The sequence below is a fragment of the Equus przewalskii genome, chromosome 17 (assembly GCF_037783145.1).
Source record: "Equus przewalskii isolate Varuska chromosome 17, EquPr2, whole genome shotgun sequence".
Classification (NCBI taxonomy): domain Eukaryota; kingdom Metazoa; phylum Chordata; class Mammalia; order Perissodactyla; family Equidae; genus Equus; species Equus przewalskii.
In genome coordinates, this window is record NC_091847.1 from 45,361,398 (window position 1) to 45,465,785 (window position 104,388).

The following is a 104,388-nucleotide window of genomic DNA, read 5'->3' on the forward strand; positions in this document are numbered from 1 at the left end:
ATAGATGCATAGTTGATAGCAGCAAGAAGGGATGGAGGATACTATATCCAGATGGCATGGACTTCATAGGGCACTTCTGAAGAAAGGATACACCCACTTGAAATACTCACGTTGAAACACAGGAGGAATGCTAGAAAACAAACAAGAATAGCCCTCAGTGGAATAGGAAGAGGTATCCTTAGATGTCCAAGGTATCCTTGTTAAGGCAAGACAATTAATCAAACTTTCAGAGACCAGGTTGTTGATATAAGGGAGTTTTCCGATCAAAGAACAGGAGCAGAAGCTGGCAGAGTATAAGATGATGGTGGGGTAGGGGAATTGATCAACTTAGGGATATACAAAGGATGTAGGCATTACCAGGGAACCATAATGGCGATAATGGACAACAGAGCGCACTGACTTGTGATGGTGTCTGAAGTAATCAGGAATGTGAAACATAATGACAGTCATCGTGGTAGTCTCAAAGAATCCTGGGCATTGGTTCAATGGGCAGTCTTTCTACTCAAAGTGTGGTTCCAGGACAAGCCGCCTTGGCATCAGCTAAGAGCTTATTAGAAACACAGAATCAAAGGTTCTCCCCTAGACTTAATGAATCAGAATCTGCATTTTAATAAGATCCCCAGGTGTGCACAATAAAGTCTGAGAAGCATAACTCTGGTTATTCACCTCTAAAATATGGGGCATGTCTGTTTTCTTCTCTAGCTCCTGGCAATGGACTCACCAGAGGCTGAAGGTATTGACTCCATCATGGACTGTTTCTCTCCAAAATATCATTGTCATGATACCTTACTGATGACCACAATACTAGACTGTAAACTTGTTAAAAATAGCAACCATTTTGTGTATCATTAGTCCCTGATGCCTACTATAATTGCAAAAACATAGAAGATATTTTCTAAGTATTGTTAAAGACTAGAGTTTTTGAAGATTAGACAGGAATAGTGACTATATATGTGTGCAAAAGAAAACTCTTCTCCAATGCAATTGAGCTGATAGTTGACTGATGATTTGAAAAAAGTAGTTAAAATAGTAAGCCATAAAAAAGAAGATTCACATCACATATTTTTAACTTAAAACACATGCACACACACTCCTACATTTGTATGTATACTAATTCCTTCACAAATATTTCATTGTAAGGTCAAGGCCTTTTATTTGAGTACGAATTGGTTTATGGGAATTATGTAACGTCCTTCCTGCACAAACCACACTAAAAATGTATCATCTGAAGACACTTCATTTTGCTCTTTATAAAGTGAATTGTGAAACAATTTGAGTGCAGAACCTTCCTAGATTTTTGTTTTCTCTACCTTTTATAGTTCTTATCCATGCATAATTTAGCACTATTTTTAATAATTTGACTTTTCTCAGGTTTTCCCAAAGCATTCAACCTTGCTTTCTCAGAAACAACAGCTCCCTACGTTTTGCACTGATATTTTGATGGTTTACATAGTATTTAATTAAATTGTCTATTAACAGTAAGGCCAATTCTCTGGCAATATAGGGACTTAGAAGTTTATCATCATTGATTGTAGTAAAGGCAATTTTAGTGTTTTGCTGACTTTCCCCTATGGTTAATTCTGTGGTCACCTCCCAGTTTTCAGTGAGCCCACCCATCAGGTTGCCTGGCAGGTTTGGCAGTGTAGCTCACTAATCTAGAGTTCTTAGGACTTGGTCCTCTGGAACGAAGACAACATGCCAGGTCTTCTGCAGCAACCAGACCATTTGCCATGGTAGCTTCAAACCGAGCAAGAGTTTTGCAATTTCACACTTGCAGGCATTCAGATCTCTCAGATGGATGGCAACCAGGCTCCATATTAACTTCCTGTCAGCACTGTTTCAAAACTCAGGCTTTTCAAACACACTACTTCCAGCCTGAAGGGCAAATCCCTAACGAAATGGGTAATATTACACTTGAACAGCAGCCTGAGGCTATCAAATCAGGTAAGGACTCTCCCTATGAATGCATTTAATGCAGCCATATTAAAATCAACCTAACCTAAATAGATTTTAGTTGGATCTTGAAATGACAACACGTGATTAATATACAGAGGGCTCTCAGATTTTTTTTTTTAAATATGCTTTACTTAAGTTCATTTATAAAATATATTTGAGAATTTGTTTTGTTTTGTGAAATATAACAAACTCTAAGAGCAATATTTGCTCCTGGATGTTCATTCTAGAGTAACCAATTGAGAAACAGAAATTGTACATGTGGGCACTGGTGTATATTTCACAATACATATTTGTACTAGCTATAGTAATAAATATCTTTACTTATTAAAGAAATATTAAATATGAATAGTTAGCTATCATCTGCATCATAAAATATAACATCATAATGTCACTCACTATGCTATTTTAAAATTATTTGTCTTTCTTTCTGCTACATAAGACCTTCGCTCAAAGGCAATATTAGTCTTACTCTGCTTACCATAACTTCTGGCACAAAGTTAGAAACACAAAAAATGTTAGCTGAATTGGAATAAAAGTTGGCATTGTAACAAATTAAAGAATGCAGGTTTTTTAATGCAATTTCAAACTTACAAACAATGAGAAGATGGGGCCAATAATTAAAAAATATTTTCTTTTGTACCATTGAGGCTCTGCCAGGTTTAAAATAAGAACCCAATATACCTGAGTTCTTCAATAAGAATACAAGAGATCTATATATAAAATGACCAAAAAAGAAAAGTGTTAAATCTCCTAAGTAAGCAACACATATTTAAAAAATTACCCTATCAGATGTCAAGAAAAGTTATCAGAAATTAGTACAAAATTTTCTAAATATCTAACATAGAATCTTCTCCATTCCTCATTTTTTATGCCATTACTATCAAATGTTTGAGTTTTCCTTAAAAAAATATCTGATGGCTGCACAATTGGTGCTTAGAAATTCAGTATACAAAATTCATGCTTCCCCCACCTATTATAAATTACATATTTTACCCAAAAGAGAAAAAAGCTTAATTCCAATAGTGATAAGGACTTGTTTTATTGTTTTCCAAATTGATAGAAATAAGAAATATTTTTTGGATGAAAAAAATTCATTACAAAGACAATCTGTAATTGAATCAGCAACAAATAAAATTTAGCTTTAAATGAGTCAGGTATTCTGCATTTGAAATTCAGTTTCACAAACATTCAAGATTGGCGAATTTTGGCAAGAAAAAAGACTAGGAGAAAGAAAAAGGCAACTTTACAACAGATAGTAACATAAATTTTTTTAAAATTGCTTTGGGAAAACACACAGTATAGTTATTTAAGAAATGTCTTCTAAGGAAGACATAAGTGCTTCAAGTGAGTTTCAGACTAAAAAATATTTTAAAATTTGCCAAGAAAGTGAAGTGTCAAAAATATTCTTCTCCTTATGCATTTAATTTCATGTTTAAGGAAACACTTGACAGATAAGTAAACAAAAGGCGACAAAAGTTTACCTGTATTTTTATATAGTAAATTCTAGATCTATAAAAATTTCCTGGTTTGTACACAAAGGCCAATGTTTGACCTTCACTGATCCATTTCTATGTAGTTAAAAAAATACAGTATCAAATCTTTCTCCCTCCCCCCAAAAAACTAGAAGAAATATTTTAAATTGTGTGTGAATGTAGCTATGCGTATCCTCAAGTGTACAAAACACACAAATATCAGTTTACTTGAAAAATTATTTTCATCATACTGTAAACATTTCTTCCCCTACTTCTGGAAATTTCAAAATAGTCTTTGGTATTACTAGCTCTTGTGCTTTGAAACGGAAACTTAAGGGATTTCTGTAGCAGTGCTACATAGACATTTTAAGATATAAATAAGAAAAATGCACTTGGAATAAGTTACAATTAGCTGCTTTTGCATAATTTTCAAAAACTACAGTGTATGCCTCGTCACAGTTTTATGATAAAAAATATCTCCTTTTTCAACTCCTTAATTCTAAGGAACACTTAATCATTTTGGCTAAATATCCATTTTTGGAGTGGATCTGATGGATTGCATGACACTAAGCTTGGATGCTCTCCATTTGCTGTAAGGCACATTTGTAAGAATGGATTATATAGAAGTTGATCCTAGAATAAAAGGAAACAAAACAGACATTAAGTTTCAAGACTCACTGTTAACTGATAAATATGAAAACTACTTCATGGTCTCATTGAAGCTAAAGGGAGAAGTGCATACCAAATATACACCACTCTTATCTTTTAATCTTTCCAAGATCAACTGTGTCTCACAAAATCTTGTTGGTTTCTGGTGTAAACAACACCATTTATGCCACTACTGTTCAATTCACAGAGGGTATTACACCAATGAAGAGAGGTATACAGGGCAAGGTCTGAATCAAGTTTTCAAATAAGAAACATTCTATTGATATAGCTATAAATGACAACCTCTTTAAAAACTCATAAGTCATAAAAGTCAGTCTTATAGTGTTCTAGTATTGTACAAAACAATTTTCAGGTAAAAACTGCTATGTTTCAGCTAAGCCTTAAAACATATGCTTAAAAACAGAAAAGACCTTTCATGTATTCTCTCAAATCCAGATTCATGAAAAAGTACTAAAACAGGGGAGGAAAGAATTAATCACTTTAGGTGAAAAAAAATAATGATTTTTTTCTCTCTGCCAGGAAAAAAAGTGTGACTGTTGTAAGAAGCATTATAAGAAACTCTAAAAAGACAAATATGGGCAACTATTATTAATTATTGACAGAAGTGTTGATCTGCATAAACCATGATTTAACTGAGCAACTTTACGATTCTTTTGTTCCTAACAGTATTTAATTCATAGATATATTCTTTCTTATCACGTGGGTAGACATACATAATAAGAAAGTTAACAAAGACAGAAAAATTCTGATGGATAATGTTAAGCAATTAGATAAGCAATTAGAGCTAATCAAAATAATTACATAAAGAGGTGAATTAATTGCATTGAGGTACCTTCTGGATCTCCCATATCTGTTCTCCAGTGGCAACTGTCTTGTGACCTTTGTAGGTACATGCCTTCAGCTGGACGAGACCTTGAGCAGCATGAAGACATAATTCCTTCTGAATGTTATGCCGAATTTCATGTTGAGCAGAGTATTCAAAGTACTGTAAAAGGAAAAATGCTGTTACAGGCAAAAGCACCTTATATCCTCAGTTGCAAAATAATGGTCCAGCAAGAAAAAAATCAGCAACTAACTGAATAATGAAGTCATGTGTACTTCAACAAAATAATCCAATAAAAAAGGTATCAGAAATGTAAGCTGAGTTTTTATGATGGAAGAGTACTATAACCTTTCTCCAGCCTATCACCAACAGGTAGTTACTTAATTAAGAAGGTACTGTCTTCCTCCCCATGTCGGAAATTGGAAATTATCAGGTAGGATGGAGGCTAGGACAGGTATGCCACAGAAAAGGGCCTGGAAACTTCTGGCAAGCACTTCAGCTGCCTCTTTCTCCCCACGAGTATTCCTTCTCTCTCATTCATCTAAATGAATGGCATTTTTGTTTAAACAAGAAACATTTACATGGGGTACTCTCCATGTCTCAGTTTTCTTGCCTGTAAAATGGGTAATTTAATAGCTCCTACTCCATAGGGTTATGAAGACAAACAGGTTAATACAACTAAAACACTGAGAACCATAACTGGTAAATGGAAAGCATTCCATACATTTTAGCTATTGTTACTATTACTGATGCTTCTCTCTCTCCATACGTCCAATTAATTAGTCCCTTAGTCCTACCGAATTTTCCTCTCAGATATTACCATCCCACACATTCTTACTTCCGTATCCTCACTTCTCTTGGTCAGGCACTCAAAATCTCTACTGCAACATCTCCAGTTCCCTCCAACTTCTGCTCCTATAATCCAACCCACTCTGCTGCCAGTCTTTTATAACATTGATTTGATCCCCTACTTCCCCTCCTTAAGTGAGTCACTTAAGATAAAGCCCACATTCCTTAATTGGTACACGAAATCTTCCATTTTCAATTTTACATCAACTATTGCCTCAATTATATACGATGTTCCTTTCACACAGTTCTACCAGTGCAGAACATTTGCTTCCATAACTCTAAGACTTTGCTTTACTGTGCTCTGCCTGACACATCCTTCTGGATCCTTCTCTGCCTGGCTAACTCCTTTTCATCCTTCAAAAGCCAATTCAAATATTATCTTCCTCTTTAGTTTTCCATGCACAAAATTACACACTTTTCAGGGTTCCTACAGTCCATCAGAGATAACCTTTGTAGGGCTCTATTGAAACTGTGTGTGTAGCTAGCTAGTTTCTCCACAGAACAAAGTCAGGCAGTGTATCTAGTAATAACATCCAATACAAATCAAATATTTCACAATGTTGACATTCCAAAGATAAAATAAGTGAACAAAATTGATTTTCAATAATGAAATAATTAGTCATAGCACTAATATTTATTGAGCCCTTATTATGTACTACACAGGGACTGCTCTAAACCCTTTATGTGTATTAGAATAGGCACTCCACAAACATTAGCTGAATTACCCTTGGGTTCCCCTGGTCTTAGTCTCATGCTTAATTCATCTCCTTCCACAAATACAATATCAATCATTTTTATAACTGATATTTCTTCAAATGGAGAAATTGAAAGAAAATGGGTTTAGGTCATAAAAATAGCACTCTGGATATACTTCTTTAAAAAAGATAAACCTTGGGATCTCAAAGATGATAACAAAGGCTGTCCAGTATTTGACTTCATTCATATTATTTTTAAAAAATCATTAAAGGGAAGTTATAAGGAATGGAAAACAGTTAAAGATACTTAGGCAACCAGAGTGCATAAATAGCTAGCTGAGAACACTGGAGAGACTTACAACTTAGATCCGGGACAAATACCCTGGAACAGAAAGTGGAAAAATCAAAGCATTAAGTGTCACAAAGCCATACTAACTTAACCTGCGTTGCACCAGTGTACTAGTTAATTTAGTCACATTATCGAGACACTTATTTTTACTTGGCATTATACACATACTGTTACAATCAAGTTTGATATAATAAAAATATCTCTAGCTGTTCAAAACAGGAGAAGGGAACATGAGGAAATGATCCATTTAGATGATATCAAGAACACTGAGCACTCAAGGCACTAAAATTCACAAAGTAGTTTTAATGCAATGCTTGATTGAAAATAAAATTTAAAGGAAACCAAGATAAAATCAATGGCTGTGTTAGACTGCTAGAAGCCAGAGTCAGCTTAAAATATAAACCATAAAATATTATTCTCCTGCTCAAAACCCTCAGATGGCTTCTGTCACACTCAGAATTAAAGCCAAATTCCTTAATGAGGTCTGCAAAGCCTTATATGATCAGGTGCCTTATCTATCTCAGACCTCATTTGTTACTCCTCTCTTCCTGCTCACTCTCCTCCAGCCTCACTGGCTTTTGGCTTACTTCGTGGACCTGCCACTGGGCCTCTGGCCACAGAACACGGCTCCTCTCCCAACTCCTTCAGGCCTCTACTCTAAGATCACAAAAAGGTCTTACTGAATCTCTGAAAATAACAGTGCCCTCCCCCAACACACACACATTATCCTCCTACCCTGCTTTAATTTTCTTCATACCCAAAGTTACATATTTTTTTTTCCTTCTAAAACACAGGTTCTACAAGATAAAGACTTTGTCTTTTCCATTATAACACTGCAAGTTACACTATAGGCTCTAAACAAATATTTGTTGAAAAAATATGTGAATTATTTCTCCATTCCAAAATTTCTAAAAGACAGATATATTCCATTTATAATTTAAAGTTTATTTTAGAGACAATACTACAAAAACATCTTTATGGCAACAATAAGAGAAAAACAGACAAAACAATGCGAAAATATATCTCCAACTTTTATGATAAAATACATGTAATGTTAGAGGAAATCTGAGAGAAGTTTATAAGTATTCATATTTAGTGATAAGATTTTTACAAATGAGGAAATATTTCTTATTGCTTAACACCTTAATTTTTACTAGCATAGTCCAGTGTTATTTCCAAAGAATGCTGTTATTTATATAATTACAAAAATTTTAAAATATGCATACATGTATACACATAAACACCTATGTGCATACATAGATATATATGTATATAGATACAGGTATATATGTATGTGTGTATATCTGTGTATGTGTATCTCCATCTCATTTCAGAATGACACCTTAACCACTCGCTCACCAGCTAAGACTTCTGGGCATCGCATCATCTACTCTCAGTACAGCGATAGGTTTGGATGAATAAGGATTAGAACTAGATCAAGGTGAACCTAATGAGTAGGAAGAAACATGGGAGAGCATGAGCTAGCAAATAAACTGATGCTTCCTTCTTAAAACTGACATCATCAGGGGCCGGCCCGGTGGTGTAGTAGTTAAGTTCATGCACTCTGCTGTGGCGGCCCGGGGTTCGCAGGTTCGGGTCCTGGGCACAGATCTAGTACTGCTTGTCAAGCCACACTATGGCAGCATCCCACATAAAATAAGGAAGACTGGCACAGATGTTAGCTCAGTGACAATCTTCCTCAAGCAAACAGAGGAAGATTGGCAACAGATGTTAGCTCAGGGCCAATCCTCCTCACACACAAAAAAACTGACATCATCAAAGTCCTATCCTGTTAAAATAGGACATCAAGGGTATTTAATATTGTGAAAATCTTCCACACACATCTTGGACTCTACACCAAAATACTACCAAATTCCAGAACACAGGCACGCCAGCTCCTCTCCTTAGTACACCTTTCTTCACACTCTTCTCATTTTATTCTCATTCTTCCTAGCCACCTCACTAAATCCTACCTACCTTTCAAAAAATATTTCAAAATGTCATCTTTCACAGGAAAATGCATGGGAACCCAGTCTAATTCAGATGACCTCCTCCATACCCACAGAGCACTGTAATGCTTTATCAAAGATATCCTGACTGTAACCACCGGTTCTGAAATATAGATTTCCTGAAGGAGTTAGAATCTAAATTGCTTGAACCTAGCAGAACACCTGGCATGCAGGGGTCACTCAGTGAATTTGTTCAATGAATAAATGAGAGAAAAAGTTTAATCCTTCCAGGAGTTAACTTGTAAAAGGTAAAAAAAGGAAGCAAAAAACTAGAAACAATATTTTAATATGTTCTCTACTCATAGTAGGACAAATAGTGACATTCCACATTTGAATTTAATAGGTAAAACAGTCAAAGACTGGTAACAAGCAGAGAGGCCATCAATCAAGGAGAACCAAGAACATACCTTTTTTTAGAACATACTGAAACAATATCATGGTCTACAAAAATAATTTATACTGCTGCTCTTTCGGTATTAACTGAATCTAGTTAAATACAGCCTTTATGTAAAATTTTGCAAAATCACCATGCCAATAGTCACACAACATCAGAGATCTGCACAGATCCTGTTTTTTATTTCAAATGACACTATTCTGTTATTTTTCTCATTTGCCTTTCTACTGAATGGGTAAGCAAGATCAAATTGTTTTCAGAGCCAGGATGAAAATCAAAATAAAGTACTCTGCAACTTCAATATTAATTGCCAAACTTAATCTAACAACATTTCACACACCAGTTGACCTGAATAGAAAACTACTTTAGGACTTCTGGAAAACATGCAACAACTTCCTTGTGTTTGGAAGAGCTAATGAGGAGAGGGCTCTTTAGCGTGGTGCTCACCTGGTTTCCCCCAAGGCCATGACACGTGTACAGAATTAATGGTTTGCCTCCTTGGTTATTTTCTCCAACATCCAGACATAGAGACTGACCAAAGCTTTTAATCTAAAGGAAAAATTTCAAGTTATAAAACAAAATTTAAAAATCTATGTGGTATATGTATTTTTTTCAATTGAGTTCAGGAAGTAGTGTTAATAATAATATAAATTCTCGAAAGCAATAAACCAGAAAGTATTTCAGCAATTTTCCCTGAACCACATAAATGTTGGTGGCAAGGAGTATACTAAGTAAAAAGGAACAGGAAAATACTCACATATCCAGATATAACAGGATTAAGGTCTGGCACATACACTTCTGGGTAAATATTGTTCAGATACCATGTAAAATTTTTACATTGAAGGCGGTGCTTTATTGCAAATCTTTTTGAAAGATCACCAAATGATTTCTGGAGAAAGATGAGAAGTGAAAGGAATGCTTAATCAACATAGCACTGATAAAGTACTTCAAATGCTACTATTTCTATTTACACTTAGGTCTTAAAAAAATAATTCTGGGCCAAAAGGCAAGATGCAATTTAACTGCATTCACTGCTCATTCAGACAGCAAGTACGTCTGCCCGCTTGTTTCTGGCTTCAAAGAGAATCAGGTACCACTGTGGGGCTGACATAGTGCTATTTTATTCTTCCTTTTTGCCACAAACCTCACACATGGGACAAAGATCTCTAGCAAACTGCTGTGGGCAAAGAAATGGTAGTGGCACCATCCAAAATTGATCCCAATTTTACACCCAAAAGTGATCCATAAAGTGAGATGTGAGAAAGCAGGTAGAGAGAAACAGTGCCAGCACATAATGTGATTTATGTCTTTTCTCTAGTCAAGATCACAAAAAACAACGGTTGGGAATAATTATTTTTAGTTTTAAGGGTATTTCTTACTCCTAATAGTATCCCCTAACAATAACAATGTATTAGCAGAAAAAGGCAAGTTTTTAATTAATTGCAATTTATTTTTCTTCATTTTAAGGGATGAAGAAAAAAAGTTTTAAGAGCACTATTAAACTGAAAAGGAATTTGGTCTATAGGCAAAATTTTAAAGAAAAATTATATTTGGCATCTGAATATATGAACAGGTAAATACTCAAGCTTATCAATTCACCTAAGAAAAATACTTTCTCTGCCAACTTCAATGTCTTGAACCCAGGTTTTCTGGCAAAAAGTATGAAACTCTAAAAGACTTCTGGTTAGCTTATGCATCTTACTACCTAGATCAATTTGCCCTGTGGTAAAAACAAAGGTTTGCCGGCTCCGTGGCCCCGTCGTGTGCCAAGAGGGCAAAAGTTGTACTTAGTACCCACTTGTCTGCTTAGCCACGTACCCTTGTGTGGCACACAATCTGCCCAATTTGTCTTGGCAGCCTTGGGTAAAAAATACAGATCTAACCCAGCTGTGGGCTGACTTTGCACACTACTGACAGGTTACAGGGAGACACTGGAGACTGAAGAAAAGGTGGAAAGAGGTTAACAGATCTTTCTTTATGACAGGCTAAATGTTGATGCCTTTTAATCCCAACATATATACCCTACCCCACAAATCAGCACTGTTTCTTCCAAAGAGTTGGGTGCCATTCACTGAAACATGTTCTTAAACTGCCTAGTTCATTTACCACATCCAGTATTAAAACGGCTGCAGCTCAGTTCTAACGTATTAGGCAGCACGATTCCACAGAGCTTTTATCTACGACAGGTCAACAGCAACAACAGTATCGTACATTTATTAGCACTTATTTCCTTATTTCACAACTACTCTGGGAGAGAAGCGAGTATTTTATCTCTCAAGACAGAGAAAGAGAAAGAAGAAACTTGGTGGGCACGCACTCCACGTCGGGCCAACCTCACAACCACTCTAAGAAATGCCATCCCCATTTTACAGTCTCGAGAGGTTTTGCCAAGGTAACCCCTCCAGTGAGTAGTGGAACTAGAACTTGAAATGAAAAAGACTTGATACTCCTGGTTCATTCTCCTGCCACATTCTGCCATGGTTGCTATTTCCAATTCAAAAAGCCACCCCAGTAACTTGATTTAGGTGTTAATCACATCACCTAAAACCAGTTAAAATCTGATCCACTTAATTTTGAGTACAACACTGAACCATGGCAGTTACAAAAACTAAATATCCTCCATATTAAAAAGGAAACATCAAGTAGAATGCTTAAATTTTTTAAAAGTAGTTTACTTGATTATTCCTTAAAAAAGAGAAAACTGGCACCAATAAGTTATATATTTTAAGAATTAAAACACCCAGCTTCAAAAATAACTTTTTAAATGTTTCTGCTTGAGTCAACTCAAACAAGTAAAAGAACATGCGAACTTGTGTAGATTTTTACTGTAATTTAATTACCTAGCTCTAACTTACTTGTTTAACAATTTTTGCTGCATCTGTGTTTCTCCTATAAAATATTTCCTTGTATTCATCCATCCATACTTCTGCAAGGCGAACTTGGTTGCGAGCAATCACCTGAGTGCCTTTTGGAAAGGAATGAGGGCTTTTGCTGCGAAAAACATGTCCAACAACAGAGCAAGGCATAATCTCCAACTGCCCACCACATTGCCATACCTGATAATTAATGATATTTGTTTAAATTTACAGTATTTTAGAAAAATCAAAGTGTTGCTTTTAAGTTCACCTTTAAAATATTAACAAAAACAAAATATAGAAGAGAGATTTATTATAACCTCACAAATAGTCTCTGTCCTCTGCCACTTCAAGTTCTTCAACATGAACAATTTTATTAAATGGTGCAAACACTAAAGACAACAAAAGCATATTTTCAAAGAGTATTTTAACAAAACAGTATTTCAAATCTTTCATAAAAATGGATCCCAAAATTTCTTTTTTTGCAAACAATTATGCAAGTTCTCCAATATACATAGAAGACCAAAGGTTCTTCTGTATCTCACTTCCATCTTCTTACACAACTTATATATTCACTTAACTTGAATGACAGATTCTCTCTTCTGTGGCATAAACTAGCAGTCTTGCAGTAAGTGGACCCAGACTCTATTTACTCCTTGCATATTCAATTTTGTAATCAAGAAAACAATTCCAGATGACCATTATTACCAAAGTATAAACTATTAAACTTGAGAAGTACTTAGTCATTATAAAAAACTCATACATACCTATTTAGAGATAGAGGGTCAAAAAGTTTATTTGTATTAACTTTAAATAAAATGGCAAATCATTATATCAATACTTAGTCACTTAAATATCAAATTGGTTCTGCCATAAATAATCACTAAGCAAAAAATCTAAAATGAAGTCATGCTTAATAGAATGTGCTAGTATTAGGGCAAGTGATCACATTCTTTTTTCTTTTTTAAACAAATGAGAAAACTCAGTAATATGTTCAATTTAACCAACTGTGCCTGAGATCCAACATGTGCTAGGGGTTGGGAATACTAAAATGAATAAAATAAGACCCCTGCCCTTAAGCAGTTTGAACTTGGCTAAGATCATCACTGCCATTATGTGATGGAGCCAAAGTTAAAACTTAAATCTTCTAACTCCTAGTTGAGTTCTTTTTCCACTACATTCCAACCTAAGGGATGAAAAATGAATGACAAAGTCATGCAGAAAATGAACTAATGAAATCAAATAAGTACATGTGGAGACCATCCAAAGCCTTTGTTTTGTTTCTCATATTAACTTTTAATATGTATAGGGGGAAAAAAAGCTCATTTAATCCAAAGAGTTCAGTTCAGTGTCCTTTAAAATTATACATAAATGTTTTTCCATTCTGACTCCCTTGATAACCAACTCATTTCCTGAAGCACTAGATTTAATTATGTTTACCTTGGCTGGAATTCAGTAGCTGTAAGTGCATTAATTGGTGTTATTGCCTGGACACAGGCGTTTCACTGATTCTTCTTGTTATATTCACAGCAATGAATAAATACTTTAAGCTACATTTTAAAAGGAAATATCCTTATTCTAAAATTTCTAGCAATTAAATTTTAGAAAGCACAAAAAGTAAAGACTGTACACTTCCATGATAATCTGTATCAGCCAATTAAAACAAAATATATATTTTACTATTTAATATGTGTGCTATATTTATAAACTTACTCTGAAAGACATTTCTATATTTTCACCTCCCCAGATTTCCATTTCTTCATCGTAAGTTCCAATATATTCAAAATATTCTTTTGATATGGAAAAAAGGCCTCCTGCAAAAGTGGGTGTTCTGAAAAAAAAAATCCATTGTCAAACTTTGTTATAAAAGTCAAATAAGAAAAAAACATTTGAAGAGTATCTGAATTAAATTCAGAAACAAATCAAAGAGAAGTCGCAATTGCAAAGCTTTTATATAGATTCACAAAAACTAAAAATGCTATCTTCAAAGTCAAGTTTTTGTAGGGAAGATATGCTTTAAGTATCCTTTCCCAGCAGGGCAAAATTAAGTGTGTGACCAAGCTTAAAGACTCTCAAGTAATGATTATGAGGAAGACATAAGAGCTCACTTAATTCTGCTTCCTATTTGGTAACATCATGTGTTAAGTACGTACATAAATGACTTTTCAGTTCCCTACATATGGAATGTGTGTGTTCTTTATTTTGTTAGTGTGAATTAACTTGGAGGCAATTACTGTAAAAAGCAAAGACTGCATACATATTCAAATAACTGAACTGTATACAAGACTTTGAGAGCAATCATCTTACTTAATTGGGTAGGTTTCATCTTTCCTTCTTTGCCTCTCATGATCCGGAAGTGATTCCCAGCCAAATGAAAGGCTCCAGTCAAAATTTCCACGGTTATGGTTACTTCCATAAGGAGAAGGTTTGTTGAATTCAAACGTGTTCATATCTATGGATGCAATATCTGGACTCACAACGGCAGTGTAGTTCTCCGCTATTCTGGCCAACAAAGGTTCTAACCAACCATAGAAACACTCGCCTGAAGGAACACAATTTTAATTAATTCAGTGAAAACATTGAGTGTTCTTTCTTTTTGTTTTTCCAAAAACGGTTTACAGAGAAATGAAAATAACAAAGTCATTTGTGTTTTGAAGATTTATACAGGGGAGATTTCTTAAAGGATTCTTGGGGTGAGATGAGGGTAGAATGAAAAAAGTAAAGCAAGATTCAACATAGTTGGGAAAATTTCCCTACATATGACTGATCTTCTTTTAACTCTGGAATGGAAACAAAATGATATGGATGTATTTAAGTATCAGATGATGTGTTTCTCTTTAAAATGGGCTACGAATCAAAGATAACTTTTTGCTAATTGATATCACCTAGCCTCAAAAGTGTTCTGATTTAAATTTGTCTCCCTGAATAAGATACAGTAATTGAAATCTTCATTTTTCTGAGTAGGTCTTGGGAGGAAATAAGTTAAGGAGTCAGAATATTCTGGTTGTAGCAGTTGGAGAAAGACCATTCAAATCTGTCCCAGCCTTAATGGAAAATGGGGCCAAGGAGTGCCATGAAGTCTGGGCCCTGGTCACAGGCCAGGCTGTCTCACATAACACACAGAGAGTTCAGGAGATGCCAGTGTGTGCAGTCCTGCTCAGGGCCCCCATCCAGTGGAGTCTGACAGTCATGGTGCAGGAGGACCATCAGACACATTCACTTGGAGGGGAAGAATGCCCAGCCTGACTTTATTCTAACTTTTGACTAGGAGAGGGAATATTGCAGAATGGACCATTTCCTTTTAAAAATCACCTTTTTGGGATTACCTTTAGATCTATCTTCATTTATTTAAGTGCCTGGTATTAAGAGAATACTGGGTGTGTTAGCTCTAAAGAGACTCAAGCAAATCCAAAAGCGTCTCCGTAACAATCAGTGTAGACTCAAAACCACTAGTTGGGTCAAATTTAACCTAAGGGCTGGCCAGTTCAAAGCTAAACACTCATACAGAAAGTAAAATCCACTAAATTTAGAGCTTGAGGGAGTGAGTGACATTTTAGTAATACCTAACGTGCACATTAAACATCGACTCTAAAAATACTTTCTAAATACTTTATCTAGAATCACTGACACACACAAAAAAACATTAAAATACAAAGGGGAAAAAAAAACTCAAGCAGCAACAAAAACTGCCAATGTTTATGGGACAGACACTAGAAGAAGTGGGGAAGGGGCACCCCTAACTTGGCAAAGGAGTATGCAAATCTCTGAAAAAAAACAAAAAACAAAACTGAAATATAAAAATTAAAAGTGTCAGTACTAGGACAAAGTTTAATGATAGGGTTGACTACACTTAAACAAATCTTTCACTAATTTTAGGAATCAAGAATAACAAGGAAAAGTCTTTCGGTTTTTTTGACACAATGAGCATCTGAAAAAAATCCCAGGCAAGGATAACTCGCTGGGGAGGCCAGTCACTGGAGGACATTCAAGTTGAGGAACCTTAAACAGAAGGGAGGTAAGAACTCCGTGTAAGTGAAAGGAAGTTCCTAAGCAGAGCTGTCATCTGTGTGGGCTGTCATAGCTAGAATGATCCGTTGAAAATGATGTTATAGAAAATGCAATCAGGCATTTAAAGAAAAGTCTTCCTTACCTTTTAAATTAGAAGGAGGGGGAGGGAAAATGTTACAACTGTGTTTATACATATATACTTACAGTGAGCATCTAAAAATGTGAGCGTTTCAGCTGTTGCTACTGCTGCTCCTAGCAACCGAGCAGTGATCAGACCTTTTCTCTCTCTTTGTCTGACTATTTTTACTATAGAAAATTGTTTTATATATTCTTCTAGTTTACCATGTAAGTACTCTGTAAGAAAAAAGGAAATCAGGATTAACTCTTCCTAAGTTTATTTTCATATATAACATACGAAAGCTAACAAATAAACCAAAGGGCAATGATCCTTCCACATTCATAATCTTAATAGTTGCACATATTCTACCGCTGAGATGAACATTTTGTCTTTAACTCTTTATTGGAAAAAATCTACATATACAAATCTTAACTTCTGAACTATTATAATGCATAACATCATAACATACACTTATCTTGTACATGTCATTTCAATAAATGCAATCTATTTGGGGGAAGTGAGAGATTTCAAAAGGGGCAGACCCCAAGAGTTAAGAAAGATCATTTAGAGGTTGGAGAAAATAGACTAAGGAAGTGAAAGAGACTGAATTTGACCAAAAAGATATTTGGTACTTTTTTAAATTGGTATTTAAATCTGGAAATTTATAGAAAAATGCCAAGTATCAAAAAGATTCTCTGGTATTTAGGCAGTGATCAAAATAATTGAAGACCAAAATCTCAAGAAAAAGGCAAGTAGGAAACTCCGGGCTACAAAAGTTTGGGAATATTTCTATAAAGGGTCAGCAGAAAATTTTCAAAAGCTCTGGAGTCTCCTGACGCAGAATTTTTTCCAGTAAAAACATGAAAGAAGAAATGAGTATGTAAATCAGAAATGAAGTTTAAAACTAGACAAAACTTTAGTAATGGCTGTATATTCAATAGTCCCATTTGGATGAGATACATAATAAGATAAGCAAGAGTTAAGAAAGTAGGTAAAAGAAAAACACATTAATCAAGTCAGTCAAGTGGTGTTCATGCTTTCAAATAACTTCTTAAGCCAGTTTTTTCACCATTAAATTCTTGATTCCTTGTTGAGTATATAACGCAATTCTTCAAGCAGGCTTCTTGGGCCCACAGCACAGGCTCAAAAAGATTTGGGAATATTGAGAACATCAATAAATTCCTGGGTAGATGTTCGCTTCTGGGGGATTTCAGAAGCAAATGCATGACTCTCACTTTATCTGTGATATATATTTTTTCAACTCTCCAGTGGTGCAGATAAGAGAGTCACTTATTTAAAGCTTAAACATTCATAAAGGAGGTGAGAGACCAGGAACTTTTGTGGAAACATAAATGTATTCAAACATTGTTGTCTCAGAGTAATAGATTAAGTTTCTAAACATCTTCTAAGTATTTCAGATTCTGAAATACAACAGGATTGTAATTTGTCTTAAAAATATAATCATATGTATTTGTTTTAATCACAGGCTTGTAAAAGAGAAACTTATAAAATAGACACATTTCAAAGGTCGTATTGGAGACTGATTTTTTAAACGGATCACTACAGATTCCTTCAATAAACCCTCCCACTATTTCAATGTGTTAAGAAATTTCTGATTTCTCCCCAACCTCCAAACTTCCTATAGATTCTTACTTGCCCCCTAAATAGTCCCCATGCACACCCCTTTTTGTGAGGTTAAGAGCACAAAGCTGTAAAATCAGACCTCCTTGGTTCAATTTATAGCACTGAAACTTTTAGAAGTGTGACTTTGGGAAGTTATTTTACCTTTTTGTATCTCAGTTTCTTTATCTATGAGATGAGGATACTATCCTCCCTCACAGGGGGTCGAGAGGATAGAATGAGAGATTACTGTACAAATACAGCATTTAAGACAGGGACTAGCACATGGCCTATGCGCTGAAAATGTTGATCATCTTCTGTTTGTCATCGATGGGATTTAACTATCTCTTTGTTACTTGATTATCCACATATTTGTGCTGTTTTTCCCTAAGCAAACTGAAAGCACGAACTCTGGTTTCTACTTCACAAGCTCCTTTCCAGCAACAAGGGACACATTTTCCACAGTGGGTACTCATTAGATAGCTCTCTGACTGATTCAATAAGACAAATCACACTAGTACGCAAAGATAGTCCTCGCCAAGAAAACTGTTTTAAATCTGTTGTTGATTGCTATAAAGAATTATAAAAATATTCAGACCCTTTGACCCAGCAGCCCTACTTCTCCTAACTTATCCAAAGACATAATTCAAAAGAAGGAAAGTAACATAAGCACAAGGATATTCACTGCAGTATAATGTACAGTAACACTATGGGATGAACAAAGGCAAAAGGTCAAATAAAATGCATCTAGTTCACCACTGTCACTAAAAATAAAGTTTTGAGGTAAAAGAAAGGGGTTAATAACAATGTTATGTGGAAATGTCAGATTTCAAAACTGGATTTCTGACATGGATATAGTTAGATAAACACTATATGCTTATTTACACAGTGATTAGGAAAGAAAAGGAAAAGATTAAAATAGTTAAAACAAAGATTATGAATGGATATCACTTTTCATTCTAATTTCTTTAATTCTATTAATTTTGTTCATGCAATTGAATAACAGAAGTTACCTTCAATTGAAGGCTTATTACAAGTAGCCGTATTGTGCCCCTATTGCCCCACAACTTGTAAAATCAAACAAAATAAAAATCATCTGAGAGGAGAGTTCAAGAAACCAAAGGAGAAAGGTTTCAAAGTTTTTGTTTTTTAAGATAAAATATATGAGAAGTGTGCAGAACTTAATCAGATGTCACTTAAAACTCCATAGACTACAGTCCAACTAGACAGAAAGAATAAGAAAAAATTCAGAACAGATCAAGCAGTAAATAAATTAGCTGATCACAACTGAGTGATAAAGTAACATGGGTAAGAAGACTGGAGATTCAAATCAGAGATCTGTATATAGTGCGTAACTGGAACATAGGAAACTTGAATTATAAAATTTCCCCACTTGGTGAACAAGTTTCACATCCAGGTCAAAAATCTCTAGTGATAAGCAAACTTATTCCACCTAGATGTTCACTTACCTTGAGAACAAAAGCTCAAATCACTCAGGATATTTGATTTTGAAACCATAGGAATGCTTAGAATTGTATGCAGAAATAATTAAATAAATCAGGTTAATAATTTTATGCTTTATTCACTCACTACCATTTCTGAAGTCTGGATACATCTTATAATTGATGACATGTCACTTAATGGGCAGCATTGGGTTCTTTTCTTCTTTTCTCATGGCACATAAAGCAATGGTTTATCTTACAATAGATGGTGCTTTGGATTTGATGAAAGAGTATTACCCCCATTTTACAGATGAGGAAACAGCTAGTTAGTGCTGGAGCTGGAATCTGACCTCAAGGAATCTGGCTCCAAAGTTGAGCTCATTCAGGAATAAATTTTATAATCATTGAAATAATCTGTATCGGTTTGGTATACAAAATACTTGTAATGTTTGAAAATTTAGCAAATTAGAGTATCTGTCAGATTAGCCTTGTGATTCCAATTTAAAATGCGTAATATAGTAACTGACTATTGTAATTTTAAGTGGAAATGCATTAAAGAATTTGGCTAACTTTGTAGAAAATATGGGAACATTTAAAAGAGCCAAACTAAAACAGGATATAGTGACTCTAGTGATTTTTAACTACTCATTTATATTATTAATATATTGTTTATATTAACTCAGATAATGTTCAAAAGAATCCTAGGAATTATGCACTATTTATATATTTCCTCAATTCTAAGCTGTCCAAGTAGATACTTCCTATAATCAGTGGTATGTTAGTTTTAATGGGCTGTGACGTTTTCTTATTCTAGTGGTATATAAACTAATGACACACCATACAATACATTTGATGAGATACGGCATCTTCCCCATTTTACAGATAAGAAACTGAGGTATAGGGGGTTAAATAACTTCTGCAAGTTAAATAGCTGGTTAGGACCAAAACTGGGATTCAAACCAAGGCAGCCTGACTCAAGGCTCAAGCCTGCACTCTTAACTACTATGTCTTACGATAAAAGTCTCACACTGAGGACTACAAAGCTATGAATGATGGTGTCTCATATATTTCTGAACTCCAAAATATTCAAATATGGACATCCTTGGATTCTACTTTCATCCATCATACATACCATCTAAGCTATCATATTTAAGCTCTGAGATGGTATACACAGAGTCTAATATAACCAAATAGACTTGGAACAACATCACATGGATTTATTTGGGAAACAATCTAATTTGCATGAGCTTTCTTACCATCTACACTAGCATCATCCACCAAAATGATTTCCTTCAGCAGTATGGCAGGTGAAGAATACAGCACACTGTGGACAGTTCTAAGCAGCGTGGACCACGCTTCATTATGAAAAACTATTATGACACTGGTAGTAGGCAGGGGAGGACAGCGCTTAAATTTTTGTTCAATACATCTAGAAGAAGTCAAAGAAGTAGAAGAACAATTATGACTTTTACTACATTATTTCACAGCTATAACATTACTAAAATTACAATTATTTAACGTTTATCATCATAGAAATGATAGCGGATAGTTTCTTTCTATGTAAGATGATCTTAATGCTATGTAAATATAAACAGATCAAAACAAATTTTTTTTACAACCAGACCACTCACCCAGAGATCAAGTCCGCTGATATAGACTACATGTCAAGGATTAAAACATGCTATTGTAAGATTTCTCCACAATATAATTTGAAACACAAATAACATTTTATATAAGAAAAATAACCAACAAATTAGATAACCTGTAAAAATGGCTTATACTTCTAATTGCGCAAATAAAAACTAAGTTTTTCTCCTTCCTTGTAGAAATCACCCATTTTTCTTATTATTTGCAATTTTTAAATAGTGCAATTTTAGTAAATATTCATCTTTGTAGAGATTACCTTAAATCAGATACTTTCCTAAGTATGTAATATTTCCCAAGCTTATTTAATCTCTACTCGAACCAAAACGGGAAAAACAGCTCACTATAAAACCTATTTTCTTACGATGTTCATCATTCAGCAAAAACTTATTAAGTACCTACCATATACTTAATGCTATGTTATGTTAAAGATTTTGCTCCAATCTACTGTTTAATTAAATAAGACCTTGCATTTTAAAATTTCCTTTTTAAAAACTCACGTTTATAAATTTAAAATAAAATTGCTAAATCCATGTTAAAAGTCCTGTGCTCCTACTGGCATATGAAACATTGATAGGGACAAGGAGAGAGACCCTAAGTGGTTTCTAACTAATCAGTGGTACTACCCATTAGCTAAAAACATTAGTTATAAATTGATCTTGAATTCATTTTCATAACGTCTTCCTCAAAGAAAATAATCTACATGTGAAGCTGTTGGGCTGTGGGAGGATCTGTACAGTCTCCAGCCTTTGAGAATCGAGATCACCACAGTCCCTCACCTGCTGCATTGAAGTGAGGAGCAAATGAAATAATATGCAGGAGAGGGCTTCAAAACACTATAAAACCAAACAGAGTGAACCTCGGACATAAAAGATATGTGGTCTATTAACTGTATTTTTGTTCACTTAAAAACCATAAACGGTTGTACCATTTTAGACAACAGACTATGAAATCCTCCCACAAAGGCAACAGGCACTATAATAAATACAGTGTGTGATCAATTCAACAGCGCTGTTCAAACCCACAGATAAGGAAGTAAATTATTCACTCATTGGGATAAGAGCCCAGCACACTTTCATTGTTCTGCCAGCACCAATGGGGATACCACAGCTCCTGGTTTGGTATTAGAAGCCTCAGAAAACCATCCTAAAAGAAGATATCCTACAAACTCTCTCATTAATTACTTTTACAACCATACTTCAATGTGAATGTGTTTCAGATCATTTTCTGAGAGGAGGGCTGTAGGGTGGAATATTTGTAGTGATAAAAAGGGAATTAGATTGGGGATAAAGCATTAAGACAGGATGTCAACACCACTGAATAGAAAAAGGAGAGGAAGGCTCTGAGTGAAGGTGATTTTGCTCTCTAGTGCCTTCACGATTTCCAAGTGTACTATACATTCACAGTCAGAAGCAAACAACTACATTTGTCCTCACTGGTAGATGAAAGCAAATGATTTATTCTAAATTGAATTTTGGATAAACTACCAATTAAAAATAAACTCCAAACACACAGTACCTATTCATATATACTCTTGACTCACAATCGCACAGAAACAAATGACTAGATATAAGCTTGTATTTTTAAGACATAAAGGTTTATAAACCAACATAAACTATAGGTAAAAATTATAAAAAACTCCATACTATATAGTATTTTCTTTTTTAAGAAAAAAGAAACCTTATGATTTGTTGTCCTATAAGCATTTTTTGGAGAAGTTTTGGGATTTAAAAAAATATTTTCCCTACATTTATTTGCTATGTGACTAATTAACATTGATGAAGAATCACAAAAAGGTTTTGAAGAATTAAAATATAAAACATCACAAAAATTCACACTAATAGAGTGCTATCCTTTTAATCTTGCAAGACTTTCCCTCAGTTTAAGCTAGGATTTATTTGCATAACTGATAATTACTAATATCAAGTAAGATTGTCACGTTATATTATTGATGCAAGTGATAAAATTTCACAATAAGATTTCATAAACCCCATTTATTTTGAAGTATCAGCATGTTAAATTTATGGTTTAAAATTTGTTTTACACGTCGTTTAAAGTAGTGAAATTAAAATAACTTGCCAAAGTGACTGCATATTCCCAGTCAAACCATTTGAAAATTTTGGCACATAGAAATGTGCTTAAATTATCAGCCACATGACTATCTGGCTTTGGGAGAAACTGGATCTATATTTCTAATGAGCATGGAAAAGATGAACAATTCTTCAGAAAATATGTTCCTTGCTGATACGGGTTAAATTTAAAGTAAGAAAGTATTAAATCGCCACCAACTCTTCAGAGTTCTAGGTATCTATTACTATCCAAAAAAAGGTTCTTTATGTGCTTAGTTGTCTTTCACTTATGTAATGAATAACATTATTGAATATTATTGCAGTTTCTCAATGCTATATTGGGAAAAAAAGGCTTGAGTTGACTTTGATTGTCATGTCAAAGAATAAAAATCATGCTTCTTGAATTGTGATGTGGATTGCTTTTCAGTCAAGATCTCTCCCCAAAATCAGTAAAATGTAATATTGCATTTTAACCTATTAACATAAAAAAGGAACTATACTCTGCCCTGTTATAATAGCTAGAATATTTTATAGACATTCACATATTCATTCAAAAATGATGAGCAACTTAACCTCGAATCCCACAGATTAGTAGAGAGCAAAGTAATCTATACAACTTCAATATTGAGGGACTCATAGTTGGAGCAGGTATTTATGATTATAAATCTAGAAAAATATGAGTGAAGCAATAGACCTGTCTACTACAGTACTTTTCTTTAGGTTCATTTCCAAGTGTAATCCTATTAGAATTAGAAAGCAAAATGCGTAGGCATTGTTTGCTTACAGTTTGTCTATCTTGCACTTTCTTTTTTTGTTTTGTTTTGTTGTTGTTTTTTGAGGAAGATTAGCCCTGAGCTAACATCTGACGCCAATCTTCTTCTTCCTTTTTTTTTTACTGAGGAAGACTGGCCCTGAGCTAACATTCATGCCCATCTTCCTCTACTTTATATGTGGGATGCCTCCCACAGCATGGCTTGACAAGTGGTGCATATGTCCACACCTGGGCTCCGAACTGGCAAACCCCAGGCTGCCAAAGCATAATGTGCTAACTTAACCACTGTGCCACCAGGCCAGGACCCCTATCTTACACTTTCAACAAATCTACAGATTGTTTGAAAGCACTAGAACTCATTTTAACCACTTAAAATGATTGAGGACAAAGAGACAGCACAGCAGAATTTGGTGGGAAATCTCAATCAAAATACTGTATACTTGAGATAAACATGCAAACAAAGTGACAATAAAAAGCAATGTTGACCTCTCAGAAGCTAAAGGGAGACAATTCTATAAATACGAGAATTTATTCAACAAATTTTTTTATTCAACAAAAATACTGTTCCTAAAAGCTCCAAAACTTGGCACATTTTAAAACACTTCTATTCTATAGCAATACAGAGAGGAACAGAACTCCTTCACCTCCCACATTTCCCATTAAAACTGCCCTATATTTCTACCTTAATAGATGAAAAACTAAAGTGTTTAAGAACAAAGGATTTCCTTGTGGTTCTATAGGTCAGATCTAGACTTCAGTTTTCTAATTTCTATGATAATAAATTTTCATGTGTGTAATGCCTCACCAAACATAGATATGGATAACTAGCCTCAATAATCATAAGCAAAAAATAATTAAAACAGACTAAATAAATGGCATTTGCTGATTTTTTGCCTCAGAGTGGCTAAAGAACAAGCAACTACCCTAGCGAATGCCCCACCCCTGAGAAGTCTGATGATAAACAGTAAACAGTGAATGTCCTTCAACATACTCAGGAGGTCGAGTGTCTGGTCCAAGATCTCGGTGTAAAGAAATCCTGTCACTTGCAAAAGCATTAAAACAGTGTTTTGCTTCGCCACGCTCTTTTTCCTTCTGCTCTTCAATACTTAAATTGGTTGTCTTGAATGCTTTACCAGAAGCACCAGGTGCTTTAGAATCCTGAGGTGGGCGGTCAAGAACGGGTTTCAACTCTGCGGCTGTATAATATCCTTGCAAACAGGGTCTCTCACCAGCATCAATGTTTTGCCTGACAGGTGCTCTTATTTGCATTTTTGGCATCGCATCTTTAATATTGTTTACAGCTTCTAGCATTAAATCAAACATCTTGTTTTTGTTTTTCATGCTTCTTTCCAACTTTGATTCCTCTTTGGAATATTGCACACTTACTTCTCTTTGCATTAAAATCAAAAATATTATAAAGAAAAAAATTACTGCACCAAGCTTCCAGAACTTTTTATGGTAATGTCTTTTAAGATGTAATTTTACTAGTCGCTTTAGGTGAGCCATTCTGACACTAAAAGCTTGTCACTTGGCAAATAACAGTTATAGTTTCCTCTGTTACTTATATTTTTTATCATAGATTTGCTGGCAAGAAGTTTTCCTTAAATTGTAATACCTATAAACAGAAATGATAGATGACATTAGTAGCTATTCATTCCTATAGGCGTGGTTCAATTCATTCATTCAGCCAACAACTGAACATAAGCTCTAAACAATGTACTCTCATGGTTAACAAGAATACAGATATCTTGCCCTCAAGAAAATTGCACTTTTGGAAGAACACAGTTGCCATAACTAACTACAATCTACTGGGGCTATAAAATATTAGAGACTTCTCTCCAGTAAAAAATACATTCTTTGTTAACTCTAGCTAATATCTACTACATGATATGCACACCTTATTTTTATAAATATATTTTGAGTTAAAAAAAGATAACTTCATAACCAAGGAGCCCAAGGACTTCATTAAACTAATTATAAAGAAAGGGGGAATCTATAAGAAAGCAAAGGTATACTGACAGGTACTGTCAGGCATAGTACCTTTTATTTTATGAAGTTTGCTCTCAACCTATGAACTTTCACTCCAACTAAACCAGTTAAGATTATAAAGCAGCTTCACCAACAAGTAAACTGGCATTCCCCAAATCTGCTTACCTGATAGTACTTGTAAATCATGACAGAACCAATAAAGACTAGGAAATTAAGAGCCTCTAATGCGTTGTTATATAACAGGTATTTTCAATAGCTCACAGCAATACAAAAATCTAATAGCAAAAAGAAAATGGTAATAAGCTTAACTCGAAGTGTCTCTAAAGAGGTAACAGAGATCACTGAGCTATAGAAGCAGCATTTGGCTTGATAAAGTACTGCTGGCAGTTCATCCTAAGAACAGAGCAACATGTTTACTATGCCCTAATATGGGCCACTAGGAACAACAAAAAAAAGAGGACACTGATGACAGCCTGAATCATGGAGAAGGTCAATTTTCTTCATGATGCTTAAACAAATGTAATGTGAAAGGGTTTCAGTACACAATTACATACTCAGGCACCACTACAGTGGTAAAATCAGTCAAGTAATTTGCAAGGGCAAAGGGGTAAGGAAAATGCCTGTCCTCCCTAAATCCTAAACATATTTTAAGGAAAGTGTTATTTATAGAAGTGAAACTAATTTGACACTTTATTCAGCTTCTCTTCCAAAGTTATCACTAAATTTAAAAGAGGAAAACCAAGTTCTAAGATGGATTCTCTGGCCCTTAGCAGGAAATTTTAAGCTGAATAAACAAAACAGACAGAACTTGAACACTTACTTCTATATACTGTTTCTAATTGGACTGCTCTATATTTTTTGTGGTTCGGAATAGATACTTTGGCTCCAAAAGATACCTCAGTTATGATGTATTTTGCCCATAAAAATGAGATTCCAATTATTTCTGAGCTTTGGTTGCCTGAAGAGCCTCATATAAGGACTAAAATGACCTTTTAAGCTTTTTACATTGTTTGAAGACATAATACAGAGAGTTTCAGAATCATAAAATTGTGGTTGTGCAACTTCTTATGCATCAAATGTTGTGCTAGGCTATGGCTACAAGTTTAAAGATACCTCTTACCTTCAAGAAGCAGAGACTAGTATGAAATACGGCACATCAACAGGCAACCACAAAGCAGTGTGGTATGTGCTATGATGGGAGACTATGAAAGTCACATGGAAGGGAAGGAGAAATGTTAGGGAAAATTTTCCAGAGATGACACCATCATTGAGTAGAATCTTTAAAAACAAGCAATTTTTAAGCAGGTAGACAAGAGAGGAGAGAGAGGGAATGGCAGACGCAAAGGCATAAAAGCAAGAAAAGACATGGCCAATCCTTGAGTACAGCAGAAGTAGAAGATACAGGTAGGAAATGGCAGAAGTCTGATTGTCCAAGGCCTTATCTGGAGTGAAAGAAACACATATTTTCCCTTTGTTTCTCCAAAACTTCTCCTCCCAACGCCCTCAGCTCTATAAAGACCCCCTGCTTTCTTCTTTTGGGAAGGCAGATTTGAGAGAACCTATCCTCCTGCCTTCTTATTTTGGCCAATCCAAATAAGCCTTTCTCCATTTCCAAGGACTGGTGTCTCAGTGATTAGCTTATTGTGCATCAGGCACACAAACTTGAGATTAAGAGGTTCAGTACCAATAATTTTTGTTAAATGTCCATTAGATCCCTGATACTTTAACACTTACTAAATTCTCTTCTAGTCTTCCAACGATCTTGTAAAGTTTATGTTATTCCCATTTTGCTGATAAACACTAAGAGTCAAATAGATTAAGCAGTTTGGCCAAGGTCATTCAGCTTAAGGGGAAGAGCAGCATTTCCTCAACTGTGTTCAAACTCAGGTCTGATGTAAAATCCTGAACTTTTAAAGGAAGTTATCTGATATAAGGTTATTAAGAGTCAAGAATTGATATCCTAAATGTAAGGAGATAAGGAAAAAACTACAAATAGACTTATATCACCTCAAGTGAGGTTTTCTGAACAAATGAGTTAAAAACAAAACAAAATCAAAACTGTTTTCAGAGCGTAATTTCGGAAATAAAGATTGAGAAAGAGATTGAAGATCCTGACAATAGAAGATTGACACCTTTTAGGAGCAGAGTCTACTAAAGTAGGATGGGAATGCTTTGCTCTTTTCAGATTACTTCTGAACGGAATAATAGTCTTATTTTATTGATTGTTGATCACTTGAAGAGTCCAACATAGATCCCCCAGGGATTTTATATGACTTTTCTGTTCTTTGCTCTAATGTGCAATATCAGGCTTCCATTAACGATAAATTACACTCATCATTAAGCATCTCCATCAGAGGTTCTCCACTCTGGATACACATTAGTGGAAAACTCTTTAAAAATGCAGTGCCTTAGGCCCCAGCTCTAGAGTTTAATTGTTCTAGGGGCAGGGCCTAGGCCTTGCTTTTGTTGTTATTTTAAACTCTCTAAATAATTCTAAAGGGCAGCAAAGGTTAAGAATCTCTGGTCTAGGTCACAAGACTTTGGGAAAATCAAAATTAGCACCCGATAAGGAAAGGACTGCATCTATCCAAAGGCAACCACAATTATTAATTTCTAGTACTCCAAAGACAGGTTTTTCAAAAGAGATTCTTGATAAAAATTGAGAAAATGTTACTTTGACATAGAGAAAGAAGATAAAATCCAAAGCAAGAATGACCCAAAGTTTCCTAAAATGGTTCAGGGATTCATGCTGATATAAATGAGGCACTGAGGTTTTACTTCAAATTATGATGCTGTAAAATCATTTTTAAAATATTTTATTCCCATCACAAAAATGAAAAACTGAGACTCTGAACAATAAAACAATCCAAAAGACACACAATAAATGAATGAATAAAATAAAACCAGGACTCAATTTCTATTCCTGGGAATAATGCCATGTTCCTAGACCATGCCACTTGCCAAATTTGAAGACCTATGTGGAAACAGCCCATGAAACAAAATAAATCTCTCCCAGAATCAACCTCCAATTGGATTCATAAATTTGAGAATTGGAAAAAAAAAATCAACATAACAACAAACTCAGGATATGATAAATTATATTTGCACATTAGAAATGATTAGCAGACAAAGAGTTCATTCTTCTTGAAATCGTTCTAAAACCTTTAAACACACCTGTCCAAAATGTTTATTTGCTAATTATAAAAGATCACATTCACAGAAGAAGAGAGGGGAATACTATGAAACAGTTTTGTTTTTGTTTTTTGGTGAGGAAGATTGGCCCTGAGCTAAATCTGTTGCCAATCTTCCTCTTTTCTTTTTCCTCCCCAAAGCCCCCTGTACATAGTTATATATCCTAGTTGTAGGTTCTTCTAGTTCTTCTATGTGGGACGCCACCTCAGCATGGCTTGATGAGTGATGCCAGGTCGACGCCCAGGATCTGAACCAGCAAACCCTCGGGCCACCAAAGTGGAACACACAGCAAGCATGCGTACTTAACCACTTGGCCATGGGGCTGGCCTCTGAAACAGTTTTTTAAAACTACAAAAAAGGGGCCGGCCCCACAGCCGAGTGGTTAAGTTCATACGCTCTGCTTTGGCAGCCCAGGGTTTTGCCGGTTTGAATCCTGGGCACAGACATGGCACTGTTCATCAAGCCATGCTGAGGCAGAATCCCACATGCTATAACTAGAAGGACCCAAAACTAAAAATATACAACTATGTACCAGGGGGCTTTGGGGAGAAAAAGGAAAAATAAAATCTTTAAAAAAAAAAACACTAGAAAAATAATTAACTGAAATTTAGAGGGCTTCTAAATTCTAAATGCCTATAATTTCTAAAGTTAGAAAAAAATTAAAATTCAGAGATCTTCTCATCCTAAGAAATATTAATCTATATCCTAGCATATATGAAGACATCACAAAAGGCATTAACAATAAATAAAAATATCCACAGTGATACTTTGAAAGGCTAAAACAATATGCACAATTCTAACAGTCTGTGAGACTGGGTTAAAAATCAATGGATTATTCTCAAGTGTTAAAATATACTTCCATCTGAACAGAAAGAACTGAAATCTCACAAAAATAATCTAACTACAAAACTGTGGCTTCCAGTTATCTAGACTACGGCTTCTAAAAGTTTAATGTGACAATGAATCACCTGGGGATGTTGTTTAAATGCAAATTAAGATGGAAAAATATCAAGATAAGATGCATCTTTATACTGATGGTTGCCCCTCCAGGTGAAAAAGCACATAGTCCAAGAATGTTAATGTGGAAATTAATAAACAGAAACCTCATTAAAATGGAGGCAGGAGGCCAAAAGGGGTTCTCATGCCCTACCTAGATAGCAGAGCCCAACAGGAAGAAGCTCCGTCAATGAGAGATTGTCACAACTCAGCCAATGGAAAGCCACCATACTTCGAACTCCCAATTCCTCCAGTGAATGCTTTGTTTACAGTAGCCCTCCCAGACTTCTTCCCCTCTATAAAAGAGCTTCTCCTCCCCTTGCTGCTTCCGTCTTGCACATGGCTTGCCACTGTTGCAGACTCCGAATTATAATTCTTTGCTGATCCCGAATAAAACTATTTTTGCTGAATAAATAACTGGTTATTTGTTTAAGGTCAACATTTTTGTGGCCTGTACGAGGATCCAGAGAAGACCCCCAATGACTCCAAGGCTGGTGAGCAAACAGATGTGGTACCCACAACAGAGCCCATTGGGCTCGCTGCATTTCTTGCCGACCCAGGAGTTTGAGGGTAGGTCTTCTCTCCTGGATCCGAGCTTCCACCCTCTTTGCATTTGAGGCTCTCTAGGCTTTATTTGAGATGTATTTTAAAGATTTTATTTTTTTCCTTTTTCTCCCCAAAGTCCCCCGGCACATAGTTGTATATTCTTCTTTGTGGGTCCTTCTACTTGTGGCATTTGGGACGCTGCCTCAGCGTGGCTTGATGAGCAGTGCCATGTCCGCGCCCAGGATGTGAACCAATGAAACACTGGGTCGCCTGCAGCGGAGCGCGCGAACTTAACCACTCGGCCACAGGGCCAGCCCCTGAGATCTATTTTAAAGCTTTGTCCTTCTCTACTTAAGGACTCCTTTGTGAGTACTCTTGGCACTTCAGCCTGATTCTTCTGAAATCAGGCTGTGTCTACCAGAACCGTATTAAGACTTCGGTCCAGTTCCTTAGGAACTTGGAACTGAGCTGGCACTTCAGCCTGATTCCCTTAGGAGCAGGCTGTCCCAGTGGAACTGCACTGATCAACCTTCAATTTGATTCCCTTTGGAACTGTGTTAATTCAATCTTTGGTTCATCTTACGGAAACTGGACTGCTTCTACTGGAACTGCCTTGTATTTGGCTTCCAAACTGTTTGAGAATTATTCCTTTGCTTTAGAGAAAAACCTCTACAAAACAGGATCCCAATTATCTAAATATTTCAAGGGTGCCTCTCCTACAGGAACCCTGGCCAATTTTATGTTTAAAAGCTTCAGGATTTCCTCAGGCATATTTCTAACTAAACAGACCAATTTAACCAAAAGTAATTTAGAACACCCATGGCCATTGTGGGGAACTTATGGACTCCCTATACTTTTCTTAAAACCAAATTGGACAACCATAACTGTGAAATTTCCAAAACTGAATGGAAGGCTTAGTTCAATTGGTATTTTGAGGCTTCCAAATGTTACCAGGAGTCTAAAACTGCCTTTTTGCAAAATAAGGTTTTAAGATGAATTGAAGTGAACAAACGATTAGAGAAAGATAAAATGGCTTGTGAAGCCTCAACTTCCTCTCCTCCAGGACCATCTTCCTCCCTCCTCTCTATACCACCTGCACCTCACCTACACCCTCAGACGCCCCATACTAACTCTCTTGCCGAACATCCCCTTTTCCCTGAACCTTTCCCCACTCCCCTCTTCCTCTGAACCCATCAGAACCTGTCCCTGAGGATCCAAAGGCTAAATCCTTAATTTCCTGTACTTCCTGGACTAAAGCTGAACTGTGACCCACAGTCAAAGATTTTCCCAAAGTAACAGAAGATGCTCAGAGATTTGCTGAGTAATGTAATATAGCCATTCAAACGTATCAAACCTGGGTTTCTCTGACTTATTTCAGCTTGTCAGTGAAGGCCAGGCCCAGCATTGAATGAAAACTGCTAATTGGGAAAATAATGAAAGGTACCTAGGATTATAACTGGGAGACCTACTCGCTGACCTGTTGTATGACTGGGCTCAGGCAATTGCTAGGCAACTTCATAGGGCAATTCCTAGCGTTTTCCCAAAGCCTGTTAATTGGAACAAAATCCAGGCTTGCACACAAAAATCTGATTAACCAGTTCATGACTATTACAATTGACTTCAGATTATTTTTAAAGACAATTCTGGTCTTCCTCCAAATGTTGATTCCACCTGGGTAGTTTTTGTTTTGTTTTGTTTTTTACCTGCGTAGTTTTTAACTCGAAATTTATTAATGGGCTGAACTGGGACCTTTCCTTTAAAGTAAAAAGGACCAGGATGGAACAGGAAACTATGTCCATCTAGATTTAGTTAATCTGGCAAACCAACTCTCTCACACTCTATATGAGTCATCTCATGTAGAAAGACTGCTAAAATTATTAATCGTCAATTCTAGTAAACGAAAGCCCCTAAACAGAACCAAAAACCTCCTAGTTTCTGCAATTATTGCAAAGAGCCAGGACACTAGAAAAGAGATTGATACGAATTTAAGCATTTCAAGTACCTTCAGTCCTCTAATCAGCCTTTCCAAAGCCCTCCCAATTCTCAATGACGGGGCTCTAAGGAGCTACAAGGGCTCTTCCCAAACCTCCCTCTTAATTGGCTCAGAGAAATATTTCTCCAGATTGCAGAGTAATCTCTTCTTTCTTAATTGACAACGAAGCCACACTCTGGGTGCTTAACTCCACTACTATAAAGTAGACCGTGCCTCGGAGTACTAAAACAGTTCAAACAGTGGGGATTTCTAATAAATCTCAAGAGGTTGCTGTCTCTGAACCCATTCCTTTCAGTTTAGGCCCTTTGAGAAATAAACACCCTTCTTCTCCTTAGTTCCTCCACTCTTATCCATCTATTAGGCTGAGACTTAGAAAAGTATCATGCTGGAATTTCTTTCTCCCAAAAGGGGGAAATAATTCTAGAATTTCACAGTAGCCATCAAAACAGCCGACCAGCTGAATTAAATGACCCTTTGACATCTTTTATTTGCTCCATCTCTGATGGTTCTAGAGCTGATTCCAGAAATATGGATCATTTATCCCTATTGAATCAGCTTACCAAACCTCCTTATGGACAAAACCAACTGATATTGGTAAAATTCACAGCTCACTTCCTATCAAGATTCAAATAGCTCCCTCAAAAATTTCTCCCCCAAATTAATCAATACCCTATAAGTAAAGAAGCCCTTCAAGGTATAAAGCCTATAATAGAAGATTACAAGGTTCAAGGTCGCATTATCCCTAGTACTAGTCTCTGTAATACTCCTATTTGATCTGTAAGAAAACCCAAGGGCCAAAGGTGGAGGTTTATCCAGGACATCCGAGCAATAAACAACACTGTTATCCCTCCACACCCTGTTGTTCCTAACCCTCATACACTACTAACGTCCATTCCCACTGGGAGCAAATTCTTTAGGGTAACTGATTTATGTAGTGCATTCTTTAGCATTCCAGTTGGTGAAGCCAGTCAATACCTTTTTGCTTTCACCTGGGAAGGAAAACAATTCGCTGGGACAGTAATGCCTCAGGATTTTACTGAGAGCCCTTCTAATTTCTCAAAAATTCTGAAGGCTGATCTGGATGATATCAAGTTCCCTAGGGTTCGACCTGGCTGCACTAGGTGGAAGATTTGCTTTTTTTTTTTTGCTCTCTTTCCCAAGCCTCTTCACAGGAAGACAGCATCCACTTGCTAAAGCTTTTAGTCTTAAAGGGACATAAAGTCACCAAGGAAAAATTGCATTTTGCCCAAAACCAGGTTCAATATTTAGGGCATCTGATATCAAGAATAAGGGCTACACCTAGAGTCAGATAGGCTTCCTGGTGCCCTAAGTTTCCCCAAACCCAAAACTAAGCATCAACTGTGAGATTTTCTCAATACAGTTGGTTATTGCCAAACCTGATTCTAAATTTCTCTTACAGCCAAACCTCTGTTTGTTTTACTAAAGAACAACAACTCCAACCCAATTTTATGGGAAGAGGATGACATAGCCTTTAAGGCCTTAAAGGAGAGTTTGATGAACCACTTGCTCTTGGACATCTCAATTATCAGATTCCCTTTTTCCTTTTTGAATATGAAAAGGAAGGGAATGCCCTTGGGGTATTCACCCAAAAAAACATGGAGAACAGCATCTACTCATAGGGTATTATAAGGAGCAACTAGATCCTCCAGCACAGGGATACTCCCTTGCCTTAGAGCATTATTGCCACTGCCGTTTTTGTTAGGGCCACCAAGAAAATCATTGTGGGATCCCCTGTAACCATTTTTATATCTCATGCTGTAGAAGCCCTCCTGAATTCTCATCACACTCAACGTTTTTCAGTCAGCCACCTCTCCTCCTATGAAATCCTTCTGTTAACTGCTCCTCACATAACTCTTTTACATTGTAATAACCTTAACCCTGCTGTTCTCCCCTCCATTACTGATGAAGTCCCTCATGGCTGCTTAATGCTGAGGGATCACCTTTTAACTCTTTGTGATGATCTGCAGCTAACTTCTCAGGGTTCACTGACGGTTCTTATATAAAAGGTGACAATGGCAAATCCTGTGCTGGGTATGCTATTACAACTCCCTGTGATATCATTGAGGCAGCACTTTTACCTATGGCTACTTTGGCCCAACAGCCTGAATTATATGCTCTTACATGGGCTTGTACTTTAGCCAAGGGTAAAACTGCCAATATTTATACTGATAGTAGATAGGCTTTTGGAGTAGCTCATGATTTTGGAATGTTGTGGAAGCAACGTGGCTTCCTTACTTCCAGTGGAAATAAAATGAAAAATAACTCCTACATTCAAGAATTATTAGATGCTATGCTTTTACCTGCCACTTTAGCTATTATAAAGATCCTGGGGCATTCTAAACTTGACTCTCTGGAAACTCAAGGAAATCACCTTGCTAACATTTCCACAAGGAATACAGCCCTTAAATGAAGCAACAACAGCCAAATCTCGGTCATGGTCCAAAGGGATATTTTCCCAAATGATAACTTAGAAAAACTGGCTAAAGAAGCCCAATAATTGGCCTCAGAAAAGGAAAAACAGGATCGGAAATTCAACAATTGTTGGCTTGATAAAATAAGAAAGCTCTGGTTCAGACCAAATAACAACCCAGTCTTACCAGAGACTCTAAAATTCCCACTCCTGATCACTGCACAGGCATTAAACCATTGTCCCACTGACAAAACAAGGGCATTCACTAATCAATATTGGTGGGGAATTACTAACAAGGCCAGAAAAAGGGCCTACCTTACTTGTCCCACTTGTCCAAAATACAACCTAGCAAAGCCTGTTCATACCGCTCCCATTTAAAATTGCCTAATGGACCATTCGAGGACTGGCAAGTGGATTTCATGCAACTTTCTCCATCTCATGGATAAAAATATGTTTTAGTCATGGTTTGTATGTTTTCTCAGTGGACTAAAGCCTTCTCTTGTAGATAGGCTACTGCTTCTTCTGTGGCTAAAGTCATCTTGGAAAGGATTATCCCTGCCTGAGGAACTCGTCTCAAGCTTCACAGTGATCAAAGAACCCATTTTACTAGTCAGGTACTTCAACAAGTCTGCTGTTTGGCTGGTTTTATAACACTTTTACTGTATTAACCACCCTCAGTCATCTGGTTTAGTCAAATGAACTCATGGCATTATTAAGACTCAACTGGCAAAACTTGTAGAGACCCTTCAACTACCTTGGCCAAAAGCATTGTCATTGGTTCTTCTAAATCTCAGATTCACCCACTTTGGAGCTCTTAAACTCTCACTCTTTACAACAGTCACAGGATGCTCAACGCACTCAGCTCCTGCCTCTCTTGACCCACAACTGATAAAAGGAGACATTCTCCAACACTGCAAAGGCCTAATTGCTTCTATTAAAAATAACCATGTTTTAGTAAAGCAATCTTTTCACAGAGTGCTCTCAGGAGACAGAGAACTTGAGCATCACGCTTCACAACCTGGAGATTTCAGCTGTTGGAAAAGACACCTCCAGAAGGACTATCTTCAAGTTCACCTATCAGACACTGCTCACTCTCACGCCACCAAACTCCAGGAAAGAGATTCTTGGATTCATGTGACACACCTAAAGAAAGGACCAAACTCTGGCTAGACCTGCACATAGTCTGGTGACCTGAAAGTAGAAATTTCCCCAAATTGAAGCAGACGACATTCCATGAGACAGCTTTCCCAAGATGTCCAAACAAGGTCTGCTAGAATTTTGTCTGCCAAAACTTTCATAATGACATAATACTTCAAATGATCTCCAGTGCCTATGACCTTGATAATATATGGACTTTAGATAAAAAGTGCCTGAGAGTTCTCCCTTCCTCCCTTCCTTGTTACTCAAATGTAGCCACAATAGGTTTTCAAACTGTTCAAAAGTTCTGGTCGATGTGGGACGCGACATCCAGGACGGGTCCTTCCTGGCACTGAAGGACAAAAGGTTTCTGAAACCAGAAAAACCTGATTCTTGATCAGTAATATTTTCAGAGAAAGATCCTGATCAAAAGGATAAAATAAGAAATTAATAAACAGAAACCTCATTAAAATGGAGTTGGGAGGCCAAAAGTGGAAGCTCTCATGCCCTGTGCGGATAATAGAGCCCAACAGGGGAAAGAAAGACTTCCTCTTCTTGACTGGCAAGAGCTCAGCCAATGAGAGACTGTCACAACTCAGCCAATAAAAAGCCACTATACTTCCAACTCTCAATTCTTCGAGTGGGTTCTTTGTTTACAACAGCTGGCCCAACTTCCTCCTCCTGTCTATGAAAGAGTTTCTCCTTTCCTTGCTGCTTGGGACTTGCACATGGCTTGCCATTGTTGCACACTCTGAGTTGCAGTTCTTTGCTGATCCCAAATAAACCTATTTTGCTAGTGAAATAACTGGCTGTCTATTTGGTTAAGGTCAACATTAGTTGTTAGCTTAATTTAAAAATTCCAATGAACACACTTCTAAAGCAGTAAAAAGCAGAACTTCATAACTGCAAGTAATAGTAACATTTAATAAAATAAGAGGATAGTGGTTCTTTTCACTTCTTGTCTCTGTATTTGTGACAATAAACCTTTACAGCTCCAGGGATTTAAGGTCTGGTTCCAGTTGAATTTAATTGGCACAAAGCCTAATTGATATATGAAACTTGCTTGCTATTGAGTTAAAGCAAGCAGTAAAGAGTTAAGGCTCACTACACAAAGCAAGGAAATAAAAAATTACATCTCCAAATCCTAATGTAGGTTGTAGATTAACAAAAGTACACTATTGTGAATTAATATAGGATCGGTGTCATACATTATCATCTGGATTTCCTAACTGAACTAAAAAACAAAACAAAACAAAACTTGCCCTGATAATACACCCTTAAGTGCTTGGGCAGAAATTTGCTTAAGTGGCCCTCATCTGCTAGTAAAAATGTTAGGGAACAAAGGAATGGCAGCAAGTCATCTTTGCTTATGTTTATTGGTGGAATCAAATTTCATGGTGAATTGCTACTGTGTAGTTTGTTAGTTTTGATTATGTTTAAGTCCATGTGCACATCTTTGCCAGCACTTCTGCTGAGCAGGAGGTGACTTGTGGATTTATGACAAGCGACAAACACTGAGGCTAAGCAACATGGACTTCCTTTTTCTAAAGTTGACCTGGCTAGCCCTACTGCTGAGTTTCTAATGTGCGGAAATCAACATTGAGTACGTAGGGGTACCAGCCAGCCACTGGATGGTAGGTTGATTGTATTTGACTTCTACCATCACTGAGGGAGCAGAGATGTGTCCTTATAACAGATAAATATTCTGGATATGGATTTGCCCTTCCTACTATTACCAACATCAGTGTACTCACAGAATGCCTGAGGACAGGGTAAATACAGAATGGGTAATGGAACAAGGAAGCCCTCCACTTACCTAGCTACCATCTGAAATTCCTGCATTACCCACTCCTCATGGTTAAGGTATGAGGAAAACCTTTTAATATATAGTTAGCCCTCTGTATCCATGGGTTCTGTATCCAGAGATTCAACCAATTGCAGATTGAAAGGTCCATGATGGTTGCATTCTGTACTGAACATATACAGACTTTTTTTTCTTCCCATTATTCCCTAAACAATGTTATAACAACTATTTACATGGCATTTACATTGTATTAGGTATTATAAGTAATCTAGAGATGATTTAAAGCATACGGAAGGATGTGCATAGGTTACATGCAAATACGACGTCATTTTATATAAGGGGCTTGAGCATCCATGGATTTTGGTACCCACAGCGGTCCTGGAATAATCCCTCTCAGATACTGAGGGATGACGGCATAAGTTTCAGTTGGAAATAAACTGGTGTCAGCCTAACCTTTAATTCTTCTTTCAACAGTTGACCTCAAGTAGGGTAATTTTCCTCAGGGATCATATGTAGACAATTATCACACAGTGAGGTCTATGACACTTATCCTGAATGCCAAGCTCCACATAGGGAAGGGTGGGGTACCTGATTCTGTAGGATATGTACTTAATTCTTTACGCAAAAGGGAGAAGCCAGGAAGGATTTTAAGCACGGTGATGACCTAATCAGAACTGAAATTTGGAATGATTATTCTTGAAGCTGTGCTGAATATGAATTTTGGGGGGGTGGGGGCGCAGAAAGGAGGCTGGAGGTGATTAGAACACTATTAAGAGTAATCCAGGCAAGACATGAATAGAAGGGGTGTAGAGGCCTGAGAAGAGATTTAGGAGGTAGAGTTAGCTGAACTCAGCAAACGAATCAATGTGAAGGATGGGTAGGTTGTTAAATCGCGAAGTGTATTAAGGATGGGTTCTTAACTTGTAGAAAAACACCAGCTAATGAGTTGCTTTCTGTTCTGGATTATCTGCAGGGGTAGATCTGAGCTAAAATAATGGGCAAGAGGCCAAGAACATTCTAAAGGAGGTGATGATAGAGTATAAAGAGTTTAAGAAGGATTCTGAGGTAACAATAGAAACAAGTCTTATTCAGTTCAAAAAGATGGGTTATATCTGAAAAAATGAAGGCCATGGTCAAAAGACTAAAAAAACCCCTGTTATTTGCATTAGAAACCCTCTCTGCACTATTAACTGTTCTCCAGAAGGGCCCCCTCTGCCATCAAATATTTATAACAAGGTGTTCTTTTTGACCTTTATGCCATTTGACCCAGAATTACCAAACTGTAAGGTCTCACACTATTCCAATCTCCATCAATATATCAATCAGGTGTGAGGATAACTTCTAGAAATTTATACCACAGATATACTGGCACATCAGAGAAATGACAACTTGTGCCTTGCACATTAAAGCACTGTTTTAATATCAAAAGGCTGAAACAACCTACAACTCTACCAATAGGGAACTAGATAAATAAATTACGATAGAGTCATATGATGGAATACTAGGGTGAGTTAAAAACAAAGAAACAACTTTATACGCTGATAAAGTTATCTTCACAGTATAGTTAAATGAAAAAAAGAGAGCAAGATTTCCATTTCAAGAAGAGGGAAAATACACACATTATGCTTTTATATAAAAACAGATAGCATTGGTTGCCTTCAGAGAGGAAAACCGGGTGTCAGAGGGCAACAGTGAAAGGAAGACTTAGCATATAGCTTGTCTTAGTTTTTAAAATTTTTGATCATGTGAAGAGAGTAACTACTAAAAAAAGTAACAATCAGAAAAGAAAACGTGAAGGTAGAATAAAAATTTTCTGACAGGCATTATCTCAAATTTCTTAATTCCATTCATCAATTCTCAGGAAGCTACTGGGATGTGTTCCATCAAAATGAGGGAATAAATAAACAACAAAAGTCATAGTATCTAAGAAATACGAATTCCATCAGAAATGTCAGCAAAGAAAAATCCCAAACAACTGCTATGGAACAGGCTTAGAAAGCAATAATCCAAACTGGAACAAGAGGACAGATGGCTCCAGGAAGAGACCAACAAATCTGATAGGTTTGATTATGTGGAAAAATCTTACTGAGAAGATGTTGGAGCACAACAAAATAGAAATTGCTAAGCGGAAAAACTAAGCAATTTAAAAAAAAAAAAGTTCATTGTTAACTCCAGGATTAAAAAAAATTCTACAAGCAGGAACCATTTTCATAATACACTTGGTTGGCTAAGTCGTGAACAGTATTTACATAATCATAATAAATAAATACTAAAATGCAAACAAAAGAATGTAAGAATCACACTGGGAGGTAGAGGAAGGGGGAGCAGAGGGTACGTGTGTGAAAGAGCTAAATGTTTATCTGCCATTCTAGGAAGACAGTAGATAATGTCCAATATTGATACACTAAGAAGCAGCAGTACAAGCCTATTATCTCAAAAGGTAAACACTGGAAGAAATATCTCAAACAGGTGAATGGCACAGGACTGAGGGAGATGACAGCTGACAGGATTTTTGCTGCTGTTGCTGTTGTAAACCTTTTAATAATCATATCTAATTTTATTTGCATATGAGTAGGATGGAAGTACAGGATTTGGAATCAGACTGCTTGGATTTGAATCTTGGCCCTGACATTTCACTAGCCTTGTAAATAAAGGCAAATTACTTAATCTCTTAGTTTTCCTATCTCTAAAAGAGGGAGAAAAATAGTATGCACCTCACAGAGTTGCTTTGAAGATTAAATGATTAATTCATGTAAATTCCTTAAACTATTCTTGGCAATATTCTTAGTAAAATATTCTTAGTAAATAAGTACTAACACTATTACAACAATAAATATTAACTACTGTTACTTGATAAAAATACAGAGGTATCATTAACTAAAATCTAGTTTTTAAAATGTGCATGACATATTAAAGTCTGCTCCCTTGGTGAGGAAACTTTAAGTTTTCAAAAGTTAATACTCCCAGGTACTAAGTAGGATTTTATTTCTTTAGGCTACAGTCTTCACCTTAACCCAAGGTTGGAGGAAAATAAAGCAGACTGGTGAAAAATTCCAGTTATAGTAAGTGATGAAAAGGGGGAGCTCAAATTGGAATCAGAAGGATGAGTTTTAGCTAAATAGGCCAAAAGAGGAGGAAAGATGGTTGCAGGCAGGGAGACTGACACCAGCAAAGACTTAGAGGCAAGAGGAGCGTGGCAATAAAAAATGGCTAGCAGAGCTAAAGCAGAGTAATGATGAGAGAGGGGTGGCGCTGGGCAGGAGCTAAAGCATGCCAGGCCTTCGGGCCATATTAAGGAGTCTGCCTCATCCTAAGGCAATGAAGCACTCTAAGCAGGGGGTAACAAGACCAAACATTTTGAAAAGATCACTCTGGGTGCAGTGTGCAGAACCAACTAGAAAGAAGCCAGAAAGAATTCAGATAGACAAATAGGAAGGCCATTGGAAAAGTCCAGGAAAGAGGAGATGGTAGTGATAGGAAATGGAGAAAAGTAGATGGATTTGAGAAATATTTATTTAAGAGGTAAAACTAACAGAACTTGGAGAAGGAAGACTTCTAGCAATCTTTTGCCCCCCTCTTTTTTTTTTTGTCTAGTCTAATTATATTCTTTAAGTAAAAGCTGCCCCCTTAAACTCCTCACCAATAAGCAATGTACTTAACTGTAGAATATTGAGAAACAAAAGCTGCAAGACCTTTCAATCACGAAGTTAACTTTTCACTTTTAAGTGGTAAAACCCAGATCTTGGAACAGAATCAAAAGGCACAAAAATAACATGGAATTCAAAGGAATGAGATGGAAATAGCAATTTAAATTAAACAGACTAATTAAGTGAAACAAGTTTCCTACTCCGCATTTCTGTGGTTGCCGCCCGTACAAAGTCAAAATATGCTGCCTGCCCAATGCCTGTCCCCTTCCTGTGCCACTTTTACTCCAATATTTTTATTCCACAATAACCACAGAGGAAAGAGAAATTTTACATGCTTTGCAAAAAATCTAAAAGGTGTGTGTGGATGTAGGGGGGTGTCTGTGTGTACACAGACAGGTGCAAAAACAGACTATATTTTATCACTTAAGTAAAGCACAGGATACAAGTATGCATAGGACACCTCACCCAGCTCAGGTACATATGGAGGTGCAGGGGTTTGGGTGGGGGATGCAGTTTCGTAAAAGAGGCAAGACCTCAGCTGGGTCTTAAGAACCAGTAAGAGTTATAGAGGTAAAGACAAAAGGGAAGATACCCTCGGCAGTGAGAGTAACAAAAGAAAAGCACATAGGGAAAAAAAAAAAAACAATGAAAGCTGTTGCTGGAATATAAAATTTTGGTTTACAAAGAATCCATAGTCAACCAAGGGTCAGATCCTGTGGGACCATTTTAAGGGCCATAGGTCCTATCCTGGGGGCTATGGAAAGTGATTAAAAGATTTTAAGCAGATGAGAGACAAGTTCAAGTCTACATTTTTAAAGAAATCATCACCTCCGGGGTTCTGCTGATGATGGATTTAAGCATAACACCATCAGCTGAGATATAAAGCTGTGGTATCCCAGTCAAGAGGTGATGAGACCCTGAACTAGGGCAGCAGAGGTTGGGGAGGAATTTGTGGGGCAGGGGGAGGTGGAAAATGTTAAGGGGATTCAGTAATCTGATAGTTGCGGAGGCTAAGAAAAAGAGAGTGAAAAGAGACCTCTGGATATCTGGATACTTGGATAGTGGTACAGATCCATAACCCATTCTCCAAAATCCCTAGAGCCAAACGTTTTTCAAAATTCAGGATATTTTGGATGTTAGAAGGGTGATATGGTTTACATACCCAGTGTAACAGTGCACCCCCAGCAGGGCATAGGACAGTACCATGTAATCAAACACAGAACTATTTCTGCAGCACGGCACATCCCACCAAGTGGGATAGATGATAAATGGCTTCCTGACAGTTCACTCAGGTTTTGCAGGAAATGCATTAAGTTTTTCTGACAAATGAGTTACCAAAACCCAAAATTTTGGTTTTCAGAGATTTTTTGGTTTTGGAATTGTGGATAAGAAATGGTAAATGTACTAATACCTATAAATAGAATACAGGAAGTGAAATAGGTTCTGTTGTGTTTTGTTTTGATGGCATGAAGGTTTTGGTTCACACAGCTATAATCTCAGGTAATTATGACATCTTAAAGATGTCCAGCAGGCAATAGGATAGATGAGCAAACTAGTTTGGACACCGAAACGGAAACAATTATGGGGAAAAGGTGTACTCACGGAAATACGCTCTATTTAGTGCCAAAAATATGAGGCCAACTCAGAGAACAACTCAAGGAGAATTCATCTAATTGTCAATAGTCACTAACGACCTAGAATTCGGAATCCTACTTGTCTTTGCTTTGCCCTAAGTTAATGCACTTTGGTCTCTTACCATCAGGGGCATTGATCTGAATTCAATGTTGCTATTGGCAGTACATTAATTGCGTTAAAATTACCCAAATTATATAAAACTAATTATTTTGATACTAAATAGATGCATAATTAGGTAATTGACAATAATTCCTTCTCAATCATACTTTATAACAATAAAAGATCCGTCATACCAGATGCATTTTTACACTTTATGGACCAGAGAACTGAGTATGTTTGAAGATGACTTGGGCATTGATCATTTCCAAACTATTAAACACACACACATTCCTCTTTTTTTGGAGAAAAAATCCTTCTACCAGGAATGGGAATGCAGGTTAAAATTAAAAGTTTCCATAGAAGGTTCAACCATCCAATCAGAGCTTCCAAGCCTACACCCCTACAGGTCATTTAGGGTTCTAATCTAATCTCTCAATCTCCCAGTCTAGTCTTCTTTTGGGCAAGGGGGTATGACTCCTACAATTCATCTCTCATATCTGTTTCATATCAAAAGGAAAAAACATAAATTAACAGATGACAAACCAAATAATAAACTGGCCTATATTTAATCATTTTTTTCAGACTCTACTCAGCATTATAACTCAGCCACAAAATTTAGAATTTAGAATTTAGCCAAATAGAATTATTTTTCTCTCTCAAACTTTCACTTGATAATTGTTACCACCAAAATCCCCTCAGAAAAACCTTTCCAGTTTTTCCTGCCCCCAAACATACTACAATATGCTGAGAACTCGTTTAAAATGCAATAAAGTACAATGAGGTTCCATGCATTTCCCGATGTGTGAGAGATGTAGTCTAGCACAAGGTCCTAGAGTCTCAAGCCCTCCAATAAACGTTTAATAAGGATTACAATATAACTTTATATATTAAAAAATGTAGTTTGACTTTCTTTCTTGGGAGTGCGTGTGTGTGTGTATATGTGTATGAAAGAGTAAGCTGGTAGAAAAAGCCTTAAAAATGTAAATTCAATAGGATACTGCTATTTTCTTTGTAGGTTCCAGCCCATTTGTGGTCATAAAATCAATCCAGTGCATTGAGACCAATATTTTTTTAAATAAAATAATGGAGAACACCCAGGTTGTAAGGTTAAGTATTATTTTGTGAAACTTGTTTCATTTACACACACACACGTTAGAATGTACTGCGTTGAGGCATAGAATGCATTTCTTACTGAGGATTGCAGTCCAAATAAAGTTTAAAAACACTGATATGGAAGTATGCTTGCCAACCAAAAATCTAGACTGTTGCAAATGGAGGGATGACCCTGGGTCCCCGCCTCATAAAATATATTTTAAGCCAGTACAATAAAATATCAGAAGACTAAATTATGTTGTCCATATCGACTCCAAAAATTAACTGTGGCTCTGAAATGCCAAGAAAGGATTAAAAAATCTCAATCCACATGGCATCTTCAATACACATGCGATCCACAATGAGAGGAAAAGAATGATGACCTCGCTCAGTCTCCCTTGGATCAAGCATCAACTGGACGAGAAGAAAAAAAGGGTAAATCAGAGCTGGACAAAGAACAATTGACTGTTTTGTGATTACAAAGGCCTTGCAAACTCTATCAAAGACAAAAATATAAACATCTTATGGTAAGTGAGAATGTAGGTGGTGAAAAGTAAAGATAACATGAGCCTTGAGTCAAGCCACTGGAATAATATTGCCATGTCTAGCACTAACTTGCCGGGTGAACAGACGTTAGAATACCTCTCTCAGCTTCAGTTTATCACAAACTGAAAGGGTTGGCTCGATATCCAAAGTGAGGAGGCGAGCCTGAGAAGGCTAGGGCTAGAGGAGATGCCTGATTTGTTTGTAGGCCTCATTACCTTAGTCAAGGGAAGCATTATTTTTCCTGTTTTACAGGAAATTTTAACTGAGGCACACTGTTACTCTAAGGTAAACACGTTACATTTCTCCCTAGAGTTAGAGGAAAGGTGTCTAATAACATTTGGCCCAATAATCAATGAAGATTTAATTAATACTCTAAACTCAGGGAGCAACACCTACATTTAATTTTTAAATAGTATTTAGCACATTTTATTACTCTGTACGGAGACAAGATTAAGAGGGCAGGTGAAACTCTTGAGAAAAGCAGAAAGCACTGATTGAAAATATCATTAATAATTATGTCCTATTATGCTGTGGTTGATTTTTTAGCTTTACCTGCACTTAAAAAAAAAAAAACTACATGTGTTGCTTAAGGCATTTTATGTTAAGGGTGCAATTTAAAATGTATTTTTAAAAATTAGCAAAAGTAGAACTAAACAAATCTAGTCAGTGGAATTGCCACGTATTAGAAATTTCTATATAAAAACGCTAGTTAAAGCAATATAAAAGCAAGACAGTTGGTACAAATAAATCACTCAGTATGTTTAAACTAGTAGGTATGCTAAACTCAGAGAGTAAAAGTAAAAGTTAAATGTAAAGAAATCTAAACGTAGGGTATGACTTTAACCTTACGTATTTTAGCCACAAACTCAAAGAAAAATTTGTACGGTAACAGAAGCAAAAGATTTTCCCACAATCAGAAATTCTCAAATTAAAACGTAGCAACTTTCTGATTTTTCAACAATAGAATTTGAGTCTAAATGTCTTCATTATGTAGTATAACTTCTATAGCAAGTTTTGTTAGCTTAATAACGTTCTAAAAGTCAGAAAAATTGATGACTCCATGGGTTTGATGAGTTTGAAGAGAGAAAGAAATAAAAGTCCAAGGTAAGCACCAGTTTCATCCTCAATTCTTCGGCTTCAGAAAAGCCTAATTAGGCAAGGAAAGGAATTTGGGCCTGGCACACCCAGGTTCAGACGTGGCAGGATCCTGAAACTAAGTTTTTTTGAACCTTTGAGTCATATGCCACAGGCAAACCATAGCCGCGATACACAGGTCGTTAAGTCAACAGGTCCTTTAACCAGATGGAGTGCGGTTGGTGAGTGGCAGTTGGATTTCCTCCTGCCACGAAAAAAATAACTGTTTTCGATTAAACCAGAAAGTGGGCGCAGCTCTGGCTTAGGAAGCGCCCCCGGAAAAGTGTAGAGACCAGAGAGCGAGCGAGCGAGAGCTGTCCGCGTCCCGACCACAGAGCGCTTTCCAAACCGCTCGGAAACCATTGAAACGGCTCGGGCAGCCGCAGCTTCCAGCCTGGGACTGTCTGGGGTCCGCCTGGGAAAGTTGCCTGCCAAAGCCATGCCCTCCCCCGTCGCGGGCTGCGCCCCCTAGGCACACGGGCCGGAGGAGCCTGGCAACCTGTTAGCCCGAGTGGAAGCGCGGCCGCCTCGCGCCCGGCCCAGCCCCCTCCGACCCCCCACTCTGCCACCCTCCCAGGGACAAGCTCGGGGGCACCAGGACTTCGGCCCGGGTCTGGCCCTTCTGGAGCCTCCCTACAGAGGCTGACAGGGGCCACCGCGGGCGACAGGGCTACCCCCGGGGTACCCCCATCCCCAGGCCTCGGGCGCCCCCTTCGGCTTCTCCTGCGGGGCAACCGAAACGCTGCTCTGGAGCCCATCTAACCAGCCCCCAGACCGTCTCCCTCCCGCCACCACGTGAACCTCCGCATCCGTCCTGCCACCCCCTCCGACGCCGCCCAGGGGCTGCCGGCCCCAGCCCCGGCCCGAGCGCCGGCCGCCGGCTTACCTGGCGGGTGGGCAGGCAGGACGGCGGGAAGTGGCGGCCGGGCGGCGCTGGACGTGGCCGAGCGCCAGGTGCAGGTGGTGGCGGCGGCGGCTCCGGTTGCTGTCGCTACAGTTGCCGCTCAGTCCAGCTCCTCCTCCGCCACCGCCTCCTGGGCCTCCCGCGTTGCCAGGAGAGGCCGAAGCGAGGCTCCGCTTCCTCTCAGAGTCTCCCAGGTGAGCTCCAGCCTGCGACGTCGGCAGGGGCGAGGCCCCCGAGCCGCGCCTGCGCGCCGGCCGCCTGCCCCGCCCAAGCCCTACCTGAGCGCTCCAGGTGAGGACCGGGGACCGCGCGGGCGGGGGCGCCGTCCGGGCCGGCGCGGCCGCCGCGCCTGCTCTCTCCGCGGTCGGCGCCGCCGGGTGTTCGCGCGAGGCGTTCCTCGGCCAGTCTACATTTCACGAGTCCTTCTCTGACCTGGTGGCCGGGGTCACCGTGTAACCAGCACACAGTCTGGGTCCTTGGGGAGCCAGAAGGTCTAGATTTCCCTCCCACACTGCCCTTCCTCTACGGTTCGCCAAAATGAAGGGGAGCGCTGCCCGGGGACTGGGGGGCCCAGTGCCGCCGAGGACCACCTCATGACCGCAGCAGCTGTCGGCTCATGTAGTTTCCTCCAGCAGGGTTCAGCAGCTTCTGTCACCAGTTAGGTTCGTGAGCTCTTGGGTGAGCTTCCTTCCCATGTAGTCTTGATTTCATCACTTGAGTCACTTCAGCGCAGCTAGTGGTTTCCGTTTCTGTAAGCGCGCGTTCTGGTAGGGGCGCCCCACGTCCAAAGGAGGAGCCTCCCTCTTCCGAAGAAGAGCCTCTGGTATTTGGCAGAGCCTTGCTAATTTGGGGCGCGCCACCCCTTCCTGGGTTGCTGTCGGAAGGCAAACCAGTTCCCCAATGAGAGGGAAAGCAGACACAATAGATAGAACCCCGCTGTCCTTGTTTGGAAAGACACTGTGATTTCCCGGAGAGGGCTTGCTTCTGCTGTGGGTTTGCTTACAAGCTCAACGTCTATTCGGAAGGTGAGAACGCAGACTCTATGGAGATGGTGTTTTTCGCCGTTGCTTTTAAGAAAAATTTTTTAAATAGTATTTTTTTCTTTTATGGTATTTACAACTTTCTGTTTCATCCTTCTGTCTGCTGTTATGACAAACATCGACACACCCGAAACCAGGACTTAAAATGACCTTTATACCCTCCTATGAACTCATTCATTTATTTGGCTCTACGTTCAATGTACATAGGAATATAAATAGAGAAATAGCTGAAATTGTTTTAGTAGCGTGCTTAATTGCATAGTGGCAGATTTTTCTATAAAGTTTAGCTGTGGCCTTCCTCCTACATTTTTGACACATACTGTTATGGTTCCTATTTATTGGTATGTTAGTGTTATGTGTGACCTAAAATTAAGGTGTGGAAATACTGGTTAGTACAGTATCAACAGGTGTACCTTTGAACTCAGCTAGTTTGGCATTAGTTTGAGCATCCACAATACTATTTTATAACACACCGATGAAGTGGATTTAAAACTTTAGATGTTTGTCTGTTTTGTATATATGATTATTTTGAAAGCATCATGGAATCTTTATGTTTGTGACGTTTTAATATCAGTACCTACAAGCAATTTTTAAGCTCTCTCTCTCCGCAAAAAAGTTCAGGAGCTACTTATATATTACCGTACTAACTTGATAATATTCGTCCTTAGGTCCACGGCTGAAAAAGATAACTATCCAAATTCTCTCTCTTTTTTGTTTTTTGAGGTTCTACAACTTTCTTTGCTGTTTGCCTCTAAATGGAGTTTGGAGTGTTAGTCTTTGGGAAATTTGGGAGAAAGCCTAAATGTATAACCTAAAAGTCTGTATCTCTTGTCTTGTTCCACCCATCCCTGAGAGAGGCAGGAGCGAAAGATCCTCAGAGTTTTCGTCTCCACTAGGCAAAGAGCAACAGTTTTCACTGACAGAGCAGGACAGAGCAGATGGCTATAGGATAGCAATCTGGTGAGATTCATTGACAGCAAGACTGTAATGTCAAGTAACAACTGAAAAGAGAAGCCAGGGGAGACCTATAAAAAGAGAGAGCGAGCAAATAGGACCAAAATGCTGCATGAGTGAAAAAAGAACAGAAAAAAATTCTAAAAATCAGTAGTTACTAAAAATTGACTGTCAGTTTTACAATGGAGACAGATAAGTTAAGCAAGGAAAGTAGGGGCCGGCCTGGGTGGTGCAGCGGTTAAGTTCGCATGCTGCGCTTCGGAGGCCCTGGGTCACTGGTTCGGTTCCTAGGTGCAGACATGGCACCGCTTAGCACGACATGCTGTGGTAGGCGTCCCACACATAAAGTAGAGGAAGATGGGCACGGATGTTAGCTCAGGGCCAGTCTTCCTCAGCAAAAAGAGGAGGATTGGCGGCAGTTAGCTCAGGGCTAATCTTCCCCCCCAAAAAAACCCAAAAAAACAAGGAAAGTAGTATTTCTGGGTCTGGCATACCTACCAGCATTACATGTACTATTTCATTTCATTCTGAAAGCAAAGCTTAAAATTAATGAAAGATTTTTACTTAACAATAAAATTAAAATGTTGCAGGCCCAGGGAAAATATTATTATGCTGAAATGTTTAATGCCCTAAATCCAATAAGATGAAGGGTTTGTGAAAGTATCATCCTATTCAAAATTATGAAATAAAGAACTTGTTTTATAAGGGGAAATTTAGCATTTCATCAGAAAGTAAACCCCAGGAGACTTAGTGTAGACATGCTTCTCAGAAACAAGCTTATTTTAATTGTACATGTTTGGCATATAATGGCAGTTAACATAGAAAATTGAGCAGATTTTACACAGGAAAGAAGAGAGACAAACATCTCTCTCCTTCTCTCTCTCTCTCCATACACACACACACATACACACAGGACTAGCCAGAAAGTGCTCATTTATATGGGTTTAAAATAATACTCACCATTTAATTATTTCCATTTACGTTTAAATTAATGCCAAGACCAGTATCTGGCACTTAGTAGGGGCTCAATAAATATTTGTTAACTGTGTAAATTGACCCATTAAATACCATGAAAAAACCAGTATGCATAGTGTCTTGAGCAGCGTACAAGTCTAAAGATGGCTTAACTAAGCATTATGGAGAAATATCTGGGGCAAGTAAAAGTAATGGACTAGGAATCTGAGGGCCAAGCAATAGCTCCCAGTTATCCTGTACCTATATTTCATAAGGCTCTATGCAAAGCAATTTATACTCCTGCAAGTGACTTTATTTCTGGGCTTAAATTTTCTCTTCCACAAAATAAAATAGTGGTACAAGATGATCTCCATGTTCCTTTACACTCTGATTCATGTAAAGTCCATGATAAGAGAATGTTCATACAAAAAAAGGAACCAAAAACCTTCTGGATATAGAAATAATAATTAATGGAAAACAAAGTTAAAGACGTATACTGCTTAACTAGATTGAAATTTTAATTCATAAAAATTAATTGTAGTATATAATGTATGGAATACAATTGTTCAGATTCACTAAGTCTAACTTTAAACATTTTTAGCTTGTTAATTGCTTAATTGTTGGTTACCCAGGGCTTAGCAACTTTAGTTTGAAACATACTGCCTAATTTAGCCTTTAAAAGCAATTTTTCCTCATGTGGGAACTGGAGTCTCCAGTCAGGGTCTCAAAGGCAAATTAAGAGATTTGGCTCAGAGACTAAACAGACTGAAATAATTTCTACTAAAAGAATTGAAAGGGTATTGATTCAAGAGGAGAATAGTGCTGGTATCACAGTGAAGAGCCAGAAATATGTGGGTATTTTTAAATAACAATTCAGCATAATTCTATATTGCGTTTAAAACATTACATGAGTTAAAACAGTGAAAACATGAATAGATTCTTTTTAGTATGAACTTTCATGGATGTTGTTTTATATGAGAATTGCTTATGATTTTTTTTTTTTTTTTTTTTGCCCTGAAAAATATCATCAGAACAACCATCTGGGACTTTCAAAGAAATACAGATTTCTCTGCAGGCACTTATTGACTTAAATTGCAATAGAACTATGTCTTGTTAATCTTGTATCCTTAATGCTTGGCACATAGTAGGTGCTCGATAAATATTTGATGAAATGGATTGAATAGAGTGCAGAGTTTCAAGCTTTTAAGCATTAGCATAAGAGCAAAAAGAAATGCCATGCTGAGTCAGACTCATTCAATCTAGCTAGCTCGAAATTCTGACAGTGGCACCAAAGGATATTTTGTGGGAAAAGATGGTGACAGTCCTGCATTACGTTGACCTCAGAGATGTACTCTAGGTATCCTTGACTCACTCTTTCCTAAACTGATGTCTCTTTTTCTGTAAAATGATTTTTTTCATTGTAAAGCAATTCGTGTTCATGATAGAAAAATCAGGAACCGCAGATAAGCTGAAAGAAACCAGTTTTGAAACACCCAAAATTCCTCATTTGAAGACGAATAAGTGCTAACGACTAGACCCTTTTCTATTATATATCTTTCCAGATACTTTCTATTGAAAAAGTTGGGGGAGTGGAATGGGAGTGATGGAAGGAGACAGGGACATGTTTTTAAAATGAAAATCAGCCGCTTATTATGGAACAAGAAGATTGTTTCCAAATTTTGCTATTGCAAACCATGCTGTGATGACCACACTCCCATCTAGTGATCCCTAGCTTCATCTGCTGAAACATTTATGATTTTCTTCTGACTGTTATTAGGGCACTTTGTATCGATCATCCAGGATCCTAAACAATGATGGTATCATTAGAGGCATCACATCACAAAGACAAAATATAGATAATATGTTAACAATTTAGCATTTTCTCTTTGTAAGAATATTAATTCTAGTTACCAAACCTTTATGGGAAGGATGCTCATTATAATTAAAACCTTATCACTTTAGAAATATGGAAGTAGAATGCCCCCTTATTTTAGAAAAGTCAAATCTCTTACCTTCTCTTGATCATAACACACTCAGCTTCCTACCCCTGAAAATCTGTGTGTCTTTTGATGTGATATTCTTCCCTCTCTTTGCCTCTCCAGATTCCCTCCAGCTGAGCTGAAGGCCCTAGTCTCCCACAGAGCCTCCAAGATCAGCCCAAATCACCTTGGTATTTCTTATTTCCAGTGCAGTCGCATGAAGTAAACTTCCCTCCTCCCTTGGCCCTCAGCCCCCATCCCTACTACAATACCATGAAGGGTGAATTGAGGACAGACACTACCTGGGCATGGTATCATTTATTGCCAGATGAGTTATAATAATTTGTTAAATAACTTAAGTCATAGACGATAAGGATGCTCTTTTAGCATAATAGGTCTACGGTAATGGACCAAAAGAAATAGCATCATCGTAATTAAGTTAAAGAGAGAAACATTGATTTTTCATGTATACTAGAAGGGGAATTTTCAAGGAAATTATACTTTTTGAGTGTCTTTGATTTTTAATTTATTGGCAGAAAAGTCATTTGCTGCCCAAGAAAGAATCTCATCGCCATACCTCCTTCCATACATCTAATCACAGAAGCAGAATGCGCCTGTTCTCCACTTCCAAGGGAGTCAACAGACTCTAAGACCCAAGCGTGCTCCTCCCCTCTACAAAGCTTCAGGGACAGGAGTCCCTGACATGCAGCTGGCATTTGGGGCTGCTCAGAAAAGTCACTGCTAGGGAAGGAAGTTTGTTTATTCCTATTAAAAGAGCTGGTGGATAACAGAAAAAAGGGGAGTAGGGCCGGAGATATTGCAGACAGGGGTTAAAGGGCTTAGAAACGGCAAAGAAGGAGAATAGAAGACGAAGGAATCACGCATGTGAGATAGCCTCTGGAGGCTGGAGGAGAATCTCTGGGGACATGTCCCTCTCGAGGCCTGGAAATATGGCTTCACTCCTGGGAGTCAATAGGGAGCAGAGGAGGTAAACCAGGAACGACACCCAATTTCTTTCCTCTCCCTCTCCCCTCACTGCAAACTCTGTGCAGCTTTGGAATAACTACCTGAACTCCGTGGTAAAGATTTTAGCCTTCATCAACATCCAGTGTGTATTTGAGTCACAGTAAGATGGCATCCAGCAAGGCCTCTCATGGCCTAAACAGTGTTTTGTGTGAATTAGAAAATGTCACCAATGGGTGGAGAGAATCCAAAGGCACATGGCTTGGCAAGTGGATGACCCTTCCTTGTAGTAAATGCACATCCACTCCAGGGCATCCGACTGGCTGAATGGAACCCAGACTGCATTTCAGCCCTACTTGCCCTGTGGCAGGTTACCTCTATGCAGTGCACAACTTACACAGCCTGGTGTCCAATCAGGTGAAGGCTGTTTCCTCACCCTTTGAATCTTGAGTGTCTGTGCTAAACTTGCATTGACCAATGGAATATGACGGAAGTGATGTTATGTGACTTCCAAGGCTAGGCCTTAAGAGATTTTTTCTGTCTTCCTCCTTTACTCTCTTGGAATGTTGCCATGCCATGAAGACGCCTGGAGTGAAAGACCATGTAGAGAGAGGCCCAGCTGCCCCAGGTTCCAACTGAGCTCAGACCCCAGCTGACCACTAGCTGAATGCAACTTTGTGACCGAGCCTAGGCAAATACCAGCACTGAACCACCTGGTCAACCCACAAAATCAGGAGAAATATTAATTTGTTGTTTTAAGCCACTAAGTTTGGGGGGAGTTTTTAAATTTGTTTAACTATTTCATCTAAATTTGGTCTCTCAACAAGAACATAAGCACTTTTTATATTTGTGCACCGTTCATACTCTCCCTGATCATACAGAGAAAGCTTTTGAGTTGCAAAAGCTTGGATTTATTGGAATTTCAAAAGTCTAAGCCTGGAATAACTGTGTAAAACATATGCCATAAACCATATATTTTAAAGAATATGTACTCAGTCTAAGCAGTTTGCTACTCCTACCCCAAATTTTGATAAAATTTTTGCAGAATGGGCAAAGAGAAGAAAATCAGGGTGAACTAGGGGTGGGGGATTGGCAGAATGCCTGAGAAGAAGCCCTGTAACCTCACCATGCAAGAATGCCATATTGCACAACCTCAGGGGCCACCATTCACATAGAATAAGATGTGCAGTAATACACAGTTGGCCCTAAATCCAGACTGGTGAGGGGACTCTGAGAGCAAAAGAGAACCTGAGCTCATAGGCCCTATGCTGGACAGCAGTAAGACCCCAAGGTTAATCCTTGCCTAATGTTGGGTAAAAATGGAAGACATTTCTAAATGGGGTCGTGAGGCAGATAGGCCTTGGACAGCCCCACAGCCCTCTTGTGCCCCAGAAAGATTCGGAGAGCTCCAAGAATGTCTTCCCATGTAGGTGAGAGTGATTTAGATCTGCGTATTTTGGAAATTAAATTTTATGGGAGGACAGGCATGCTCATTCCTTTACCTATTGTCTGTGGCTGCTTTGATGCTACAAAGGCAGAATTGAGTAGTCGTGATTAAAAACTATGGTCCACAAAGCCTAAGATATTTACTGTCTGGCCCTTTATAGAAAAAAATTTGCAAATCCTTATTTTAGATGAAGCACAGACAACTGGGGAAATCTAAACCTTGTGTGAAAATGCAAAACAAAAAAAACTGTGTAGATCACGACCACAGGTGCATTGGGACCAGGATGTAGTATCAGCACATGACAGCCTGGATACCTGTGGCCTAAGGCTGATTGTCTCACACAGATACGTTCCCCAACTCCCATCCCATACCTTGCACTAGCGAGGACCTATGCAACGTCTCTGCATCCCTTGTGAAATAGGGGAAGTTCCAGACTTTACTGAGAGTTAGTTGTTACCACCTGGTGTAATAGGGATTTGCAAGAGAAATTAATCTTAGCTATAGACATAGAAAAATAGTTTTACATTGTTTGTTATATATCTAATTGTCTTCAGAAACTAGCACCCACCACAGGCCTTCCATAGTGATAAGCACAACAAAAATGGACGCAAAAGAAATCTTTGTTGAATGTTCAGCCTCAGTGGGATCTCCTTTGGTCTCTTACCTTAGAAAACTGCTTGATGGCATTACCATATCATATAGGAAGTGTATTATTCACAACTCAGGTCTTATATAATCTTTCTCTGATGATGGAGATGTAGCACATTCCTTTTCAGTTCCATCCCCTCCCTCTACTGTAAGTTTTTCCATTCCCTGAGGAAATTCCCATTCTCTCTCTTGTCCTAAACCCCGAAAATAAAAGAGAATGGTGGATAGGAAAACATGAATGAAGTGAGGGAAGAGACAGTGGGGCAGGGATCCTGAGGTCTGTGGTTTATGTCACAAAAAAAACCACTGGTAAGTGTTCTGGATGATAAGGAAGTTGCTTATAATCTGTTGCAACAACTTGGTGTTCTTGTACTGAGAAAATTTTACTTGCTACTTTGAGCAGAGAGACCATTTGCTGAAAACTAACTTTGTACCAGGAATTATTCCTACTTTATCCATTAAGTTGCCGCAAAATTCCTGTGTAATCTTTCAGGTGAGGAGACCTCTGTGAGAAGCTCCAAGATGCACAGCTTATAGAACTGGAATGTGAAAGCAAGCCTGTCACACCCAAAAACCTGCTCTATAAACTACTCCATATTATAGAAGTTACAAAATCATTTCCCCTGATTCCAAGTGTGAATGATTTGGCATCTTTAACTTGTCTTTAAGCAGTCGTTGACAATTTCTATTTTTACAGTTTCTGTTCCATTCATATAATGGTAACATAGGGAAAAGTTAAACAATGTAAGTTTTTTTCACACATAAATTTTACAATATCTTCAAATGTATTAAAACCAAACTTAATTTTACTTCATATAAAGATTCCTTTAAGGGGCCGGCCCAGTGGTGCAGTGGTTAAGTTCACACATTCTGCTTTGGCGGCCCAGGGTTCGCTAGTTCAGATCCAGGGTGTGGACCTACACACCACTTGTCACGCCATGCTTTGGCAGGCATCCCGCATGTAAAGTAGAGGAAGATGGGCACAGATGTTCGCTCAGGGCCAGTCTTCCTCGGCAAAAAAGAGGAGGATTGGCAGCAGATGTTAGCTCAGTGCTAATGTTCCTCAAAAAAAAAAATAAGAGATTAAAAAAATAAGGATTCCTTTAAATATAAGATGCTATAAAACAATGGCATACCAAAAAGCAAACACACTGTGTTCTACAATCAAAACATTGAGGATCTCAGCAATCTCTAGATAACTCAGGAAGACAAAAAGAGGTATAAAACTATCTATCTCAATACAGTGCTCTATTTAACAACAGGAACATGAATTGCGCATTTGGATACTTTAAGTATAGTGAGGATTTTTTAAAAGTGGATTGTTATAATTTCGGTATAATTGTATAATAACCGGTTATGTGATACTTAAAAACATAAAACAAGATCCTCCAAAGTAAGGCTTTGTAATATTTAATAATATAATTTTGTCCATTTAGTTACAACTAGAAAAATATAAATAAACTACCTCCAAATTGATATTTTGACATGAAAATAAGAGTCTCTCTTACTTTTAGGTACCATAAACTTTAGTGATAGTGAAATACTTGTAAAGACTTTTGGACCAATGATTCTTAACTAAATCAATCTCTTAACAGAAGCGAAAATGTAAATTGAGAAGATACAATAAAGTTCATTAATATCTAAATGAAATTGTGAGTTTTGTAATTTAATTGTATTGGAGTACGTACAAACACACTAGATAGGTGAAATTTCAGTGTTTGGATTGTATTTAAGGAATCAGTCTAGAAATATATAATAGAAAACTATTCAGTGAAAAAGTAGACCAAAATAAGAATGCTCATGCATAAATATATTTTACAATATCTCAGTGAGAAAGTTTTCAAAATAATGTTTCATTTCTAAAGATTGTCAAAAGCAAAAGACCTGGAACAGCCTGTCAATTTATTTTATGGAATTTGTTCTTTCGTAGCATCACAGACCATAATGAACTGGACTGACTAGTGTTGCCATCTTTTTTTTTTTTTAATGGCAATTAAACACTGCCATAATCTCATGGAAATCAGGAAATAAAATCCCAGACCTCACACAAGTAGATGAGTTATAAAGGACTGAAAGATTTTATTACTTTTAAGATATTTTGCTTGGGGCAAGTCCTGTAGCCTAGTGGTTAAGTTAGGGTGCTCCGCTTCAGCAGCCCGGGGTTCACAGATTCAGAACCAGGGCACCAACCTAGCACCATCATCAAGCCGTGCTGTGGTGGCATCCCACATAAAATAGAGGAAGATTGGCACAGATGTTAGCTCAGTGACGATCTTCCTCAAGCAAAACGAGGAAGATTGGCAACAGATGTTAGCTTAGGGCCAATCTTCCTCACAAAAATATACATGTATTTTTTGCTTAAATACAATAATGGCAATGATTGTATAGCATCCCTTGGTTTTTATTGTTTTTTACCAAATACTGAGCAGTTTCAAAAGAATGTTTATGAAATGCATGCAATATATAAAGAATCATAATATGATGACCAACTGTGTACCTACCACCTACTTAAAGAGAAAGAATATTACTCTGTTATCTTCTGTGCGACCCTCTCAGGTTCTGTGCCTTCCCAACTTTGAATTTTGTGCTAATTATCCCCCTTCTTCAGAATTTTGCCACATACATTTATATGTCTAAATAAAATATTGCCTAATTTTGTATGTTTTTGACCTTTATATATTATGGAAACGTATTGAACGTGTAATATTCTACTACTTGATTTTTTTTTGCTCTCTATGTACACAAGATTTATACATGTTTTCGCATGTAGCTAGTTAATTAATTTTCACGCTGTATTGGGTTTATCCATCCTACTTTTCATGAATATTTGAAAAATCTCCAGGTGCGTCTGTGAGAGAGAAAGAGATTACCAACAGTGCTGCTAAGAACATTCTTATACTTGCCTTCTGGTGCATGTGAAAGAACTTCCCTTGGATAAATACTTAGAAGTGAAATTGCTGGGTTAGCATTAGCCCATTTGTTTTCCAAAGTGGTTATATAACACATCCTTATGGTTTTGATGGCATCCTCCTTTACTGAGCTATAATATATATGTTATATACGTATATGCACACAATTATATAATTACTCTTTTTAATATAAGCATTAATTCTTTTCTGAAAATTTTATATACTAGAAATCTAAATAACAGTATTAGTGCTGTTTTTTCAAAGAACTAAGAATTGTGAAAGATGTGGTTGATTGGGAATTTTTGTTATTTGTTGCCAGGAAACAAAATATTAAGGAAAAAATGGGAAGAATGTTTTAGTTATGTCTTAGATGGAAAAACAAATGTATTTATCTTTCACTTGCCTTCTATTACACTATTGATGTCTTCATTTCTAGGACTGAAATAGGCATTCACGCCATTCTCAATCTTGGTCTTTGGTCTTCTAAAGAAGTCCAAGGGCTGTATTGCTGACATTCAAAATAATGTGTTATGCAAGAAACCAATTTCAGGGATGGAGGGAAAGCCACACTTCTTTAGCTATAACTCCTAAAAATCATTGGAATGGGAACACTGGAATGGATTTCAATATCTTTTTGTCTCCTCCAAAACTTGTTTTGTACTTTTTTTTCTCTTACAACAATTCTCCACTTTAAGTTGAGGAGGGTTCGTTAACTACCCAACTGAGTATATTTCAAATACTCAAAGAGTTTAGATTTTACTTAACTAAAATCCTCTGGGTACAATACCACCAGAAGCACATGCTTCTCATTTATATCTAATCAGGTTTCTTTAATCAGTGTAGGCCTATAAAAACGTGTTGTTCTTTAGAAGGAACATTTTGTAAAATGCCAAAAGAAGATTTCTTTTTTATTTGCTTTGTGTAAACATCCTACTTTTCAAGTCTTCTTAATGTTATAAGAACTCTAAATTACTTAAATTAGAATCAAGCAAATGGTAATATTATTTTGAAAATTCCTTGAGTGGTACCCTCCCAGCTCTTGTGCTCAGTTGATTAATGTGTGTGCCCCTGATTGTCTCCTGCACTAGAACCAGAAGGCTGCAAAACCCTATCTAGCAATTAAGGTACGGTGGCTTAGATATTTCCTGATGTATTCATTTCAGTGGGGCAGTGCATTCACTAACATGCTTTATAAATACTAAATGAATAACCAGAGTTGTTTATAAGAAATCATGGCTATTAACCTAATGAGGAATTGTTGGACATTAAATACTATGATAAGAAACATATCGCAGGTCTCTACTAAAAATTAACTGGAGAATTGCAGAAATTTTCTGAGGTTTCCACACAAAATATGTATGGGCCCTACATTATTTGGTCATTGTTATTGCTTTGTTGATGGAGAGCTACTCCATGCAGAGATGCTTTCTAATCTACAATCCAATATTGCAAAGCAGACATATCAGCCATTAAAAAATCAAATATCTTAAGCTCAAATAATATTAAGAGTGGATATCGGGGCTGGCCCAGTGGCATAGTGGTTAAATTTGCGTGCTCTACTTCAGCAGCCTGGGGTTTGCGGTTCCAATCCTGGGTGTGGACCTACACACCACACACCAAACCATGCTGTGGTGGCATCCCACAACAAAAAAATAGAGGAAGATTGTTACAGATGTTAGCTCAGGGACAATCTTCCTCACCAAAAAAAAGAAGTGGATATTAATGAGTGCTTATTATGTGCACTAAGCATCTTACATACCTTATTTCATTTCATTTGCACAAAAGCCCTAGGAGAAAGGTAATAATATTACCAAGTTACAGATGAGGAAACTGAGGCTTAGAAGATTATGTAAGTTACTCAGGGCTACAAAGCTATCAAGCAGCAGAGTGAGGATTCAGCCCATGCAGGCTGACACAGAAACTTGTGTCCTTAATCACACTGTGCAATTCTAATAATTCTAATATATTTTCCATTAGTACCTTCCTTCTTACGTCTAAGAACTTTGATGGTCCAAATACTAGGTATATACACTTATGTCTGAATGAAATGCCTACGTGTACACTGTGCTGTGGGGAGTAAAACAAGGACTCATTCACTATCCCTCTCCTTGAAGGAGCTTACAGTGTGGATGGGGGGATAAAACATGATCACAAACACATATAATCAAAAGCAAAATTTGGCAAATGCCATATACACTGTGGCAAGGCACAAAGGAAAGAAATCCTATTGGCTAGAGGGACGAGAAGAGTCTTTGTAAAGCAGATGAGATGAATCTTTTGAGGAGGGGTGAAGTAGAAAGTCAGTGTTTTTCACAAAGCACGCCCTGCAGCCAAAAATTTAAGGCATGTTGTAGGCACAACCCATTCTATTTCAACCTGGTTGGGCTAGGACAGGGTATGTATATAGAAGACCTTGAGGTGAGGGTAAAGAATTTGTGCTAAATTATTAGACAAAAGGAAGCCGCTGAAGGTTTTGAAGCAGGAAATGATAGCATTCACTCAACAAATATTTGTGGGCTGTCAGTGTGTGCTAGTCACTGTGCTGGATCCTGGGGTGAACAAGACCGGTTCATTCCCTGCCCTCGGAGCTCTTGCAGGCTGATGGAGGAGAAAGAGACTCATATTCACTGTCACTGAGAAAATGATGGCTGTGCGCAAAATGGGGGCAAAAACTCTAGGGTAGAAAAGAACTCTGATGCTTTGGTTTACATTTTCTGTATTACCTTTTTTTTTTTAAATAAACATTTTGTTTTAGAATAATTTTAAGTTCCATTAAAATTATTTTAAAATAGTATTATATAATGATCTTTTCCCATTTTTTTTTAAAAAAAAGCACATAATGAATCTGAATTTCGTTGAGTATGTTTACAGATAATACAAAACATTTTCTTGATAATAGTTTCTAGTAAAGGTGATTTACAGAATTTATCTTGATCACTGTTAGAATTACTATTTGATCATTTAAGGCGGATCATTCCATATCAGAATTCTGTGGGATAAATTTCAGAAAGACTAAGGCTGCCTTTTACAGATTGGTTAGTTGTGCAATACCACTGCCACTGTGACGAAATAGATATACATGTTGAAAGGATATTTTTGGAGCTTCTGTATTTGACTCTGATTCCCTCTGAATATGGCAAATCACAAGGTTCTATTTGAGTTGGAAAATTTTGTAATGACCAAATAAATACTACAAATATAGGAAAGCCAGTTTAAAAAGAGGTCAACAGGAGAGGTATATAAGCTGACTGTCCAGCTATGATCAAACACCTTCATGAAAAAAATTTTTGTGGTAAGACCTGTTTGTATGAAAAGTTTTTATAGGCTTAGAAACATAAAATTCAGAGATTTTTCAAACCGGAAAAGTAAAGAAGATTACTGAATTTGTCCTGAGATAGTAATGTCTCAGTAGAAAAGAACAGTAAGGTAAGCACTCCAAAACAATCAAATTAGCATGGGGACAGACTGATATGTGGTGGTGGTGGTGAGAGAGGATTATTTAGGAATAAGAAATCAGATTGCAGCCTAACTTTCAAAAAGTTTAAATAGAATATACTGGTCCTTAGTTTCCTTTAGACATCTCAACGCATGATGATGACAAATGTGGAGACAGCTGGTAAAGCTGTATGTATTCATTGTCAACATCACATAACTAATATTTACTACAAAAAATTCCCCCAAATGATTTTTCATCATCCAATAGCTGTGCATCTATCATTCTTTGTGTTTTGAAATGTATGTATTTTTCTTTCTCCTTTCAAAATTATAAAATTTTGTGTTCTACTATATATACATTTTAAGAATACAGATGGTCCCTGACTTAGATGATTTCACTACGATTTTTCAACTTTACTAAGGTGTGAAAATGATACTCATTCATTAGAAATCATACTTCGAATTTTGTATTTTGATCTTCCCTGGATTAGCGATGTGTAGGATACTCTTTTGTGATCCTGGGCAGCTGCAGAAGAGCTGCAGCTCTCAGTCAGCCTTGCTCTCATGAGGGTAAATAACCAGTCCACTTGCAACCATTCTGTACCCATACAATCATTCTGCTTTCACTTTCAGTACAGTATTCAATAAATTACATGAAATATTCAACACTTTACTATAAAGGAGCTTTGTGTTAGATGATTTTACCCAACTGTCAGCTAATGTCAGTGTTCTGAACACGTTTAAGGTAGACTAGGCTAAGTTGTGATGTTTGGCAGGTTAGGTGCATTAAATGCATTTTTGATTTACGTTATTTTCAACTTATGATGGGTTTATCGGGACATAACCCCATCATTACGACGAGGAAAATCTGTATTCTAAATATTGAAAATCAAACTGTTTTCCTACAAAATACCACTGACGGCTGTTCTCTGCTTATCATTTCTTAGCAATATGAAAATTGTTTGCTCAAATGCATTGTATTCTTATAAGAGAAAGAGCTTCTCAGAAAACCTTCCCTTTCTCATTCCTTCTATCCCAATGATATTTCACTCCACTGTTTACTTGTCCTGAAATTTCACAGCAGCAGAAATTCTACTATCCGTCATCCTTTTATCTGGTATCTATTAAGAATGTATTTGGCTGCAATTTACAAAAAAAAATCTGACCAATAGTGACTTAGATAGAGGTTTATTTTCTCATGGAACAGGTCAAGAAGTAGATGGTTGATGCCTTTGGCTTATTACTCAGCAATATAATCAATAATTTCTTTCTATTTTTCTATTCCATTGTCTTTAGCATATTGGTTTTCCTTCCTCCTGGTTGTCATATCAGGGTCACAAAATGGCTGCCAGCAAAACATGCACGCTCAAGCCAGGACAGGATGGAAGGAAGGGCTGCCAGCTACTCTGTCTCTTTTTGTCAGAAAAGCAAAAGCTTTCCCAGAAGCCCCCTTAGCGACTTCTGCTTACAACTTAAGGCCACCACAAGTTTCAAAGGAGGCTGAGAAAGCAGGAAACAAGAGTCTCATGATGGACTTAGACTGTGTGAGACATTGCCCAGGGATGGGTACATTGATACTTCAAACAAAATCATAAATTCTGTCAGAAAGAAAATGGGGAAATGGATATTTGACAGGGAGCAAAAAGGATCTGTCTAAATGTCTTAGTTCATTCAGAATGTAAAATTCTTAGAGACTGGGATTATGTTTATTCCTTTTCTTATATATAGGACTTAGGTCATAACAAAAATTGTTGACACTACAAATCCTATATTAGATATGCATATAGATATATAAATAGATACATAGCTATAGAGAGATTATACCCTATATACTTAGACAATATCCCCAAATTTCATTCAGTTGTGCTAATATGAGAGATACTATATGAAACTAGAGGGTAATATATATATAGTCTTAGTTCGGGCTGCTACAAGAAAATATCAAAGACTTGGTGCCTTCAACAACAAACATTTATGTCTTACAGTTCTGGAGGCAGGAAGTCCAAGATCAAGATGCCACCAGATTCAGTTCCAGGTGAGTACATTTCCTGGCTTGCAGATAGCCTGCCACCTTCTCACTGTGTCCTCAGGTGATAGAGAGAGAGTTCTCTAGTCTCTCTTCCTCTTCGTATAAGGACACTAATCCCAACATGGAGACCCCATTTCATGATCTCGTCCAAACCTCATCTACATTGCCTCCCAAAGGCCGTACTTCCAAATACCATCACATTGGGGGTTCGGGCTCAACATATGAATTTTGGAGGGAACACAAGCATTCTATCTATAACAAATATATATGTAATATGCAATATCATGTATATATATAATATTATACATATTTTCTAGATATAGCTACATAGATTTTTGGTTCCAAGTCTTCAAGTATTTATTATATATTCCTATGACCAACAAAACTGTAGACATTGAAAAATATCAAGAGAACATGGTTTCAGCTTTTAAGCCATTTAAGCTGAGAAGAAAAAGCTGTAAATGCAGATCCAAGCTGAACTAAAATGTTATGTAATCTATATAATAATATCAGCCTTTTATCTGGTGTCTATTATGTATTAGCAATATAACATTTTACTTTATTTAATCTTCCCAATAACCCTGTTAGGCAGTTATTGACCTCATTTTAAGGATTATGGATTTGAGAACTCCGAGAGCTTAAGTAACTTGTTCAAGGTCACCCAAAGCATAAGCAATGGAGCTCAAGTTTGGAATACATCTCTGTTTCCCCAAAGCCATGCTTGCGTGTAGTGCACATACCGCCACATGCTGCTTACTTCATTTTGTGAATGAAAGCTTCCCTCATTTTATAACGTTGCTTTGTTTTACCTTTTTCATTCCTAGCTCTCTCACTGGTGACTTAGCTAAATGGATGGATGGAAACAAGATCAGACTATTGAGAGATAATAAAATGATGAGAGATCAGATTATTGGGAGAGACAATCTTAAGAGTGAGAGGTAAATGAAAGAGTGGAAGAAGAGCAAAGAGAAAAACTTAGGGTTATGAAAGGAGCAAACAGGAAAGGAGAGAGAAGAAGGGAATGAATCCCCACGGGGTATTTCTCTGGGCTGCGGGTCGAGGGAATGGCAGCATCCGTCTCCATGGCCCTGCTTTCTCTGATCTCTAGCCAAGCATGTGGCTTGGCATTGTACATCTAACAGTTAGCAGGGTTCTGGGAGAGGCTCACGGAGTGACTGAATTACATTTTCCCTAGCTATTCTTGTATTCTAATCCTCCCCTGAAGGTCTTTTATGGTTAATCTCAAACTAGAAAAATATTTAACTCTCCCTTTAGTTACATTCCAGTAGCCTGTTCTCAAACAAGCATAAGTTAATACTCTAAATTTCAGTAACCACAAACTGAGATTAATTACCCTAACGTCACTGTGTTCCTCCTCTTCAAGTGAGTTTAAAGCAGGAATCTGCAAAAGACCTTGCCCATTTTGAGCCTACTTTACCTCCTTAGCCAGCCCTGGTGGTCTAGTGGTTAAGATTCCCCACTCTCACGTGACCCAGGTTGGTTCCAGGTCAGGGAACCACACACCTATCTGTCGGTTGTCATACTGTGGTGGCTGCATGTTGCTGCAAGCTATGCCTCTGGTATTTCAAATTCCAGCAGGATAACCCATGGTGGACAGGTTTCAGCGGAGCTTCCAGACTCCAGACAGACTAGGAAGAAGGAGCTGGCCACTCACTTCCAAAAACACTGGCCATTAAAACCTTATGAATAACAGTGGAGCATTGTCAATATAGCACTAGAAGGTGAGAGGATAGCACAAAAAGACCGGGAAGCGTTCTGCTCTGCTGTACACAAGGTCGCTAGGAGTTAGAATCCACTCCAGGGGCACTCCTTTTTTTTTTAACTTCACTATTAATATAGTGTAGGATCTCAGATATGGAAAGGAGGGTAAGATCTTAACCATTTGGCCAATATTTCAATCCTCCTCGCCTTGCCCCCTCTCACTTTTTTTTTTTTAATATGCTCTGAAGTGGTCTTATAGCTATATTTGAATACTTCCACTCCAGGGAATTCACCACGTCTGCAGGCAGTCTTTTCCATCTTTGGACAACTCTGACTTTTAGAGAGAGCGTTCTTATTTTACCAGTCAGCATAACTGAGATATACCACAGTAACAAAAGACCCTAAAATGTTGGTGACTTTTTCCGTTCTACCTAAAGCAATCTACAGATTCAACGCCATCCCAATCAGAAATGACATTCTTTACAGAATTAGAACAAAGAATCCTAAAATTCATATGGGGCAACAAAAGACCCCGAATTTCTAAAGCAATCCTGAGAAAAAAGAACAAAACGGGAGGCATCACAATCCCTGACTTCAAAACATACTACAAAGCTACAGTAATCAAAATAGCGTGGTACTGGTACAAAAACAGGTGCACAGATCAATGGAACAGAATTGAAAGCCCAGAAATAAAACCACACATCTATGGACAGCTTATCTTTGACAAAGGAGCTGAGGGCATACAATGGAGAAAAGAAAGTCTTTTCAACAAATGGTGCTGGGAAAACTGGAAAGCCACATGTAAAAGAATGAAAATTGACCATTCTTTTTCACCATTCACTAAAATAAACTCAAAATGGATTAAAGACCTAAAGATGAGACCTGAAACCATAAGGCTTCTGGAAGAATACGTAGGCAGTACACTCTTTGACATCAGTATTAAAAGGATCTTTTCAGACACCATGCCTTCTCAGAGAAGGGAAACAATAGAAAGAATAAACAAATGGGACTTCATCAGATTAAAGAGCTTCTTCAAGGCAAATGAAAACAGGATTGAAACAAAAACACAACCCACTAACTGGGAAAAAATATTTGCAAGTCATATATCTGACAAAGGCTTAATATCCATAATATATAAAGAACTCTCGCAACTCAACAACAAAACATCAAACAACGCAATCAAAAAATGGGCTGGAGATGTGAACAGACATTTCTCCAAAGAAGATATACTGATGGCCAATAGGCACATGAAAAGATGCTCATCATCGCTGATCATCAGGGAAATGCAAATCAAAACTACACTAAGATATCACCTTATACCCGTTAGAATGACAAAAATATCTAAAACTAATAGCAACAAATGTTGGAGAGGTTGCGGAGAAAAAGGAACCCTCATACACTGCTGGTGGGAATGCAAACTGGTGCAGCCACTATGGAAAACAGTATGGAGATTCCTCAAAAAATTAAAAATAGAACTACCATACGATCCAGCCACCCCACTACTGGGTATTTATCCAAAGAGCTTGAAGTCAGCAATCCCAAAAGTCCTATGCACCCCAATGTTTATTGCAGCACTGTTTACAATAGCCAAGACGTGGAAGCAACCTAAGTGTCCAGCAACAGACGAATGGATAAAGAAGATGTGGTACATATATACAATGGAATACTACTCAGCTGTAAAACAGAACAAAATCATTCCATTTGCAATAACATGGATGGACCTTGAGAGAATTATGTTAAGTGAAATAAGCCAGCGAGAGAAAGATAATCTGTGTATGACTCCACTCATATGAGGAATTTAAAATTATGGACTAAGAACAGTTTAGTGGATACCAGGGGAAAGGTGGGGTGGGGGGTGGGCACAAAGGGTGAAGCGGTGCACCTACAACATGACTGACAAACATTAATGTACAATTGAAATTTCACAAGATTGTAACCTATCAGTAACTCAATAAAAAAAAATCTATCACAATAAAAAAAATGTTGGTGACTTTTTAACAAAAGACATTTATTTCGTGCTTACATTATATGCCTATCACAGGACACCTTGGCTCTGCCCCCCATGGAGTTCCCTCTGGGACCCTGGCTGATGGAGAAGCCCTTCTCTGGGAAATTGCAGGTCTCATGGCAGAGGAAAAAAGATTATGGCAAATTGCATGCTGGCCCTTAAATTTTCCACATTTCACTGGCAGATATAAGTCACATGGAATCCTCCTCCAAGGGACAAGGGAGGGAGAGAGACATTCCAAAGAAAAGCAGCAAATGTTTTGAATAATATCACAACCTACCATGTACTTATTGAATCAAAATCCTTTTCCAACCAACATCCAACCTGTGGTCCTTGCTCATTTGCCTTTTCTTTCTACCATTTCTACAAATTGGAAAACTGCAATCATGTTTTCTTTGAGCTATCTCCTTTCTAGTCTAATTGGCTCCAATTCCTCTATTGACCTTTTCCCCCTTATGTAATGGTTTTACCTAACATCCTCATCAAAGCCTATTCAGCTGTCTTAGCTCCCCTAGTGAGAAAATGTTGGCTTATTCTCCAAAGGAGGGTATCCCTTGACACGCTTCCCTTCAGGATGATGGGTTTTGGCTGGTGCTGAGGAATCTAGACAAAACAAAATCTTTCCTAAACAATACCTTATTTACTAGCTCTCCGTATTTTACAGCAGTTCAGACCCTTAAGCTTTTGACAAGCTTCCAACCCCTTTGGCTCTCACACACCAGGCTGTAGAAATGTTTGTGCACTTCTAGACAGTAGATGTCACATTCCTAACTATACTTTAGTTAACATCGAAATTTGAAGAAGGCTGTGAATGGAAAAAAACAGTTGTATTAGCAAAATTGTCCAAACCTCCCATTGTTGCATAGAACTGGTTCAGAATGTGGACAGGGGAAACAACTGGTCTTAGAACAAACCCTGACTCCATTAAATACTACCTGTGTGACCTTGTGCAAGTTACTTAACCCTGAGCACTTACTTCCTCATCTAATGAAATAGAGAAAATAATTATCTTCTTGTGGATTTTGAGAGGACTACATGACACAACAGTGGGGTTCAATGAATGTCTTCCCTTGTTACCACATTAGGGTCCTAGTACTCAGGCCTATTTCTACTGCCACTCAGGTCTTCTAGCATCCCCTAGGCTCGTCATACCTATGCACATCTCCCTCCTCTCCCCAGGATGTCCTCCTGGCTGCCTGAAACCTCTCATTCCCAAGTCCGCATTATCCAAACTTAACCAGAATCTCTCAAAGTGTTGTTTAAGAACAAGCTGCATTGAGGGGCCGGCCTGGAGGTGCAGCAGTTAAGTTCTCACGTTCCGCTTCTCGGCTGCCCGGGGTTCGCAGACCCGGATCCCGGGTGCCGACCTGGCACTGCTTGGCACGCCATGCTGTGGTAGGCATTCCACATATGAAGTAGAGGAAGATGGGCACGATGTTAGCTCAGGGCCAGCCTTTCTCAGCAAAAAACAGGAGGACTGGCAGTAGTTAGCTCAGGGCTAATCTTCCTCAAAAAAAAAAAAAAAAACAAGCTGCATTGAAATCACCTGCAGGCTCCCTTGGCCCTATTTCAGACTTACTGACAGAATTAGAATATGGAACTGGTGAGTCTGCACTTTAACAAGCTCCTCAGGTAGGGTTGCCAGATAAAATACAGGACTGCCATTAAATTTAGATTTCAGGTAAACAACAAATAATATTTTTTTAGTGTAAGTATGTCCTGTGCAATAGTTGTGACATACTTATACTAAAAAATTATTTGTTATTTATCTGAAATTTAAGTTTAACTGGGTGTCCTATATTTTTAATTGCTAAATCTGGCAAATCTATCCCAGGGATTCTGATGCTTACTAAATTTGAGGACCACTGCCTAAGAAATTTGGCAAAAATGTCAAATTCAACTTCGTGAGCTCCCCCCTCACGGGAAAAGAAATAGGAAAAATCCGAGCTCACAGAAATAAGCTTCATATCCTGTGAGTCCCCCGAACAAATATGCAGAAGAGCAGGGGTGCCGTTTTCTCTGCTTCAGAATAGGTTAGCTTTTGATCCAGCAGCTGCAGTAACAGAATTAGACAATCTGGCAACTAGGGAAGAATCTACGTCCTTGTTTCTCTCATACTATTCTGTATACAGCTTTGGGTTGGGCTTTAGTTGTCTCCTCTGTCTCTTTCTCTCTCGCTCGCTGGTTTTTCTGTTTGTTTGTTTTTTGTTTTTTCGGTCTAACGTCCCTGTGCTGACCATCACCTACTCCTCTTCCGTTTGTCAGTTCCTCTTTTGTTCCCCAGAAGGCATCTTGGGTGCATTCTCCTCTGTCTGTCCCAACTTCCTAAATATCAGTATACTTCACCACATAGCCGTCTTTGTCCTTCTCATATTCAGTCTGGTCTCCCTCAATTTTAGTCCTTTGATGGGAACTTCCTAACTCATAACCCATTCCCTTTGATGTGTAATATAGTAATGCATTGTGTTTGTGTGGTTTGTATGCATTTCCAAAGTCCTTAAACATTATCTTAGTTGGTTTTCACAGTAATCCCATAGCCTAGGCAGATGAAGCACTGAGGCTCAGAAGGTTTAAGAGAAGCTAGGACATCAGTCTGGGGCTTTTTATTCCTAGACCAAGACCCTTTCATTCAGCCATTGCCTCATTTCAGGTTATTACATTTAAACATTGCTCATTTGTCATTTTAGGATAGTGATTAAAGCACAGCTGTGTGACCTTGGGCTTTTTTTTAAGATTTTCTAAGCCGCCATTTCCTCATTTGTAAACTTAGGTTAAAAATAGTACCTACATCATGGGGCATTGGATTTAATGAGATGATCCAAGTCTCAGCACAGTGACCACATGTTATAAGCACTTAGGCAATATTAGCCATTGTTAAAAGTATCCTTTAGGCCACTTCCTCTGAAGGCCCAGCTCTTCTCAGTGTTGTCTTTCAGTAAACAGAGACAGAAAATGGGGAATTTAGACCAAAACTAGCAAAAAGAGAAGTATCAATGGCCGCGCAAGAAGATAATGATGACCTGAGCCAAATTTTCTCTTAGCAAACACTTCTTCATTTTTACTACCTGCTCTCTGAATTCCCACAATTTTATTTCTATGTACCATGAAAAACATAGCCCTCCTAAACTAGACTTGGCAGTGTGGAGAGTAACTGATTGAAATGTTAGGGTCTTTAGTCAAAAGTAGGAACGAGAGTGTGGTACCAAGAAGATTCATTTTAATTATTTGCATCTTGTCTAACTTCCAGCTTTGTACTAGCCTCCATCACTTTTCTTTTGTTCTATAGTAATTATGGTATCCAAATGCCAGCTGTTTGGACCCACAATATTATCACTATGTTCACCTTCTTTCTCCTTAGGATCTGTGAATGATAATAGGCAGTGCAATATCTTGATATCCCTAGTGGATGAAATAGAGTATCCCACACATGGGTGACCATAAAGTGCTTTTTTGCATTACATCTATTAGGACTATTTTCTCCAGAAAATACTCAGGGCAATGCTGCTGTGGGTAATAGGAAATAAAGAGTGGGTTTTGCACGAGGAAAATGAATGTCAAACAATTGAATAAGAAAAAAAGAAACTGTCTAGATCAGTAAGTTTCAGGTTAGGGTCACTGCCCAGTCCCAGAGGAGATATAAGCAGAGAAGTTCTCTTTTCATGACTGGGTGGCACTTGCATCACTGTTGCCTTTCTTCTCAGAGGCAGTACGCAACAATCCCAAAGGAAAACCAAGTATGTGCTTGGGGCACAGCAGAGCAGGCTCCTCGAAAATTTTTTTTGAAGGAATTTGATATTTTATCCTTTTTGAGAAGTCTAAAAGTGATCATCAATGGAAAAAAATGGAATTTTACAGGAAAGTAGAGGATGGCTGGACATCGTAATCTTTTTTCTTTTTAGAAACTCTAAGTGTCTTAACCAAATTTAGGCTAATACAGCATAGGGATTACTATCCTTTTGCCATTCAGATAAGTGTTGTAATCTCTTTACTCCTCCGTCTGGAGAATGTTGATTTTTTTCCTCTAAGATGTGGAATTTGTCAGCATCATTGCTTCTTTATGTCTAACAGGTTGGATTATGCTCAAGTCTTCTACATAGGCCCTCCCAAGAAAACTGCCTCAGAAACCTCCAGTGGCTCAGAAACTCTGTCTTTGAATGGTACAAAGAAGTAGAATATACCTGGGGCACACACTTGACCTTTCTCTGCCTAATGAGATTCCAACACTTTGGTGAGGCCCATTTTATTTGCTGTCTTATTCAACAAACAGTTCAATCCCACAAATATTGAGTGCGCCAGTACCATGTGCAAGGCATTCATTCAACAAATATTTTCAACTTCTACTATGTATCATGCATGAGAGATTCACCTACACAAAAAAGAAGATAAGGAAGAAATGAAGAAGAAGAGGAGGAGGAAGAGGAAGAGAAAGAAGGAGAAGAAACTGTCTCTGTTCTCAAGGAACGTCAAATCTTCCTGGGAAGAAGACATGTAACATAACAGCAACGCAATTCCTGTGTTTCCTCCATAGACTGAGAGTGAGAGGAGGTAGATCCTTGAAGAAATAACAGGGAGCTGCTAGAAAAAGAGGAAATAGATGCTCAGAAGGCAAACACGGCAGCTGAAAAATACAGACTGAGACTTGAGTCATGCCCTAGGGAGAGGCAGGACTTTTATTCAAGGTGAAGCATAGACATTAGAAAACATATGCATTTTGGAGTTAAACTTAATTTTGAACTTGTTTTTGCCAAGTTCAAAGCTTGAGCTATGTGACCTTAAACAAGTTATTTTGCCTCTGAGCCTCCTCTCTAAAAACAAGAATCATGATGCCTAGCCTCATGTGTAATATAAACATCTGCTCAAGCCTTTAGTTAGTCTCCCATAGCATTCCCGAGTGTCTGGTGCCAACACTTAGCTATTAAACTTAGACAAGTTACTGAACCTATCAGTGCCTCAGTTTCCACATCTGAAAATGGAAATGATAATAATGGCAAACCTACTCCCATGGTTATTGTGAGAATTAAATAAGTTAGTTATGTAAACTGCTTAAAGGAGTACCTACACATGGCAAGCCCTGTGATCATTTGCTATTATTACCAAGCGTTTAATGATGCAATATAAGCCATTAAGTTAGCATATTGCCTGGGTTGCAGCATGGGAGACTAGGGGTGGGGGAAGGAGAAGGTGTGTCTTCCTGGGTAAAAGGAAAAATAATGATCCTTAAATCAGCAATGCAAAGATTAGTAGGCTATTGCTAGGGGGACTAATAATATAAGGAAGACAGTCCTGGCCAAACCAACAATGTGTTCAAAGACATAGAAGCATGAGAGAGCTGTGTGTGTTGCAGAGAAAAGCAAATCATTCAAGGTAGATGGGTCATAAGCTGTGAACTTGGGGCCATCATTTGACTGATGGAGATACAAAGATGAATAAGACATGTAAGAAATCTTTTTGGCTGGTGCATGCTGGATATTATTTTTGTGTTTCACGTCCTTTCTTCCTTGCCTTCCTCCTATTCTTCCTCCATTCTTTCTACCTTCAAAATATATTTATTGATACCTATGATGTGCTAGAGAAATGTGCCTTCCCTTATATCACTGCTTACATGGCGTAGCTTTGTCATGTGAGAAGTGATATGATAAAGTTTTTTCAAGTTAGAATGAGGCCCCAAAAGGGCCCTTTCATTAAACACCTTGTTTATGCAGATATATTCTCTCACTGCCAGGTCCCTGGAAGGCACCAACAGTATAGAATTCCTTTTACAGTCCATGTGGGCTTGAGAAAGAGTAGGCAGGCAATAAATACTTGCAGAATTGAACTGAGTTGCCTTGAGACCTTAACTGCTCTAGAAGGCATCCGCTTCACAACTTGGTGGCAAATCCTTTCAGGAACTGGAAGTTGGGTGTTTTTTAAGGGAGTGTAAGTTTGTTGCGATCCTTTCTCTCTGGTTTAACAGCATCCACATGCTGATCTTCTAGGCACTGAACATTCAAAAATGAGTGTTTTACTGGCCTTAAAACAATGCCCATCACTGTTTCTGTTTTATACAGTGAATTCCTTGGTTTACATGACAAAGCTATGTCACGTAAGCAGTGATATAAGGAAGGCACATTTCTCTAGCACATTATAGGTATCAGTAAATATGTTTCGAAGGTAGAAAGAATGGAGGAAGAATAGGAAGAAGGCAAGGGAGAAAGGACATGAAAAACAAAAAGCTCTCTCATGCTTCTATGTCTTTGAACACATTGTTGGTTTTGCCAGGAATGTCTTCCTTATGTTCATCTGTCCAGTGAAAAGACAGAATTTTGTCAAATCTACTAAACAGGGAGATTTTAAAATAAGGTAGAGACTTTGACCTAGCAATTCTACTTCTATAACTTTATCCTACTTACACTTATGTACACATATATGCAAAGACATATATATCTGAGTGTTTATCGAAGCATCGTTTATAGGAAAAAGAAGCATCTATCCTTCCATGAGAACTGATTAAATAAATTATGGTACATCCATATAATTAAATATTATGAAGTCATAAGAAAGAATAATGTAGTGCTATGTGGACTTATTTGGAATGATCTCTAGGACACATTTTTAAATTTAAAAAAAGACTAAAGGAGTAAAGAAAGAGAAAAATAAAACTACAGAATATAAGGAAGAAAATCCACATATGTGAGACATATAGATGTTTATCTCTGTGTGTGTTTTATATATTCATTTGTTACATATGAATGCTGTGTATGGACAGAAATTTTCTGAAAAAATAAGCAAGAAAGTACAAATAGTGATACTTCGAGATGGGAATCTGGACTAGACAGGCAGCAGGCACACTTTTCATTGCATATCCTTTGTATTCTGCATTTTCCACCAAGCTGATGTATTTTTTTATTAAAAATTATTTATTGAAGAGAGACAACTAATGGAGAGAAGCTGTTTTTGGTCAATTCTATAGTGGCTTGTTGGAGACTAAGTAATATACCATCTCAAAATTAATGCCCATATTAATAAACCAGTATTTCTCAGTGCTGGTTAGACTACAAGGACATTTTTTAATAACTTAAGTATGACTAGAATTATTTTAAAGATCTCAAAATAAAATAAATGGTAATTTACTTTAGTTTTAAAAAGAAATGTGTTTTACACACTTTGGGAAAGAGAGAGAGGTGTTGTTTTCAAAATGGAAGCAGTGTCCTAGTGAACAATATATTTGCATTTCTGTGTATCTTTAAACAGAGTACAAACTAAGAAAAATTGTTCTCGTGGACTGCACAGTAAAATTGCTTTAATTTTCCTATATTCAAAGGTCAAAAACACCAGAGAGCGTATCACTCCTAGCTTCAGCTCATTTGAGTAATATTTCTCTTTGCTCTGGAACACTGTTAGCTCTTGAGGAAATAGGCCAACTTTTCAGTTTCTGCTTTTCATAGTTTCTGTCTTTCCCTCCGCTTCAGAGCAGGTCAATCACACAGATAAGCATTATGCCCAGAATAAAACTGGCTTTGTTTATATGGGCTAATAAGTGAATGGAACTAGTTATTTTCATTGGCTTGGTCTGGAAGGAAACCAAACTAATTTCCACAGACCTTAAATTGGACCTAAACCAAGCTCCTTGTCCTCATTAGTAGTAAGAGCAGTAACGATGAACCCAAGTAGAAAAGTAGAAATTTTTGCAAAGGTAATACATATTTGCTGCCAGGAAAGAAAATTTGGTTAAAACTAGGAACTGACATTGGGAGCTCTGAAAGCTCTGAGCAAATCTGCCTCATTTCCATTTCAATGGGTTTGAGGTTTGCAGGTCAATGGAACCTTTCTTTATGTTCTAGAGGCTCCAGTTTCCCTGTGGTCAATTATCCTAATCAAGTTATTCTGCCTTATGCTGATGAGCAGAAAATATTTGTGTGGTATCATCAAACCTTTTGCACAGACCTCTGTTTTACTCTGGAAACTCTTAAAAGTCACAATTGTATTTCCAGAGTTCTTGAAAAGTAGGCATACTTTATTTCCCAATTTGTTAATGGAGCAGTGAGATTTTGACTTATATTATGCACATACAGTAAATGTTTTTATCAGTGATCTTCACTCAGTTGATTAAAGCAGTTACTGCCTCTGTCCAAAGAGCATTGCTGTCCCCATTTAAGATTCATGGTGGCCTTTTAATTATACTCCCACCACTGCCCCTAAATATATTCCCGTGGAAAATGGATAAAAGTATTTAACTTAATTATTGTCTTGCTCAAAGATACAGACAATTGCTGGGAGTTGCTTCCAAGACTATTGTTTTATGATTCAAAAGCTGTTTAGCTATTTTCCCCGATAGTTAATTTGAAAATATTGAGAATAGCATAAACTCTTTATTGGAAGGAGGAAGGACTTGTAAAGAACTTAAGTTGAAAAGTAGTTTCCCAGAGTATGTATTTTTAAGTAAAAATCATTTATTCTTTCTATAATTAAAAAATAATGTCTATTTGTGATAAAACAAAATTGGGCAATTCATTAAGATGTGAGGAAAAAAAAAGGAAAAAGGAATCCACTCATATTCCTAAGCAGCCAAAGAAAACCACTATGAACATTTTCATGTACATCCTTCCAGATATTTATATGGATTAGGTACACATACACATTTTCTGAAGATAAAAATGGGGTCATACCGTACTCTTTCAATTAACAATATACCTTTGAGCACTTTAAAATATATAAAGATAAGCAGATGATTAGATAGGTATATAGACAGACAATCTCCACCTCACTGTTTATAATGCTGCATAGTACAGGAATTGTATTGCACTTATTTCACCAATCCACTGTTAATGAACATTTAAGTAATTTCAGTTCAATGTTCAATAATGCAAATATCTATGTGTGTTTGTTTATCTTTTTAGGTTTTATTCCTCAAAATTACTGACTATGGATATTTAAAATGTTTGAAATGTATTCTCAACTTGCTCTCCAAAAATATTAAAACCCATAGCACGGTTTTAATATCCTTAAAGGGTAGTTTCTACTTCATAGGAAAGTTAGTTGGAAAGAGCCTTATGATGAAAAGAAGTCGTGAGCAGGGCTGGAGGACTAAGAGATGAAGATGATACTAGATGTATTTCTCAAAGGAAAAAAATCGTCTGTGAGAAGGAAGAAAAGGGAGTACAGCTCAGAGATTTTTTTTAAATTACTTTTTAAATAATAATAATAGTAATGAAAAAGATATGTATTGCATGAAGTCAGGCACCAATTCAAAGACGTTGCTGAGAGAACACTCTTGTGAGCTAACGAGTTACTTAAAGGAGAGAAACCCAAACGTTTTAACTTGAATCAGCTGCAGTGTTACTGTGTTGCTTAGAAGATTGGACAAGATAGCAAGCTATCTTGCCTAAATTTATTTTCAAATACAATATTCCCAAGTTTTCAATGAGCCGTAAAAACAAGCCCTCTTTCTCCTACTACACTTTAAAAATGCGTTGTCTTCTTTCTCCCTCATGCTTCTTCAGTTTGGGCCAGAACTTGCTGGGTTAGATCTAGTCAACAAATGTTCTCCAGGAGAAAACAGATTTAGAAATAGAGGTTATTATTTTGAAATTTTTCCACAGTGAATTAAGATGCTTCTTACACGTCTACAAATATTTAAATCAAAGTGTGTTTATTAAATGGCTGAAATGACGAATGTTCTTAGTTTTGCAAAACAAGCTCTTGGCAAACCTGTGAAATAGAAAAACATATCCTTCTGGATGCTATGCTTCAATCTTCCCACCGTTTCTCAGGTGCCCAACCTCTCCAATAGACACCACTTTGCCCCTACAGACCTCTCTTCTTCCAGTCCAGCTCTGTCCTTTCAAGACAGGGCTTCCAGGTGGGGCCCCAAGCATCGTATTTACCTCACTCTCTACACCCACTGAATGCTTTAGTCTTTGCCTTCATTTCCTCAGGGCGCTCCTAAATGGTGCACACTTATCTGATGAACTCCTTTGAAAATTAATGACTGATGGTAGTTCAGTGCGTTATTACTCTAGGTAACAGGGGCAATTTACAAGTGGCCTTTAATGCCTCAGTGGAAAGAAATCTGTTATATAAAGGGAATTTAGGCTTCTTACAACAGGATGTTTTCAGGTGAATCCACAATCACACCAAGAGAGGCAACCGCTCTCTGTTTCTATTCACAGTTACTATAGATACTGTAGAGAGACACTGACAAATATTGTCTCAGTGAGCTCTCATTTTATTTAACTTTTAATTTTATCAGAGTAATACATATATGCACACTTCTAAAAAGTAAAATAGCACTTATGGCTTTTAATAAAAAGAGCTTGCCCCTGCTCTATTGCCCCACCTCAAAAGCAGGACTTTCAACACTTGATTTGTTTATAAAATATATCCCCAAACTTCTCTACTACCTGCTCACTCTATTGACTTTTCAATCTGAGATATTATTGTCGATTGATTTCCCTGCACAAAAATGGGAGATTAAGAGATCTGATGCATTTCTCCTGCCACCCCCGCAAATACATGTTCCTCTTCCCATCTTCCCACTATATTTATGGCATACTTACGATTTAAATCGGTATTTAATATTCATATCACTATAACTGTGCATATCACTCACGGCTGAACCACACCATGTTTTGTAATTTACATTTCTTTTCTAGTATTAATTTTTGTTTTCCCTGGACTTTAAAATAGCCCTGTGCTATTTTGTTTCCTTAGTCTCCTGTGTACCTATTATTCACACACCCTCAATTTTCTTACACGGCTGTTAAACTCTTTGGCAAATCAGACACATTAGGTGAACTATCAGCATTACTTTTTTTCGTAGAGACAGTCTTCCTGTGGCTGTCTGTCCTTCTACGCTCCAGGCCTGCTGCACTGCCGTGGTCCTGGAAATTTCCTCTGTCCTTTATCCTGAGTATTCCCATTCTTTCTCATTGGTAATCTATCCCTTATAATTTGGATTTCATGCTTTCCTTTTATTTACTCTCTCATTTTTGAAGAACCAAGTGGTTCAGTGGCCTATTGAGAATGAGGACGTAAGAGGTAAATGTGTTGAGGTATTGCACGTCAGAAATTATCTTTCGGCTTTGATTGTGGTTTGGCATGGTACAGAATTCAGGGTTGGAAATTGCCGTCCCTCAGAATGTTGAAGGCAGTGCTCCAAATGGAATATGGCCCATGTTGCTGTTGAGAAGTTCAATGGAATCTGATCCTGATTCTAAATCCTTGTCATGAGAGCTGATTTTTCTCTCTGGAAAATGTAACGTCTTGCCTTTATCTCTGGCTTTCTGATGATGAGCCTTGATATGGGTCTTTCTTCATTCACTGTGCTAGACCCTTGATAGGTCCCTTTAATCTGAAAATGTGTCCTTCAGCTCCATTTTTATTCTGCTACTTCTTTGATAATGTTGTCACCTCTGTTTTTTCTCTTCCCTGTTTGTGGAACTCTTATTAACTGGATATGAAGCCTCTAATTTTCTTGTCTTTTCTATCCTATCTTCCATCTCTTTGCTTTTTATTAGAATTTCTGAAAGATTTCCTCAAAATTTGTGTCAGTCCCTCTAGTTTTTGTTTTATTCGTACTGTTACATTCTTTTTAATTTTAAAGAACTCTTTTTTTCTGAATGTTTCGTTTAAATAGCATTCTTGTCTTGTCACATGGGTGCAAAATCTGCTTTTGTCTCTGAAGATATTATGTATAGAGAATTTTCCTGTTGCTTCATGAATGGGTTCTAGAATATGGTGTAATGGTTAGGAGCTTCGCCTCTGCAGCCACTTCAAATGCCAGTACTGCCATTGATCATGACCAATGACCTTGAGCAAGTTACCTGACCTCTGCTTATCCGTTTTCTCAGTAAAATAGAAATAATAAGAGTACCCATTGCATACAGTTGTTGAGAAGTACAAATAAGATTAATATATCCTAAGCACTTAGAACAGTACCTGGAAAATAGTAAGCCTGTATAATATGTTATTATATCCATTTCCTCTGAGTTCCTTTCTTTTTTCTGTTTTGTTTTGTTTTAATCTTTATCTTTTGTGTTAGACACTTTCCTCCAATGCCTGCTGATCCTTGGCAGTGTGTTCCAATTTAAGAATAAGGAACTACAAAGCTGATTGGAAACCTCTGTGTGCCTTTGGATCCCTGAGCTGCCATGTTGGAAATTTAATTCCTTGAAGCGTGTCGTGCTGGAGAGATCACATAATGATAGAGAGAGGTGCTCAAGGAGTACCAGCTATTTGGTTTACCACATGCTACCACATGACACACCCCAAGTGACAGCTACGTCACTGAGTCCAGTCAACCTCCAAAACCATGAAAAGTCATAATAATAATAATAGATGATTGCTGTTGATTTATGCCACTAAGTTATGCAGCAATAGAGAAATAATACATGGGAGGAGAATAGGCTCTGGAATGAGCAAAGACCCCACCCAGTATCAGATCTTAGGACTTGTAAATTTCAATTAATTGTCCAGAAACAGCCTCTCAGTCTCGATTCTTTTCAATTCTGCTAGAAAACATCCTTGTTTGATTCTCTATAGACATTAAAAATGTTTATCTCTCTATTCAATTCAAAATAGGTCATAGAATCACACCTGGGGGGTATAAGAAGAGATGCCCCTCTAAGGCATAGTAATCACTTCTTTTCTAAGTATTAAGATATTGCAGATAATGCATAATAAACCACTTACAACAAACACAGTGTAGTTGTTACCTAGATTAATAGCACTCTCTTTCTCTTTGCATCTCATCAGTTCTCTCACTCATCTGAATTCATATCTGTGCCAGAAATAGGATTTCAAGAAAGAGATTCCTTTGCAAACTCAAAAAAGTACTTCAAATTAAAGGAAAAGAAAGTGAGATGAGTATGCCGGAGAAACCTTCTCAGTAGCTAAAACAATCCTTTGAAAAGAGACGCCCACAAACATTAAGGCTTGACTTTTAGAAGCAGATAATTTAGCATTAAATTATGTGCAATATAATTACTAGAAGTATATTTGTTTAAACTTGGGTGTAGCTATTACACTCTAAAAAAAGTTTTTAGACTTTGAACATCTTGATAGAGACCTTGTGTCTAAAACATATTTATTTCAAGTCAATAGACATTGTTTACATTTCACTGCTCATTTTAATTCCACACTGAGAATGAAATTAGACTACCACTAAAGAAGTCGTTGCTACAAGGATGAATAAAAGCAGAGAGTAGTCAAGGAGATCTCACAGGGGAGAAGGTAACTAAGCATCCAAATTGCAACGCTTAAATTTAAACAGCTGTAAACCATAAAACCAGCTATTCAGAATGTAACTGTCAAATTCACCTACACTTACCGAAAATTTTACTCTGTGTTTATTTGAAATGTTTCAAAACTCTTAGTTTAAGATGAATATCATATTGGGTTAGTAGGGGAAATTTTACCTATTCTAATTTTATTCCATTACAGTGAACTATAGGGAGCTAGTGTAAGTTGCCTGGAAGACATTTACTGAAGCTACTGTCATCACCATGTGTTGGTTGAACCTTAACCCACAGCAGTTAAGTGCTGTGTGTAAGAATATGCAGAGGATAAAAATCTATCCTTTAAGTGATTTATATTTAAAGAGGAAAAGATTTATACCTTCAAAATCTTACACTCTCTCAAAAATAATTTAGCCACTGTTTTAACAGATCACCTCGTTGTGAAGTGGGCCTCGGCCACAGCTTGTGGTCTAGACAGTTGTAAACTGTGAAATAGAGCAGTGATTTCAAACTTGAACATGCAGTAGAATCACCTGGAGGGCTGGATGAGACACAGTTTTCTAGGTCCCACTCCCATGGCTTTTGATTCAGTAAGTCTGGTGTAGAGCCTGAGAATTTACATTTCAAACAAGTTTCCAGGAGATGCTGCTGCTGCTGGTCCAGGGACCACACTTTGAGAACCACTGAAATAGAGCAATCAAAATCATGGTTATGAGGACCTCAAATGCTGTGTGTTTGTGTATTATCAAACACACACACACAAACAGCAACACCAGTGATTTTAGGAGAAACCGCTTGCATTCTCTGATAGCTTACATGTGTTCCTATAAAAGATAAGATAAAGTAAAATAAAATAAAAGTGAACACAAGCTCACCCATGGATAATAAAACCAAAAACTAGATTGGTGGCGTAGAAACATAATAATAATCTCATAATGAAGGCACTGTTGATAAGCATTCTACTTACATTAGCACCATTAGACCGTATAACAGTGTTATGATGAATGCATCTACATCTCCCCTTTATGTATGAGGAAACTGATGCTTAAGAAGGCTGAGAAATAGGATGAACAACCCTGCTGGTTTGCCTAGGACTGAGAGGTGTCCCAGGTTGTGGAACTTTCACTGCTAATACCAGGAGAATCCTGGGCAAACCAGGATGGTTGGTTGCCCTACACAGCTGGTCAACTAGTTACCAAGTCTTTATGAAAGAGCATGGGCAGGCCTACTGCACTGAAAATTTGAGAACATTCTATGGCAGCCAGCATTTCTTTCTTATAGGGGGGTTTTTGGAGTGCTCACTTGGCTACCTGCTGCCTCCTATCCTTAGCCCTAGAAGGTGGTCATTCTGTATGATCTGCTAAACCAACAAGATTTGAACTTACCTCCATATTCATGAGGCTTAAAGGGTAGCATTGACATTTATCTGATATAATTATAATATACTAATTTTATTCTCGAGGAAACTGAAGCCCAGAGAGGGTAAATTACTTGTCCAAGTTGCCATTTAACTTCACTTCTGTAAATCACCTTGAGAGTAAAAGGAGCAGATTGTTTATCGTCTAAACTAGAAATCCTTAATACCTGGACGAGGTTCAAAGGTAAATCATCAACATTATAAGATCATAGGTCTCTTTTGAGAAGAAAGAGATAATATTGCAAATTGGTGGTATTGGATGATAAAAATACATAATCTATAATGTGTGTAGGCTGTCTTGTTTTAGAATAGTTAATTAGGCTATGGAAGACAAGAAAACAAATTGGATGGGTGCAACTCAGAAGATGTATTAAGCATAGATTAAGTAAATAGTAACCTGTGAGACATGTTCAATATGGATAGGGTAAGTAGACCATATGTGTGTTGAATATAGGTAGAAAGGGATGGAAGAACAAAGTGACATTAACTATTTCTCACACGCTAAGTACGTATGAGTCATATGAGGCACCAAATAGTCATGTTTACGCAAAGTATACGATGTAATACGGGAAGCACTCAAAAGAGGAGCTCTTAAACCACTGTGAAAGGGAGGGTTCCTAGAAAGGGTGATATCTGAACTCAATACTAAGGGCTCAGAGGAAGTAATGGTGGAGTGGAGAGGATCATTCAGATAGAGACAGCAAGTAGGTGGTTGAGTATATAGACCCAGGGCAAGGAATCACTCTTAGTTCATTCTGTGGAAATGGTCTGTGTCAAGAAGAAAGCATAGAGTAGGCAAGCACCCAGGGTGGAACTCAAGGGGCTCACAAACTGCTGAGGAAATAAATAAGACGATATGTAAACTTTAACTTGCTTATATTGAAAAGAGCTCAAAGCATGCGTGAAATGTCATCAGTAATTCTAGATCCAGGTTGGGCCTTGGGAATATGGACTTATCAAGTCAAGTCAAAATAAACTAATGTTAAAAAATTTTATTATTATTACATCATAGATACCTTTACTGAGGGATCTAAGGGGTTTTCTTTTAATAAAAATAGGGAAACTGAAAAGGGTAAAATCTTGACTAGTATTTCTCAAATATAAAATATCATCATTGTTGTCATCATAATCATTATTTTCACTATCTTTATTATTTAAATGAATTTGCATTGTGCTAAATAATTGATATACATTGTGTTACTTAATATGCAACACTGAAGATAGGTGTCCTTAAATCCATTTTTAACTGAAAATAAGGCTGTAAGGGTTGAGGTTTATACAACTAACCAGTAGCAAAGCTGGTATAAGAACCCTAGTGTTCCTGACTCCAAAACCTTACTGCGAAATACATCCTGATATTGGGTGTTTTAACAATTAGTCTTTCGTTCACATAACTCATATCAATAAAAAATTCAGCAAAGTTTGACAGTACCAGGTGTTATGCTAAGTGCTTTTATGATTCTATAGCACATTCCTATTCCTCACTAGCCATATGCAAGAGGCAAAAAATAAAGTCTTAGTGCCAGCCCTGCCCATAATGTTCAGTGAGCAAAGGTTTTCCGTGATACTCCAAATTGCCTATTACAGCTTTATTTACCACCAATACCACTGCGAGGATTTATTTAGCATCTTCATGGTCTTTGCACTCTTATCTGTCCATATAAAAGACTAATATGACAAGGTCAAACTTTCAACTTCTCTCCAGAGTAATCTATATATCATTAAGAGGGAACACATTATATCAAAGAAATATATACTTCTGATGGTGGGGATTTTAATCATTGAAAAGTATCCTTAGAAGAGCTTTTGTGTTTTTCTCCCTTTTAGAGCAGGAAAAGGATATAGAGATAGGATGGCAGGATATGTGGTAGAGAGTAGTTTGGAGGAAAGGAAATCCTCTCTTGTCATGGGCCCCTCAGTTTGTTTGTAATGACTCTACCTCTGGATCAAGAGTATTGTGGAAAAATTGCTAATGAGTATGGATTGTTGTAAGTGATAAAATAGAAAGGTATTAATCTTAGTCTTCATCTATATATCTACCTACATATATGTATGTGTGAGTTTTGTAAATTCACTGCTGTAAATATTGTGTGTGTGTTATAAATTTACCACTAAAAACATTAAGCATCAATGGGGACAGTTGTCTGTATCACTAGGTAAGATCTATCTGTTAAGGCAAAGGGCCTAGTGTGACTGGAAATGGAGTGGAGTGGTCTCTCGGCATACCAGAAGGAGAAGACTCCCATGATTTACAAAGGGTTCAAAACTGAGTCACTTTTGATAACACAACCACATTCAACTGAGTGGTTGAAGACTTCAAGTATGCCACCCAAGATTCAGCAGCTTCAAGGGCCAGTTCCACTTAGAATGCCAAGAAGAATGCCTCTGTAGTTTGCTTATCTGCATAGAGTCCAAAGGTCTGCCCTAAATCAAAAGAAACATCTTCCTTCTCAAACTGAAGAGAGCCAACTAAACGTGAGCCAGCCATCCTCATTACATTTTGTTTTCTCTCTTAGTTCCTGGTCAAAAGTAGTGGTAAAATTGAGGAGCACTAAAGACATTTTGTTTTCCCCTAGTCTTGGGATAAAATTATCTGCAGTGGAGGGAGGGTAATGTAAACTTAATAAGGGCTTTAGAATAAAACCCAAAATGTGAAAACTTTTAGCACCCTTGTATCACACCAGCTGGTTATTCTTTGTGAGACTGGCCTGAAATTAAACCAATATTTGAAGATGGAACTTCATAGCAATCTCCAGGATGAGAAAATCTGGGCTCATTCATTCATTTATTCTTTTAACAAATATTTACTGACTGACTTCTAGGAGGTAGAGAATTCCTATGTCTTCTTGTTGAACGTTAAAGCAGAAAATGAGTGGGAGCCTAACTCTGACAATCCACTGCCTGACACTGAGAAACTGGAAAATTGAGTGGAGATGGGGCTTGGTTTTTGTTTCCTCCTGATGTTTCTGGAAGCCACTCTCCCTCCTCCCAACTGAATTCCTTGATGAAGTTATAGAAGGTTCATTGTGCAATGATCATGGAATTCCTAGATCCTTGGACCTCTTGAAGAAGCAATTAGACCATGAGTCACTGTGGTTCCCAAATACTTGTAGTAAAGAGCTTGAGCTGGGATGTTACAAAGTCATTCACTCTCTGAGCTTCAGTTTCCACAGGATGCAAATGGGCATTAAAACAAAACGAAATCTACTTCACAAAGAATTAAAGTGATGACTTCCACAAGGAACCTAATCATCACGTGTGAGATGATCCAAAATCCAAAATCGCCAAGTCAGGAACTGGAACCAAGAACTGTCTGGTTCAATGTGCAAGGGATCTCAAGTGCCATATGAGAGTGTCAGACGAAATGCTTCACCACTTCAAAGGAGGGGATGATTTATTTCTCCCTGGAGCCCCTGACCAATCAGGAACCATTGGACATGCTTTGAGAAATCATGTCACGGCAGTAAAATCAGGTGGCATCTGGGCCCAGCCTGGCCTTCCTCCTAGAGTTACGCTCTAGAGAGCCCCCTTAATGTTTTTGCTGGGCGTAAAGAAAAAAACAAGTTCATGGAGAATTAAAGCCTTACTCTCCTGTTTTGATAAAGATGTCTGGCAAGAATCACCACACAGTTCCACAAACATTAGTCACTGAAGGATCTACACCAAGAACAGAAAAATCTATTGATACAAGTTTCTTGTCAGGAATAACTTGGACTGACCAATTTGTCTCTTCCACCCAATTTGGTTGCTGATTCTCAAAGATGTAAACTTTTAGAAGTATGTTTAGGCTATGGGTGGCTTTAAGTATATTGAAGAGCTCTTCCATTTTCACAAACTTGAGGCTATGATTTGTGTGCATTTCTCTATTTTATCTAATGAGAGAGACAGTGAGCTCTGAAGAGCAAGAACTGTGTTGTGCCGGCACATTTTTGATGCTCAGTAAGTGAAGAAATGAATGCCAGCAACAACCTGTGAGCAGATTTATGTGATTATGTTTGGGGAATTTTTAATGATTAAAAATGTGCTAAGAATTAAATAAAATAAAAAGAAGAAATGAAGCCACTAATTTATTATAATAAATTATTAAACATAATTTGAAGATGAAGCCAACACACCTAGAAAGACAAAGCCAGAAAAACCTGCAGGGAAATGGAGCAGAAGCCTGATCACCCAGAGACTGCCTTATCTCTGGCCTTCGTGTTAAGAAGCAATATGTTAAGAGCAATATGTTTCCTTATTGCTCAAACCAACTTTTCTAATATTTGCAGTTAAAAGCATCATAACTGATTCAATATCAGTGCATTTACTTCCACTGAAGTATGTTTTTTCCAACAACCAGAAATGCATTTTTCTCCTCCTCCAGACAATCCTTCCCCTGTCGGAAGACCTAGGAAGTCAAATGAGTTATCAGAAAGTTCTCTCAATCTCTCTCTTATCTCTCTCTCTCTCTTTCTTTCTCTCTCTTTTTCTCCTCCCTGAGGGTGGAGTCCTTTAAAAGGGAATGGGATGGTTATGGAATAGTTTTCCAGAGGATATTAACTAAGTCTTTAGAAATCCTGTTGAAATATTGCTATGCAGAAACAGCGTGCCTCTTTCTCATCACTGGGAAATTCACTGCCCTCCAGAGCAAGACCTTTTTTTTCCTCTTGGGCAGTGGTAGAGACTTTCTGTCCTCGTCTTCTTCTTTGCTTCTGTTTGTATAAACCATCACTGTCCAAAAGAATTATAACGTGAGCCTCTAATGCCAGCAGGGAAATTTGCTAGTAGCCATATTTTAAAAAATAAGAACAGGTGAAATTAAATTTAATGATGTATTTTATTTACTCCAAACATCTAAAATATCCCTTCAACATGTAGTCAATATAAAGTTATTAATGAGTTATTTTACATTCTTATGTTTATTATATCTAAGCCTTCAAAATTCTGTATGCATTTTACACTTACAGCACTTCTCAATTTGGACTGGCCACATTTCAAGTGTCCAATAGACAGTGCAGCTGTAGTGGAACACAGATCTCCTTTACTTCTGTTACAGCCTAAAACAAATAGATACATAACATTCAATTAGGTAACTGCATTAACTTGTTATTGAATAATTAAACTAGTGTCATCCATCTCTTTATCTGGTCTATTTCAGTCTTATATATGTCACAGTTTCTAATATTGAGGTGCAAGCCAGTCTTCTTGATAGGTATAGGGGAGGCTATTTCTCTTTATGCAAGGATTTCCTTATTATTCTTTACTGATTGTCATTTTTACAGTTATTAGGTGGAAATGTTATAATTTATCCTAGGAATTTCTACTTTTAAACTATATATTGCCCAAAAGTAAACATGCATAAAGTATCTGTTTATTCCTAAGCAGAATAAGTAATGCAGCCAACAAATACTCAGACCAAGAGCAAAACTTTGCTAGTTGGCCTTTTGGTTAAAAAGTACTTTTATCTGATTAGTTGAATTCTAAGTATCTGGAGAAATAGATTAATTGAGAGTACGAGAGACAGTGTACCATGATGGAAAGAGTATGAGTGTCAGAGTAAAACAAACTTGACTCTATTGCCTACTAGCTATGTAACATTGGATATATTTCTTAATTTCTCTGTTCTTCAGTTTTCTCACTTATGGAATAAGAATGACAACATACCATGACTAAGACTGGTTGTTTTACCCCAATATCCATTCTTCCCTTCTTTATTAGAAAAACCCACCAAAAGTTGCCTAGATACCAGGATGTCCAAAATAAAGTCCATATTTCCAGCCTCCCTTGCAGCTAGGTGTGTTTATGTGATTAACTTCTGACCAAAGGGATAAAAATAGAAGTAATATCTGCAACTTCTAGAAACTGTCCTTAAAAGAAGAAGAACGATGCCCTTTTCCCTCCTTTTTTCCCTTCCTGCAGGCTGGAATTCAGACATGATGAGTGGAGTTGGAAAAGTCATCTTGAACAATGAGATACAAGCTATGTATTGAGGATAGCAGAGCAAGAGCTAGAGCCTGAGTCTCTTACAATCATGGAATAACCACAATGCTCTACATCATTTGCCCAGGCTTTTAGAGAAGAAAGAAATTGCATTTCTCTTTTGTTTGAGCTATTGTTTTTATTTATTTTCTGTAACTTGTTGTTGAATCTAATACATGCCAGATCAGTCGGGTTGTTTTGAGGATTAAATGGGATAGCATATGTCAAGTATTTTGTACAGTACCTGGCAAAGGGGAATGCAAGTATTCAATATATATGACTGCTATTATTATTAGGATAAATTGGCTTGTAAAAGAGTCACTCTAAGGGTCAAATAAAAAATACAAGTGAACATGCTTTTTAATCTGCAAATCTAATAATTGCTGTATAAATGCTGGTCATAATTATCATTATCATTATTAAATTGTTACAAGAAATTTGTTAACTGCCAGCAGACTCTACTTGGAGCAATCTGTTTAGGCCAATTAAAAAATAGATACAGACTTCTTTACTTTTGTTAGGTTTATTTAGCTTTAGGCAACTGTGAATGTTTATAAGCTTGTCATTATATTGATGCTTTAAAACTTAGATGAAATACTCATTTGGGTAGTATAAAGAAAATGCTTAGAAGCTGATGAGACTGTGCCATCTTTTATTCGTTTACTTTTACCTTAAAAAAATTCTACATTACAAAAATCAATGTAGTGTTTGTAGTTAAAATAAATTGCAATTATAAAGACTTGAGTAAAGTAAATGAGAAGAGTCCATCCCTTCCTTCTCTTCTCTATCTCATTCTTTAGAATTAACTGTATTAACAATTTAATCAACACTTCTTGTAAGTAAATATCTATTTTTTTGTACAATGATATAGATATACATTTTCTCTTTACAAAAAAGAATGATTTTGCAGGGAGTTCAAAATAGCAGAAAAGAAACTCTTTTTGCAACAGCTTTTGGTCTGGTTTAGATGGGCTTTCCAATTTAAAATATCTCTTGAACATCCTTCCGTGTCAGTACATATCCATCTATCTCATTTTTAAACACCTTCTAGGAAGTTACTCAAGCATTTTTACTAATTAATTGTTGTAAAATTATTTGTAAAACAAAGGAGATTGCCCTTAACATAAAACAAGAGTAGGTAGCAACTTTTTACCATTGTGACGATTAGACAATTCAGCAAAGTGCTTAGCAAAAAGTCCAGCACATAGTGAATGATTAATAAATATAAATATTAGCTATTATGATATTGATAATAATGATAATTAAAGTTGACCACCTCTCTGAGTTCGGTCTCAATAAATTGCTATTATCAGAGAAGTTTTAATCCCCTATATATATGAAACATTACTCAATATATATAATATTCCTCATCTTATGCTTTCATTTTAAAGACCCTTCTTGGGTTCTGTTGTATAGTAGAGGTGGGCGTCATGTTCTGGGAGAACTATGAGACTTAAGTTGGTCCCCTTCAGGATCCGCCCAGCCTGTGACTACCCAGCTCAGTGCCAAAACTGAACAAAAAATACAGCACGTCCATACAGTCTGCTAGTGAGAAGACATTTAGCTTCTAGGGCATTTTGGGAACCTAAATGAACCATTATTGGAAGGAGAGATGCCTGCTGGGTGGGGCTTACTGGGCCTTTGAGACCAATGGGGATCTAAATGGCCCTGATGCCTCCTGAATAGCTTCCAGGCAACTAGTGATGCAGTCTACCCTGAGGAGATGAATCACAGGGTGTATGGTTGGTAGCGAGTCCCTGGGAGGAGCCAACAGGGATGTCTGGGATCCCAGGAAGGGGGCTGGCTGATGCTAACTGGTGGCTGTGGGGCAGAGGAAGGGCTGTGACAAAAGCTGTCACCTAGAAGGGGCAAATGGTAAATCTGCATTGCTAGATGGTGGCCTTCATCTTATAAATCTGATAATTTCACCATTCCCCAAATGTCTTAAGTTTAATTATACTAGAGCCTGAAAAAGACTGGGTAAGGGAAAAAATGAAATAGTTTTCCTTTTATATACAAACATATAATTCTGCCTTCAAATAGGTTAGGTGTCCAGATAAATAATGTTAAAAAGAAATCCAAGAGTACTTCATTTCCTAAACTAGTGTTCAGGAATTTACCTGTATCTGAGGTCAGTAGTAAGAGTGGACAAATCACTGCCTAATCCTCTTCCAGAACATTTCTGATTTCTTGTGAAGCTGGAGACTTGAATGGTCAGAACTGGATCAGAAATAACACTGGACAAAGGACCATCAAATACTTTTTCACTCTGTACAAGAGATCCAAAGCTCTGAAATCCATCCCTCACTGCTCTTGAAAAGCTGTGTGCCTTGAAGAAGGGATGCCTTTCTGTAATGCATCCACCAGGAGGGGGAGTCTTCGATAATTTCCAAAGGCTCTGCTAGTGGAGGTCTTGCCTCAACTGACTTGAGAGACCTAGGTTTGGATTTAAGCGGAAGTGTCTTCCAGCACCATCATTCATGTTTACGTAAAGCCATTCTATAGACAGACTCATAGAATCATGGAATTTAGAACCAGCTAAATACCCTAGAAATTACCAATTTCAACTCATTTTACAGATGAGAGCACTGAGCCATAGAGAAGTAAAGAGCTCTGCCCAAGTTTAGATAGCTAATAATAATTTGTATTCAATGACGTTATAATATAATTTTTCATGAGTTTGTTCATAGATTCATTTTTACTAATGCCTCACTAGAATTTTTTGTACTTATTGACTGAGGTTTAAGCTATAATTTCAAGCAGACAGTTGGAACCAAAGGCAATTCTACCTGCTGTTTAGATCATAAAAAATGTTTGGTCCTCAGTATAGACTTTCACATTCTACTGTTTTACTTCTGTTCTAGGCTTTTAACTGAAAACGTTGTGGTCACTTCCTCTGAGAAGTCTTTCCTTTCCCCTCCAGAATGGGTTGGGTATCTCTCCCATGTGTCTGCCCATCACCTTGGGCTTTCTCTCTGATAACATTTGTGACATTATGTTGAGTTGTCATTTATAATTCTAGTCCCCTGTAACCTGTGAGCTCTATGAAGATGAAGCCTTACTGGGTATTTTTTTACTTCATTATATCCTCAGTACTTAAAATAGTGTCTGGAACTATAAAGGGGGCTAAGTGAGCGCTTGCAGAAGGAAAGAAGAAAAGAAGCAGAAACTGAAGGAGGCACTCATGTGGAAACTGGGATTAAATAATGCAATAAGAAAAATGTGCTAAGAAATAAGAGTTCAAGGTAGAAATAAATGTAAAGAATTAGTTACCTAACTTAGAAACTTTTAAGATAGTAAGTATGACAGAGCATAACATGAGTCAGCAGAGTTTCCTGTCTTTGCCTTTATGTGTCTATTTACATGTAGGCGTGTGCGAGGTATGTGGCAGACACTCTAAGGCAGCCCCCCATGATTCCTGTCCCCTGGGGTGCATACCTTTGTGAAATTCCCTCTCTTTGCATGTGGCCAGGACCCATGACCAACTTCTAACCGATAGAATATGGGAAAGGTAATGAGGTGTCACTCTTGTGATTGTTATGTTTATATATGACTCTGTCTTGCTAGCAGACTACTGTAGAGACTCTCCTTACTGGCTTGGTGAAGCAAGCCATGGGAAAGCCCATGTGGCAGGGAGCTGCAGGTGGCCTCTAGGAACTGGGGGCAGCTGCTACGAACTGAGGGCAAACCCCAGCTGACACCCAACAAGAAGCCAGGGCCACCAGCCCTGTAACTGCAAGGAAATGAATTCTGCCAATAACCTGAATGAACTCGGAAACAGATTCTTCCCTAGTTAAGCCTCCAGATGTGAATACAGTCCAGCTGACACCTTGCTTGCAGCCTGGTGAGACTCTAAGTAGAGGACCAACTAAGCCACGCCCAGACTCCAGACTCACAGAAACTACGGGATAATAAATGTGTATTGTTTTATGCCACTAAGTTTTGGTAATTCATTACACAGCAAAGGAAAACTAATATAAGGTAGTAGGTTATAAAGAAGCTATAAAAATAACTAGCCCCACACTGAAAGGAAGGAAAGAAGGAAGGAAGGGAGGAATATAGCCTCAGTTAAAGTTTCTGGATTTTTTTAGGCTTAATTTGGTGATTTTTTAAATTAGTATAGAAAACACTCAAAGAAATTATCTTATAAAAGTTTTAAAAATTATTTATTATCATTTTTTCTTATTGAGCTGCAATAAGAATTTTAAAAAATAGCAAACATCAAATATTTATCAGACCTGTGAGGGAATGTAAGAAATCTGACAATTCATCACTACTAGGGTTTACACAAATTTATATGGGTGAATTCTATGAACACATAGGACTGGAAAAGATCTTAAGAAGACAGGTGATCCATGTTCTTCTTCAAGCAAGGCTTTTCCTAAACCCTCCTAAACATACAATGACAATAATGATGATGACATGAGTATTATGAGCTTCCATTTATTGAGTTCCTCATATATGCCAGACAGAATAGGAAGAAACTGATTTTTATGGAGCATCTACAATTGTCCATGTACTGTACTGTAAACCTTGTATAAATCATCTTATATTGAATAACATTAAGCCTTTCATGATAAGCCACAAGCATTATTTTCCCTCATTTTACACACATATACACACCCGTGCACACAGAGAGAAAGTATTCACCCAGCAATTAAGTTGTGAAACTCTGATTCAAACCCAAATTTAACAGTGTTCACTATCTGAAATTCCCCAAAACAATCTGATTTCCAACTTTCATGCTGTACTTTAAGTCCAAGGATACTACCTAGGCAACCATCCTGATTCACCCCAAATCATTTTATATTAGAAAAAGTGAATATACTATGGAGTGAAATAAATTTAAATATTGGGAAAAGATGTGAAAAGGCAATTCACAGAAGAGAACTCCAAATGGCTAATAAATATACAGTAGAATGGTCAACCTCACTAGTAATCAGAGAAATGCAAATCAAAACAAGACATCCCTTTATACTCATCAGGTTGGTAAAAATTAGAACCTTCCATAATACCAAGTGTTGGTGAGATTTGGGAACCTATGACAAGGTTAGTGACTGTCTGGAACTGATGAGATCAGTTTGCAATATTTGGAGAAATTTAGCATGTATATACTCAAGACTTAGCACTGGGTCGGCTACCTAGTTTGTAGGAGCCAGGAGCTGGTTTCAAACTAGATCTATCATTAGGGGAATAGATAAGTAAAATGTGTTGGATGCATGTTATGGAGTAGCATACAGTGGTTAAAAGCAATTAATTAGTACATACAGCACCATTTTAAAAAGATAGCATTGAGTGAATAAAAAGTACAGCAGAGAATGAGATCTATTGTACAATACCACTTATGTAAATGAACACATTCACACACATAACCAATTTATGTGTTTTCCAAAGATATTTATATATTCTGTAACATATCAAACTCATCAAAATGGCTGCCTACAAGGGAGGGAAAAAATGGATTGTGGGGATCAGCAATGAATTGAAAGAAAAAACATAAGAAGGAAAATAAGAAAGAGCCTTGACTAGAATGATGATTGTTCATTATGAACTAAAGGGTGTGAACAGCTCATCTGTCAGCACTTGAGTTCCCCTAAGAGATGACTAAAAATGCTGTGGAATGAAACTCTATTGTTATTGGCTAAAGAGCTTATGCTGACCTGCGATATTTGAATTAAAAAATGTAAGTACCTAACTTTTTATTGAGAAGAGGAGCCACATCAGGATAATGTATTCTCCAATGCTGAGGGGAATAGAGGGAATTTTTTTCTAAAAATAAAATAGGTAATTTCTTAGATTTGTGCTTAGAGAAAACACAAGGACAAATGTTTTGGCAAGATATTAGAACTCGTGCATTAGTCTGGTCTTAATGGAAGAGAATCTATTTGACAAAATCATTCCATTTGAGCAGAGCAATCTTGTGGTAGATCATTACTCCGTGTATAAACATCCAAAAGAGCCTTTCAGCCTGGTTTGATGGCACATTCTACTCATACATTCTCCAACCAAGGGTGTGGGAGCTGCACACTGAAGTCCATGTGGACACCCAACTCAACAAGGCAGGGCAACCAATAGAATTGTTTTTTCAACCTGGTCAGTCTGATTTCACGAGGAAGAAATGACGAGGAATAACTGATATATGCCTCCTCCAAATAGCCACACACATTTGACATTGTTCAGACATGAGATTCAGAATATATTTTTAGTCTAGTGTTTTTGAACTCATTTAGGAGGTTAAAAATTATAAATGAATGAATGAATAAATAAAGTGAAAGCAAACCAAATGAACAAGACAGAATAGATAGGATACATGTCCTTGCTCTAAATACATTTGTCACCCTTGGCTAAGAACTTGAGGAAATATGTCCCACAATAAAGGTTATCATTTAGCTGAAAAAGATTTTTGCCTATTTTGAAAAGTAGCAGATAGATGTAGGAAAAAGAAAAAATATGATGAATAAGAAATTACTCTGTTTATCTATACTTTTGGGGAGTGATGAGGTGTTTAAGTGATTCATCACTTAAACTGATGACTAATTCCTTTTAGTTCACCTCCCCTTTTTTAATCTAAACACTTTCAGTAGAATCTTCTAGTTTGTACAGTGAATAGAAACTATATATCTTTAGGTAGATAGAATATCCAGGTATCCATCAAGTATTTTACTGTGTATTGACACGGTAATGTCTACAAGGGCCATTGGAATGTGAGGGCGTGGCATGTACGTGGGGGTGTACAAATAGCCCTGAACTTCCACACGTTTACAGACCCAATCTGCCTTTTATTGGTATCTTCTTTCTCAGTCCTCTGTCACTTCTTTCTGCCGTGATTTTTTTCAGCTCTTCCCCCTTCCTTGGGTATCCCCATGCCTACCACAGTCACATCCTCTCCTATGGAAAAAACAATCCATGGCCTTTGTGACAACCATGCAGAGAAGTTGTTTTCTCCTTACTTCTGGATGTGTATATCCAATTCAAACACCCAAGGGAAATTCTAAACGCTTAGTGGTATGCAGAGTAGGGAATCCTTTTCTGTTCAAAATTATTTTAAATCAAACTGTCATGATTTTTATTAGGATTTTCCTGTCTACTAATAGGTAGATGTGCCCACTGCATTGATAGTTCATTTCATTCTACAAGGTATCAATCAAAAGCACCACATCGAATTTTAGTAGTACTTATTTTATTGTGCAGCTTCTGTGTTTTACCAGTGAGTTCAAAATTAGTGTCTTCTTTTCTCTCTTCAGCTAATGCCAAAATGTTAGAGGCTAGCACAATCTGAATCTTATTGGTCCTAATTATAGTGACAGCCAAATTTAGCTTTGGAAGTTACAAACATCACTTCATCTGAAGACATAGGAATAAAACCTCCCAGGCTTTTTCTTCATTAGAATGCTCTACTCCAGATACATAGAGTATGCTTCATGAATGAGGCTATATCTAAACACTTAGCAGAGGAATTGTATCAAAATTACAGTGACCAGTTTTTCACTGGAAATCCTCCTAATTGAAACTATTAGCATGAAGTACCTCAACTTCAACTTGCAAATGTAAGCCTTTCGAACACCAAATACAGTGTACTATTTATAGTAGGTACTATGTAAATAGTAGAGAACCATTTTGCTTCTCTTAATCCTCAAACTAGCCTTAACTAGTAAACATTTTAATCTCATTTTTAAGAATGAAAGAAAAAGAACAATAATAACCAATTGGCCCCGCTTGGTCACTATGAAAGAAGATACATCTGACTGCCCAAGCTAGTTACAGAAGCTTAGTGGTAAAACCATTTCCAAATTGGTCTGTATTCTCTCGAATTAGTCTCCTTTAAGCATCAGCCACCATCCCTCTTTGCAGAATTGCAATTGTTAGAATTGAGGAAGGGTTGGGTGGTCTGGGCTCCACATCATGTGATGCACTGCCAGTTCTATCAAATGGCCATCAGGAGAGCATGAGGACAGCTGAACGCCTACACGAGTATTTCTCAGTGCATGGGCACAGTCAGAGCATACACGGGAGAGCAACATTTATAAGGTCTAAAAAGCATTAACTGCAATATGCTGGGCTCCTACAATCACACTCTAACCCAATAATGCCTAACACTAGGATTATTGGAAGATCCTTTTTCAGGGGTTCACAGGTTATTTTCCTGAAAGAAATGAAAAATGCTAGAAAATTATCTTCTAATTCCTATCTTCATTTCTTTAATATTATTGAATAATAATGTACAGTGAACTCTGATGTCATATTGGTATAATATTTCAGTGTAAATCTAACATCTTCATTACACTCTCGAGCCACAAATATGATTATATCATAAGTCTACATAATGGATAGTCCCCAAAGAAAGGACCCTCATTCCTTAAAAAGTGACAAAGCATCTAGGCATAGTTCTGAGCAGTAACATTCAGACCAAGATCACCAATGTGTGATAGGCAACAATTTTCAATGAAGAAAACTATAGAAAATAATTGTGTCCGTTCATCATTTGTGGCATAAGTAAAGTAATCCATACTTAATGCATTCTGTGATACTGTAAAAACTTTTCAATAATAGCACATTCAAAACAAGATGTATGTATATTTAACTTTTTCTTCTGATACACATCATATGTAAATTAGAACTATTATAATTGCAATTAAAAATTTAATGTAATTTTTAAGCTGATTTAAGAATGTCCAGAGGAAAGTCATTTTTAAAGCATAATGTGACAATAATTAAAACATTTACAGTTCATTAAATTCAAGAAGAACATCATCCTTACACTTTCCACCTTCAAAGGTCAACAATTAATCCACGTTATCATAATTTATTTTGTAACTGGTCTCAATTTAATACTTGTAAGATTATCTTGTCTGCAACTTCTCTTTAATATCCTAAGACTCAAAGTTCTTCCCAGGTTTCTGAGAATATTGGTATTTTCTCCCCTTTGATGTATAGGAAGAATTGCTTTTAAAAAAAATACATGTCAAAAAAATACATGTGAAATGTGAGTTGGTATTCAGTTATACACTATCTTGGTTTAAACGGGGAAAGGATGGAAGGGAAAATACTCACAAAAAGATAATTGTCAAGCAGGCTCTTCAATCAGTTCATTTTATATTTTCTTTCTTTTTTCCTCCTTAATGAACAAGAGGAAAATAAATCTTTGGCATTCCAAGAGAGTGATCCTGAAGTGTAACCTCCATCATACCATCTAGATGAACCACTGTCCAAAAACGTTCTAATAAAGGCAGAGAATAAGGTTGTTCCAAGGACCAGTTGAAAAGCCCGAGGTTCCGTCAGTGGCCAGAACTGAAGCTCATCATGATTTGGACACTGCAGCTGAAACCCCAGAGACTTAGGCACTGAGCAACAATAAAGATACTGTATAATCAACTAGGATTACGGCAAGAAAACACAAAGTGCTTTTCAGATCATAAAAGAAATGATTATCACGAGGAAAGGGAAGTGACTGTTGGATTCAAAAGGCAATCAGAGAAAAATTTTAAAAAGTAAACATAAAATATCACCCTCTAGCCCAGAAGATGTTAAAATCTCAAAGAAAAATTTCCAAAGAAAATATAATAAGCTCACAGAAGAAAAAGCATTTACGCAATCCATTTTAGGCTGTACACTTTGCTAAATGATCTGCAAAATTAGAAAAAGAAACTGATTCATTGTAGAGGTGCGTTATCTGAAGAGTACGTAGTGTCCAGAAATTTTGTTGTTTCTTTCGTCAGAATCAATGTGAGGTTTGCATTAGTAAGGATGGTGACGTTATTAAAACAAAGAAGAAGAAAAAAAAAGCTAGAGAACTGGATCAAGATGAGAAGCAAAAGGGAGTGTCAACAATGTTCATTTCCCAGTGTGGAGAGAGCTTATAGAAATATAATAAAGTACCTTCATTTTCCTTCAGCTAATACATAAAGTCAAAAATCCTCAGTACTCCTGAAAAAAGATTGTCTCTACAAATGATGCACTCTTTAAATGCCATTCAATAGCTGTTGTTGAAGTTTGGCTCCTGAAAAAGCTGCAGCTATAGTTTTCATGTGGCAAAAACGTCACTCTGCACTTCAGTTAATTGTGCAATGCCTGGCCACTGTTTTGTTTCATGGGCACATGTGTCAATGATTTCATTCTTTAACAGTGCTTCTTGTCCTTTTATGTCTCAATACACCTGAGGTAAGTTTCATTCTCCCATCAGTGACAGTGATTCTCTACGGTAATCATGAGACCTTTTGTAGGAGGCCATGTTAGGTGCTAGAACCTCTCAGCGGTGGGAAGTTGAGAAGCGACATCAGAGTCAAATATCTTCCTCAGGAGATTCTAGGACAACCCCCAGGGCTTGCAAACCCCTTTCTCTTTTGAGAATCACTAATCTTCCCTGGTTATAAACTCCTTCCCTTTTTGCAAATCACGGATCTTTGAATGAAGACAAAGAATTTCTATTTTTTCTTCATGCCAGGTTAACAAGCTTCTAGAACTTGGTGTATGTATATACCAGATTCACCGAGGGCATTCACTAACCTATATTGGCAGGGCTTGCACTTTGATATATGTCTTTTTTTCTTGTGGCGATGAAAGATTTATGCCTGTCCACCACTCAGCTGTGATCACTAGCATAAAAAGGTTGTCTGGGGTTAAGGGTCTAGATGGGCCATGGGATAAAATGAAGTTTCACTTTGGCTTATTTGCTCAGCAATCCTAACCCAAGCTAATAAAGTATAGATCAAAGCCATATGTTGACAGTACTATTAATGGCAGCCTCAGGTCTAAGTAAATTATCTGGGCCTTTTGCTCAGATGTTTGGCTGTCAGGAAGAAGGGAGGAAGAGGTCAGGCCAAGGTTTGACTCTGACTGCATTCAGTAGCACCTGAAACAATTAGCTTTAGTAGCCACACAAGTCTTTAAGTGCTTTATGACTGTCTTTCTATCCCAATGAGTGAAAAACTGTACGACGAAATTATCTCCTTAGAGGTAGGCATTGTCTTCCCACCAGTGGATGCTGTAGTGGGCCCCATCTCCCTATTTAGGATCAAGGTCTTCCTTCCCCCAGATGCCAGGAGTGTTGGCTGCTGATGGCTCACAGCTAAACCCCTCTCCAGGAATTATCCTTGGCCTAAGATTATATCCCCTCCTAGGAAGAGGGAGGGGGCAGCCTACATACAATGCAGGGCCAGGATGAGGGTGAGGCAAGTGAGGAACGGGCCTTGGCACTAAATTTAAGGAGGTGCCAAATAATTCAGTAATCAGGATAAAGAATATTTTAATTTTTTGTGTGAAGAAGAGTGTCCCTAAGCTAACATCTGTTGCCAATCTTCCTCTTTTTTTTTTTTTCCCTCCCAAAGACCCAGTAAATAGTTGTATATCCTAGTTCTGAGTCCTTCTAGTTCTTCTATGTGGGATGCTGCCTCAGCATGGCTTGATGAGCAATATGTAGGTTTGCACCCAGGATCCAAATTGGTGAACTGGGCTGTGGAAGCAGAGCGCGTGAGCTTAACTACTACACCACTGGGCTGGCCCCAGGATAAATAATATTTTAAGGCACTATTTTTAAAAGTCAAAAGTGCAAAGAATCCATGATGATCAAAATATTCCAGTTTTTAAAGAAAAAAACAGCATCAGTAACGATCAATTCCTTCTTTTGCCTGAGGCTCCAATATGGCTCCACATAGCACTCTTACTGATCCCATCTTTATTTTAAATGTTCAATATTTTATTCATTGTGGATTTTTGGATTAATTTAGATTTTGTAAAATAGTGCATTAAAATATTATTTATCTTGGCTACTGAGTTTTTTGGTGCCCCTAAATTTTGTCTTTGAGGCAAGTGCCTTCCTCACCTCACCCTAGTCCCAGTGCTAGCAGGGGGCACCAATGCCTGGCTCATTTGCTCTACAGGGGACAATGCTGAAGGGCCATCCCAGCAACAGAGGCCCTGTGGGATCAGCTGAAGCCTTTCTCATGACTTCACCACAGTTCAGTCCTGCCTTCCTCACTCCCTTAGCAGTGTTATTCCCAAGAGCACTCTTGTAGGCAAGTCTCTACAGAAGAGAGGTAAAAAGTGAGGTTCAGAGAGGCTTAGGGACTCGCCCAAGTTCTCAGAGTTCCTAAGTGGCAGAGATAAGAAGCCAAGTTAGTCTAACTTAAAGCCAGTGCTCCTCATCATAACACCCTGCAGACTAGGGCCAAAATATCGGACTCTAGTCAAATAAGCCAAAAGTCAAACCCATACCAACAATCGTCATGCACTCTCCTGATTGAAATTCCTGATAGTGGACTGGAAATTGGGCTCTCTGATTTCCAGAAAGTAAGCCCCTGATTAGTCAGACTCTGTGGCAGACAGAATAATGGCCCACTGAAGATATCTACATCTTAATCCTGAGAATTCATGAATGTTAATGAACGTAGCAAAATGGACTTTGCAGATGTGACTAAGGTAAGGATCTTGAGATGGGAAGGTTATACCGCATTTCCAGGTGGGCCCAGTATAATCACAAGGGTCCTTATTAGGGAAAGAGGGAGACAGGAAAGTGAAAGAAGGAGATGTGAGAATAGAAGCAAAGGTCAGAGTCATGTGACCATAATAAGTCAACGAATGCAGGCAGCTTCTAGAAGCTGGAAAAGTTGAGGAACAGATTCTTCCCTAGAACCTCAAGAAGGAACAAGCTCGGTGGCCACTTTGATTTTGGCCCCATAAAACGCATTCTTGACTTCTGACCTTCAGAAGTGTAAGAAAATAAATTTGTGTTGTTTCAAGCTACTCAGTTTGTTACAACAGCAATAGGAAACTAATACAGATCCCTAAGGTGGCATCTTTGCCCTGACATTATAGCACCACTCTCGTCGCTCTGAGTTGTAATGGATCCTAACAGAAATCAGATAGAACCAGCAGAGGAGTTTAACAATAACTTCTCAGTTGTATTCTGTTTTTAAAATTTTTTTAAAAGAACTTGGATATGTGGCAGGATTGATGATCTATTCTGGCTCCAGATGGTTGCGTTCTCCTGATGACAGATGGAAGTCCAGGACAAGCGGCCCCATCTACATGAAAGAAGGAGATAAATGATTGACATAAGAAGGCCAGCAAGATACAGGACCTCTTTAAAGCACACTTTTTACTTTTCTGATTCTTCAGTAAATCCTTGAATTGTGGTTATTACATTCCTATTTTCTTAGTATGGAACCAACTTTTCTGTTTTTCTTTTCTTTTCTTGCTGTACCCAAAGAATTTGGAGTTTAAGCTCCTCCTGCGTTTGAGCAAAAATAGACATTTTTTTGGTTCTTGTTGTTGACTAGATTTTGGGTCTGATGTACCATCAAGGTTTATTATGAAAAAGCTGAATATCAAAGAGGTTTTGTTTTGTTTTGTTTTAAGATTAGTTAGAATAGGACAAAATACTTTGGCTAGAAACCAGAACAAGAGAATTTGGAGCATCAAGAGAATATTTTGAACAGAAACAGAAGAGAGTAGGGCTTCACTCTGGGCAAGGAAGGGCTTCTGTCATGGGGATAGTAACAAGAAGAGAGGAAAGTACCACGTGTATATGAGTAGAGGGGTGAGGGAAAAGGGGCAGGGGGAGGTGATTATAGCTAAGCAGATGGGACCTCGATCAACATTCCAGTGGTATTCTTGCCCCAGTCTATGCCAGCAAGATACAGTTCTACTGTCAGTGACCTCATAGGAGCAGAATCATCACTGGGAAGCCTTAGTTTTTATCCAAATGAGCATGTCCTGCCCTTGGGGCTCAGTTAGCTGTACTTGCTTCTCCTCTCTTGAAGATTTCCCTCTATCAGCTAGCATCTTGTTTGGGACCTCCCCGAAGAAATGACACCAATCCATTTCCTTAAAGTTTATTTGGTTCCTGTCTGACTCACTCTCACCTCACAATGCCCCAGGACATATATGAGCTCAAGAAAAGGGGGGTGGAGTCCTGGACACTTAATGGGGTGGCATAAAAAGGAATCCTTGGGAGCTAAATGGAACTGGCCTGATTTGTTCCCCTCCCAGTATCCTCCTGTCTGTCACATGACCTGGGATAATGGTTAATGGCTTCCTTTTACACGATAATAAAATAATGTGTAAATATAAGGACCATCTTGCACAGAGGAAGGAATATAAAGATCAAAGGTCTTGTTATATATAAACATACTCTTTGAAACAGCTTACTAATCAATATGGAGAAGCACCAGTCTTAATGGCTGCTTGTTCCCCAATTCGGAAAAGTGCAGGCCAGGGCAGCTGTCAAGTCATTGAGATTCTCAGCAACGCAGGCCCTGCTAAACTTCTAGTTAACACCAGAGTAGTGCAGCCCTTGATATGTCCTGGTATGGGTTTTTCGACATCTGGTAGAAAGAAAACAGATGGGAGAATTATGATTTCAAACAAATAATTTGCCATGTTGAAAATGACTATCAATCAAAGTTGAGTGATTTTCTCCATTATTTAACTGAAATTTGTGCTTTTTTATGTAGTTGGTCAGCTATGCTAGTGCCTGAGTGCCTTTTTCTTTTAAATACTGGATTAAGTACTGTGGAGGGAGAGGTACGAAAGGATCAGACAGCATGCTTGTACTGGAGCTTTTGGGGCTGTCTGCCCAGCAACCATCTGATCCAGAGAAGGAGACCTGGGTGCCCTGTTTCACTGAGTGGTCCTCCTCCTTGCCAGAGTAGGAGGGAGTCGGGACTAAGGGGCTGCACATCAGTCTGGAAGTGGCTAAACCTGTAACACAGGAGCAGTGAAATGTCTGTGGGAAGTGGAGAAGAACGTGTCTGCCTGGTGTGAGGGGGTCTCCTTTTGCAATGCACCTTCAATGAGTATTTGTTGAATAACTTGAATTAGTAAATGGGTAGATAGATGAGTACAGACATGCAGAAAGCAGCAGAGGAGACGGGTAGAGTCCTGCTCACATTCCGGTCCCTGGTTCCAGTTGCTTCTCCCCTCTTAGCTCCGGTGCTGACCTTCATAAGGCTCCATGAGCTCCTTGAAATCTTACATATAACTCAGGCCATCCTATGTTGGTTTCTGTTACTTGCAAATTGCAATACTCATAATAATGGAGAGTTTGGAGTCTACTTTGAGACAAACATGGAAAAAATCTATAGAACTTATTCTCTCTATAAATGTGTATATTTATATGATTGTATGTGTGTACACGTATATGTTTATACAGTATCATATATATTTGTATATATATATATATGCATATATCCAAATGAACTGGATAAATTAATCAATGTCCCTGAGTTCCAATTCTTATATCTAAAATGAAGAGTTTAGACTAAATGATCTGAATTTTTAAGAGGTAATGCTTTCTAAGAATTATGTCAATGATTTGTTAGTAAATCACCAGAAGGTATACTGTTGCCAGAAAAGTAGAGCCCAAGATAGGCACTTTGAGAATTCATACACTTTCCATGTTGCACTATTGCTGGAGTTTGGCAATGAAAGAGTTTGGCATTTTTGGGGGCAAGTACATTCAGAAGTGGTTGCACATTATTTTAACTCCACCCATAGAGGCAGATCTCCAGACTGAGGAATATGGTGACTAAGGGTGCTGGTAGCACCAGTTTGGGGAGAAAAGCAACATTTAGCTGTAAAATAGCAGTGAGACTTCTCTATGAATTGATCCTGGAGGCAGATCCACAAGGAGTGCCAGGTCAGTATGGATGAAATGTTAGTGAGAATGACATACTAAACTGAAGGGTCCAGAAGGTGGCTAACCTGCAGTAGGCATCCCCAAACTCGGCTGTCCTCTTTTTGGATTGGACCTCAATATCCCCCCACATCAAGCACAAGCCTGGGCATGTCCCAGGTGTTCAATAAGCACTGGGGGATTGGTTAAGCCAAATTTATACTAACAGCTGTCAGGGTTTGAACCCTTGTTAGTATCAGGTGCTTTACATATATTATTTCACACTGTCAACAATCCTCTTTTTAGTCCCATTTGAAATGTTAGGAAATTGAGACTCAGAGAACTTAAAGAACTTGCCCCAAATCACACTGCTGATAAGTGGCAGAAAATGCAAAGCCGGGCGTTTGAGTCTAACGCCCCCTATGCTGTCCCACCTCTCTCCTGTCACCCACAACTGGAGGCAAGTGAGAATGGCACAGGGCATTTGCCTTATATCTCATTTAACTATCAATTATAAATCTCTCCATAAAATCATGTAGATCTGAATCATAAGGTTCTCCTGAATAGCCTCGGTTGCCTAGAAAATAAGGTTAGGGGCTCATAAATGGTTCAAAAAATTGTACATAAGTCTTTTGACAACGTGGAAATACATGGATTTCTAGCTGTTACTTTCACTCTGTATTTTCAGAACGTCTGAAAGGGCAGTGCCTCTTCTGTAGCACTCTTCTCTGCCTCTCTCAGCTGTTCATGTGGGTTTTACTGGCGTGCATCATTGTTCTCCCTTCTCCTATATGCTCGAAGGTAGGGCACTTCTGCCACCCACTGAAGTTCAGTTCTAAAAAGCTAATAGCTTTGGAGGAATAGCAGATGGATTAGTTGTTGTTTCAAGTTAGTGTGGAGAAAAAGGAAGAGAGCAGGTTCCTCCCAGATGCCTGATTTCCAGTCAGCATGCTGCTTGAGTCCCTGGTTGAACACATTTCAGCCATCCTGTACCTAAAGAGAAAAACACCACTCCTGCCTCACGTCGCTATGGTAACTGATGCTCAGCAGGCAGTTGCAGTTTCATTTAACATAACTGGGTTTTAGAACTTGAGGGGGAAGTATGCTTTCATGTAAAAGGAAGGGAAAGACGAGCAGTTTAATTAATGTGTCTCAATTTAACATATGGATACAGGTCACTTCCACTGTTTGACTATAGCATGTGTACCTCCG

General features: G+C 37.7%; 2 protein-coding genes across 3 annotated transcripts; one reads left to right on the forward strand and one right to left on the reverse strand.

Annotated features, from left to right (window-relative positions):
* Positions 1–2,970: 2,970 nt before the first annotated feature.
* GALNT3 (polypeptide N-acetylgalactosaminyltransferase 3) lies at positions 2,971–47,158 on the reverse strand. 2 transcript variants are annotated; one of them, XM_070581514.1, is made up of 11 exons: positions 46,872–47,158; positions 24,736–25,359; positions 20,516–20,688; positions 16,284–16,433; positions 14,379–14,613; positions 13,785–13,902; positions 12,072–12,272; positions 9,974–10,105; positions 9,664–9,765; positions 4,930–5,082; positions 2,971–4,061 (listed from the first exon to the last, which is right to left on the reverse strand). In XM_070581514.1, the coding sequence occupies exons 2-11, from the start codon at positions 25,248–25,250 to the stop codon at positions 3,939–3,941; spliced, it is 1,902 nt and encodes a 633-aa protein (XP_070437615.1). In that variant the 5' UTR covers positions 25,251–25,359; positions 46,872–47,158; the 3' UTR covers positions 2,971–3,938. The 2 variants fall into 2 exon arrangements, with proteins under 2 accessions (XP_070437615.1, XP_070437616.1); XM_070581515.1 differs by lacking the exon at positions 46,872–47,158 and adding an exon at positions 25,899–26,008.
* Positions 46,425–91,505, forward strand: LOC103540040 (sterile alpha motif domain-containing protein 1). The gene is made up of 4 exons (XM_070579462.1): positions 46,425–46,436; positions 46,492–47,180; positions 63,204–63,253; positions 87,507–91,505. The coding sequence occupies exons 1-4, from the start codon at positions 46,425–46,427 to the stop codon at positions 87,575–87,577; spliced, it is 822 nt and encodes a 273-aa protein (XP_070435563.1). The 3' UTR covers positions 87,578–91,505.
* Positions 91,506–104,388: the final 12,883 nt, after the last annotated feature.

Bases quoted from the DNA above. Each gene is read 5' to 3' on its own strand.
- GALNT3 (XM_070581514.1), bottom strand. From the start codon at position 25,250: ATGGCTCACCTAAAGCGACTAGTAAAATTACATCTTAAAAGACATTAC. The intron at 20,689-24,735 runs GTATGTTGAAGG...GACTTCTTCTAG, and splicing joins CCAGACACTCGACCTCCTGA to ATGTATTGAACAAAAATTTA. The intron at 13,903-14,378 runs GTAAGATGATTG...TTTTTTTTTCAG, and splicing joins GATGAAACCTACCCAATTAA to AACACCCACTTTTGCAGGAG.
- LOC103540040 (XM_070579462.1), top strand. The intron at 47,181-63,203 runs GTGAGGACCGGG...TATGTCTTACAG, and splicing joins GCCCTACCTGAGCGCTCCAG to TTCTGGAGGCAGGAAGTCCA. The intron at 63,254-87,506 runs GTGAGTACATTT...CCCTTCCTGCAG, and splicing joins GCCACCAGATTCAGTTCCAG to GCTGGAATTCAGACATGATG.